The sequence below is a fragment of the Hippocampus bargibanti genome, linkage group LG17 (assembly GCF_051943395.1).
Source record: "Hippocampus bargibanti isolate YZ-2025 linkage group LG17, ASM5194339v1, whole genome shotgun sequence".
NCBI classification, from domain to species: Eukaryota; Metazoa; Chordata; class Actinopteri; order Syngnathiformes; family Syngnathidae; genus Hippocampus; species Hippocampus bargibanti.
Genome location: NC_142750.1, coordinates 16,071,215 through 16,215,393, shown reverse-complemented (window position 1 = coordinate 16,215,393; position 144,179 = coordinate 16,071,215). Strand labels below are relative to the sequence as shown.

The following is a 144,179-nucleotide window of genomic DNA, read 5'->3' as shown; positions in this document are numbered from 1 at the left end:
TGGATCGTCCTGTTGACCCCCGGGTGGCAAGCTATCTTAGATGTGTGCCCCCAGATAAGCACCTCAGTGCGTAGAGGGGGGGGGGGGGGGGGGGACGAACAGGCGATCCTTGGGACAGCCCCTGGGGATGGTGGTAGTTCCCTGGACTTGTTGGACTTTTCTCTCAACCTCCCACCTCAGGGCGCCCAGGATGTGCTGGGCCAGCAGGATGTTGGCGGTGGTCTCCTCCCTTTCTGCCGGCTCATGGATACGGGATAGGGCGTCGGGCTTGGTGTTCTGTGACCCTGGGCAGTAGGTGAGAGAAAAGTCAAAACGGGTGAGGAAGAGTGACCATCGGGCCTGCCGTGAGTTAAGTCTCTTGGCCGACCGGATGGCCGCCAGGTTCTTGTGATCCGTGTAGACGGTGAAGGGGTGTTTAGCTCCCTCAAGCCAGTGTCTCCATTCCTGCAGGGCCAGGACGACCGCCAGCAGTTCCCGATTGCCGACCTCGTAATTGGCTTCGGCGGGGCTGAGCCGGCGGGAGAAGAAGGCGCATGGGCGTAGCTTCTGGTCGGTGGGAGAGCGCTGGGAAAGGACGGCCCCTACTCCGGACTCGGATGCGTCAACCTCGACCGTGAACGGGAGCTCCGGGTCGGGATGACGCAGAACAGGGGGGTTGGTGAAGGCACGACGGAGGCGGTTGAAAGCCCCCTCAGCATCGGGAGTCCACCTGAAAGGGAGCTTGGTGGACGTGAGGTTAGTGAGGGGGAGTGCCTTCTGACTATACCCGCGAATGAAGCGGCGGTAGAAGTTGGCAAACCCCAAAAACCGCTGAAGCTGCTTGCGCGTCTTTGGGATCGGCCATTCCACCACCGCCTTGGTTTTGGCGGGGTCGGCCCTGAGCTGCCCCTGCTCCACAACAAACCCCAGGAACGACAGAGAGCGGACATGGAAGTCACACTTCTCTGCCTTCACATAGAGCCGGTTTTGCAGGAGCCGCGCCAGGACCCGTCGGACGTGTTGCCGGTGTTCTTCTGCAGAGCGAGAAAAAATAAGAATGTCATCAAGGTAAACAAAAACAAAAACATTGAGGAAGTCCCTGAGCACATCATTTATCAAATTCTGGAATACGGCAGGCGCGTTCGTGAGCCCGAACGGCATCACCAGGTATTCAAAGTGCCCTAACGGCGTCTTGAAGGCTGTTTTCCATTCATCCCCCTCACGGATTCGGACCAAATGGTAGGCGCTGCGAAGATCTAATTTAGAAAAAATGGTGGTGGACTGAAGGGGCGCAAAGGCCGAATCCATGAGGGGGAGAGGGTATTTGTTGCGGATGGTGATGTCGTTCAGGCCCCGGTAGTCAACGCATGGGCACAGGGATCCGTCCTTCTTGTCGATAAAGAAAAACCCTGCGCCCAGCGGGGAACGCGACGCGCGAATGAGTCCTGCCGCTAGAGAGGAGTCTATGTAAGTGCTCAGGGCTTCCCGTTCCGGTTGTGAAATGTGGTAAAGTCTGGAGTCCGGTAATGGAGCCCCTGGCTGCAAGTCTATAGCACAGTCATACGGTCGGTGGGGCGGCAGGGATTGGGCGTTGTCTTTGCTGAACACCTCCCGCAGGTCGTGGTAGCAATGTGGCACGCCTTTGAGGCAGATGGCCTCGGGCGGGCCACCGCGGGAGGGGTTACGCCCTGCCGTAGCCGACCGTAGGCAGTTAGCGTAGCAGTAGGGGCTCCAGCCCTGAATGGTGGGGCCCTCCCAAGAAATGGATGGGTCATGGGCCTTGAGCCAGGGGAGCCCCAAGACCAATGGCGCGTTCCGGGAGGGCATAACAAGAAATTGGCGGTGCTCCACATGGTTGCCTGCCACTCGGAGCTTAAGTGGGACCGTGAGGTGGGTGACCCGGGCTAATAATCGGCCATCCAGGTCGACGATCTCCTTAGGGGGAAGGAGATCTATAAGTTGGCAGCCCAGCAGGTCGGCCAGGTGGGGGTCGATGATGCACCCGTCGGCCCCCGAGTCCACTAGTGCCCGCACTCTTTGGGAGCTGGAGGGGCCAAATAGTTCACTCTCCAGCTCCAACCGTGTGACTCGTGTAGTGGACTTAGCCCCCAACGTATTCCGTTTCGGCGGGGGCTTACATTGGCCGTGGGTCCTAGGCTGGGGGCCTCGGGTGCGACGAGCCCTCGGGTTGGCGCGGTCGTCTCCCCCCCCTATCACCATAGGTTCCAGGAGTTCCTCCTGGGGCTGCGCGCAGTCGCTGCCGGGTGTGGTCGACCGAGGTCGGCTTCGGGGTACCTCGGGCCGTCGGTCGCTCAGCTCCTTACGCCGCTCTCGAAGACGATGATCCAAGCCGATGACAATCCCGACGAGGTCGTCGAAGGTGGTGCCGGCGTCGCGGGTAGCCAACTCATCCTTTAGGTCGGAATTCAAGCCGCGACGAAACACCCCCCTCAACGCTCGGTCGCCGTAGCCGCTGCCAGCGGCCTGGATCCGGAAAGCGACGGAGTATTCTGCGGCCGAACGGGCCCCTTGGACGCAGTCGAGGATTCTCCCTTCCGCCTCGACCTCCGTCACTGGATGGTGAAACACCCGGCGTATCTCGGCTACGAAGTCCGGATACGAGGCGCACAGCTCCGGTCGGGACTCTCGTACCGCCAGCACCCATGATTCGGCTTCACCCGCGAGCAGGCTGGTGATGAAGGCTACCTTAGCCTCATCGCTAACGTAGGCGTCAGGATGTTGTTCAAACACGAGCGCACACTGCATAAGGAATTGAGCGCAGCGCTCGGTTTCGCCTGCGTAGCGTCAGGGTTGGGGTAGCGGGGGAGTGCGCCTGCCCACGGGCGGGGGGGAAGGAACAGAGAGGGTGGCGATGCATGTTTCCATCTCCTTGAGGCGTTGAGCCAGCGAGGTAGTGGCGTAGCGCATTTCCTCAATCGCCTGGGCCAGCTGGCTCGAACGCTCCGCCTCTTGCACAAGGGCGGTAAAATACCTGTCATCGCCGGCGGGGTCCATGGGTGGTCGGAGTATTGTGTGACGAACGCTCGAGTGCTAGGAGGCAGACCTCGAGCGACGGAATCTTGGTGATAGGGAAGGACCCGAAATACACGGCGTGACAGGCTTGGATGGATCAAGAGTCTTTACTGGAACATGCATCAAATAATAACAAAACAGGGAAGAGTGGAGGAAGATAACTGAATGACAGCAGACCTGGCAACACGGAAGTGGAAACAGCAATGACCAAAAATACTCCGACGGAGACGGTAGTGAGCGCGAGACAGATATAGTCAGAAGGCACCATCAGTGAATGACAATCAGCTGTGGGAACCCAGGTGAATGATGATTGGAGGGGCCGTCTCCCAAGATTGGCGGAGGAGGTGACAGGAGGGGCGGGGCGCGCCCCGGATGGCAACGAGATGTGACACTCTGTAGTATTTGAGTTCTGTTGTACAAAACAAAATGTTAAAAAAAAAGAATTAAAATCATTTCATGAACCAAAACAAAAATTGAATCCCAATTAATTATTGTTTGTGCTTTTCACAGAAGAATGGATCGTCTGAGACATGAGCTGTTAAAACCTAAACACTAATTCATGAGTTTTTAGAGTGAATATAATCATCAATATGTTTTTTTAACTCTTTGTAAACTGAGGAAGTCATAGATGTTCAGTTCTTTTTTGCTCGAGCCTCTCATTATTAGTTCCACCGTGTCCCGGTGAGGTTTGCAAGTCAAAAGTCAACCATCTAATCATCTAAGGATGGGCCCATGCTTTGCACAGGTCAAAAGTCCTCCTCAATTAATATTGATATCCTTTTGAGAGCATTGATCGCAACCCCTGGTTCTCTCCTGGTGTCTGCATTATGTTTTGCTCTTTTACAGGAGGCTTCAAGACGTTTCACCATGCCAACGCCTGGCCTGGAGAGTCAGCTCAAACAGGAAAACTTCATCCTGGGCAGCTCAACGTAATGCCACTGGCTACTATTTTCTCAATGAGTCATTGTTTCCTGTATGTGTGATGGGTTGTACTTGACCTATCTGTGGAGGTCATGACTTCCAAAATGAACACAGTTATCACATGTTGCATGTTGAACATAAAAAAATACATAAAAATGTTTTACAGCATGGATTTGGTGAAAGGAGTGCTGACGCTTCAGGGAGAGGCTCTGAGTCAGGCGGTGAGGTTGAGCTGATCTGTGTTTTGTGCTTTCCTTCGATAAGAATAAGGTCCTGATTTGTTCCAGCCCAACGATTCCTGTATTTGTTTTTTTTTACTTTCAACAGGATATCAATCTGAAGGTGGCAAAGGGCAGTCAAATACAACACTTCCAGTTCAGGGAAGACAAGCAATGGAAATTACAGCAGGTACATGTGGCTCGAGTCAACTACAGGTAACATCAAAGTCAAAGTCAAAGTCAGCTTTATTGTCAAATATGCTAATATGCATGACATACAGCACAGATGAAATTACTGTCCTCTCGGACCCAGCATGCAAGGCACTTATAATTACTTTAACAAACATAAACATGAAAACGGCAATTTGCCGGGAGAGGGGAGCCGCTGCGTGTTCACGCACCGCCATCTTGGGGAAAAAAATTTGAAAAAATAACAAATATGACAACACAAAGACACAGAGTCATTCATTCTTCAGGACTTGCTGTACCCTCTTTGTGATGACATGAAGCAGTTCTAGTTGAAAGAGGAGAGGATCAAAGCATCCATGTCAGCAGTGGATCAGGGACGTCATGGTGGAATTTGTACGTCTACTACAAGCTAAATGTTGAAAGCAAACACGAAGCTGTAGCATCCATTGACGAAAAGACATTGTCTCACATCTCCTGTCCCACATAAATCCGCTAAAATTCCAAGCGCGACAGTTCCACACACGCATCGGCGCTCTGCGCTGACGCTGCTTCCTTCTTATCGCCGGCTCCTCAAGCCATGCATCCATCCAACCGCAGACTGTCCAACAGCACTGACCTTTCCACTGAACAAAGCGGGGCTGTGAAGATGCTGCCCATTACAGGCGCAAAAAAGCACAATGGCCCCAGAGCTGTCCAGCGATCAGAGTTACGACCGGGTTCCGTTCCGACAAAACGGTCGTAAGTCAAACGGTCGTAATCGAAAAGCATTCAAAATGACTGATGCGAGGATCACGTGATCATAAGAAATGACGACACACTGGCATCTCCTAAACGACAGGATAGTGTACGATGTCAATCTGTTGTTTTTAAGCAACATTTTCTATTGAATACTATTATATACCAAAATGTTGACAGTTCATTTATAAATCTTATAACGTTTAGTGTCATTTTAATCATTTTATATTTCGGTCGTAAAGTCGGATGTTACCTGTACGTGGTTCAAGTCACTTCAATTCGATGTTTGTCTCTCGACAAAATGTTGTGTGTGTGTGTCACATGGAGCTCAATTATTTATGTAATTGTTAATATTATTATTACTACAGTTTTGCTTTCTCACCACAAAAAAAATTTGCTCGAAGAAGTAAAATTTGGGGTTTTTGTGAACAGGAAGTTAAAATAATCAAAATTGCTTCATTATGCAGTGTTGTAATCTGTGAAATATCATTTAGTTTCACTTTTGGAATTGAAGAGAGTTTACATAGACGTATTGCTGCCAACTTTGAGAGAAACATCCTTCTGCTGGTATGTAACTTAGAAAAGGCCACTTTTAAATTAGCTGACTTAAAGAACCACCTCAGATTCAATCTTAGATGTAGACAGAGCCCGTTAATTCCTAAATGCTTGAAGCAAGCACCCCTGGAACCCGGATACTTAGCCGATAAAATGCAACAAAATTATACTAGGAAAATACTAAATTAGTGAATTAGGAGACTTAACATAGAGATAAAAAAACAAACATTCAGAAGTAGAAACTTATTATCAGCGATTACAAACTAAACATACCCACAAAATCTATCAGGAAGTGTGTGAATTTACTAAATCCGGATACATGAGGCACCACAGCAAAACCAAAGAGAGACAAAAAGGTAAATTTCAAAAATTACTTTTACTGAAACAATCTCAGCTACTGGTAAACACGCGAAAAATTAGGAATGAGCAGATTTCAAGGGGGAATTGGATCAAAAATTTGTCAGACAGAGATCTCTCTGAGACAGAAAAGGCTGTACTAACCAAAGGTTTAAATTTCTCAGTAACTCCTAAAACAATACCTACAATAGATTACATCACAGCTACTGAATCGGTTATTAAAAATAACAAACTTTCGTATGCAGAGGCAGATGATCTACGCATTAAAATATCAGCCCTTCTCAGTAGTGCCAAACTACCTCCGTCCAACATAACATTAGAAGAGAGAAAGGCTGTTAAATACTCTACAAAAAGACCAAAATATTACTATTTTGCCAGCAGACAAGGGCAGTTGCACAGTGCTTCTCAACACTTTGGATTATGAAGACAAAATAAATAATAAAGGTTAATCAGTGATTATGAGCAACTAAAAAGGGACCCTTCCAATAGATACAAGAAAGAAATGATAGACTGTCTCCAAAAGTTAGAGAAAGGAAAACATAGACAAACAGATGTATTTTAGATTATACCCGGGAGAGGCCACGCCTTGTATCTATGGCCTGCCAAAAATACATAAAGAAGGGTTCCCCCTCAGACCCATTGTTTGTAGCATTGACTCCTCTACATACAATGTAGCCAAATATTTAAAAACTATCTTAGCTCCGTTGGTTGGTAACAGAATATCACGTAGAGAACACCACAGGGTTTGTAGAGAGGATCAAAGACCTCATATTGGAACCTGAGGAAACTTTGGCATCATACGATATGACTTCTCTCTTTACATCTGTCCCAACCCCAGCAGCAGTCTCAGTGGTGAGGACAAGACTGCTGGCGGACGTTTCTCTGCATGAAAGAACCAAACTTAAAGCGGATCACATCTGCAAATTATTGGAAATCTGCCTTAATACTACGTATTTTCAATTTCGGGAGACATTTTATAAACAAATTCATGGTTGTGCTATGGGCTCACCAGTTTCACCCATAGTGGCTAATCTGTACATGGAAGAGATGGAGAAACAGGCCTTCACATCCTTCCCGGGGAGAAAACCTAGAAACTGGTTTAGATATGTGGACGATACTTTTGTCATAATTAAAAAAACAAGAAATTCAATCCTTCACAGATCACCACAACTCGGTAGACATCAACATTAAATTGACTTGTGAGGACATTAAAGAGAACCAACTAGCCTTCTTGGATTGTACAGTAATTATAAAAGAGGACAGAGCGCTAAAGACAGAAGTCTTTAGGAAGGCTACGCACACTGACCAATACTTACTTTTTGACTCTAACCACCCTTTACAACATAAACTAGGAGTTATCAGAACCCTCCAGAATAGGGCTAAACTAATACCAACTAGCACTAAAGGTCGAGAAAAGGAGTCAAAACATATCAGGAGAGCACTCACAAACTGTGGGTACCCTCAGTGGTCATTTGACAAATGTCAGAAAGAAAGAATAGGGAATGAAAGCAAAATTTCTCAAGATACAAAAAGGAGAGGAGTAGCAGTACCGCACATTGCAGGAGTTTCTGAAAAACTACGAAGAGTCCTTTGGCAACACAAAATTCCTACTTATTTCACACCGGTAAACATGTTAAGGCAAAAATTAGTGTATCCAAAATATAGGCTGCCAAATGAAAAACAAATCAATGTAGTTTATTCAATTCAACAAACAAAAAAATCTACAAATTCTGAAAAAAAAAACTTTATCAACATCGCAGGGATAATACTAGTGGGCCTCAATCGGCAGTACATTTGCACCTAAAAGCTAGCAACCACTCATTTGACGACAATGAGGTTAAAATCTTAGCAAAAGAACATAGATGGTTTGAAAGGGGAGTAAAAGAAGCGATTCTCATAAAACAACTAAATCCTTCAATAAACCGGTCTGGTGGGGTGAGGTACAATTTGGATCGTTCATACAATAGCCTGCTTAGGCAACACAGCTGAGGCAACATTAGTAATGCTGATGAGGTGATACCGGAGGGAGTGGGGCAGACAGGCCAGTCGTTAGTCAGGAATGTAGGAACAATCAGTGGGGCCGTAGGGAGTGGTCCTCTGCTCCCCCCAACCTGAGAGTAGAGACCTATCATAGCTGTGTCCGGCGCAGCCATGTCTGGACATTAGGGATATATATATAGGGCGGATAATACCAGTAAGACTTTAGTTTGCTGAAAAAGCATCTTGGATAAGAAGCGAAACGTCCAACACCTTCAAAAAAGTACAGATGACGGCTGAAGAAACCTTCTCATCGATTTTTGGAATTGAACTATCCCTCCATCCACGCACTCACTGATCCATCCATTTTCGCAATCTCTTATCCTCACCGGCCTATCCCAGCTGTCTTTGAGCAATAGGCACAGGACTTCGTGAACTGGTTGCCAGCCAATCACAGTAAAGTGTTGAAACAGCCTCCCTTACATGTGTTTGAATGGGGATAAAGGTGGAGTACCCGGAGGAATCTGACACAGGCACAGGGAGAACAGACAAACTCCACACAGGAAGGCCGGAGCTATGAAAATTGAACCCCTGCACCTTTTCACTGTGAGGCCAACGTACTCCCCAGTCTCCCACCTGGCCGCCCAATATTGAGCTACCAAAATACAATATTTTCCAGATTGAATTTATCAAGACATACCTTTCATTAATCACAATACCTGCTAACCAAAGTTTACCCATGTTTTGCCCTCTATTTTGTTTTGTGATTACAGTACAGTGATACCTTGGCTTACGAACTTAATTGGTTCCCAGCCAGAGTGTTTAAGGCGAAAAGTGTGTATCCCAAACATTAGTTTCCCATAGGAAACCATTAAAATGAGAATAATCAATTCCCAGGTCCCCATAAAGCACAGGTGTCAAAGTCAAGGCCCGCGGGCCAAATCCGGCCCGCCACATCATTTTTTTGGCCCGCAAAAGCAAATCAATCTTGTTAAATTTCATGATGATTGCCAAAATCTGAGCCAAAATTTCATATTTTTGGATGTCACCCACAATAAAAGTCATTATTCTTGACTTCAGATTTGAAAACGAGTTATTCATTAATTTGCTGTGTGCTCTATATGTAATATTTGAAGGGATTTAAACATTCTTATGGGTTCCCCAAATTCATAACGGCCCTCGAGAGGAAACCATAACTACAATGTGGCCCGCGGCAAAAAATGACACCCCTGCCATAAAGCATAATTTTCTACTTTCTAATTTTCTAATCCTTAAACCTACACAAAATATACCTTATTTCATGTATAATAAATGTGCGATTAGTCGTCTTATTGTGTTTCAAGTTGTGAAAAATGGGGCAGGCAACTTTATGGCCGGGCAGGCAACTTTTGAGTTGTCTGGCCTGGTGTCCGCTAACTTTTTGTCATGAGTTTCAGACACTGTTATAACGCAATATGGACTGTTTGCGGGCTCAACATGTGTGAACTGAAATATAGAGAAGGTTGCCACTCACCCCCATCAAAACAGAATGCTTCAGATGTTGTTTTTTTTCTACCTGGCATTGGTATGACCAGCAGTGCGCTGTGGCAGCTTGATAATCATGGCCCTCCTCACATCCGCTTTCTGCAGCTGCCATTGTTTGTGAGTCACCGGTGGTAGTCAGGCCCACACAGTCCCGAACTTGTTTTCTTTAAATACTCATCGCAACTATGATCTTACTATTTGTGTTTCAATATATTTTGCCAAATGCAAACACAATGTCGAGCGAAATGATTCCACAGCATTTAATTGTTTTCCAAAGCAAACCTACTGCATGTATTAATTAACCTTTATTTATAAAGCACTCTTAGGGTCATTTCTTAATGAAGCAGGAATCAAAAGAAATAACAAAAACATTCTTTAATCTTTGGGACAACACATAAGGGAGCTGCCTGCAACCGCTGGTGCAGGCAGCTTGTCCGGATGGTAGAGGCGCGAGGGGAGAAGAGAGAGAGCCTAGTGGTTTTAGGAGAGCTTTTGTAAAAGACCGGCAGGATGTGACGTCATTGAATGGCAAAAACGGAAGTCTGAGAAAATAAAATGATGTTTAAAATGTGTTTGTATAGCAAATTGCCTTCACAGCACTTTTTATCTGTAAAAATGCTAGTCAAAGTGCTGTACAGTTAAAATATTCTAAACTCACAGCATAAAAAGAGGACCCTCCACACATGCTCAATATACACCTACCAGTATGTCTGTCTCTGTAAGGAGAAAAACCCCTCAAGGACAGCTGGTCGCTGAGTGACAGCAACCACCAAGAGGTAACACTGGCTCTTGAAAGGAAAAGAAGGAAAATAAAAGTAATTTAAATAAGGCAAGCTAAAAATTATGTGACTTAAAGGACAACGACAGCATTTTTTTCTTTCCTAACTGACATCAGAAAAACGTTTTATAGCATCTAAAATACCCAAAACACGCAGGCTGATATTTTTAGTCAAATAAGAAACACCAATAAAAATGACTTAGTCTCCCAAAACTGCCACAAATGAGCTCGAAATTGTGGAGTCCATTCCCGCCCCCTTGTTCGTGTCGTCATGTTAGGATTGGCCCAGCCACAAACAGCCTTGCTCCAGAATCAAAACAATGGCTTTAGAGAGTTCCGATTCTGAGAAGATGCTTTCTTGTTACTCATCCACTTATGAATATGATTCAAATAGTGATTTTACAAATTATGGACGCAACTTGTCGGGAGGGAGTTGTTGGTTGTCTTTTAAGCCTCCTCTTAAAAACAGCAACAGTCTATGTGGCGCTGATGTCCTCTGGCAACCTATTCCACAGTTGCGGACCAAAAAAAAAAAAAATAATAATGTAACCGCGCCATATGTTTCGATTCTCATCCTGGGTATAATTATAAGGGCCAGTGCCAGAAGGACCTAGTTGAAATGATAAAAGCAGGTCATAAAAAAAGCTGTCCCAAGACCATGCAGACATAAAAACGAATAAAACAATTTCAACTTTCCTTGTTTCAGATCCAAGATGCACGAAACCATGTGACGCAAGCTCTTCAGTTGTTAAGCAGCCATGATGAGAACTACGACTTCAAAACAGGGGCAGAGGTTAACAAGGTTTGTCCTTAACAACAGTCTGTCACTACACATGTATTATGCTAACCTCACCTTTCTGTTGTTGCTGTAGCTAATGGATGCGGTGATGCTCCAGCTGACCCGTGCACGAAACCGCCTCACCACCCCAGCGTCCATGACACTGCCTGAATTGGCCACCAGTGGACTCATGGTACACATTGTTTTTCACTTCAGACTCATTTTCTCCAGACAGAATTTGCGGTTTGAAGCTGCTATCAATATTATATATGTTATCTTAACCCATTCGACATTAAAAATAAATCCACCGAATCCCGGAGACTGACTCACCAAACCCCTAGGGTTCAACCGAACCCAGTTTAAGAACCACTGATCTAAGAGGAATCATTGTCAGATGCCAGAGCCACCGTAATGGTTGTTTCTCTCAATGCTACTAGATCAGGCATGTACAGTTTTGTGTACTGAGAGAAAGAAACACACCTGGCCGACCAAACTCGTTTGGGTCACTTGTCTCCATGACCTTGTTCCTTTGGTCACTACCCACAGATTGTGGGGAGTCACAAAACAGATTAACCGAAGTACTGACAAATCACCAGCAACAAGAAGCCTGGAAACCCAGATATGAATAGAAAGCACTTTCAAACTTCTATGGAAAGTAGTCAAAACGAAATGTCAAGAATCCAAACACGCGAAACCTATACTAATCCAAAATGACTTGATAACCAGAAATAGAATCAAGAGAAATGAACCACTATTAACATGGGCAAGAGGTCTAAAAAATATCATTTGAGCATAAACAAGTGAGCAAGGTCAATCATTCAACAAACTTTGGATCTTGGCAGTCTTTTAATACTTTACTAGGTTTTATTGGGAACAAGAAACAAGTGTGTTGTTGGAGATGCACGGCCTCCTTACCTGCTGCTGCGAAGGCAAAAAGAAAAAAAAACTGAATAAAACTCAATTTCCTCTCAACAGTGGGTATGAGTAACTTTTTAAATTCTGGAAGAAGAAAATGTAAAATAAATTGTTGATTTTTGTGTTTAGAAGTCAATGGGTGAAAGATAAATTCATTTTCACAATGACATGAGATTTATACTTTTGAACTTTTGATACTTTTGAATTTAACTCTGTTAAGTTCTGAGTGGCAAAAGACTTAATACCAGTGTCTGAAATAGTGTCTGCCCAGACGCCCGGGGCATGCAACTTTTATGTCAGGCGTACAACTTACAAAACATCTCTGCCCGGGTGGCCGACAACTTCTTCAAAGAATCATGAAACACTGGACATTATGTTATTCTGTCCGTTTGTGCCAATGGATGGTTCTCACATGAGATTTAGCCTTGATGTTGAGAGTGGTGTGGGAGCTGTGCCTCAGAGATGGGAAGGTTGTGAATTTGGGACACATCATCAGTAGTGCTCCAAAGAATCATTGGGTGTTTCGGCCTTTCATCACTAGACACCCTCATCGATGGTGGCCAGCAACAGGTTGATCACACCCGCGCTTGTGTCCAATGCCCAATCAGAAGTTGAGAAGCTGGTGGGGGCGCGGGGGGGCTTAGGTTGCTGACCTATGAGCCCAACAAGGGTCCTTCCTCTTCATCCAAATCCAATGGCTGCTTCTTTCTGACTCTTTGGAGAGTGATCTAACTGTGTGCCGCAGAGCCTGTCCATGGATGCCCAGGTCTTTTAGCAGTTTGATGGTGGAGGAAGCCACAAACCCTCTGCATCCAACTTCAATGGGATAGACCTTGTGTCACGTCCGCTCGAGGAGAGGAGACAGGATGACGTGACGCAGTAAGGGTTGGATCCGAAATGCACGGTGGACACAGTAACTTCAAACAGGGTCTTTACTGAGACACATAAAGTAATGCAGAAAGGCAATGGAGGAGAACAGAGTAACAGACCTGCGCGTGGCTGGGTGACAGGGAACTTCGGAGAATACACCGGCACAGACCAAACGGCAAGGGTGGCTTTTATAGCCGGAAGGCACAATTAAGGAAATGAGGAACAGGTGAGTGATTCCGGAGAGCAGGGAGGGGAGGGACCCGCTCCAGGAGCAGAGGAGAATGAGACAGGAGGAGAGGAGCACGCTCCTTGCGCAGAGGAGGATGTGACACCTTGGCTTTCCATCTTCGCTGTTGCGCATCCACTGCGAGTTCTGTGTAGCGCAACTTCTTGCACTCATAGGCCTCTTCAACTGAGTTTTCCCACGGGACTGTGAGTTCTTTGATATAAACAGCCTTGAGTGAAGGGAACCAGCGCACCAAGTCTGGTCTTAAGGTGGTGGTCGCAATCTCCGCTGGGAAAACCAATTGCTGGCCAATGTCAACCCGCATCTTCCAATCCCGGGCCCTGGATAGCTGTCCAACCTCTAGTTTTGCAGAAGGATGATTGGACTTTTTCTCTCCCTCTCGGATAAAAGTCAATGGTGCTGTGCTGGAAGTGGTGGCTCTCATGGGCAAGGAGTTGATGGTATTCCTCTTGCTCTCAAGGACAACTGCCAAACTCTTCAGGAATTGGTTGTGCCTCCAGCTGTAGCTGTCTTGTGTGAGGCTGGTCTTACAACCGGTCAAGATGTGTTTGAGAGTTCCTGGAGTTGGACAGAGGTCACAGCTTGGATCTTTTTTTTGGAGATGGGAGCACATCATTGATAGCTCTGATGATCAAGCTGATGTTGCTTGCCTCCATTTCCCAGAGATCCCTCCAGCTGAGCTTTTGTTTCTCCAGGCCTTCCCACCTCATCCATTGTCCCTGCTTGGCAAGAGAGACAGCCTTTGCAGTTATTTCAGCTTTCTCTTGGCGGCGCAGCTCTTCCATCACCATTTTCCTTCTTTCTGATGTTGAGGCCTTACGCCAAGATGGTTTGTTTGTAAGGCCAAAGCCCCCTCTTCCTAGCTGGACGTGTGCCACAATGTCGCTGTGCCTTAGGGCTGCTGTGGCCTGCTGCACCGCGATGGATGGCGTCCATTTCCGTCCAGTTGATAGGGGGGGTGCAGCTTGACTGATCTTCCGGTCTCTGGAGTCTGTAAGGGTCATCTGAAGTCTCACTTTAGAGCACTTGTACTCTTCGGTGAGGCTTATGATTGGAAGCTCAAGGACTCCTTTGCCATAGAGGCTGATGTTGGACAGACAGCGTGGAATACCAAGCCATCTTTTCACATATCTAGTGATGGCTGCTCCATCTTCTCCACCGTTGAGAGTGGGACCTCATAGACTGTGAGTGGCCACAATACCCGAGGGAGAAGTACAAACTGCAGACACCAGAGTTTGAGCTTCCCTGGCAGTGGAGTCTTGTTGATGTTTTCCAGACTTTTTCTGATGTCCTGCTTTCGTTGCTGCACTTGATCTTTGTCTCTTAGACTTGCATTGTACCACCTGCCCAGGCTTTTGACCGGTGTTGGTATTGGGTCATCACCAAAGCAGAACTTCACATTTTTTAGTTCTCCCTTGACTATTGAGATGCTGTGTGACTTGTTCGGCTTGATTTTCATCCGGGCCCATTTGATGTATTCCTGCAGTGTATCAAGTAGCCGCCTGGTGCAAGCTGCAGTGGTGGTCAGGGTGGTCATTTCATCCATGTATGCCCGGATAGGTGGGAGGTGGATCCCATTCCTGGTTCACTCACCCCCGCCCCACCACCCACCTTGAGGCCCCGATGTTGACCTTCATGGCCATTGTGAAGGCCAGGGGTGAAATCGTACAACCTGCCATGATGCCGACTTCTACACGATGCCGTGATGTTGTGAAGTCAGGTGTTGTCGAGCAGAGTTGCAGGTCTTCGAAGTAGGCTTTTACCAAGGTAGTAATGGATAATTGAACTTGGAAGAAGTTGAAGGATTCCCAGAGAAGGTTATGGGGAACTGAGCCAAAGGCATTGGCCAGGTCGAGGAAGATGACATGAAGATCTCTTTTGTCTTTCTTTGCCGCTTGGATTTGGTGCCAGATCATACTAGTGTGCTCCAAGCAACCAGAGAACCCAGGGATGCCAGCCTTCTGTACAGATGTATCGACGTACTTGTTCTTCTCCAGGTAGGTGGAAAGTCTCAGTGCTAACACACTAAAAAAGATTTTCCCCTCAACGTTGAGAAGGCTAATTGGCCGGAATTGACTAATGTCTGCCGCATCCTTCTCCTTGGGAATTAGATTGCGACCACCACCCTAAGACCAGACTTGGTGCGCTGGTTCCCTTCACTCAAGGCTGTTTATATCAAAGAACTCACAGTCCCGTGGGAAAACTCAGTTGAAGAGGCCTATGAGTGCAAGAAGTTGCGCTACACAGAACTCGCAGTGGATGCGCAACAGCGAAGATGGAAAGCCAAGGTGTCACATCCTCCTCTGCGCAAGGAGCGTGCTCCTCTCCTCCTGTCTCATTCTCCTCTGCTCCTGGAGCGGGTCCCTCCCCTCCCTGCTCTCCGGAATCACTCACCTGTTCCTCATTTCCTTAATTGTGCCTTCCGGCTATAAAAGCCACCCTTACCGTTTGGTCTGTGCCGGTGTATTCTCCGAAGTTCCCTGTCACCTGCGGCCCTTCGCCATGCCTTTGGTATTATCCCTTTCTGCCACACAATCCTCATGAGTCTCCAAAGATAGCGCAGAACATCTGGTGCATTCTTGTGGAGCTTGTATGGAACTCCATTTGGCCCCGGGGCTGATGCTGATCTTGCATGCCGTACTGTGTTGTCCACTTCCTTCCATTTTGGAGGGCCAGTCTCGAGGTTGAATTCTGGTGGTTCAATAGGGGAGATGTCATGTGAGATAAGTAGTTTTCCATGCCTTTTTGTGTCCTGGTGGACCTTTTCCAGATGCTTTTCAAGTTCCTGCTTTGAGGTTTTCAGGATTCCGCTTTTGTCCTTAGCGAAGAGGTATTTGACGAACTTGAAGGGGTTTTTATAGAACCGTGTGTGTTCCTTGTTCTTACGAAGTTTCCTCAAGTGTTCTGCCCTTCGTAAGGTTGCCAACTAGCATTTGATGTCCCCCTGGAGCAGCATGAGACCTTCTTTCTCTGCATCAGTGGCCTTCTTCCACTGTTTTCGCAGGTCCCTTCTTTCTCTGACCAGTCTGTCTATCTCTTGCTGCCTCCTGGATTTGGTTGGTGGTGGTCTTGCATTGGCGGTTTTCCGGATGTACACTCCAAAGTGCTCCTCCCCATAGTGATAGATGATGTCACCAATATTTCGGCTTTTTCCCTGCTGTGCCCACTTGTTGCTCCAAGATTTTGGTCAGATCATTATTGACGGTTTCCCACTCTATTTTTTCAATAGCTTTTGGCCACTTCACACTTAGTCTGTGCCCTTTGATCTTGTGCTCCTTGGGAGGTCTCTGTGGTTGGGTGGGCTCTTCCACCTTTCGTTCTGTAAGTGCATTACGATCCTCATTGACAGGGGTGTTGACGCTCTGCGAACTTTGGTTTTCGTCCCGTCACTGTGCTTCACTCGACTTATTTGACGTCTGACTTCGTAAGAAATATTGGTCAATGCGAAGCCCTTTTCTCTGCTTTCCCAAGCACTGTCTTTTCCCTTGGTGGATCTTTAACCCGATAGCTGATGTTACTTTTGCCCAGCCACAGACACACACCTTGAGTGAGTGTCCTGCTGCAGTTGTCTCATGTGCCTTGTTCTTGCTTGTAGTCATGTTCGTTCCTGGGTCGGTAGCTGTGTTGTCAGTCGTTGAGCCATCTTGCGCCCACGCTCTCGCAGGCTCTAGGGGTATCTTTCTCTGTATCCTTTCTGTAGCATTTAGCGGGTGGCTCCAACAAACTGAACCAGCGTTGGTGACTGCCGCCATGGGTAGCTAGCCCATGACAGCCCCAGTGGGGTCTATTCCCTCAGAATCAGAATCAGAATCAGAATACCTTTATTCGTCCCGCAATGGGGAAATTTGCAGTCCACAGCAGCAATTGAAGAGGGATGGGGTTGGGGTGGGAGTGAAAGGATAGAAAACAAGATATTCTAAGCATAACAAAATAAAAATGTCAACTGTATACTGTGCAAATGTAGATGTGCAAAAACCGTTCTATAAACAAGACTGTACATAGTGCAGAATCAAGAGATGCATTTAGATATATTGCAACAACCCATATTTACAAGTGTCCAGTTTTTTTTTTTTTGTTTTTTGTTTTTTTTTTTCACATGTGATCATTGGGAATTGTGAAGCCTGACAGCAGTCGATAGGAACGAGCGGCGGTACCTCTCCTTCTTGCAGCGCGGGTGTAATAGTCTCTGGCTAAAGGAGCTACCCAGAGCTGTCAGAATGGGCAGGAGGGGGTGGGAGGGGCTGTCCGTCATAGCTTTTAGTTTAGCTAGCGTCCGTCTGTTGCCCACCTCCTCAAGAGAGTCCAGCGAGCAGCCCACGACAGAACTGGCCCGCTTGACAAAGCGCTCCAGTCTTTTTCTGTCCCGGGTGGTGATGCTGCCTGACCAGCAGACAATGCCATAGTGGATGGCTGATGCCACCACAGAGTCATAGAAAGTCTTTAGGAGTGACCCCTGAACTCCAAAAGACCTCAGTTTCCTGAGGAGGAAGAGGCGACTCTGTCCCTTTTTGATTAGGGCATCCGTGTTTGTTGTCCAGTCCAGTTTATTGTTGAGAGTAACACCCAGGTACTTGTAGGAGGTCACCCTCTCAATGTCCGAACCCTGGATGTTCAATGGTGCAGGTGACGATTGTTTCCTGCAGAAATCCACCACCAGCTCCTTGGTTTTGCCAGTGTTGATCTGGAGGTGATTCTGCTGGCACCAGTCCACAAAGTCCTTTGTCAGTCCCCTGTACTCCCTATCGTCTCCCTCTGTAATGAGGCCGACAATAGCTGAGTCGTCAGAGAACTTCTGAAGGTGGCAGGTTGGGGTGTTGTAGTTGAAGTCCGAGGTGTAGAGGGTGAAGAGGAATGGAGCCAGGACTGTTCCCTGCGGCGCTCCGGTGCTGCAGAGAAGCCTGTCCGACTCACAGTTCTTTACCCTCACGTACTGTGGCCTGTTTGTGAGGTAGTCTGTAATCCAGGATGTGAGGTGATGGTCGACTCCGGCATGCTGCAGCTTGTCCCCCAGTAGACTGGGCTGGATGGTGTTGAAGGCACTGGAGAAATCGAAGAATGTGATCCTCACCGTGCTCCCAGCATTCTCCAGGTGCAGCAACGCCGTATGGAGGAGGTAGATGATGGCATCCTCCACACCGATGCTGGGCTGGTAGGCAAACTGCAGCGGGTCCAGCGATGAGCTTGCCAGCGGTCGCAGGTGGGCGAGGACGAGTCTCTCCAGCGTCTTCATCAGGTGAGACGTCAGCGCCACCGGTCTGTAGCTGTTGAGCTCTTTGGGGTTGGCAATCTTGGGCACTGGGACCAGGCATGACGTTTTCCACAGCTGTGGAACTCTGCCCAGCTTCAGGCTCAGGTTGAACAAGTGCTGGACAATGTCACACAGCTGGTCGGAGCAGGTCTTGAGGAGTCGGGAACTGATGTCATCCGGACCTGCTGCCTTCCTCACCTTCATCCTCCTCAGTTGGTTCCTCACCTGCGCAGTTGTGACAGACAGGCAGGAACCAGGAGGCAGAGTGGCGGCTGAGGGTGTGGCAACGGTTGGGAGGGCAGTTGTTGGTTGCGGAAAGCTGGTCGTGAGAGGGGGCAGGGAGGGTAAGGCCACAGTGAGAGTTGGTGCAGGTGCAGCTACAGGTGAAGTTGACGGTGGGCCGGGGGCGGCTGGCGTCTTGTCAAACCGATTGAAAAAGCGGTTGATTTCATCTACCCAGTCCTTGTCTTTTTCGTTCAATGTCACTGGGCTTTTGTGGCCTGAGATGTTTTTCAGGCCCTTCCAGACACCAGCGACATTGCTGGCTTGCAGCTGCTCCTCCATTTTCATCCTGTAGGCCTTCTTCCCCTCTCTGATCTTCCTCCTCAGTTGGATCTGCACGGCCTTCAGTTCCTCTCTGTTGCCCGACACAAAAGCCCTTTTCTTCTCCTTCAGGAGGACTTTTATGTCGGGATTAATCCATGGTTTGTTGTTGGCAAAACACCGCACAGTCCTGGTGGGTACGGTGTTTTGTTCACAAAAGTTAATGTAGTCTGTGATGGTGTTGGTGAGTGAGTCAATGTCTTCCCCATGAATCTCAGTAAAGAGCTCCCACCTGGTTGAATCAAAACAGTCCCGCAGAGCTTCTTCAGCTTCTGTGGACCATCTTTTGATCGTGCGGGTCACAGCTGGTTGCCTCTGGACAAGGGGTTTGTACACAGGCTGGAGATAAACCATATTGTGGTCTGCTCTTCCGAGAGGGGGGAGGGGGGAGGGTTTGTATGCAAACTGTCAGCTGTCTCTCCAAGCTGCCACACAGACTTTCCTATGTTGTCAGCTGTCCTGTCACAGCAGTCACTGGATGACATCCAGATACTCAGAATCATGAAACACTGGACATGATGTTATTTTGTCCGTTTGTGCCAATGGATGGTCCTCACATGAGATTTAGCCTTGATGTTGAGAGCGGTGTGGGAGCTGTGTCTCAGGGATGGTAAGGTTGTGAATTTGGGACACATCATCAGTTGTGCTCCAAATATTTTTTTTTTCCAAATCAAACGTTTGCTTTATTCAATAAAGCAAATGTTTGAACAAAGATTTCAAAATCGGAATAAATTATTCCGATTTTAAAATTTTTGTTCGGTTTGGAAATTTCAGAATTTCAGTTCGTTTAGCAATTTGCATACTCTGCACGGCAGCCAATCAGAAGCCTGTTTTGTGATTCCCGACTTTCCCAAGCGTTCTAAAGGTTGTGCATTTGCATATCATTTTCCAAAGTAGATGCACAGAACCTCAGCCCCAGAAGAAAGATTCAAAACAAGCTAACATTTATGATGCTACAAAGCTTAAACATACATTTTCCCATGACTGTAAAGTGTCCTTGAGAGTTTTCAAAGGCGCTTAGAAATAAATTTGATTATTATTTAAAGCATCCTGGAAAGATGAGTTCACATGGCTAGCAGCAGACGACGCAACGCGAACATTGAATTGTGCCACATGACGAACGACAATTATAGCAAAATCAGCAGCAAGGGATATTTACCATAAATTAAGCAAGGGAGCATTCGTGGTAGGTACATCCTTAATTTAAAAAAATCCTTAATACTTTGCAACAATCGGTTGTGAAAAATGGGCCAGGTAACTTTATGGCTGAGCAGGCAACTTTCCAGAGTTGTCTGCCCTGGTGTCTGGTAACGTTTTGTCATGAGATTCAGACACTGTTAATACACTTATGAAAACGACATATATTGTTCAGGTAACATCCGAGTTACGACCGGGTTCCGTTCCGACAAAACGGTTGTAAATCGATAAGCATTCAAAATGGCTGACGCGAGGATCACGTGATCATAACAAATGACGACACGCTGGCATCTCCTATACCAGGGGTCCCCAACCTTTTTTCGCCACGGGCCGGTTTAATGTCAGACAATATTTTCACGGACCGGTGGATAAATACAACAAAATAAAATGATACGACAGGCATGGAAACTTTTTTATTTCTTTTAAATATAATAATAATAAACGTAAATCCATTGTGTATTTTTATCCAGATTTATGAGCAGAGTCCTGGAAATATCGTGTCAACAACAACATATGTAACACCGTCTTTGCCTCTTAACGCTCAATGGTCACCGTGGGAATGTTTAAACGTTCCTTCAAAATAAGATACACCACAAAAACAAGTACAAAGCGCATGAAAAATATTTAAAAAAAACTCACTACAACTGAATCCGTGGGACCCCTGAGCTTGTTTCTTTGCAACGAGACGGTCCCATCTAGGGATAATGGGAGACAATGACACCCGAAGTGTCTTGCTTATGTCCATTCTACTCCGTAGTTTTGTTTTGGTTGCTGTCCCCGTTTCACACAAATAAGATGCCGGAAACTGCAACAGGGTTTTCAGTGCTGTTGTGGCGATCTTGGGGTATTCTGCCATCACTTTAATCCAGAACATCGGCAGTTGTTGTCTCAAATATACTTTTAAATCCGCCATCATTTGCGAACTCCAGCAGTTGTTCTTCCTCTCTCACAGGCATGCTAGATTCACCTGGTTTGTTGGAAAATGCGTTGCGGATCCATTCCTTGTCATTTTGTGGGTCTTTTGTGGCTGGGAAATAGCGCTCGAACTCTTTTAAAAGCAAAGACAGGTGCTCCTGCATCAGCTAGGGGAATTAAGGCTCGGGCTCAATCTCTTCCAAAAACCCCGCCAATGTTTGCAGCATGTCAAATACACCGCTATTCATGTGCCCCACAAATCCAGTTTGGCTTTAAATGCAGCTACTTTATCAGCCAACTTGAAGACAGTTTGAGTTCATTGAGCAGGTTGAATATGTCGCACAAGTAAGCTAGCTTTGCGACCCATTCCTCGTCACGGAAATGCGCTGCAAGCGGTGACTTTTCATTTTTCAAAATAAAACATGGTTCGGACTCTGATAATAAATAAAACGGAAATTATGTAAATTATTTATTCTTCCTTCACGGCCCGGTACCAAATGACCCACGGACCGATTCCGGTCCGCGGCCCGGGGGTTGGGGACCCCATCTCAATCTGTTGTTTTTAAGCAACATTTTGTATTGAATACTATAATATACCAAAATGTTGACAGTTCATTTATAAATATTATAACTTTTAGTGTCATTTTAATCATTTTATATTTCGTATTATCGATCTTTATTACTGTGTCGGCGCACACGCTTTCTGCACGGCTTCCCACACATGCGAGCTGTCAAGAAAAACCGCTGACCAAAAATCTCCCTCCCTGTTAACGGGGAAGCCAGAAGAGGTCACCTGTCTCAAGGAGGCGGCTGCGCCGACCATGAGCCCGACGCAGCGTTTGCGTCGCGGCAATCCCACCCACTCCATCTCGGCGTCGGTGGACACCCCTCCCTTCCCCGATTGCTGTGCTGTCATGCTGGTAACGTTTGTTACGAAACAGTTAATTTGTATCGTAATGTTGTGCAATGCTGCTCCGGCAAATAAACATCCTACTTGTTCGATATTGTCACGTTCGGTTTGACAGCTGGGGACGAGGCCACGCCTCCCCGCTTCCTTCTTCAGGACAGCGGGTACGAAGATGGGACGCTGTCAACTTGTATTTATACTTCGTATTACCCAGGACTTTGTCTTCGGTGGTCGGTCCGAGCCCCCCACACCACATCCAGTAATCCTTTTGGGATTGTTCCGTTTCTGCACCACCGTGTGCGAGTTGCTTCTCGCCATTGTCGGGGTTCCCGTTGCCGCCCCCCCCCCACTCGTCGTTTTTGGTATTTTTTATTTGTTATTATTCCCCTTGTCCTCTTTTGGGGACCAGTGCTTTGTTCTGTAGCTTAATAAATCATCCTGCACGGACCTCTGTCTCTGTCGCGTTGCTGGCTGTAGCTGTGGCAGCCGTAAAATTAAAGAAAATAAATAAATAAAAAATGTCTGCCGGTCGTGGTCGCAAGTACGGGTGGTCGTAACTCGCGCCGGTCGTAAATCGGATATTACCTGTATTTGTTTCAAGGAAATGTGAGTGGAGCTACATTTTCTTTCCTCCCAACCCCATTTGTACAAATAAATTGGCAATTGTAAGTCAATAAAAATGGTGTGTATGTGTGCGTGCGTGTGTGTGTGTCTGTGTGTCTCTGTGTGTGTTAGCTACTGTCTATTTAACTCTCCAAAGTATCGTAGTTTTCACAAGACAAACATGCCCTAAAAAGATATATTCTTCCTTCAGAAAATGTTCACTCCTCCCATGCCCGGTGATGTGATGGTGAATTTTTACATCAATTTAAGCAAACTGTGTCTCACCGTCTACCAGCTTCACGTGCTGCCGCCCAACACCACCAAGGTTTGAACATCATTTAAATACTGTACCGCATGAAGTTGTGTCATATGTAATGTTATTTATTTGTAGTTTTTTGTCTTGTTTTTTTTTAGAATTTCAAGCCATCTGGAAGCTCTGTGTTGCACAATCCCGGAGCCATGTTGTAAGATGAAATACATATATCTGTTGTCATTCTATCAATCAATCTATGAAGATGGTAGTGATACACACGGTAGCCATTCAAAGCAGACGATGCAAGTTTGAGCGATCGTCAGCTGACTGCATGAAAAATGTACAGTTCAACACATTTTAAATTGTTTTGCTTATTGCGATGTAAGGTTCTAATGCAAGCTTTAATAATACACTGTAGGCAAGACAGACTCGTTTCATGTCCAAGATGCCCCTCACAATACATGCACACATACACACATACATAATGCTTTCCTGCCTTAGTGTCAGATTTTATCTGGTAATCTGGAAATTCTGGTGATGTGAGCCATGCTGCTTTGCACTCATCTTGGGCTGGTAGTTCAGACTGCAAATGTTTTGTTTTGAATGTGTTTTGAAATTGGTCAACAATATGGGTTCGTGATATTTAAATCTTGTTAGCACCTCCTCAAATGTACTAATAACGCTCAGATATTTATATAGCACCGACTCCAGTGCCTTTCTTACTTCGGGTGTCACCATATCACAATAACTTTGGTAATGTAAATAATAATTTTGCCTGTCTGGAATTGGTCCTTGACCTTAGACCACACTACTCTTTTTGTAGACAGATACAAGTGGCTTGAAAAAGTATTCATACCCCTTAAACTTTCCCACATTTTGTCGCATTCTGACCACAAACAAATATATTTTATTGGCATTTAATGTGAAAGATCAACACAAAACATTTCACAATTGTGAAGTACAAGGACATTTATGTTTGACTTAATTTTTTTCTTTTTAATAAAAAAAGCTGGAAAATGTGGTGTGCAGTATTCAGTCCCCCTGTGTCAAAACTTTTTGACTCGCGGGCCGCATTGGGTTCTAAAATTTGACAGAGGGACCGGGCCAGGAGCATTTGGAGGGAGTGTTTGGGCCGGAAATACTCCGAACAAGTTATGTCCATAATTTATAAAATCACTTCAAATGACTTCGACTGAGCGTATTTTACAAAGATTCCACAGCATATAGCTATAGTTCACGTTTTAAGACTTGCGCTGAATATTCATGAAGTCTTGTTTTCGAGGTGATGACGATCCCAATGTGACGTCACGTTTGGACCGCCCCTGACCGAGAAAGCAACACACAATGCATTTTGGGTACTTTGTTTGGTCTGAAAACTTCGCGTTGATCCCTGTTGATGGTGAAATTAGAAGGAAAACACATAAATTGCGCCATGCTGAATCGTTGTGTGTTGCACCAAGACAACTACAGTAAAGTCTCGTTATATCGATATTGGTTATATCGATAGTACCGCTTATTACGATATTATTTTCATTTCCCTTGCACATTTCTAGTCTTTTTATGTATAATTAGTACCGTTTAGTACGATACCCGGTTGTTACGATAATCCGGTTATTACGGTGCTCCTTTTCATCCCCCGCCGGCCATTTTTGTTGTTTACATCGATATATCCGTCGCGCCATTGGTCAACTTGGTCACGTGTCTTGTTACGTGAGCCGCCATCGGTCGCGCCATTGGTCGACTTGGTCACATGAGCCGCCATCGGTCGCGCTATTGGTCGACTTGGCCGTGTGACTTTGTCACGTGACACGCCATCGGTCGCGCCATTGGTCGACTTGGTCAGGTGACTTGGTTACGTGCCCAGCACCCGTGTAGCAGAGCCATTTTCATTTTCAGACGCTAGCTCGTGTGTAGCAGACGAGATTGAAGTGTTTGTGTTAAAAGGTAAAAATGGGAAGCAGAAGAAGATTGATGACTTTTTTAAATTGTATACATAATACAGTAAGATGTAAGCGTTGCAGTTTCCCTGTTGTGTTATGTACATGCCCACTGTACTGTATATGAATGCAATCGTTTTTTGCAACAATGTTTCTTGTTTTGTCTGCTGAAGCGCGATGATTTTGAAAATTATTAACATTCCATACTGTGTATTAAAGGACAGCCGATGTCACTTTTTATTCAAATGCAAATAAAAGTGACTTCACGCCAAGACGTCTTGCATTGCTTGTGAATCCAAACAATGGCTTCAGATTCGGATAATATGCTTTCTTGTTACACATCCAGTTATGAATATGTTTCAAATACACTGTAGTTCTGAGGATTAAAGCATACATGTTTACAATCATTAAAGAATTATATGTGCCATTTTGAGGCAACATTGGGGGAACAAAAAAGGGAGCTAATGGCCAGCTCCGTTTCTTATATGGCGCTTGGCTGCCCTCTTTTGGCGGCTTTTGTTTAATGCAGTTCGGCGCAGGATCGGATATATCGATAGTCCCGGTTATATCGATATTTTTTCGGACTCCCTTGGATATCGATATAACGAGACTTTACTGTATTTGATATTCGTTGACACAAATTCCCAGCAGAAAAATCAGCCCATTTCTAACGGAGCTTGGGCGCCATCTTGTGCATTTTCTGGGCGCTACATTGCTGTCATTGACGGCTCGAATTGATATGGGAGGACTCCTTGAATCAATTGCAAACATTTATGCTTTCCTCTTTAGAACTATTTCAATCATATTCATAGCTGGATGAGTAACAAGAAAACATCTTCTCCGAATCTGAAGCCATTGTTTTGATTCTCGATCAAAGGCAAGACGTCTTGGCGTGACGTCACGAACGAGGGGGTGGGACCTTCTGAAACTGGCCATTTCCGGATTCATTTGAAGTCACTTTTATTGGTGTTTTTCATTTAACTAAAAATATCAGCCTGCCTGATTTGGGTATTTTAGATGCTATAAAACGTTTTTCTGATGTCAGTGGGAAACAAAAACAAAAAATGGTGCCGGTTGTCCTTTAAACGTAGTGTGTACAAACCTCATAGCACAGTAAGAACACTACAACCCAATTTATTAACTGTCTTTCAAATGTGAAAAATATCCCTGATCAGTTAATAAATTTGTCTCAAGGAATATGCAAGATATGGCATTTACAGACTATTTCACAGATACTTGGAGGAGGAAATGGAAATAGATTAAAATAACATATGCACTGTGATTTATCAAGATTGCGTCTGTTTTTAATAAGTTTCCATCGAAGGGGCAAAGTTAAAGAAATCAACATTTATTGAAAAATGGAATCACTTTCAACATTCAAAACATATTACACAACGAAATATTCCAGCTCAATAATACCTACTTGTGTTAAATTCCGCCAAATCATAGATGGTTTGTCCTGACCGCGCGCTCAACAAACTCCTCACTGACGCCCTCGCCTTCACGCGCAAACAATACACGTGTACCGTCGCCGAGCACACAAACATAGACTACCTGCAGTTGAAATTTGCATACTCGGCACGGCAGCCAATCAGAAGCCTGCTTCTTTCTTCCGGACTTTCGCAAGCGTTATAAAGTCGTGCAATTGCATGTCTTTTTCCAAAATAGATGCACAGAACCTCAGACCAGAAGAAAGATTCAAAAGAAGCTAACAACATATGTGACGCAAAAAAACGTAAATTTACATTAAACCGTGACTGTAAAGTGTACGTGAGACTTATGAAAGGGGCTTAGTGGCTCGTAGGAAGCAATGCAAACGTTGCATTGTGCACCGCAATGACAATCGACTACTGCAGCAAAATCTACAGCCATGCACATTTACCGTAAATTAAGCAAGGCAGCATTTGTAGTAGGTGCATTCTTGATTTTAGAAAAAACTTTATACTTTGTTACAATGTTTTTTAATGTGATTAGTTGTCTCGTTGTGCTTCAAGTTGTGAAAAATGGGTCAGGCAACTTTTCAGTTATCTGCCCTGTTGTTTGCTAACTTTTTGTCATGAGTTTTAGACACTGTTTGTACTATAATTTGGGCAAGTTCGGCGGGCCGGATTAAAAGCCTAACGGGCCGTATGTGGCCCGCGGGCCGTAGTTTGCCCATACCTGTTCCAATTGCTGCGATTACAGCTGCAGGTCGTCTTTTGGTGTATGTCTCTACCAGCTTTTTACATCTAGAGATTGGAATTTTTGCCCATTCTTTGCAGAACAGCTCATGCTCAGCAAGATTGATGGAGAGCATTTGTGAAGAGCAGTTTTCAGATCTTGCCACACATTTTCGATTGGATTTAGGTTTGGACTTTGACTGGGCCATTCTAACAGATGAATATGTTTTGTTTTAAACCATTCCATTGTAGCTCTGGCTTTATGCTTAGGGTCGTTATCCTGCTGGAAGGTGAATCTCCGCCCCGTTCTCAAGTCTTTTCCAGATTCCATCAGATTTTCTTCCAAGATTGTCCTGTATTTGGCTCTATCCATCTTCCCATCAACTCTGACCAGCTTCCCTGTCACTGCTGAAGAAAAACAGCCCCATAACATGATGCTGCCACCACCATGTTAGACAGTGAGGGTGCTGTGTTGGGAGTGATGTGCAGTGTTAGTTTTCCGTCACACATAACATTTTGCATTCAGGCCAAAAAGGTCCGCTTTGGTCTCATCTGACCAGAGCCCCTTCAACACATTTGTTGTGTCCTCCACGTGGCTTCTTATGACTTTCTTTCAACAATGGCTTTGTTCCTGCCACTCTTCCATAAAGGCCAGATTTGTGCGGTGCACAACTACTTGTTTTCCTATGGACAGACTCCCCCACCTGAGCGGGGGATCTCTGCAGCTCCTCCAGACTTAGCGTGGGCATCTTGGCTGCATCTCTGATCAGTGCTCTCCTTGTTCGGCATGTAAATTTCAGTGGATGGCCATGTCTTGATAGGTTTGCAGTTGTGCCATCGTCTTTCCATTTGAACAATTGAACAATGTTCCGTGAGATGTTCAAAGCTTGGGAAATCTTTTTATAACCTAACCTTGCGTTAAACTTCTCCACAACTTTATCCCTGACCTGTTTGTTGTGTTCCTTGGAATTCATGATGCTGTTCACTGACCAGTTTCATCAGAGCAAACCTCTGAGGCCATCACAGAACAGTTGTATTTATACTAATGTTAGATTACACCAGGGGTGTCAAAGTCATTTTTTGCCACGGGCCACATTGTAGTTATGGTTTCCTCTCGAGGGCCGTTATGAATTTGGGGAACCCATTAAAATGTTTAAATCCCTTCAAATATTACATATAGAGCACACAGCAAATTAATGAATAACTCATTTTCAAATCTGAAGTCAAGAATAATGACTTTTATTGTGGTTGACATCCCAAAATATGACATTTTGGCTCACATTTTAGCAATCATCATGGAATTTAACAAGTTTGATTTGCTTTCGCGGGCCGAAAAAAAGTGATGTGGCGGGCCGGATTTGGCCCGCGGGCCTTGACTTTGACACCTGTGGATTACACGATGGTGGACTCCATTTGATCATTACGTCAACAGTTGATCATCAGGCAACCTCTGAAGGCAACTGTTTGCACTCAGAGAAAAAGGAGCTGAATACTTTTGCACGCCACATTTTTCAGTTTTTTATTTTTAATTGAAAGTCATGTATAATTTTCCTTCTACTTCACAATTGTGAACCGCTTTGTGTTGGTCTTTCACATAAAATGCCAATAAAATATATTCATGGTTGTAGTCAGAACGTGGCAAGATGTGCGAAAGAAACGGGTATGAATATTTTTTCAAGCCACTGTAAATTGCGTTTCATCGCAAACTATTTTAAACATTTCTCAAAGTTTATGGGCACTACTTTGTTAATTTATATTGTGTTGCTTCTTCTTGCCTCCTCAGTGAGCTCAACAGCAACCGGTTTGAAGTGAGCCATGTGCATAAAGTGGAGTGTGTCGTCCCTTGGCTAAATGACACACTAGTGTTTTTCACCATCTCGCTACAGCTTTGTCAGCAGCTCAAAGACAAGGTGAGTGCATGCGGGTGTGTGTGTGTGTGTGTGTGTGTGCGTGCGTGTGTGTGCGTGTGTGTGTGTGTGTGTCTTACTGAGAGCAATTTAATCTCCACCTAAACACCTTGTTCTACTCACTTAGGCTTGATTCTCTACTTCCATAGACATATAATTTTCTTTTCCTTTCGGCTTTTCCCTTCAGGGGTCGCCACAGTGAATCAATGTCCTCCATCTATCCCGGTTTTGTGCATCCTCTTCTCTCACACCAGCTACCTTCATGTCGTCTTTGACCACATCCATAAACCTCCTCTTCGGTCTCCTGCCTGGCAGTTCAAGGCTCAGCATCCTTCACCCGATATAGTCACTCTCTCTCCTCTGGACATGTCCAAACCATCTCAGTGTAGCTTCTCTGACTTTCTCTCCAAAGCCTCTAATATGAGTTGTCCCTCTAATGTACTCATTCCTGATCCTATCCAACCTGCTCACTCCCAAAGAAAACCTCAACATCTTCAGCTCTGCTACCTCCAGCTCTGCTTCCTGTATTTTCTTCAGTGGCACTGTCTCCAGTGGCACTGTCTCCAGTCCAAACATCTGTAGTTAGTACAACCCTGCACATCTCCTTTGTTCTTAAAAATGGGCACGAGTACACTTCGTCTCTATTCTACAGGCATCTGTTCACCATCTAAGATCTTGTTGAATAACCCAGTCAGGAACACCACCACCACCTCTCGAAGACACTTCCATACCTCGATTGGTAAATCATCAGGCCCGAGTGCCTTTCCCACCTTCATCCTCTTCAGCGCCCTCCTCACTTCATCCTTGCTAATGTTTTCTATGTCTTGGTCCACAACAGTCACGTCTCCTCAAGTACTCTTTCCATTCCAGGAGTCAAGTACTCTTTCCATCTTGCTCTCACACTACTGGCACCTGTTAACACATTGCCATCTCTATCCTTAATCACCCTAACCTGCTGCAAGTCCTTACCGTCTTTTTCTCTCTGTCGCGCCAGCCTGTAAAGATCAGTCTCTCCTTCCTTGCTGTCCAGCCTAGCATACAAGTCATCATAAGCCTCTTGTTTGGCCTTTGCCACCTTTACTTGAACCCTGCGCTGCATCTCATTGTACTGCTGTGTACTCTCGTCCGTCCTCTCACTGTCCCACTTCTTCTTTGCTAACCTCTTTCTCTGTATACACTCCTGCACCTCCCCATTCCACCACCAAGTCTCCCGATCTACCTTTCTTCCACTCGATACACCAAGTACTTTCCGACCTGTGTCTCTGATTATGTTCGCTGCAGTTTGCCAGTCATCTGGAATGACCTCTTGCCCACCCAGTGCGTGTCTTACCTTCTTCCTAAATGTCATGCAACACTCTTCGTTTTTCAACTTCCACCATTTTGTCCTTACTTCAGCCTTTGGTTTCTTCATCTTTCTCACTGCCAGCGTCATCCTACACACCACCAACCTATAATACACATCCAGAAATCAAAAACACTGCCAGTTTTGCTTTCTTCAGCTCAACCTAAAAGCCACAGGTGCTTCAACTCAATCAAAATGTAAACGATATCATGCACCTGCAAGTTGAGTACAAGCACTTGGGCAAAAAATAAACTGTTGTTGGGTTTAATCTTCTTGAAATTGGATTTGCCATCTTTGATCTTCCATGTTACATTGTACATCACATACAATCCAATCCAATACAATACAATACAATACAATACAATACAATACAATACAATACCCATTTAACCCCTTCCTCTGCAGAAACGAGTCTACACATTTTCAAAAAAAACTTTTTTCAGTCGTGGACGAGTATACACGTCGAAAACCTTACCTTCAAAAACCACCTACATTTGTATATACTCGACGATTTCAAGCCTTTGTGCTGCTGTGAAATGTAAATTTTTCCACTGTGAGACTAATAAAGGTCAATCCAATCCAATCCTTTCTACCTGTGAAACAAGTATTCTTGCGATCGGGTAGAGTTGTGGAATTTCAAGGACATTGTTACGAGACTTGCTCTGACAGCCGTTGTTGTCGTAACAGTGTGGCTCGCATCCACATTCATTTTTTAGCATTTTTAACAGAGAGGACAGTAATTTCATCTGTGCTGTATGTTACGCATATTAGCATATTTAACAATAAAGCTGACTTTGCCTTTTGACTTTGAATTAAGTGTTACACCCCAAATGTCGAGTTCAACGGGATGATAGTGAATAAGAACCTTCCCTCAGAAGCTTGAATACTTCTGATAACTGCCAGTTCATTGTACAATGACTATTTCTCAAAAAGTGGGGAGGAGGAGGGTGCTTAGCGGAGAGCTTGGAGAAGCCTCGAGTTGTCAGAGGAGCGTATTCTTTCACAGGAAATCCTGGAATAATAGTCATTTTATTGATAGAAGGATTATTGACTCTGTACTGGCAGAGACTAATCGTTTGGCTGAACGTTTGCACTTTCACGACAGCTGCGGCTGTACAAAGCACTTAGCAAAATATTCTTCTTCTTTTCCTTTCGGATTATCGCTTCTGAGGTCGCCACAGCAAATCAGTGTCCTCCATCTAATCTGGTTTTGTGCATCCTCATCTCTCACACCAGCTACCTTCATGTCCTCTTTGACAACACCCATAAACCTCCTCTTAGGTTTTCCTCTCGGTCTTCTTCCGATATAGTCACTGTCGCTCCTCTGCACATGTCCAAAGCACCTCAGTCTGGCCTCTCTGACTTTCTCTCCAAATTTCTTTATCTCTCCTCCCTGTAGCATCACTCTTGTACTTGGGTCCCTCTCATTCACACACGTATATTCCGTCTTGGTGCGACTCATCTTCATTCCTCTCCTTTCCAGGGCATACCTCCACCTCTCTTTTTTCTCCCCCACCTGTTCCCTGCTCTCGCCACAGATCACAATGTCATCTGCAAACATCATGCTCCTAGGAGATTCTTGTCTAACATCGTCTGTCAGCCTGTCCATCACCATAGTGAATAAGAAGGTGCTCAGAGCTGACCCCTGGTGGAGTCCCACCTCCATCTTGAATTCCTCCGTCACACCGGCAGCACACCTCACAACTGTCTTATTGTCATGACACATGTCTTGTACCGCTTTTACATACTTTTCTGTCACTCCAGACTTCCTCATGCAATAGCACAGCTCTTCTCTGGGCACCCTAACATACGCTTTCTCCAGATCTACAAAGACACAATGCAATTCCTTCTGACCTTCCCTGTACTTCTCTATCAGCATTCTTAAAGAAAACACTGCATCTGTCATACGCTTTTTTGGCATGAAGACATACATCTGCTCACATATGTTCACTTCTGCTCTTAGTCTAGCTTCAACTACTCAACTCAAATACTCAACATACAATATCAAAGTAAGATGACAAACGGACAGTCATGCAATCCTAATCACTTCACTTTTCCAGCATATGCACTTTATAGTTTGACATAGTTGTTGATTAAGAGAAAATAAAGGTGTCCTTTCACCAGTGGATCAGAGACATCATGCTTAAAATCTGCACACGTGTGCCACAAGCTAAATTTCAAAGTCAACAAGAATCAGAAATCCTTTATAGTCCCACAATGGGGAAATTTGCAGTCCACAGCAGCAATTTGAAAGGGGAAAACTGTACACTGTGTAAGGGTGTGGGGGGTGAATACAAGATACAATACAGATAAATACAAAAAAAAACTGTAGATAGTGCAAGTAATAGAAAAGCATATTGGTAGATGTAGCGTCATTGCATCAACAGAAGCTGGCTGTGCTGTTTACAGTACAATTTTTTTTTTTCATTCACATGTGCTTATTAAGAAGGCTGACTGCAGTCGGTAGGAACGAGGAGCGGTACCTCTCCTTCCTACAGCGCGGGTGTAACAGTCTCTGGTTGAAGGAGCTACCCAGTGCTGTCAAGATGATGTAACTCGTCCATTGACGATAAATGACTCCCTTCTCGTATTCCATCTGTGCATATCCATTTCAATTTCATTCTGCAACTCTCAGTTCCAAATACGCATCTGCGCTCTGCGCCGACATTCCTTCGTTAAGTCCACTGGCAAACTACACCAAAACATAATCAGAGAGACACGCCGGAGAGTACTTGGTGTATCAACTGGAAAAACAGTAGATAAGGAGACTTGGTGGCTGAATAGGGAGGTGCAGGAGTGTATACAGAAAAAGAGGTTAGCAAAGAAGAAGATGGACACTGAAAGGACGGAAGAGATTAATAATAATAATAATAATAATAATAGTAATAATAATAATGCATTTCGTTTATATGCGCCTTTCAAAACTCTCAAGGACACTTTACAATCACATGCTATTTTTTCTGCAGGTGAGCAGCGGCAGTAGACATGAGTACAGGGCGATACAGCGCACAGTGAAAGTAAAGGTGGCGAAAACCAAACAAGAGGCCGACGATGACTTGTATGTTAGGCTGAACAGCAAGGAAGGCGAGACTGATCCTTAAAGGTTGGCGAAACAGAGAGACAAAGATGGTAAGGACTTGCAGCAGGTTAGGGTGATTAAGGATAGAGATGGCAATGTATTAACAGGTGCCAGTCGTGTGAGAGCAAGATGGAAAGAGTACTTTGAAGAATTGATGAATGAGGAAAATGAGAAGGAACAAAGAGTAGAAGATGTGACTGTAGTCGACCAAGATGTAGCAAAGATAAGCAAGGATGAAGTTAGGAGAGCACTGAAGAGGATGAAGGGTGGTATAGGCACTCGGGACTGATGGTTTACGAATCGAGGTATGGAAGTGTAGAGGGGAGGTGGTGGTGGTGGTGTTCCTGACTGGGTTGTTCAACAGGATCTTAGATGGTGAGCAGATGCCTGAAGAATGGAGACGAAGTGTACTGGTGCCCAGTTTAAGAAGGGAGATGTGCAGAGTTGTAGGAACTACAGAGGAATAAAGTTGATGAGCCATACAATGAAACTATGGGAACCAGTAGTTGAAGCTAGCCTAAGAGCAGAAGTGAAGATTTGTGAGCACCAGTATGACTTCATGCCTAAAAAAGAGTATGACAGATGCAGTGTGTGCTTTAAAAATGCTGATAGAGGAGTGCAGAGAAGGTCATCAGGAATTGCATTGTGTCTTTGTGGGCCTGGAGAAAGCGTATGACAGGGTGCCCAGACAAGAGCTGAGGAAGTCGGGAGTGACAGAAAAGTATGTCAAAGCGGTGCAAGACATGTATCATGACTGTAAACAGTTGTGACGTGTGCTGTCGGTGTGACGAAGGATTTCAAGGTAGAGATGGGACTCTGAGCCACTTCTTATTCGCTATGGTGATGGACAGCCTGACAGACGATGTTAGCCAAGTATCTCCTTGGACGATGCTGTTTGCAGAAGACATTGTGATCCGTAGCGAGATCAAGGAACAGGTGGGGGAGAAACTACAGAGGTGGAGGTTTGCCCTGGAAAGGAAAGGAATGAAGACGAGTCGTACCAAGACGGAATATACGTGTGTGAATGAGAGGGTCCCAAGTACAAGAGTGATGCTACAGGGAGAAGAGATAAAGAAGGTGCAGGATTTTAAGTACTTGGGGTCAACTGTCCAGACTGTGGAAAAGAGGCAAAGAAACGTTTCCAGGTAGCCTGGAACGGCTGGAGAAAAATGTCAGTTGTGATGTGTGATAGAAGGGTTTCAACTAGGATGAAAGGAAAGATTTATAAAATGGTGGGGAGACCAGCAATGATGTTTGGACTAGAGACAGTGCCTCTGAAGAAAAGATAGTAGCGTAGCGGGAAGTAGCAGAGCTGAAGATGTTGAGGTTTTCGTTGGGAGTGACCAGGTTGGATGGGATCAGGAATCAGTGTATCAGAGGCTTTGGAGAGAAAGTCAGAGAAGCCAGACTGAGATGGTTTGGACATGTCCAGATGAGAGAGATTGACTATATCAGAAGAAGGAGGATGAGCCTTGAACTGCCAGGCAGGAGGAAGACCTAAGAGAAGGTATATGGATTTTGTCAAAGAGGACATGAAGGGAGCTGGTGTGAAAGAAGAGGATGCCCAAAACCGGGTTAGATGGAGGACACTGATTCGCTGTGGGGACCCCTGAAGGGAAAAGCCGAAAGGAAAAGAAGAAGCTCTGCGCCGACGCTCCTATGTCCTGATCCTCATCTATGGCTTCACAAGCCATTTATCCAACTGCAACAGCACAAACTCTCCAACAGCAGCGACATTTCCGCAAAACAAAATGGGGCTGTGAAAAATGTTGCCCATGAAAGGCACACTTTTTTTTAACAATTTTTTTCCACCATCACTAAATCCTGGCACTTGAAACAGTGGGTCTGGGGGATTTTACATCCACTCCACCTGTCTGTCCACACTTGATCTAAAATGTCTCCACACTTATTTTCAAATGCTTTTTCCATGATATAAAAAATGAGACCACCCCAAAAAAATTAACGGGCTAGAAGATATGTGCCCCCCTTCTCAAGAGCTAACCACCCATTGGAGGGGCCAAAGGTGTCGGGTGCGATGTGAGCTGGGTGGCCACAGGTGGGGACCCTGGTGGTCCGATCCTCGACTCCAGAAACTAGATCTTAGGACGTGGAATGGCACCTCTCTTGCAGGGAAGGAGCCCGAGCTGGTGTCGGGGGAAGAAAAGTTCCGACGAGAGATAGTCGGACTTGCCTCCACACACAGCTTTAGTTCTGGTACCAGCCCTGTCGAGAGGGGTTGGACTCTCTTCCACTCTGGAGTAGCCCACAGTGAGAGGAGGAGAGCAGCAGGGATGCATCTGGGCCGTGCCCTTGCGCCATTTACGCATTTTGACAGCCACTGGCGCAACCTTGTAACTCCACTGCGCCAGCACCGGCGCACGTCTATTACGATTGCCGCATATTGCTACATGATCTGTGCCACATATGACGTACTTCTGTGGAAACAAATTTACTTAAACAGCCAAAACTGCCGAAAGAGATAAAGTACTGTCATCAAATATTCACTTACCCATGGTGCATTGCTGTATTTACATCAAACGACAGCGACATACATGGTTGCAATATGGATTGGATTGGATTGGATATGCCTTTATAAGTCTCACAGTGGAGAAATTTACATTTCACAGCAGCAAAGTGATGAAAGGAATGAAAGTAGAAAAACAAAATACATGAGCTGCTGGAAAGGCAGCCACTCTCGTGGCGCCGTCTTGAAGTCAAAAGAACCAAAAAAACTAAATAACAAATAATATGACAGCATAGAGACAATATGACAAAACAAAGACACAGAGAGACATTCATTCTTCAGGACTTGCTGTACCCTCTTTGTGATGACATGACAAGCAGTTCTAGATGAAAGAGGAGAGGATCAAAGCGTCTTTCCACCAGTGGATCAGGGACATCATGGTGGAATGTGCACGTCGACTACAAGCTAAATGTTGAAAGCAAACACGCGGGTTCCCCAAGCCATGCATCCATCTAGCCGCAGACTGTCCAACAGCACTGACCTTTCCGCTAAACAAAGCGGGGCTGTGAAGATGCTGCCCATTACAGGCGCAAAAAAGCACAATGGCCCCTTTGGTGTCCAGCGATGACAGTCGAATGGCTCCAACATTCCTCCCATTCAAAAACAGTACTGGCATATTCATGCTGCCGAAAAAGCACAACCGCACAGCACAATCTCCTCCTTGATGAATGTCGTGGTCAAAAATGCTGAAAAACAATCTGTATCCGTTCCACACGACGCACAACAACACAAAGTGACAAAAGAAAACACAAAACAAGACAAAAACAACCAAAAAAAGCAAGGCTCATGAGAGCACTTGCTGAGGCTGCCTACTCGGGCGCCATCTTGGACTTCAAAGACAAAGGGAGAGAAACTCTAAAATACTTAAAAAAAGTCAGCAAATTAACATATTTTGGGTTTTTTTAAGAAACAACGGAGGGTACTGACAATTTGTTTCAGCAAACTGCTTTTAATGATTCAAATTTAGTGGATAATGGGAATGATTGCAGAGCTGTTGCAGCAAATCTTCACAGCAAAGAAATTTGTTCAAGTAGACACTATTAACAAATATTGTGCTAAGTGTGTTCTGTTTGTGTTCTCTCTAATACTACAGAGTATCAAAATAGCACGGGATTGATTTTGTGGTAACTAAGGAAAATAGAAAATGTTTATTTTATGTATCAATAAATTATTTGACTTGAATAGTTTTTTTCTAAATTAGAAAAATAGATTTTAGTCAAATAATGTTTTTTTTATTTGCAATTTAGAAATATCATTCTCCAATGAATGTATTTTGGATTATTTCAATCCGGTTTGTATGCTTCGGCAATGTGGTTAAATCAAGCTAATCACTTTTAGAATTGTGCCCCATTTTGAGACACATTTTGAGACAATTTAACAAGGGGGCCAGTTGGGCCCCTTTTTAAATTTCCTAGATGCATCCCTGTAGCAGGTGTTGGCATACTTGTGCCTTCGGGTGGGGGGATGGGTCCTGACTGTTGTTTGTGCGTATGTACCAAACACCAGCAGCTCTCAACTGATCACCTAACACCTGGTGGTGAGTAGGCTCTGATGGTGGAAGACGATGCCGGTCCGACCCGGCAGGCCCAAACGTATTATGAGGGTTTGTTGGGAGCGTCTTGCAGAATCCCCTGTCAGAAGGAGTTTCAACTCCCACCTCCGGCAGAACTTTTCACGTCCCGGGGGATGTGGCAGTCCGAATGGGCCATGTTACGTACCTCTCTTGTTGAGGTGGCCAATTAGAGTTGTGGCTGTAAGGTGGTCGGTGCCCGTCATGGCGGTAACCCCCGTATTCGCTGGTGGACACCAGCAGTAAGGGATTCCGTCAAGCTGAAGAAGGAGTCCTATCGGGCCTACATGGTCTGTGAGACGCCAGTGACAGCTGGCAAGGTATCGATTAACCAAGTGGAATGTGGTTTCGGTGGTCGTCGAGGCAAAAACCCGGGCATGGAAAGAGTTCGGTGAGGCCATGGATGCCAACTTCTGGATGACTCGAGGAAATTCTGGTCCACCATCCGGTGTCTCATGAGGGGAAAGCAGTGCACCACTAACACTGTGTACAGTGAGGAAGAGGTACTGCTGACCTCAACTCGGGACGTTGCGAGCATGTGTTCAGAGTACTTTTAAGACCTTGTCAACTCCATCAACACAGCTTCCTTGGAGGAAGCAAAGTCAGGGGACTCTGAGATGGGCTCTCCGATCTCTGTGATTGAAGTCACGGATGTGGTTAAAAAGCTCCCCTGTGGCAAGGCCCCAGGGGTGTATGAGATTCGGCCCGAGTTCCTCTCGGCTCTGGACGTTGTGGGGCTTTCTTGGTTGACATGCCTCTGCAGCATCGCCTGGTCATCAGGGAGAGTGCATGTCGATTGGCAGGTGGTGGTCCCCTCTTTTTAAAAAGGGGGACCAGAGGGTGTGTTTCAACTCGACAACCTCCTCAGCCTCCCTGGTAAGGTCTATTCAGGGGTTGTAGAGGGGAGGGTCCGTCAAGAAGTCGAGCCTCAGATTGAGGAGGAGCAGTGTGGTTTTTGTCGCGGCCGTGGAACAGTGGACCAGCTCTACACACTTAGCAGGGTCCTCAAGGGTACATGGGAATTCGCCCAACCAGTCTACATGCGCCTTGTGGACTCCGAGAAGGCGTTTGACCGTGTCCCTCTGGGAGTTCTATGGCGGATGCTTTGGGAGTATGGGGTGCAGGAACCCCTGATACAGGCTGTTTTGTCCCTATATGACCGATGTCAGAGTTTGGTTCGCATTGCCGACAGTAAGTCAGAATCGTGTCCAGTGAGGGTTGAGCCCCGCCAAGGCTGCCCTTTGTCACCAATTCTGTTCATAACATTTAAGGACAGAATTTCTAGGCGCAGCCAAAGCGTTGAAAAGTTCCGTTTTGGTGGCCTCATAGCATCTCTGCTTTTTGCAGATGATGTGGGACTGCTGGGCACAGTTGGGGCCTTCAAGTGGGGCTCTCCAACTCTCACTGGAGCGTTTCGCAGCCGAATGTGAAGGATAGAGACTCAGCACCTCCAAATATGAGAAAATGGTTGTCATTCGGAAAAGGATGGAGTGCCCTTTCCAGGTCGAGGAGGAGATCTTGCCCCATGTAGAGCAGTTTAAGTATCTGGGAGTCTTGTTCACGAATGAGGGTAGAAGGGACCAAGAGATCGACAGGCAGATTGGTGCGCTGTCCTCTGTGATGCGTACTTTGTACAGATCTGTCATGATCAAGAAGGAGCTGAGCCAAAAGGCAAAGCTCGCAATTTACCGATGGGTTTACGTCCCAAACGTCATCTATGGTCATGAGCTATGGGTCGTGACCAAAAGAACGAGATACAAGCGGCTAAAATGAGCTTTCTTCATAGGGTATCCGGGCTGTCCCTTAGAGATAAGGTGAGAAGCTCGGTCAACCGGGAGGGGTTCAGACTTGAGCTGCTTCTCCTCCACATAGAGAGGAGCCAGATGAGATGGCTCAGGCATCTGATCAGGATGCCTCCTGGATGCCTCCCTGGATGCCCCACTGACAGAAACCCCGGGGACAACCCAGGACATGCTGGAGAAACTATGTCACACAGCTGACCTGTGAACGCCTCAGGATCTGCCAAGAAGAGCTGGAAGAAGTGGCTGTGGAGGAAGAAGTCTGGGCTTCCCTACTGAAGCTGCTACCCCGCGACCTGACCTCGGATAAGCGTGGAAGGATGGATGGATGGATGGATGGATGGATGGATGGATGGATGGATGGATGGATGGATGGATGAATGGATGGATGGAGATGTGCGACTAACAGATTGTTCCTCTGTACCTGCAGATCTCGGTCTTCTCCAGTTTCTGGAACTACAGACCTTTCTAATCAGCTCACAGTCAACATTTGACCCAAACAAGTGTGAAGGACATGCTCTTATTTATTGGTCAATATTTGCAGTGTTGCATGGACGTCAAGAGCCAGTTAGATGTGGCAAATGTGTTTGTCTTTCCCCATTCGTGCTTTCCAGTGGACCGACATTCCTCCGATGTTTTGGATTTAACGGGACTGACTAAAGCCTCTCCATCAATGTATGTTTTGTTTTTGTTCTGTTTATTTATTTATTTAATTGTATTTTTATGTTCAACTCTCGACTGTCATCTGGTATTTTCTAATCTTTTGGGGTCTATGCTCATCACTGCACTCAGGTGAAAACAGTGGACAGGGAAATACGCTACGAATTGCATTCGCAAATATGCAGTTCACATATTCCATTACTCTCAAAATTCTGGACATTTTGAAAGTGGCAAATGAGAATTACAGGGATTTTACAGTAATTGTTGGGTGTCCAAAATAACTAAATAAGCACACAAACAAATTCAGAGACTTTTGTGAAATTCCTTGTGTGATAAAGAAGCATTTAAAATATTTAGCAGCATCATATGGGCCCAAAAAAGACACATTTCATGTTAATGTGATAGACTTTTTGTTCCTGCACTCTGCATCCCTTTTACGTAGCACGCTACTGTGAATGGCCATTCTTGCTCCAGCCGCTACACACACAGCACTTGTACGAAAGCCCCAACTACTGTCATTTAATGACACTTTTTTTAAGTACACTACTTTTGTATTCTAACAAATTGAAAACATTCTGCTATTTTACATCAATTAAACCCCAAATTTCAGTCAAATCTCCTGAATTCCCATGGGACTGACCAACATAATGTTTCCAAAGCATCTCAGCGACACATTTTGTGTGTTACAGTAAAGTCTCGTTATATCGATATTCAAGGGAGTCCGAAAAAATATCGATATAACCGGGACTATCGATATATCCGACCCTGTTTGCATGTAATTTTCTCCGTGCGTGCATAGAAAATGCATCGATATAACCGGGACTATCGATATATCCGATATCGATATAACGAGACTTTACTGTATTTTCATTTGTACCGGTGTGCACCAACTCTGGTAATGTTTTTTCCATGTTCTACGATTCAATGTGGTAGCTTAAGTCATCCTCTGTAAGTGTCTTCACTGCATTCATGAAACAAGTGGCTGTGCCATGGATCGTTGTTCATTGGCAGCAGTCAAAGTTTATCTTTACCTAGACATCAACGTTTGCAGTAAAACTGGAATAGTTCATGTGATGTGTGCAACCATGGAAGATTACAAAATGCTCCACCAATGCATCTTGTGTAAAATGCATAGTCTGTGATCAATTACTAAGAATCGTTACCACCTTTTCTGCATTGATTAACACTAGAGGGCACAACTCTGTTAAGTGACTGGCGTCTCTGTTTTAATCTTTAAATGTGGTTTGAGGTGCAAATCTTTTGAAAGTTGTGTATGTGAATACAAATACTAACACAGCGTTAAGATCAACATGTCCTTTTTTGTTGTTATTATTTGCCTGATTGAATGTAATTCACATTGTTGTTGTTCAAGCTAATATCAAATAAGCTCAATCATGTATCAAATAGATCTTTTTCCCAGCAGTTATTTGGATATATCACTTGAGGTAGTTCATTGGTGTCATTGATCATATATACTGTCAACTGACAGATGGTTTTAAAAAAATGAAACGAGAACTTGACAGTTACACCTTTGTTTAACCCGCAGTGTCAAAACGGCCTCCGAGATAATGACCTTTTGTGAACAAAATCAATCATTCCAGTAAGTGTTATTTATTTGCAATGATTTACATCTGTGCAATAAAAATATATATATGTATATATATATTCACAAATTGTCCATGTCTCATGACTTGACCAGAAGCACGTTTATCAACTGGTTAGCATGTCTGCCTCACAGTGCAGAGGTGCATGTTTCGATTCCAACTCTGACTTGTGCCCGCATGTGTTTCCTCCCATTTTCCAAAAATATGCATGTGGGCAATCATTAACCTGTCATGCATGTGTAACATTAACTGTTAATGTAACACTCTAACTTGTCCTATGTGCTTGTGAGTGCAAATGGTTGTAGGAATACATACTTATGTATTTTAGAATATGGATTGTGTTTTGGGAATCCTCGCCCACCTGTGCTGTAAGCAATTTTGCAATGGCAGAAAAGATTAACTTTAGCTTACAGTGCTACTCGGATTGCGATCGTGTTCAGGTAAATTATGGTTGTTATGGTAGTTGTTTATGCTAATGTTATGTGCCACACAATCACACTCATTGACAGATGGAATACTGTCCCTTTGTGATGAAATTGTTGTAATGTAACAATGTAATAAAATCAGAATCTTAAATTCACCAGTGATAACGTTAGCAAAATTCTTTTGAATGCACAGATTAGTGTTGGTTGTGTCACACCGAGACTGAGGCATCTGGTGATACAGCTTGGCCCCTTAAATAAGCTGGTTTCACCATGGCAAGTGTTAGGTTAAAATAGGACAAGCTAATATTAGCATTAACAGTTACCTTTACATCTTAATGATTATAAACGTAATTAAATATTGACCTTATTGCGCAATGTTGTAACCTAACAATTGCCGTGTTCGTGTTGTGAGATGGATCACCTAAAAAACTGGCAAGTTACTCACAGACAATTTATTCCTAATTGATCTAATACAGATTTCTGGGTCTCCGCTCCCTGACACAGAAAATATTCGGGTGTCCTCAAAATCAGTTGGTGAGACAGAGACTGAGACTGCGGAGCCCAGATTTAAAGGTACTACATGCTACATGCTGTTGATTTCTAACAAAGAAATCAACAGTTCATTCCACCCCTAATGTTGGATTATTTTGATCGTTCGCCCTTGGTTCATTGCTTCGACGGGTGTTGATCGAAGAGGATGGTTAAATCATCAGGGAGCCAGGTGTAGAACAGAAAGTTGATTTTATCTTGGAGAGCGCGGAGGCATCGCGGTGTCGGCTTAAGGAGAGACCATGGCGAGAGAGAGAGACGAACTAGAAGGGAGAGCATTTTATACGGTGCGCAGTGTGTGACGTGAAAGGATGTGACGTAATGTAAATGCGACATCATGTAAAGGAAGGCAGGATATGACGTATCCGGAAGTCCAAAATGTAAACAAAGATTAGCGAGCGATGTTTAGAGATGTTTGTATGGCGAATTACCCCAACACCTAACATTATCCGGTCTGTGGTGTCGTCCTCTAAGTGGTTCCTCTGATGGGGTCCCTTGACCTCTAGGTGGGGTGGGGCGGAGAGATCTCAAGTTGTGACTGCCGAGTCAGCATTGGTCATGTTGTAACATTTCACCTCCGTTGTGCAGTGTTTGATGTTGTGATCTCCACTTCCTTTGTGTGATGAGATTATCTCCTGGTGCCTGTAACACACACGTCTCCAACCGAACACCACGTCTTCATTCTCTTATCTATCTATTTAAAGTAAAGCACTATCCACACTGATTAACTCATTATTTTAATGTTTATAATGTCCAACATGGCCAAATAAATGCATTTCCTTCCTTCATTCAAGGAATATGTTAGGATGGATGACCAAGTGTACCTGCACACAAACCGTAATTTAAGAAAATGAACTCCTCCAGGACCCATCACCCCACCGTAAGGGTCATGAGGGGTTGTTTGTCCAAATGATCCTCAGTTAGGTTGCCTGGGGTTTTATGTCCCTAGTAGGGTCACCCATGCCAACACATCCTCCATGAGGGTTCAGACAAAGCATGGCTCTTTGACTCTTATGATGAATGAAAACATTGAAAGGCATTTTCTCATGGGTCACTTGGGCCTTCCTCTGGAGTCAGGCCTGGAGGTGGAGGGGCCTACAACCGATGGCGCCTGGCTGGGCTCAACCTAAAGAGGCAAAGTGGGTCCCCTTTCCCATGGCATCGCCACATATAGGAAGGGCCAAAGCAGTCAGCTACAGAGTGAAGTGGGAGGGAGCCAAAGTTTGATCCCCAGCTGCAAAAGCTAGCTCTTGGGACATGGAACGTCACCTCTCTTGCAGTGAAGTTCCAACTTGACATAGGCTTGCCTCCACACACAGCCAGGGCTCTCATACCAGCTCTCTCTGGTGTTCCACTCTGGTGTTGCCCAACAGTGAGAGGCGCATAGTAGGTGTGGTCATACTCATGACTGTACATTCGGGTTTACACTGATAACGGAAATTATAGCCTCCCTCTGCCTTTGGGAGAGGGGGGACCAGTCCTGACTTTGTGTATAAATAAAGATGTATTGTATGCACAAACAGCAGTTCGGAATACCCAGCCTTTTTGGAGTCCATACAGAGTGTGCCGTAGAGCACGCCCTCATTCTGCTGTTGGACTTAAATTCTCACGTATGTAGTGAGACCTCTAAGGATGTGACTGGCAGGTGACCCCCACCCAAACAAAGAAATAGGGTGTTTTGTTCTTGATCTTCTGTGCTCGTCAAGAATTGTCCGTAATGAACGCCATCTTAAAACTAGGGTGTCCACACGTCAGGGATGAGAATTTTCCGCCAATGCATGGATTTATGACTTTTTCAGACCAAAATGACCACTGGAGAAAAGCGCAAATCAGATGAGAACATTTTGTGGGGGCGGGGGGCGGTATGGGCAGTGTTCCAATCACCCGCCTTCCACTGAGTCTCGGCTGGCGTGTGTGTGGGAGGGGGGAGACTCCATGTTAGAATCTAAATGCTGGCACAAGCACGACTATCTTATACTGTACTTCAGCTCCTCGTAGTGTAAATATTTGCGTTTTGTGACACAAATATTAAAACGTGTATGCGGCAGATGACTCGGCAGATGTACAACCAAGTTTTGTTGTATAATGACACTATTGGATTAGCGGTAAATCAAGTTTCACCCTTGCCATGCTTTCCCCATCGGTTTTCACAAGCCTTCGTGTTACTCGACAGTTCGCTGGTGGTAATGGCGTGTGAGACATAGGTAGATAGCGTGAACTACTCATGTAACGTTGTATACGATGGCGAAAATGTTAGAAAAGAAGGATAAAGATTGAGTGAGGGAAATTGACAAGTCTGCTGGGATCAAAAACTGTTTTAGATGGGTAAGGTATTTTTATTGTTCAGAAACTTTGTGCTTTATCTGTACACTTTTTTCCTCCTAGATCCTATGATACTATATTATGTGGAAATTGACTAAATAATTATGTATACACATTGAAGAATAAACATTCATTCAGAAGTGTGGCAAATGGTGAAACTCTTACATCAACTTTACTACGAACAAATGCAATATTTGAAGCATGGCAAAAAATGAAACTGATATAACAATTTTGCCATACTGGTAGCCCACCAAACTAGGGACTTTATTTTCACAAATACAGTTGAATTTCAGTGATGAAATTAATGGTTTTGTGGTTATTAACTTGCTAAAATCGCTGAGCTTCCCCTGCACATCAGACCACTGCCTTTTTTTCCAGACTTTTTTCTTATTTGTCATTCTCATCCGACGCGTGGACTCTGGACCATGACACACTTGGTTGCAGATTGATCATTGACTTTGTGGTTGTATCATCTGATTTACAGTTGCATATGTTAGACATTGAAGAGAGGGGTGGAGCTGTCAGCTGATTACCCTGCACCTGGTAGTGTATTAGCTCCGATGGTGGGGGAAGATGCTGGTCCGACCTGGCAGACTCAAATTTATTCTTTTTGGTCTTTTGGGAGCATATGGCAGAATCCCCTGTCAGAAGTAGTTTAAACTCCGGCAGAGCTTTTGCAATGTCTCAAGTGAATCAAGTGGACATTGAGTCCAAGTCGATGAGAAGGTTTCTTCAGCCGTCATCTGTACAAAAGTGAAGGTTTCGGACGTTTCGCCTCCTATCCAAGAGGCTGACGAAGAAACGTCCGAAACCTTCACTTTTGTACAGATGACGGCTGAAGAAACCTTCTCATCGATGGACCACTCCTGTACGACTGAGAGCTTACACAGACGTATTGAGTCCAAGTGTACCGTTTGCCGCATCTCTATTATTGAAGTGGACAATTGTGGAGTTGTGGCCATAAATAGGTCGGTGCCTGTCTTGATGACACAACACCCGGACCCACTGGTAGATACCCGCAGCAAGGGATGCCGTGTAGTCTTTATGGCTTGTGGTACTTTTGAGGCAGCTTCCAGGAATAAGCTAGTCCAGTGGAATGGAGCTTCAGTGGTTGGCGAGGCAAACCTCCGGTGTGGGAAGACTTTGGTGAGGCTATGGAAGCCGACTTTCGAACAGCTTAGAGCAGGGGTCGGGAACCTTTTTGACAAAGAGAGCCATAAAAGTAAAAGATTTAGAAATGTTTTTCAGTGAGAGCCACACACACACATACACATGCACACACACACACATACACACACACACACAGACACACACACACACACGCACGCACACACACACACACACCATTTCAACAAAATTTCAGAATATATTATTTAAAATAGCTTTGTGATAATACTCACCATTAATATGAATACTTTTCCGTTACTCATGATTGGTAAAAAAAAGCAGCCAAACCATCGGAATGAAAGTCAACTTGCTGAGTCCATAGGCGAAGCTACTGCTAGCTAGCCTGCAGACTGCTTATTAGCTTGCACACTTGCTTTCTGCTGTCTCTCACAGAAGTACAGTGAGACCTCAGCTCACAAACACCTTATCTTACGAACTTTTCGTCTTACAAATGTCAAATTTATGAAAATTAAACATTGAAATACGCACTACTTTTCGCGATACACACCCACCACGGCTGGTGGAGTGCTCTCGGATCTTTGGCGGAAGCACACGACCGAACAGCGCTCCAGCCGGCGCTACTTTCCACGCCCCCTCTCTCTTACTTCACACATCAATCGCCTCACTTTTTGCAGATAATTTTACTATTAGGAAATGAATTCAAGATGATCCCTAATAATCACCATCGAGGAGAAGAAGGAGATCATTGAGAAACACGAACGAGGTTTGCGTTTGTGGCGTCACATGTGCACACCGCGGCTGTCATGTGAATCTCAGCCTGACACATCTCTCACGCTGTGTGTCATTTCCCTGAGAGTAACTTTCTACGACCATTCTACAAATAAAGAGCCCAGTACCATCCACAATTGCTACCATCCTTTGCCTAAAAGCTTTACAGAAAGGCGTTATTTAGTCGATGCTATCATGTGACTAATAACACCGAAATTGTCACGTACGAGTTGACAGCTGGGGCGGGGCCACCTCTCGCGACCTCCGGCAGCCAAAGAAGACACTTCAATTTAATTTCATTTCAACGAGTCACTGTCACCTCACCAGTGACATGACTACGACGCCTCGCGCCTGGCTGTGTCTTGTGCTGGCAAGTCCAACAGTTTGCTTTGCCTGAGATGATTGTTAGCCGCGATCGCGTAAGTTTGGTGCTTTCCGGGATCGCGAATGTGTGTGCGATCCCCTAATCACGGATACTGGGACATTTCAACGAGTCACTGTCACCTCACCAGTGACATGACTACGACACCTCGCGCCTCGCTGTGTCTTGTGCTGGCAAGTCCAAGAGTTTGCTTTGCCCGAGGTGATTGTTAGCCGCGATCGCGTAAGTTTGGTGCTTTCCGGGATCGCGAATGTGCTGGATCAGGGGTGCTCATTACGTCAATCGCAGAGGTCGTACTGGTCGATCGCAGCGTGACAGTAAAAAAAACATTTGTCAGCCTATCGAACGTCCCGTGACTTGATTGACATACAGGGCAACCATTCAGATAACAACTGAAGTTTGACCTTCAGGTCGCCTCGCATGCATAAACAACGGCGCTAGGCGCCGCAAAATTTACCACCTAGTCAGCGAATTACCTCAGATTTTAAGCCCTTGCAAAATGAGTGCAGTGAAGTGCAGTCAGGGGAGGCAGGTGAGGCAGTGCCTCACCTGTCATGGAAACCTGTCATGGAAATATCAAATGAAAAAATAAATTAAACAGTTACAGTAAAGTCTCGTTATATCGATATCGGATATATCGATAGTCCCGGTTATATCGATACTATTTCTATGCACGCACGGAGAAAATTACATGCAAACAGGGTCGGATATATCGATAGTCCCGGTTATATCGATATTTTTTCGGACTCCCTTGAATATCGATATAACGAGACTTTACTGTATATGTATTTAGTGATTTGTACTTTAAAGTTCTTGTCCATTTAACTTCATCGTTTTTGGATTTTTTTCAAAAGTAGAGACGAGCGGTGAAGCAGCAGCCGTCTGAGCCTCAACATGGATTGCGCAATCACTATGCAAACTGTGCTGGCTTGCTCTGCAGTGAGACCGCATTGCTGTCCTTCTGCATATCGCTCTTAAAGCGTTCAAACATGTTTAGTATATGAACTAAATTTCTACAGTTTAGCTGGTGTATATAATGTACAGTCACTGTACATTATAAACACCGTACTACAGTGTTTATTTTGTTTTGTTTGTATCAAAACTCTGTGCGTAGGTGAGGCACACAGTTCTCCCGCCTCATGACAGGGGGCGCTTGTGATTCCAGAGATACTTGCGACTCCACGGCTGCAGTATAATAGAATTAGGGACAGCAAGCTACAGTAAACAGTTAGCAAGTAAAGTGAAACCCTCCAGTAATTTTTTCGTGTTGCTTGGCTTCATTTTCAGAATGGAGGGTTACATATATAAAGTGAAAGAATTTTCTAAACTGGACTTTCAATCGAAGCAGGAGATAATAATTAAAGGAAGACCAACACCGGAGCTAAAAGGTTTGCTTCAGACAACGGGACGGAATACTCGCTCTTTTCAGACGGACTGGTACACACGAAAAGGCCAGCTGTGTGGATGTCTGGACTCAAATGGGATATTGAGACCTAAAAAATTTACAACGGAGCCTCATCAAACATGAGCGGTCGACCGCGCACATCCAACGTCAAATCGCGCTAAAAACAGGATTGACTTGGCTTTGGATGAACAGCGAAGACTGAACATCAGCATCCACAATGCGAAGGTAAAGGAGAACCGGGAGATTTTAAAAGATCTCATCAATGCCACCTGCTTCCTTGCCAAACAACAGCTGGCATTTCGTGGAAATGATGAAAGTAAAGGCTCTGCTAATCGTGGCAACTATGTTGAACTATTTACATGCTTTCACTGAGAAAGATGACAGGCTAGCGAGACATTTGAAGACATCCACTGTATTTTCTGGCCTGTAAAACAGAATACAGAACGATTTAATTGAATCAGAATCAGAATCATCTTTATTGCCAAGTATGTAGGACACACAAGGAATTTGTTTCCGGTAGAACACGCTGCACTAGTATCGTCGTCAAAAAAACTGCTAAGTGGCACTATACAGTTCCATTTTGGCTACTGTTGAAAGCAGTTGGTGATGTCATTAGAAATGACATTAAAAAGGAGATCGGTGCAGCCCCATTTGTTTCTGTAGAAGTAGATGAGATTGTCATTCTCAGCACTGAAAAGACTGAAAACATACAGTCGGAAGAGGACTGATCAAGGACGACTTTCTTCACTAGCAGTGATCTCCATTGAGACAGAGAGCCTTTTAAAACTGAAGAAAGATAAGGAAGGCTTCTACAAAGAAGTTATCAATGGCTTTCTTCAGAAGGAGCGGCGCATAGACTTTATTTACAAGTAAAGGTAACACGATAATAACGTTTTTTTAAAATATTTTTTTCTATGCTATAGTTTGTATATACAAAGAATGACATTTTAAACTAAACACGTTAACTGTTGCCATTCAAATGGTGAATAAGCTGCTCTGTAGAGGTCATGTTTGTAAATCTGACTGTGATGACGTCAGTGCCTCACCAGCCATGAACCTCACCGCACGTCACTGAATGAGTGAGAAAGCTGGACCAAGTAAGAAGGCAAAAACATATTACTTTCATACGGAATGGGAGGTGGACTTTTTCTTCACAATGTCATTTTCAAAATGTGTTTGCCTCATCTGTCAGTCTACCATCGCAATACCAAAGAAGGGCAATGTGGAGCGGCACTTTCGGACTGTTCTTGGAAAATACGACATTGACTTCCCGCCGAAAAGCCAGCTGAGAAAGAGAAATGCGGACGAACTAAATTCCCAGTTGTCCGGACAGCAGTCAGTTTTCACTCAACATACTTCAAAAGCGAAAGCCGCCACAGAAGCATCGTTCCGGGTGAGTCACGCCATCGTTAAAAACAATAAGTCCTTCCGGGACGGATAAATGGTAAAAGAAGAATTCGTTGAAGCAGCAGACTCCTTGTTCCTAGACTTTAAAAATAAGGCAGAGATATTATCTTCAATCAAAGCTCTGCAGCTGTCAAGACATACAGTTACACGGCACTGTGAAGCCATGACAGCAAATGTGGAAGGACATCGGAGATTGTGAGTGTTTCTCACTGCAGTTAGACGAATCTACTGGGCTGTGAGTGACACAGCCCAGATGTGCATTTTCATTCGTATGGTGTTTAGTGATCTCACTGCAAAAGAGGAGCTATTGACAGCACTTCCCATGAAAGAACAGACGCGAGGAGAGGACATATTTCAGACGTTTAAAAACTTTATCGAGAAAACTCAGCTCTCAGTGTACAAATTGGTGTCTATCACCACAGATGGAGCACCTACAATGGTTGGGCGTGTGAATGGATTTATTGCCAAGTGCAGGCAGGATGATGCGTTCCCAGACTTCTTGATTTACCATTGCATAATCCACCAACAAGCGTTATGCGCTAAAATGCTCAACATGAAAGAGATCATGGATGTGGCAACGAAGATCGCCTGTTCTATTAGAGCCAGATCATTTCAAAGACGGTTATTCCGTGCACATCTGGAGAAGGCTGACTGCGACCACTCTGAGTTGTTGCTACGTACTGATGTGAGATGGCTTAGTCGTGGGAAATTCCTCCAAAGATATCGAGAACTCTGTCCGGAGTTTAAAGAGTTTTTCCGTGTATCTGGACATGCAGAATACAAGCAACTAAATGATGGTCAATGGCTGTTGGACTTGGCATTTTTAACTGATCTGACAATCTTGAGCTGCAAGGAAAAGACAAAACAGTGACCAATATGATTAGCTCCGTTAACGCTTTCAAACGAAAGATGCATCATTTAACCTCAAAGCTGCAGCGCCATGATTTGGCAAATTTCAAAAACCTGCCGTCAGAGCTGGAGACACAAGGGAAGGCCCGTGAGCAACTTGACAGTGCACGCTACATGGAGCAGATCAACGATTGTCTGTCAGAGTTTGATAAACGCTTTCAAGACTTTTCTTTGCTCGAGCCAGTGGTGCCATGTGCTATCCTTTTCAGGAAGATGCTGAGGTTGATTCACTCGCATCAAACATTGCAGCACTGTTTCACTTGAGCTCTTCTGGAGTGGAAGATGAGATTTTGACTCTACAAACCGACATTGAGCTGAAGTCCAGGGCTCATGAACAGTTCTGGAACTTACTCACAGAGGAAAAGTACCCCAACATGAGGAAATGTGCTACCTCCTTGACTGCATTATTTGGCTCCACTTATTTATGTGAGTCAGCCTTTTCCTACATGAAGATCATTAAGTCCAAATACCGTCCCACCATGACTGATGAACATTTGGAAATGTGCTTGAGGCTGGCTGTCAGCAGCTGCTGTACAGACTATGCATCCCTGGCTGATTCAATTCAGTGCAAGTCATCAAAGTAAACTCAGGTAATTACAAAAGAAAATTCATAGTTATTTATTATGTTATGTATATGTAGTTATTATGTGTGTTGTGCAATATTGGCTTATTCAGTTATGCAAGGTACATCAACATACATTGTACATACAAAGAATCCTTAATACATTCGAAAGTAATGATGTTTTGCATTTTTGTAGTGGGTAGATCATTTTGACTTGGTTGTTTTTATAAGTAGCTCGTATGCTGAAAAAGTGTGAGCACCCCTGTTCTGGATGGATCGCCCCGCCCGCCTTCTTTTGTCGCGTTTTAATCAGCGTCCGTGGAATCATCTGACTCGCGCCTTTTTTTGTAATAAAATCTCTGCCAGCACCTACGGGACTCGAAGTGGATGCAGATGACATCGAGGAGCTTGTTGCTCACCATAATGAGGTCCTCAACACAGAGGATTTGATTTGCCTTCAAGAGGACAAGCAGAAGCAGGCCATTCAGAAGTTGATGTGAGTTGTTTTATTGAACAGTTCCATCCAGAAAAGGCTATGAGAATCATCAACATGATGAATGATAATGTGATGCCTCAGTTTCGTAAGATCTTACAAGTCAGAAAGCAACAGGTGTCAATTAAGAGCCATCAACGACCATCACAAATGTAAATAAAGTGACTTTATTATACAGTGCAGTGTATTTCTTTCATTACAATACAATAGCACATTAATTTAATTTTAGCAGATTCTTTACTTACAGACAAGGCGTATTTGAACACCTACACTGTCTGTAAGTAAAGAATCTGCTTTAAATTAGATATCAGGTAGACAGGATGAACTTAGTACAACAATAGCACATTTATTATACATAGAATAAGGTATGTTGTGTGTAGTTTTAAGGATTATTTAGTTGAAAATTCTATTTTATGGAAACGTGGGAACGGATTATTCTCATTTTAATGGTTTCCTATGGGAAAAGGTTTTTTGGGATACACACTTTTCGCCTTACACACTCTGTCTGGGAACCAATTAAGCTCGTAAGCCAAGGTCTCACTGTATATAAAGCAAAATGACTGGGTTGTTGATTCCTTCCGAAGACCTATTTCTGTTGCTGTGACCTGGTTTTATGTTTTTCACAAGTATAGGGAACTCCTTTCATGCACGGCATAACAAATTTTGAATAATCTATAGTTGTTCCCCCACACGGAAATCGTTAGTAAAAGGAGAAAGATTTATACGATTTGAAGAGAAACAAAGGTGAACTGCCGACTATGCATTGAAACGGACTTCATTATTGCCAGCCATACAATTTTAAATGACGGTCTGTCTCTCTAACCATAATCTGTTTATTTTTACAGTGTAAACGACAACCCGTGATATGCATATTGATATATTATCATCACACTAAGTCAGTACGAACAAACATTTGTGTTACACCTTTTAATATGAAACTTTATTTTGGTACGAAGCATTGTGGGTCGCAAGAACAGTCATTTGAAGGCAGCCAACGACAAACATCGGAGGGAGGGAATAACGAGTAACCTTGGTTCTTAGATTTATATCTGTTTAATACAATACAATATTTTGTCATCAAATAGTACGGAGCCCCTAAGGGGACATAGAAGAAAAAAAAACTGTGAGATCTCGCAATACTTTGCAAGATCTTGCATTCTTTGCGAGATCTCTCAAAGAATGCAAGATCTCACAATCTTTTTTTAAAAAATACACGTTCATTTGGCTTGAGGGAGGAGGCAGTGGAGACTCTTAGTAGGGCTTGAAGATGCTCATCAGTAAGTCTGGACCTGTACTTGGACTTATTGAAGTTCAAGGTGGAGAAGTGCTTCTCACATATGTGCTCCCAAAAAGACACATGGCCCGCTTGAACATTCGAGAAAGTTCAGGGAAGCTGGGGGTTAACTCTCTCAAACATTGCCCAAGCTTTTCTGCTTCTCCATTCACATTCCTGAACTTGGCTTTGAGTGCAGAGTGGCACTGTAGGTCACAGAGCTCCATTTGGAACACAGGAGGGGCATCTTGCAACTCAAAAGAGAATGGGTCTGCAAAAATTTGAAATGTGGCTTTGTGCGTCAAAAGTCTGCAAATCTGTGATTACATTCCCTTTGTAGCTCCAAAATGGTGGTTTGTTCCATGGTTTGATCAGCGGTTTGTTCAGCTCCACACATAAGTTTCATTCATATCAATCAGGCGGGCCACACTAACATTAATCTTTCATATCAAGGTGGGCCGCAAAATATTCATTTGGGGGCCGCAGTTGGCAGACAGTTGGAGAAACTATTGACCAATATGCAAATGAGCTGAGAAACAGATCAAAGACATGTGAGTTCGGTGGATTAACAGAATCACTGATCAAAGACAGAATAGTGTGTGGCATTACAGATAATAAACTGAGAGAAAGGCTACTCAGAGAATCAGATCTGGACCTGGAAAAAGCCTTAGCACTGTGTAGAGCCGCTGACACTGTTAAATCACAGGCTAAAGAGTTGCTAAATGATTCTAGCTGCAACGTGGATGCAGTGGAAAGAAATGCACACAGATTCAACAAAAACAAGACTGCTGAGATCAAAGCAAGAGTGAGAAAACCCAACAAAAATAGGATACTCAAACAAAAATCTTGTACTCGTTGTGGTACGCAACATCCCCCAAAGCAATGTCCAGCATATGGGAAAATATGTAAAAACTGCGACAAAGCAAATCACTATGCTCGTTGCTGCAGGAACCAAGACATGAAAGGCAAGGTAGATGCAGTAGATGATCATTATGAAGTGGAGGAACTTTATGTGAATGCTGTAAAAGATGAAAGAGAAGAAAGAGATTGGATCACTACGCTAAAAGTGAACAACATTCATCTAAAATTCAAATTGGATACTGGAGCCAATGTGAATGTCATTTCAGAGACTGATTTCATGAAGATCAGGCCGAGACCAAAAATACATAAAGCAAATATGAAAGTAACAGCTTATGCGGGTTCAGTCATACCAATGAAAGGAAAATGCATTGTGAATGTGACACATAAAGGCCAATTACATAAGCTATCTTTCATCATAGTTCCAAGGGATGTGCAGGGTCTACTAGGATTGTCGGCATGTGAGAGACTACACCTAGTGAAGAGAGTTTTTGTTGTGGATAGACAAAAAGAGACAGCATATGATCAACTGATGGAGCAGTACAAAGACTTGTTTCAAGGGTTAGGCTGCCTACCAGGAGAACACACAATCAGAGTGGACAAAAGTGTGCCACCAGTGATACATCCATGCAGGAAAGTCCCCTTTGCTCTTCAAAAGCAGCTAAAATCAGAATTGGACAACATGGAGAGCAGGCATGTGATAAAGAAAATTGATGAGCCGACTGAATGGGTGAGTTCCCTCGTTGTCGTAGAGAAAAAGAATGGAAAACTCAGAATATGCCTGGGTCAGCTAGGTACAACAGAATTGACATTTCTGGGAGATATCCTAAGCAGTGAAGGTATCAGACCAGACCCACGAAAAGTGTCTGCTATAGAAAACATGCCAAGGCCACAATGCAAAAAAGATGTGCAACGGTTTAATGGGATGATCACTTTCATGGGAAAATTTATACCCAACCTGTCAGAAAAGATGGCCCCACTGAGACAACTAACTGAGAAGAAGATAGAATGGCAATGGAATCATGAGCATGAAAAGGCATGGAATGAACTGAGGAAGCTGCTCACAGAGGAACCAGTACTGAAATTCTATGATCCAGAAAAACCAATCAAAATATCATCGGATGCATCACAGAGTGGGCTTGGTGCAGTACTTCTACAAAAACATGAAGGCTGGCAACCCGTAGCATATGCATCGCGTTCGATGACGGATCCGGAAACACGTTATGCACAAATTGAAAAAGAACTGCTCAGCATTACGTATGCCTGTGAGAGATTTCATCAATTTGTGTCAGGACAAGAAATCAGCGTGGAGACTGATCACAAGCCCTTAATAGCATTGTTTCAAAAGCCACTAAATGACTGTCCACTCCGTATACAGCGAATGATGATCAGGCTACAACGTTACTCACTGAAGGTCGCATACACCCCTGGAAAACTGATGTATACAGCTGACACTCTATCCAGAGCTGTTGACCCGAAGGAGCACTCGAAGGCTAAACTGGATGAAGAAGTCGAAGCTTACGTACACATGATCACCAGTGCATTGCCAGTTGCAGATGCAAAGATGGAGATTATACGGATGGAAACAAACAAGGATGAGACACTGAAACAATTGAAACAAATCATCAAAAATGGATGGCCCGAAGTGAAACAAAATTGTTCACCAGACGCAGCAGAATATTGGAACTACAGGATGGAGTTATCTGTAGTGGATGACATCATATACAAAGGCAGTAAGATTGTCATTCCAAAGACTTTGAGAAGTGAAATGCTCAAAAAGATCCATGAAGGACATCTTGGAATTGAAAAGTGCAAGAAAAGAGCACGACAACTGATGTTCTGGCCTAGAATGAATCAAGACATCACAGATCAAGTGTCGAGATGTACAATTTGCCTCAAATATCAAGCAAATCAACCGGCAGAGCCACTACACCCACACCAAGCACCAGAAAGACCATACCAGAAGGTGGGTGCTGACCTGTTTTCGTGTCAAGGTAAAGATTATCTTTTGGTCACAGACTACTACTCCCTGTATCCAGAAGTTTGCAGACTGCAAGCTACAACAGCAGAAGCAGTGATAACATGCATGAAGGCCATATTTGCTAGAAACGGGATTGCAAACCAAGTGTTTTCTGATAACGGTCCACAATTCGCCAATGAGAAGTTCAGAAAATTTGCAAAGGAGTGGGACTTTAAACACATAACCTCAAGTCCACATTTTCCACAATCCAATGGCTTGGTGGAAAGTTCTGTCAAGACTGTGAAAAGACTGATGTACAAGGCAACAGACAGTGGAACGGATTTCTACCAGAGCTTGCTGGTGTATCGCACAACGGCGCTCGAGTGTGGTATGTCCCCGGCCCAGCTACTCATGGGACGCGTGCTGAGATCCAACTTACCAATCCCGGAAAACCTGCTGAAGACAAAGGAAGGGGAGAAAGTGAGGAAGATCAAAGAACAACAGAAACAAAAACAAAAGTTCTACCATGACAGAGGAACACGGAACCTACCTGAACTACACACCGGTGACCAAGTACGGTACAAAGACAAAACAGACACATGGTCACAGAAAGGAACTGTTCTGCGTCAGGTCCAACCAAGGTCATACAACATTCAGACAGAGGAAGGTGCTACCCGCGGGCCGCGTGTTTGAGACCACTGATATAAATAGAATACAATTCAAGTAGAAAAAAAACTGCTTTTGTTTGAACAGTGCAAATATTTGCAACATTACATGACATATCAACTTCAAACCTTTGGGTCAAACTGAAAATTGCACCATACCCGAAACCATTAGGAGAATAAGTGATATAGAAAATTGAATGAATGGATAATAACCATGAAATCAATTGTAGACACAAATGGAAAATACAACTGTAGACTGCCCTACGCAAGGTTGACCATGACAGATGTTTTACATCTCAGAGTCCAAATAATGAAATGCTCCTAAACTAGTGTGTGTGTAGACATAAGAGAGTTAAGAAGCATTTCATTATTTGTACTTTGAGATGTCAAATAACTGTGTCTGGTGCACACTGGTTAAAAAACACTGGAATAAGGTATAATGTTTGTAGTTTTAAGGCTTATTTAGTTGAAAATTATATTTTTAACGGATTATTGGGAACGGATTATTCTCATTTTAATGGTTTCCTATGGGAAATACATTTTTGGGATGCACTCGTTTCGCCTTACACACTATGTCTGGGAACCAATTAAGTGCGTAAGCCAAGATCCCACTGTACCACAGGACGCATGCACTGTTTTGGAGCAATTAGAGCAGGTCACTGGAGTTCAGTGTAGACAGGTACAATGGGCAAATGTTATCACATGATGCTATTATTATTATTATTGTTGTCATTTTACTAGTTAGTATTATAGCATTATTAATATGAAAAGCAAATTAGTGACAGCTGATCATCAGACCAGAGTGACCACAGGGAAATTCAAAGTTAGTGGATGCTCTCTGCACATAAATAAAGCCATATAAATAAAGTTCTTTCTTATAGTGTATTTTTTAGATCGGTAATTCATTTTCACACAATTTTACATGATTTTTTGGTACTTAATTAATTTAAGCAACAAAAAAATGAGGAGCCATTTAGTGAGCCGAGCCAAAAGAACCGGCTCTGTGAAAAGAGCCGGAATTCCCATCACTCATGAACAAACAGTACGTATAGAAGTGTGGTTTACCGTTTATTCGGCACCACTGTGCCGCGAGATATCGTCAGGTGTGCCGCGAGAAATTATCCGATTTGTGTGCCTGTGCTTTCTAGCGCCTGGCAGAGTAAACATGTCGTACTCTTCCATACCAGCAGGTGGCAACAGCGGGTAGTTGTGTGTCAGTAATTCGCTTTGAGACAAGTGAATTAGTGACGCATGGATAGCGCGGCAAGTGCAGATTGTGGACAGCGGGACGACGGTGAAAGTAATGGAGAGGTTTTTGAAGAGGAAAAATGCTGACTCAGAAGTGGACCCTGGACAAAACCCGGACCCAAATGGAGGCCCGAGTATGGATGGAGGTGGAAAAAAGTCAGTGACGTCGAGCAAAGTTTCTGCCGCGAGGCAATACAACGAAAAGCTGTTTCATTTGGATTTACTTTTACCGGAGATGCAGCGGCACCGACTCCATTGTGCTTGGTCTGTGGTGAAAAGCTCTCCAACAGCGCTATGGTCCCAAGCAAGCTTAAACGCCATCACCAAACGAAACACCCCTCAGTCCAAAATAAAAATGTGGAATACTTTGTTCGCCAGCGTGAACAAACGGGGAAACAGGCAATTTTCCTGGAAGATATTTTTCATCGTCTCAATGAACTGAACACACGCAAGGTCGAAATGAAAATCTGCTTACAAGTTCAGATAAAATAAATGGTTTTTGTTCAAAGGTGCACCTCTGGCAGCAACATGTGGAAAGGGGCAATCTCGAAATGTTCCCACTCACCAATAAATGGCAAGATGTCAATACAATTGCACTGTGTGAGTTAATAGTGAAACATCTGAAAACTCTTGAGGGGAAGATGACATTTCATTTCTCTTTAGCCTCCACGGAGCACCTTGGCTGGGTTAGGGACCCATTCAGCTCAGCATCAGCTGTTGGAATAAACATGTCTTTACAGGAGCAGGAGGAACTAACTGAACTGAGACAAGATTGTGGCCTCACGCTAACCCTTGCTGATCTACCTTTGGACAGTTTTTGGTTGGCAGCTGCCAAGGAGTTCTCCATGATGGCTAACAAAGCTATTTTGACATTGCTCCCATTTTCCACAACATATCTGTGTGAGGTGAGCTTCAAGCCTGACTGCAGTCAAAACAAAAGACAGAGAAAGACTGAGAGCTGTGGAGGAAGAGCTTCGTGTGTGTCTTTTATCCATCCCGGCCAGGATATCAGCTCTCTGTTCATCCAAACAGGCCCAGGTTTCACACTGAGTAAATATAAATATGAAAGATTATAAAATACTTTTTTCTTTGTGTTTAGTTAAATCCTGTTATAATATAACATCATTATTCAGCGTTTAAAAATAAGCTTATATTACCAATATAACATATTGTTTTATATATATATATATATATATATATGTATATATATATATATATATATATATATATATAATGTATTTAATATATATATATATATATATATATATTAACAATATGTTATAACCTGTCATATTGTGTTGCACATTATGTGTTTTGTGTATGCTGTGGCTGGTATATTGTTAATTATTAATAATATAATAAAAACATGTGAAAAAAAGCATACATTAACAGTTAATACTTTTTTGCCCACATTTTCAGCTGGGGGTGTGCCCCGAGATAATTTCAACGGAAGAAATGTGCCTTGGCTTGAAAAAGGTTGGAAAACACTGCCTTATTCTATGTATAATAAATGTGCTATTGTAATGTAATGAAAGAAATACACTGCACTGTATAATAAAGTTGTTTTATTTACCTTTGTGATGGTCGTTGATGGCTTGATGGAATGGAGTGGCAGGTCGGAGAGAATTGCTATTTGAAAGGAGTCACGTTCCATACGGACTGTAAAGAAATAAACTGTACTGTAAAATAAAGTCATTTTGTTTACCTTTGTGATGGTCGTTGATGGCTTGATGGAATGGGGTTCAGACTTCTCTTCCTGTGTTAGGCAGTCGGGTTAGGCATCTTTTTCCAAAAAAGGCCGGTCTCATCTGCATTAAATACTTGCTGAGGAACGTAGCCTTCTTTCACCATTTCGAGGAATGTTCCCTTGTATCAATAAACAGCGAACTTCCAGGTTGCCGCATGACGATATCAGAGTGAATTAGCCGTGCTTTCTCGGATAGCTGTCGCCGGCTAGCTGCTTTTCGTTAATTCAAATCAACAGAAGTTTTTCAACCTCTTCTATTGCCCCAGACCATTGCTTTGACAGCACGGAAACTTTAGCAACACACGCAACTTAACATATTGGTACTGGGCTGTTAAATCAGACAAACGCACACCTCGTTCGTGTTTCTCAATGATCTCCTTCTTCTCCTTGACTGTAATTTTGTTTTGTGTCTTCTTCAGCTGAACACGAGCCTGTGGTGGGGTCTGTTTCGTTCCCATGAATGCAAAAGTATCTGTAAAAAATAGGTGAAGACGATCGACGTGTGCACTCAGTGAAAGGGGGTGTGGAAAGGTAGGCCGGCTGGGGCGCTGTCCGGTCCGCCAAAGATTACTCCGCCAGCCATGTGTATCCCGAAAAGTAGTGCATATTCCAAGGTTCCAAGGTTTAATTTTCCGTAAGCCGAAAAATTCATAAGGCAATGTGTTCGTAAACTGAGGCCCCACTGTACCTCCCCAGCTCCTCTGCTAAATTCTCAGAAATTTGTCTTTTATTGAACTCAAAACAATCCAGCAGACAGGTCCCCACTTGGAAATTTGTGGCATGTAAGTGACAAGTAGAATGTCGTGGTTCGGGATGTCCAGCAGTCAGTCGTTATAGCTTTGACTTTTTTGACCTGTTCTTGGACTGCAGCACGTTCTTTGCCATATATGATTCTGGTATGATTCTTTTTGTGTCTGTAATTCTCCCCTCCCTCCTCTACCACGGATCTTGACCAATTACGTGCGACTTTGACCGAAGACTGGGGCCGGGGAAGGGAGGTCACAAAAAAAATGGCTCCCATTTCCAGCTCCTTGTTGGGAGATGGCTTTCTTTGTTCACTTTGTAGATCAGGCTCTAAGAACCGGCTCGTTCGCGAACGACACATCACTACAGTGTATGGACCAACAACAACTGGAACAAAATCATCAGCAAGGGAGCATTAATAAAAAAATGCTTAATATTTTGCAACAATGTTTTTTGTTTTTTTTGCGATTGGTCATCTTATTGTGTTTCGAGTTGTGAAAAATGGGGCAGGCAACTTTATGGCCGGGCAGGCAACTTTTCAGAGTTGTCTGCCCTGGTGTCCGGTAACTTTTTGTCATAAGTTTTGTTAGGTTCAAATATTACAGGCTAATATTAGCATTTTACGGTTATCTTTAAAATTGTAAATATTATGAACGGAATTAAATATTTGCCTAATTGAGCAACGTTGTAACCTAACAATTGGCATGTTCTTTGTGAGAGAGATCACCAAAGAAGCCGGCAAGTTACTCACAGATGATTTATTCCTAACAAATTGATTGAATGCAGAATTCTGGGTCTCAGCTCCCTGACACAGAAAATATTCGTGTGCCCCAAATCAGTAAGAGAGACGAAAGACAAAGACTTCAACTGAGCAGCCCAGATTTAAAGCTGTACCACATGCATATTCAAATTTGGCTCAAACAAAGAAATCAGCAGTGGATTGGATCCCTCTCTTCTGATGTCGTCATCCTTCTGGCGGGATGTCGCGGAGACGGCTCCAGTTGCCTTTGCCAAGATAGCGTTGGTTTATGTTGTATCCCTTCACCTCCTTCCTTCAGCCTTGGTCAGGTCGTAACTTTTCCTCTCCTTTTGGTGATACGAATCAGCAGACCCCTCGACTCCCTAGTGCCTGCAAAAACACAACTCCGACACATATTCCACATCTGCTCCCTGACCCATACACTGAAAACAAAGCTTTATGTTTAGACAATTAAGGAGGCTCTGAGACAAGTGTTGCTTTGTACCTTTCTTTCCGAGATATGTGCAGCTTATTTCAAACAAACCCAATCTCTTTCTCTCTCGAACACTTCCCCTAATGACATACACACGCACGTGTGCGTGCGCACGCACACACGTGGACACATACACTAAATGGCAAGCACTGATCAAGGCAAGCATTTGAATAGAGTCAATAGACCAGGAGTGTCAAAGTCATTTTTTGCCGCGGGCCACATTGTAGTTATGGTTTCCTCTCGAGGGCCGTTATGAATTTGGGGAACCCATTAGAATGTTTAAATCCAGTCAAATATTACATTTGAGCACACAGCAAATTAATGAATAACTGGTTTTCAAATCTGAAGTCAAGAATAATGACTTTTATTGTGGTTGACATCCAAAAATATGACATTTTGGCTCAGATTTTAGCAATCATCATGGAATTTAACAAGTTTGATTTGCTTTCGCGGGCCGAAAAAAATGATGTGGCGGGCCGGATTTGGCCCGCGGGCCTTGACTTTGACACCTGTGCAATAGACTGATCAAACAGTAACCCACATGATTAGACGGAGGGGGCTGCTGGGCGGGGCTGAGAAGACGCACAGCCAATCCACATGGCTGTAAATCATGGGATATCATGCTGTCATTGGTCGATGTAAGTGCTGGGAACCAATCAAGCTACAGGCATGTACAAAACCTGTGAGTCATTTGGCAGTTTTCGTTCCTGAACGGTTTTTTTTACTAAAAAAAAAAAAATCAGCGATGCACTGAACCCTCTATAAGTGAGCTGCGAAGTAGTGGTGAATCGCTGTACTAAAGAGTAAGAATAAACCAACATTCATCACCTTTATTTTTTATTAAACATAGTTTCAGACATTCGATTCCATGTTATTGTACACAAAAATCCAATCAAATAAAGTGCAATCATAGCTAACTGTAAACATATAGTAGGACTAGTTCACAGTAGGTGCAATAATCGGTTATAAAATCACAACAAGAAAAAGGTGGATGTTAAAAGAAACGTAATTATTATTTTGAAATGTCAAGTGCATCAGTTGGTGCAAACTCAAGGTCGAGTTGTTCATTTGGCTGTCAAGGTTCCAAACTTGTGTTCTCTCTGCCAATCTTGCGACGTTTAGGCTGTTAGAATAGAACACAATTCAACATCCCCTTGACCCACATACGTATCTCCAAATCAAACACATAATTCAGCATGCATCAAAATCATAGGCACTGTTCAAACGTACACCATGTGCGTGACAGACCCACACCACGCATGCTCTCTGTGTGTTTTTACCTTCTCATCATAGCAGCAACAGCAGCGGATGAGGACCACAAGTACCAGTAGCATAATCAAACCTACCACCATGCACGGCAGCACAACATCAAAAATTCACCTGAGTCAAACTTTGCAGTGTAACCAAAGAAGTAGAAATTTGAAAAGCCACACAACTTCCACCACATTTGAATCTAATAATAATAATAATAATAATAATACATTTCCTTTATAAGCGCCTTTCAAAACTCTCAAGGACACTTTACAGTCATAGGATATTTTTTTCTGCGGGTGAGCAGTGGCAGCCACATGCGCCAGCATTCACTCAACTCGGAGGTAACATAAAGTAAAAAAATAAAAATAATAATAGCAAATCCTGTAATGTATATTTTTTAGTGCATGTATGTATATAAGATCTTTTTTTCCCAATTGTCATCAAATAGCCTTCAAGGCCAGCATAACAGTGCTGAACAGTAAAACAATCAGAATAAATATATTTTGTGCATGTGTTCACAAAAAATAAACTGGACAAAACTGTAGTAATATTGAAGTATCAGGTTTGTCATTTGAAATCAAAAATATTTGGCATACTCATGAAGTGGGAAAGGGCAGTATGTGAGCTCAATTAAGCTATCTCGATCATGTATGGCAGGGGTCGGGAACCTATGGCTTGCGAGCCATATATGGCTCTTTTGATGATTGCATATGGTTCGCCGATAAGTTGAAATACATATTCTCGCTTTTTCTGTTCATTTTCTGTGGGGGCTGCATTTGGCAGAAAGCGCAATTTTGATTGGATGACACTGACCTAGGTTGGCGGAAAGCGCAATTTTGATTGGATGATACTGGCCGTCAGTTGAAACAGGTAAACGCCCTTTTAAATGAGCCCGACGAGTAAAAAAAAGTACATTTCAGCTTGAATGCACTGGAGGATTTGCCTTTGTGGAGAGAAAAGGTTCTGATTCTAATTTGCAATGAAACAATACCATCGATGAAACAGTCGAATGTTAACCAGCCATATGTTAACGTTAGCATCAATATACTTCTGTGAGAAATACGTTGCATAGCAAATGTGGAAGCTAATGAGCCGTGTGTAGCCTAGCTAGCAGTAACCTCGCGTATGGACCCGGCAAGTTGACTTTCATTCCGATCGTTTGGCTGGATTTTTACCAATCATGAGGAACGGAAAACCATTCATGTTAACGGTGAGTATAGTCACAAAGTTATTTTAAATAATACGTTCTGACATTTCCTTGAAAAGTGGCAGCACGTGCGTCTCTGTCTAAATATCTAAACGTCTAAATAGTTTACTTTTATGGCTCTCTTAGTCAAAAAGGTTCCTGACCCCTGATGTATGGCAATGTTTTTCTTTCTTTTTTTGACAGGTTTCTTTCATTCCAAAAATCCAGAAGCACACCTCCGCCTAAAATGTGGAAAAAAACTATTTTAAAAATGAAGTGTTTTATTGTGACGATAAGTTTTTTTTAATATTGAAAAATAACACTGTAGAGAGTCATTGCATCGTATCGTACGATTGGCTGGACTCCAGTCACAGCAAATTGATAGACCGCACAGGCATACGGCACACCTGACAGTATCTCGTGCCAAATGAGAAAATTAATTTGTGAATGGTGAAAGTACTCCTGGGTCCACCATCGGTGAGGAAATATTTTTACAATATATACACCTCTTCTTCCTTTCTTTTTGGCTTTCAGGGGTCACCACATACACTCCATGGTGAAAATAACCAAATAGTCATTAGAAGTATGGGCTCAGAATCTTGAGGGTTATTCCATGTCTATTTTGTCAGAGGAAACATGGCTGTATCAACATTTATTATAGTTACTTACCAATGAAGACCAAGAAGACGACGGCAAAGCCAATGTCCCAGTTAGACTGGAAAAATTGTTTGGACTCCAGCCTGGAAATCACATCATTGAACTGACTCTCAAAGTCCTCCTTGGTGTTTCTTTGTCCCATGGTAATGATTGTCTTGAAGAAAAAGAAACATACATATATGCATATACACAGACAGGCACACGCACACGCACACGCGCACACACACACACACACACACACACACACACACACACACACACACACACGCACACACACACACACACGCGCACATACAGGCGCACATACACACACAAACGCGCGCGCACACACGCACACACACACACACACACACACACACACACACACACACACACACACACACACACACACACACACACACACATATACATACATATACAGTGAACCTCAGCTTAAGAATTTAAAGGACAACCGACACTTCGGGACAAGTTGCGTCCATAATTTGTAAAATCACTTCAAATCTACTGAGCGCGTTTTACAAAAATTCCACTGCATATAGCTATAGTTTACTTATTAAGACTCGCGCTGAATATTCGTGAAGTCTTGTTTTCGAGTTGATGACGATGCCCGACGTGACGTCACATTTGGTACGCCCCTGACTGAGAAAGCGACACACAATGCATTTTGGGTACTTTTTTTCGTCTGAAAAAAACCATGTTGATCGCGAAATTGGAAGGAAAACTACATAAATAATGCGATGGAATCGTTGTGTTGCAGCTAAATTGCGGCAATAGGCATACAGAAGTTTACACAAATTCCCAGCGGACAAATCATCCCATTTCCAACGGAGCAGAGCAGTCGAGCACCAGCGGAGGCGAACGAGGAAGCTAACCAGAGTTAGCTTCCTCGTTCCTGTCTTCTTTTGACTTCAAGACGGCGCCGCGGGAGTGGCTGCCTTTCCGGGAGCTCATGTATTTTGTTTTTCTACTTTCATTCCTTTCATCACTTTGCTGCTGTGAAATGTAAATTTCTCCACTGCAAGACTAATAAAGGCAAATCCAATCCAATCCAATCCAAAATATACCTTATTCTATGTATAATAAATGTGCTATTGTATTGTAATTAAATAAATAAACTGTACCCTTGTGGTGGGGGTCTTTTTCTGTCCCAAAAAAGCAAAAGTAACCACTTGATGACAAACCACGTCTGCACTGAGAAAGAAAGTGGGTGTGGAAAACTTGTCCGCCCGCCACGGTAGCGCTGTTCGATTGTGTGGTTTGGTGTTCTTCCACCAAAAACTAGTCCACCAGCCATTGTGGCGCTCCGTATGTTTCCCGAAAACTAGTTTGTATGCCAAGATTATTTCATCTCATCTCATTTTCCGTACCGCTTATTCCTCATCTAGCGAATTTAGCTGAAGCATTCGTAAACCGAGGCATCACTGTACAATAATTGCTTTGAGCCATGAATGAACGAATTCAACATTTTCTAAATCCTCCGGTTTTAGCCTTCTAAGATTTCTGTATTCATTCATAAAAGTAGACCATATACACAGGTCAACAAATATGTATTAGATTTGTTAATCAGAGAAGCAAGTAAACATTTATTTATATTTTTAATAATAATAATAATAATAAACCCCATCACAGTTGAGTAAATGCTGCCATTATTTTTCATCAAAATTTAAACATTTCTAACGGGAACATCATCGATATCCTATGTTTCCACTTTTCAGAGACCTTCTATTCCAAAATAAAACATCAGATCTGTATCAGAGTGGTCTGGATAGCTGGGGTTCTCTAGTTTTCCCCAGTGTTGATTTGGTCGAGGGCTATCGAAGATTTTTTTTCCTTTAGAAGTTTTAAAAGATTGATTAAAAATAAAATAATGTCAGCATGCACTCTGAGGGTGTTTATTATTATTGGATTGGATTGGATTTGCCTTTCCAATCCAATAATAATAATAATAAACACCCTCAGAGTTAGTCAGATTATTATTATTATTATTATTATTATTATTATTTGAGAACGCGTCATGGCACTGTTCTGAGATTTCTTATTCTCCCTATAGGGAGAATAAGAAATCTCAGAACAGGTGAACGATGATCCTTGCCTGACAGCCAAGAAACCGCTTGTTTTACTTTTTTAGTTATTTACATGAACTCATTGTGATTGTTTTATTTCGAAGGTGGCCCACGCCTCTCGCGCGCCGCAGACTACCGTAATGCACAGTGTTGTCAATTGAAGTGGCGACTTACTTGACTTCGATTTTGCAAGTTGAGGCTGGCTTGACCGCAGTAGCAAATTTATCGTACAGTCGTTCCAAATATTGCGTTCAGGTGTTGAGATCTTCAGCGCTTTCGCGATGCATTTGGGAGAATAAAGAGTCGAGAAAGTCCTCTTGTTTAGATCATACAAGTAGGATATTTATTTGCCGAAGCACAGACAGCAACCGCTGCGTTCATCGTCGTACGAGAAGTCCAACACATACCCACAAACTGGCTTTTATCGCTGTCAAGTCACGTGATGTCCCGTCGTGGCTAGGTTGCCAGATCAGTTCAGTATTACAGCATTACATAAAATGAGGATACAATCTAACTTTCTCAACACCCCCACTTATACTCAGTTTGCTGTAATGTAAACCAAGATAAACAGAACAATGTGAACTCTGTCTTACACATGTGAACTCTGTCTTACACATTTCACATTTAAACACAATTGTTTGGTAGTCATCAATAATGAAATCACCATCCCATATGATTTTGATTACCTTGTCACTTCTTGACTCTTTGGCATACATACAATAATCACCTGGGTTTTGCTTATACTCATTATCGGTTAAATAATCATGTAAGACCTTGTTCCCGTTTCGGCCAGATTGCTTGAAACCGTAAAGTGATTTTTCTAGTTTGTAAACTAGACCATCATTCTTTTCTCCATTTTCCAGAGTTGCTTTTTGAAGCACCACTCTTATACCTGTTTGATTGGCTGTTGGTGAAAATGTCTCTCCATAGTCTATGTTTTCCACCTGGCTCTTGCCCTTTGCTACAAATCGTGCTTTATATTTGTCTCTGACATCTACATCACGTTTGATAGCATATACCCATTTACCCCCCACTGTTTTCTTGCCCGCTGGTAGGGTTGTTGCAGTAAATGTGTTGTCATTTAATGACTGAATTTCCTCATCCATGGCTTTTGCCCATTCTTGAGAATTATTTGATCTCATTGCCTCTGCATATGTTTGCGGAACACCACACACAGCTCTGTAACAGTAGTCTACTGTGGTGTGTGCCCCATCGTTATCGCTGTACTCAATCACAAAATCATCAAAGTGACTAGGTTTCTTTCTTTCCCTAGTAGGATACCTTCTATTTTCAGGTTCATCATTTGTGTCACTTTGTCGTGTGAGGTTATGTTCATTTGGCTCTGTGACTGCACTTTTGCGTGCATCCCTGTCTTGTACACATGACTCTTGGGCTCTTTTATTAGGCTCCTGAAAGACCTCACTAGTCTTAGGCTGTAATCTCATGCCATAATATGTGTTTTCATCTGTTTCATTTATCTGTGTCTCTTTCTCAATATGCAAATAGTACAACTTTCCATACACATGTATACCATATTTTGTCCCACCTTTCGTAATCAGTGAATTTTTACCTTCTTTAAATATCACTGTTGCCCCGTTGGTGGTTGCCTTCTTTACAGAGAAAATGTCTTGGGGGTATGAAGGAATGTATAAAGCGTCTCTCAGCGTTGCTTTATGTCTTTGTCCTTTGATGTCAATCAAAGAGACCTCAGCATCTCCCCTTTTATGTGCGACTCCGCTGCATTGTGTGCCGTCCGCCAGCTCCACGCGGTGTCTTTCCGGTTTGAACGTGCTGTCGAAATTCTTGAACATGTTCACATCAGTGATGATATGCGAAGTGGCTCCTGTGTCCACCATCAATCCTCTCTCTCTGATGTCGCGACCCAACTGCTCCCTGGATCTGGCCTCGCCGTCCTTCATCTTGAGCACGATGTCGGTGTCGCCGTCTTCTGACGCTTTACTGGCGTCATCTCGTCTGTCCTTGTCCTTACGCCTGCACGTTGCGTCTTTATGTGTCTTGCTTTTGCAATGACTGCACCATGTCTTCTGTCGACATTCTCTTGCTATGTGGCCTTTGATACCACACTTGAAACACACTATGCTTGTGTCATCACCGTGCTGGTCACGGGTGTTGGTTTTGGTGGTTTGTCGTCCACTCCGACCCTGTGTCTGCATCACACTGTCCCCTGACTCAGTGTTCAATTTCTCAGTGGCCTCAAAACTCCGTAGCTTCGTCTTGAAATCTGCAAACTTGATTTCATCATTTGAATGCGCTACATGGATTGTGAATGGCTTGAAACTTGCTGGTAGTCCTTTTAATACCATGGCAACAAGTAGTCCATCTCCCAAAGTTTCACCTGCATTTCGGAGTGCTGTGATGGCGGTTTCGGCTTTGATGATATAGTCTGTAACACTTTCATCGTTCCTCTTTTGAAGCGACGTGAGCGTGGTGTACAGATTTATTATCCGTGGTTTTCCTTTCCCGGCATAATATTCTCTCAATATCTTCAAAGATTTTCTTCCATCATCAGGTGCATCTCTCATTATTAGTGAGAGGCTCTTGTCATCAAGCATATTTATCAATTCGGCATACGCATCGGCATTTTTCTCTGCATCCGTAGCCATATCGGAACTCGTCGCCGGCTCGCTTAGCACGGTCTTCTTTAGTCCCAATAAATGAAAATGTCCGAGCATTTTTGTTTCCCATATCTCGTACTTATCTTCATCTCCGTCGAATGCCAGTCGAAGGTGCCTGCTTGCCCTTCCTTGATCCATCTTGACCGCTGTTTAGCCGGTTAGCGATAGCCTCGTTTGCTCACCGCTCTTTCAAGTGTGGATACACTTCTGGCTTCACTTTATCTCCCAAACGTCTCCTGGGCCCATAACCTGTTGAGATCTTCAGCGCTTTCGCGATGCATTTGGGAGAATAAAGAGTCGAGAAAGTCCTCTTGTTTAGATCATACAAGTAGGATATTTATTTGCCGAAGCACAGACAGCAACCGCTGCGTTCATCGTCGTACGAGAAGTCCAACACATACCCACAAACTGGCTTTTATCGCTGTCAAGTCACGTGATGTCCCGTCGTGGCTAGGTTGCCAGATCAGTTCAGTATTACAGCATTACATAAAATGAGGATACAATCTAACTTTCTCAACATCAGGCAACGTGGTTTGTACGATTTTATTGCATACGTTTCATTTCATTGATGTAAGGTCCAAATGTTTGTGTAAATAATTGCTATGTTTTTATACTTGTTTGTAGTTCTACGGTGGTGGTGTCGTTGTTAATTCATTTAAATATAACCTTGTTTCACCTCAAGCACATTATGTGATAATATGTAAGACAGCAATGTACTTAATATGTCTGAAATATGAGGTTCAGCAACAGGTTGAGAACGTTTCTGAAAACTCTAAGATCTAAATTAGAACACATTAATACATTTTTAAAATTACAACTGAATATAATTGGACACCAGGACAACGCCTACTTCAACAACGCTTCAAAGTTTTACCCTTGCAGTCCCATTTGTGCGCGACATGTGCCCAAAACAGGAAACGCCAGATATACCTGTGTGAAATTGTAATCTTTTGCCTGAGTCACCTTTTTATTTCTAACCAAAATATTTTCAGTCGCCAAAAACTGAATGAAGGAGTTGGCCTCGTGGTTATAATATTTTCTGAAGACCGGTTGCCTTGCATATATTTAAAACACAAGTCACTATACTTTTGAATCTGGGATTTTGTAATATTATAGACTAGAGAAAACGTCCCCAAATTACAATTAAAAATAAATTTGACATGTAACAGTTGGCTATCAGCGCAGTTCATTCGTGGAGACCGCTATTCGATCGGAACTACTTTCAATGAACAAAAAAAAAAAAACACGCAATTGAAAGATTTGAATTAATTGTAATATACTTAAATTTATAGTTATGCAAAGTATACAACATATAAATGCAATCTGTCCTTATTTGCAGGAGATGTCTGCTTACCAGTCAGTGTCGCTTGTTTTGTTGTATTTACTTCCGTGTTAAAAGTTGGACCCGATTCACCTGTTTGACGCCATAAACTCCGCCTCTGCTTCCGCAAAGAAATTTATAGCAGTAAATCTTTAACCAGCAGTCCGTTATTTAAAATGAAGTTTGGGATTACTGTGGCACAACATACGTGGAAGAAAAGGCAAAAAAATATTTCAACAATTACAAATATTACACGGTGCGATACGGTGGCCGCAAAACTATGTTAGTTAGGTCAACACTGTCCCCGTTTTCGCCCCCACTATAAAGGCATGTAATTTATGCTTAAACAGTACATCAACTGCTCTAAGCATTTAAAATCACAGCAATTATGCGAAACAAATTGCATTGATTCCGATGTGGAAATAACCATAGACGAGGGCTTCACATGGTGGTTGGTATCATACTTCAACGTGTTCGTCACGTTACGGCAATCACCTGTCAAAACCTCAGCCTCTGCACCTTAATATACGAGAACTAAAACAGTCTGTCGCCTATCCTTAACTGCTGCTTGTTCACCGTACCTGTTTGCATTTTCAACATTAAATAGTTTCATATTTTTGGAATACACAACACCTCATGCCTCTTAGACGGAGTGTCACAGCACAAGCGAAAAAAAGTGTTATCTGTGTACCATACCAGTGTTGAGACCAGGCGCCTCACATCCATACTAAGTGTAAATGCTGCTGATACATTTGTTTATGACTGCTATCCCATAGTTGACCAGCAGATGGCTGTACTTTATTTGTCTTTACATTACGTTGGGTTGTTGTCACTTCCGGTAAAGGTTTTACTTTCCGCGCTTCGTTATTTAAGTTTCATTTTACTGAGAGGACGGCAAGAATGGACATGCTTTTTTATCGCTGTTTAGCAAGGAAAGATAAAAAAAAACGAAGATCAAAGACTTCCATTTCAGACAGAAACCGGGCAAAGTGTTCTACTGTGCATCCATTCGAAACAGAGTACTCCGGTTCTTTGTACCGATGGTTAATTATTTGTGATTTCACTTGCACGATGAATCAACAACGACACCACCACCGTAGAACTACAAACAAATATAAAAACATAGCAATTATTTACACAAACATTTGGACCTTACATCAATGAAATGAAACGTATGCAATAAAATCGTACAAACCACGTTGCCTGAACGCAATATTTGGAACGACTGTACGATAAATTTGCTACTGCGGTCAAGCCAGCCTCAACTTGCAAAATCGAAGTCAAGTAAGTCGCCACTTCAATTGACAACACTGTGCATTACGGTAGTCTGCGTCGCGCGAGAGGCGTGGGCCACCTTCGAAATAAAACAATCACAATGACTTCATGTAAATAATTAAAAAAGTAAAACAAGCGGTTTCTTGGCTGTCGGGCAAGGATCATCGTTCACCTGTTCTGAGATTTCTTATTCTCCCTATAATAATAATAATAATAATAATAATAATAATAATAATAATAATAATAATAATAATAATAATAATAATAATAATAATCTGACTAACTCTGAGGGTGTTTATTATTATTATTATTGGATTGGAAAGGCAAATCCAATCCAATCCAATAATAATAATAAACACCCTCAGAGTGCATGCTGACATTATTTTATTTTTAATCAATCTTTTAAAACTTCTAAAGGAAAAAAAATCTTCGATAGCCCTGGACCAAATCAACACTGGGGAAAACTAGAGAACCCCAGCTATCCAGACCACTCTGATACAGATCTGATGTTTTATTTTGGAATAGAAGGTCTCTGAAAAGTGGAAACATAGGATATCGATGATGTTCCCGTTAGAAATGTTTAAATTTTGATGAAAAATAATGGCAGCATTTACTCAACTGTGATGGGGTTTATTATTATTATTATTATTAATATTACAACTACTTTTTAATTCTCCACTTCTTCATTCATTCTTATTCTTCCGAGGTGAACGTGATTCTTACCCGACAGCCCAGAAACTGCTTGTTTTACAAGCATGCACTCAACTGTGATGGGGTTCATTTGACTTTTATTATTATTATTATTATTATTATTATTATTATTATTATTATTATTATTATTATTATTATTATTAAAACTAATTTTTCTCTCTACACTTGACAACGCGTCATGGCACTGTTCTGAGAGTTCTTATTCTTCCTATGTGAACGTGATCCTTACCCGACAGCCCAGAAGCCGCTTGTTTGACATATTATTTTGTTTATTTACATCCAAACCACTGCCGGGCATGCACGCGTTGTGACACTTTTATTTTGAACTTGGCCCACGCCGCTCGCTCGCTCCCTCGCCGCAGACTACCGTAATGTAGTGTTGTCAATCGAAGTGGCGGCTCACTTGACTTCGATTTTGTGAGTCGAGGCAGTAATTTGCTGACCTATAAACCGGAAGTGTTATTCTCATTCTCTGATTTACAGGTCCAAGTAGCAGTGTGAAGTTGTTTTTGGAGTAGCAATGACAGATACACCGGCATCGTCTCTACGGATATCGGATATAAAGGATCCGGTGCTTCTGTTCGAACGCTACAGCACCGATGATATCCGCGGCATTGAGCAGCAAGTCCGCGGGGAAATTGAACAGAAAAAGGAGGAACTGAGGCAGATGGTGGGGGAGCGTTACCGGGACCTGATTGACGCTGCAGACACCATCGGAGAGATGAGGGAGAGCTCGGCGAGTGTTGTCCAGTCCATCCAGGACATGTATGAGTACTGCCTTCGACTAAAACAAGGCAAACCCTGCATCAACAGCCACTCTCAGGAGGTAAACCGAACCGAGCGTTCCCGTCTTTGTTTGCAGCACCGCATCGAGGAACGTAATTTAGAAATAAACACATTCGGGCATTCGGATCTTACAATTTAAAACGTTTTAATGACTACAAATATCTCAAAGAATCAACCTAGTTGTCATCCTCAGCTTCTAAGGGTGTCATCTCAGCATTCTACTACTGTACTCTCACTACTCTGCTAAATCCGTCCACATCGGAATGGATTTGAACAGAAGAGTGAGGTACTTCCGGGTTGAGTGAACGCTGGCGAGCGTGGCTGCCGCTGCTCACCAGCAGGAAAATATTCTGTGACTCTGCAGAAAAATATCATGTGAAAGTAAAGGGTCCTTGAAAGGTGCTTATTAATGAAATGTGTTATTATTATTATAATAAATTGTCCAAATTCTAAATGGGCTTTTATTGGGGTAAGTATGAGTCAACTGTTTGTTGTTTTGATATTTGACTTTATCGTCTCATTTCTTTATTTCACCTTTATTGATTTAGGTTAGCAATTGAGAACAGATTCTATTTTGCATTGGCAACCAGAAAGCTGAGGGAAACAAGGCAAAATAAAAGTAAACACAAACCCAAACATATACTTAAAACAATATAAAATAATGCAACGCATATGATCAGAAACAACCCCAAAAAATGAAATCTTGAGTTTGTATAAAACGTAGTAGAACAACATTACCAGATAATCTGCCATAGCCATTCTACTAGTGTGGAATTTTCCTACAGGTGGTGTAAAAGAGCTAGTATATAGGCTATTCAGTGTGATAGTAGGCCATAAACAACAGTATTTTCTGGGGTTTAAGGTGCAGCGGATTTTAAGGTACACCCCCAATGAATGGTGTATTTTTTTATGTAATTTTTTTTTGAATTTTTTTTGAACAGTTAGAAAAGGGAGAGAACATGGTCAATTTGAGCATCATCTGGCAACGGAGGTCATGGCAAAAGAGAGTTCTCCTACCCCAGCGTTCACCCTCAGTGGCACACCCCTCAAGGTTGTCCAACAATTCAGCTACCTCGGCAGCATTCTAACACTCTCCTGTCTTAATTGACGATGACGTCCAGGCCCGCATCCGTCAAGCCTCCAAAGCTTTTGGCAGATTGCGTACTCGTGTGTTCGAAAACAACCACTTAAGAACTCCAACAAAAGTCGCAGTCTACCAAGCAGTGTGTGTGTCCACGCTGCTATATGGCGCAGAAGCCTGGACCATCTATCGACGCCATGTGAGACGCCTTGATGCATTCCACATCAGGTGCCTCCAACGAATCCTTTGCATCACCTGGCAGGATCGTGTCCCACACACCGACATCCTTCAACGCACCGCCTCCACCAGTTTCGAGGCTATACTGGCAAAGAGGCAACTCCGGTGGGTTGGACATGTCATCCGGATGCCTAGCTGCCGCTTGCCTCGGCAGGTGCTTTCTGGACAACTCCTGTCAGCGAATAGGAAGCCTGGTGGTCCTAAGCTGCGATACAAAGACCAGCTTAAACAGACTCTAAAGAAATGCAACATCAAGCCCAGCGATCTGGAGTCTGCTGCAGCTAACAGGCCACTGTGGCGTTCCTTATGCCACAAAGGGGTGACACAACTTGAAAAAACCGTGCGGCACGAGCAAAGACACCTTTGTGCTACCGCCTTGCCAGCCCGGTCCTGGCCTCACATGTCCTGAATGTGGCAGGATTTGTGGCTCCAGAATCGGGCTTCATAGTCACCTACAGTGGCATCGACGCCAGCGCCGATAACCACTGTCCAATACCCCACAAAGCAATGGAAGCGACGTCATCTTCGACTTCGATGGACTGCCAAGAGAAAGAAAAGTAAAGCAAATAATGGAAAAAAGGAACAAATATAGTAATACGAATAAAAATAATGAATAATAATCATTAACAATTTTGATCTTGAGTGGATTGGGGTTCATAGGTTAACTTAAATATCTTTATAAGCACTTAGGTTGCTGTAAAATTTTCCCAGGTATCCCATAGTCTCTCAAATTTCTCTCGCTCGCCTCGGACAATAAAAGTAATCTTTTCCATTTCATAAATTTCACCCACCACCTTAATCCAGTCTTTGACTGTTGGGCGTTCTTTTGTTTGCCATCTCCTCCAAGAATGGTGTATTTTTAAACCTTTTCCATATACAGTATAAGGTGCACCAGAGTATAGGTCACGCCTTAAATGAATGATGTGTTTAAAAAAGTTTTCCATGTACAGTTCAGTTGCGGTCAAAGGTTTACATACACTTGTGAAGAACATAACGTCATGGCTCTCTTGAGTTTCCAGTCATTTCTACAACTCTGATTTTTCTCTTCTTCTCAGTGATCAAATCTGCTGGGTCAAAAATATGCATACAGCAACACGAATTAGTATTTTTGGTGAAAGTTGTGTCAGAGAGATGGGCTTCATAGCATGGCCTCTTAACTTCTGGTGAGTGATTATGACGGACTACGGCTGGTGACTTCTCTGAGGTCGTTTAAATAGGGCTCATTGAATGCAAACGCCCACAAACGCTACCATGGGAAAGTCAAAAGAGCTCAGCATGGATCCTAAAAAGGGAATAAGGGAATATGTATCATTTTACTTATGGTTTTATTGTTTTTATTGTAAAGTGTCCTTGGGTGTTTTGAAAGGCGCTTGAAATAAAATGTATTATTATTTTATTATTAATAATTGACTTGAACAAGTCAGGAAAGTCACTTGGAGCCATTTCAAAGAACCTGCAGGTCCCAAGAGCAACAGTGCAATTTTTTTTTTACCCCAAACACACATCAAAAGTGGGAATGGAATGGCTAAATTAGGCTAGATTTAAGGTTTTCAAATGGCTTTCCCAAAGTCCTGACTTAAATGTTGAAGAAACAAGTCCAAGTCAGAAAACCATCACATTTAACTGAACTGCGCCAGTTCTGTCAAGAGGAGTAATATAATAATAAATAACAAGACATTTAATTTCAAGCGCCTTTCAGAACACACAAGGACACTTTACAATAAAAACAAAGCACACAACAATAAAACCACAAGTAAAATGATCAATAATGAAATAGCTGATTGAACTAGACCATAAATGCAATTGTAAACAGATGGGTTTTGCGGTGGGATTTGAAAATAGGGACGGAGTCAATATTACGGATGTTGGGTGGAAGAGAATTCCAGAGTTTGGGAGCAGAGCGGCTGGAAGCTCCGCATCCCATCGTGGTGAGACGGGCAGAGGGCACATAGAAGTGAAGGGAGGATGAGGATCTGAGGGACCGAGAAGGAACGGAGATTTGAAGCAGGTCAGACAGATAGGGAGGGGCAAGGTTATGGATGGCTTTGAATGTAAACAAAAATATTTTGAATTTGATCCGATGTTTAACAGGGAGCCAGAGGAACTGCTGGAGGACAGGGGTGGTGTGGTGAAAGGAGGGGGTTTTAATGATGATCCGGGATGAAGAATTTTGGACTAGTTGGAGTTTATGGAGATATTTCTGATTGACACCGAAGAGAAGTGAGTTACAATAATCGATGCCGGAGGTGACGAGACTGTGGATAAGGATAGCAGCGGAGTGAGGGGTGAGAGAGGGACAGAGACGATTGATATTACAGAGGTGTAAATATGCAGACCGAGTTATATTATTTATATGGGCGTGGTCAAAGGTTCACCCAGAAGCTTGCCAGAAGCTTGTGGATGGCTACCAAAAGCGCCTAATTGAAGTGAAAATGGCCAAGAGACATGTTACCAAATGTTAGCGCTGCTGTATGTATATTTTTGACCCAGAATATTTGATCACTTTTTTCATTTCACCCACAGTAAAGTCATAAAAGAATCAAACTTCATGAATGTTTTTGTGACAAAGAAGTGTCTGTTCCAATCACTCGATCAGAGAAAAATCAGAGTTGTAGAAATAACTAGAAACTCAAGAGAGCCATGACATTATGTACTTCAGAAGTGTGTGTAAACTTTTGACCACAACTGTCTAAGGCACATCACATTATAAGGCGCTACAGTAGAAGCTGGGGTTACGTTTTATCCTGTATATCCCAGCATGGAACACACAGTATATCTACAAGAGGAAATTGAATCAGTGGCTGCTGACAGTAGTTGCGAGACCTGTTGTCGCTCAAGATTATTAAATATATGAGGCCGCCCAGGGTTTACGGCGCAGGGTCATCTTTTGAAGAAAATAAAGGCTTTTAGGTGTGCTTTAAACACCAGAAAATATGGTAAATGCTCAGTTTTCTATGCGATGAAGAACTGAAGTCAAATACATTAATTGCTCTTGAATGACTGGTTTCTTTTAGCTAAGCATTTGAAAAGGAATAAAACACATTTTTATTGATGTTTGGTAGTATTCCTTGTGTGTTCTATACTTGGCAATAAAGATGATTCTGATTCTGATTCTGATTCTGAATAAGAAGACTGAAAACAAGAAAAGGTTTAAACCACTCCGGCTAATACCTGAACTCACTGCAAATTCATACGCACTTGTCTTTGTCTAATAGATTCAGTGGCAGGACAAGTTCTACAGAATGGCGTCTCAGATCAAGCTCCTTTTGGAGATTCCTGAGTGCATTTGGAGTGCCATGGAGGCCTCCCATTATCTTCAGGCAACTCGTCTCTACCTGCTCTGTTGCCATCTGCACAGTCTCCTTCAGTTGGAAGCTACCACAGGGGCTCATTACAGTCCTGCACTGGCCCGCTTCCCGATCCTTGTCCGTCAAGTCGCCACAACTGGTCATTTCAGGTACTTATTGCTTTTTCATGTACCTTTTATTGTGACATAAAGGCTTATTTACAGTAGGTTGACATGGTAAATGTAAATGAACTTTCAATGTCTCGAGAATGGCAAGGTGATGCATTCATTTGACATTGCAAGATAATTGTTTGTGAAAATAAACTTGAAGAAATTATGAATCTGTGAACAAGGTAATAATTGTTTAACGTGTATTTAGTGCTATATACTGGACCCTATGAAATTGCATCTCCCTGAAATTGTTAATTTCTTAATTAGTCATCTGGAAATTCATATAATATATATCATATATATATATATATATATATATATATATATATATATATATATATATATATATATATATATATATATATATATATATATATATATATATACACAGTAAAGTGTCGTTATATCGATATTCAAGGGAGTCCGAAAAAATATCGATATAACCGGGACTATCGATATATCCGACCCTGTTTGCATGTAATTTTCTCCGTGCGTGCATAGAAATACTATCGATATATCCGATATCGATATAACGAGACTTTACTGTATATATATATATATATATATATATATATATATATATATATATATATATATATATATATATATATATATATATACATATATAGTGATCTTCGGTGGAAGCACACGACCGAACAGCGCTCCAGCCGGCGCTACTTTCCACGGCCCCTCTCTCTGAATTCACACGTCGATCGCCTCCGAGGAGCTTTTTGCAGATAATTTTACTATTATGGAACCGAAAAAAAAACTTCACAGGCTCGTGTTCAGCCGGAGAAGAAACAAAAAATAAAATCACCGTCGAGGAGAAGGAGATCATTGAAAAGCACGAACGAGGAGTGCGTTTGTGGCATCACATGTGCACACCGCGGCTGTCATGTGAATCTCAGCCTGACACATCTCTCACGCTCTGTGTCACTTCCCTGAGAGTAACATTCTCCATTTCCACCATTGCCACCATCCTTCGCCTAAAAGCTTTACAGTGTAACGCTTCAGTGACTCGTTGAAATGAAATGAAATTGAAGTGTCGCGAGCGGCGGCGCCGCCCCAGCTGTCAACTCGCACTGATAATTTCGCCGTCATTAGTCACGTGAAAGCATTGACTAAATAACGCCTTTGTGTTAAGTTTACACAACACTGTAAAGCTTTTAGGCGAACGATGGTGGCAATGGTGGAAATGAAGAATGTTACTCTCAGGGAAGTGACACACAGCGTGAGAGATGTGTCAGGCTGAGATTCACATGACAGCCGCGGTGTGCACGTCACGCCACAAACGCACACCTCGTTCATGTTTCTCACATCGACTAAATAATGCCTTTGTGTAAAGTTTACACAAAGGCGTTATTTAGTCGATGCTTTCACGTGACTAATGACGCGTTTTATTACGCGTCCGTGGAATCATCGGACTCGCACCTTTTGTTGTAATAAAATCTCTGCCAGCACCGACGGGACTCAAAGTGGATACAGATGACATCGAGGAGCTTGTTGCTCACCATAATGAGGTCCTCAACACAGAGGATTTGATTTGCCTTCAAGAGGACAAGCAGAAGCAGGCCATTCAGAAGTTGATGTGAGTTGTTTTATTGAACAGTTCCACCCAGAAAAGGCTATGAGAATCATCAACATGATGAATGATAATGTAATGCCTCAGTTTCGTAAGACATTACAAGTCAGAAAGCAACAGGTGTCAATTAAGAGCCATCAATGACCATCACAAATGTAAATAAAGTGACTTTATTATACAGTACAGTGTATTTCTTTCATTACAATACAATAGCACATTTATTATACATAGAATAAGGTATGTTATGTGTAGTTTTAAGGCTTATTTAGTTGAAAAGTATATTTTATGGAAACCTGGGAACAGATTATTCCCATTTTCATGGTTTCCTATGGGAAAATGTTTTTGTGATACACACTCTGTCTGGGAACCAAATAAGTTCATAAGCTGAGGTCTCACTATACGTATATATATATATAAATATACCCTCTCCCTGTTCTCATCACGCCGGTCCCGCGCGCCAACGCCCACCGCCTCGGCTCTCACCTTGGCCAGTGGACACCCCCCCACGATGCCATCACATAGCTGTGCGAGAGTGAGATGAATTGTCAGGGAAGTGACACACAGCGTGAGAGATGTGTCAGGCTGAGATTCAGACGGGCTACTGGCAGGTTGCGGTGTGTCGTGTCTTGTCTGATGAAGTAGACATACGCGTTTTGCTTGTTATATTTATGTCGACCGTGACTTTTTTGCATTAGCAAACGGGGAGAATGGAAAGAATGGTAAGAATGGAATGTTTTCACACATGAGCAGTCAATAGCAAATGCAAGGTATGGCAACTCCAAGTATCCAAACAACCCACAAATAACTTTTGTGGTTAATACTCCTCACGATGCCAGGTGTAGAAAAAAAGGGTCTGGCAGTCGTGGTCGTAAGTCACGCCGGTCGTAAGTCGGATGTTACCTGTATATTGAATAAATTGATTGTACTACAAATCTTTATTTTGCCATGTAACTATCACAAATAAGGCTTAGTTATTAGTCATTCATGTATTTATTTATTTATGTATTTCTGTGTTTATTTATTCATTCATTCATTATTTATTTATTTATGTGTTTATTTATTTTACCAGGTCCACCATTCTTTTAGACAGCAAGTCTCTGTTGCGAGGTCGGGCAGTATCTGACCAGGCCATTGCCGAGGCACTTCTGTCCACAATGCTGCTGGAGGACAGCTCCCCACGACAGGCACTTGCTGATTTCTTGTTAGCACGGAAGGCCTCCATCCATCAGTTGCTCAATCAGCCCCAACATGGTAATATACAATCTAACGTTTTCCCCATTACTATGGTTAAATCTTAACTCATTCACTGCCAGACATGTACAACAATGTGTCCACTCTTGTGCCAGGGTTTTTTTTTCTTCATAATTTTCACTCAAATTTCAAGACCCACAGAATATTACGTTTTAGGACTACATAAAAATTCAACACAGCATTAGAAACCTTTTCTTCCATCTCTTCTTTCATCAGAAAAAAAGTTCATTTCTAGCTGATTTGGTTCTGGAGATATTGGCTGTTAAAATTCGGTGGTTTCAGGCCAAATGCCCAATTTTTCCTAAAAAGCAGAGAAATTGAGCTTTTTCTGCAGAGAAGCAAATTCGAGCAGGAAGTTGATAAAGGACCATATTTATATATACACAAACACACACACACACACATTTATATATATATATATATATATATATATATATATATATATATATATATATATATATATATATATATATATATATATATAGTAAAGTCTCGTTATATCGATATAGGATATATCGATAGTCCCGGTTATATCGATACTATTTCTATACACGCACGGAGAAAATTACATGCAAACAGGGTCGGATATATCGATAGTCCTGGTTATATCAATATTTTTTCGGACTCCCTTGAATATCGATATAACGAGACTTTACTGTATATATATATATGTATATATATATATATATATATATATATATATATATATATATATATATATATATATATATATATATATATATATACACACACACACATATCTCCTCATCTCCCCATGGGTGATGTCTGTCCCCCATTTTAGCTCGGGTCCTCTACCAGAGGCCAGGAAGCTTGAGGGTTCTGCGCAGTATCCGTGCTGTTCCCAGCACTGCGCATTTGTGGACTGAGATATCCGATGTTGTTCCCGGAATCTGTTGCAACCACTCGTCGAGTTTGGGGGTCACTGCCCCGAGTGCTGTCACCTTTACCTTCCAGGCTCTCTCCAGCTCCTCTCTGAGCCCTTGGTATTTCTCGATTTTTCTCATGTTCCTTGTGTCTGATGTTTCCATCACTCGGGACCGCTATATCCACGACAACGGCTTTCCTTTGCCTTTTATCTATGACCACGGTATCTGGTTGGTTGGCCATTACCATCTTGTCAGTTTGTATCTGGAAGTCCCACAGGATCTTTGCTCGGTCATTTTCTACTACCTTGGGAGGTGTTTCCCATTTTGACCTTCGGGTTTCCAGTCCATACTCCGCACAGATGTTTTGGTAGGCTATGCCAGCCACCTGGTTATGGCGCTCCATGTAGGCTTTCCCTGCCAGCATCTTACACCCTGCAGTTATGTGTTGGATTGTCTCAGGTGCCTCTTTGCACAACCTACACCTTGGGTCTTGCCTGGTGCGGTATATCCGTGCCTCTATGGCTCTGGTGTTCAGGGCCTGCTCTTGAGCAGCCAGGATGAGTGCCTCTGTGCTGTCCTTGAGGCCAGCCCTCTCTAGCCACTGATAGGACTTCTTGAGATCAGCCACTTCAGTTATGGTTCGGTGGTACATCCCGTGTAGGGGCTTTCCTCCCATGATTGTCCCTCTTCCAGTACCTCATCCTCTGCCCCCCATTGTCTGAGACATTCTTTGAGTACATCATCCGTTGGAGCCTTCTCTTTGATGTATTCATTGACCTTGGATGTTTCATCCTGGACAGTGGCTCTCACACTCACTAGTTCCCAGCCCCAAGGCTCTGTCCTGGGACCACTCCTCTTTATAACCTACCCTTTTCCCCTTGGCAATATTCTCCGCAAATTTGGTATAAAATTTCATTGCTTTGTGGATGACACCCAGCTCTATCTCTCCAGCAAACCCGACGGCTCTCTTCCACCTTCTTCCCTTTCACTTGCCTCTCTGAAATTAAATTCTGGTTTAGACATAACTTCCTCCAACTTAACAGCGAAAAAACTGAAATTCTCCTCGTTGGTACCAAATCCACCTTGAGCAAAGGTAACAGTTTCTCTCTCACTATTGACAATTCGTTTCTCCCTCCCATCAGGTGAAAAGCTGAGGTGTCATTCTTGACAGCACACTATCTTTCCACTCCCATATAAATAAGTTAACTCAATCTGCATACTTCCACCTATGCAATATCAATCGTCACGCCCATCTCTCACTCCTCACACCACTCCTCGTTCTTGTCACCTACCGGATTGACTATTGCAATTCACTTCTCTTTGGCGTCCCTCAGAAACTTCTCCACAAACTTTAACTCTTCCAGAATTCTTCAGCCCGGATCATCACCAGAACCTCATCCTTTCACCACATCACCCCGTCCTCCAGGAGCTCCACTGGCCCCGGGTCAAATATAGAATCAACTTTAAAATTCTTCTTTATACATTTAAAGCTATCCATAACCTTGCCCCACCATACCTTTCTGACCTTCTTCAAAATTCTATTCCCTCTCGTTCCCTCAGATCCTCCTCCTCCCTCCACCGCTGTGTGCCCCCACCTGCCCGTCTCAGCACAATGGGTCACAGAGCCTTCAGCTGCTCTGCCCCCAAACTCTGCAACTCACTTCCTCCCAACATTCGTAATATCGATTCTCTTCCCACCTTCAAGTCCCATCTCAAAACCCAACGATTTAAAATTGCATTTTCTGTGTATCTCTCTCTCTTGTTACTATTTATAAATTTATTTTATTTATTGCATTCTATTTGTGATCGTATTTTATTATAGTACCTATGCTTGTCTGTGACTGTAAAGTGTCATTGAAAGCTTTGAAAGGCGCTTAAAGGACAACCTACACCATTTTTTTGTTTCTTAACTGACATCAGAAAAACGTTTTATAGCATCTAAAATACCCAAAACACGCAGGCTTATATTTTTAGTCAAATGAAAAACACTAATAAAAATGACTTATTGTCCCAAAACTACTTCAAATGACCTGAAAAAGTTTCAGTTTCAGAAGGTCCCGCCCCCTTGCTCGTGACGTCACGCCAAGACGTCTTGCCTTGCTTGAGAATCAAAACAATGGCTTCAGATTCGATAAGATGCTTTCTTGTTACTCATCCTGTTATGAATATGATTCAAATAGTTCTGAAGAGGAAAGCATAAATGTTTGCAATAGATTAAAGAAGTCCTCCCATATCAATTCGAGCCGTCAATGACACCTATGTAGCGTCCCAGAAAATGCACAAGATGGGGCCCAAGCTCCGTTGGAAATGGGCTGATTTGTCTGCTGGGAATTTGTGTCATTGAGTATCAAATAATAGTCTTGGTGCAACACACAACGATTCACCATCGCGTTATTTATGTCTTTTCCTTCTAATTTCGCCATCAACACGGATCAACACGAATTTTTCAGACCAAACAATGTACCCAAAATGCATTGTGTGTCGCTTTCTCGGTCAGTGACGATACCTATTGTGACGTCACGGTAGGTATCGTCACCAACTCAAAAACAAGGCTTCCTGAATATTCAGCGCGAGTCTTAAAACGTAAAATATAGCTATATGCGGTGGAATCTTTGTAAAGTACGCTCAGTCGAAGTCATTTGAAGTGATTTTACAAATTGTGGACACAACTTGTCCGAAGGTGTCGGTTGTCCTTTAAAATGTAATGTATTATTATTATTATCAAATACAGTTTTGGTCTACATTTTCCCAGTGTTTCTGGTCAAACCAAATGCAATGGAACAATGACAGCTTTTCTCCATAAAATAAGGTATAAAAAGTCTTCTGGCAAAATCAATGTGACACGTCATGGTTCAAATCAGTCCTTGTAAACTAAAGTGAAGAACATGGTGGCACCATAAATAACTTGGATGTGTTGTCAACACATTGAGGAGCTTGGAACGTTGCAATTAAAATACTTGTGATTCACCCTTTGGATAAGCTTCAAAATATGTTTATTTATGTTTTTCTGTCAGGTGCTGGGATTAAAGCTCAAGTGTGCAGCCTCGTGGAACTGCTCGTGACCACGTTGTTTCAAGCGTATGCGGTTTTCTACATGCACCCTGAGGGTGGCCCCAGACCTGGAGAAACAACTCTTAACTGCGGCCTGCTCTTTTCCATCCTGGAAAATGTCACCTCCTCTGCATCTGCAGGTACTAAATATCGCTGATGTCTTGAAGTCTTACTGAGTCAAGTCAACATTGATATACTGTGTTATTTTTTTATGATTTTATATATCATGAGAAAACCTTTTAACAACATAGTGAACAAGTATATTTTCATAAAAGCACACTTAATCAACAACAGAAACCTGGATCTACACTCCCCTCCAAAATATCTGATCAGTAAAGCCAGTTCCAGCATTTGGGTTTGACATCAAAAGAATTAAGGGACATTAGGTTAACATTTTTGTTTAAGATTAATTTCTTTGAATTACACCCAAAAACATAACCACTATTTGACAATGAATTTAAAAAAATGCAGACACAAATGCACTAAACATTTTAACTGTACAGTTATACCTCGGTTTACGAACGCCTTGGCTAACGAGCTATTCATCTTACGAACGTTAAATTCACCAGAATTTAATCTTGGCATACGAACTATTTTCCGAGATACACACGGAGCGCCACAATGAGTGTTATGTCGTTCGCAAACGAGCCTGTTCTCCTAACAAGGAAATGGCAGACACTTTTTTTTTTGTCCTCTATTCCCCGCCCCCAGTCTTCGTTTAAAGCCGCACGTGATTGGTCCAGAACACAGCAGTTGGGGGGGGGGGTTAAACATTAAATAGATAGACAGACGAGAGACCGAAAAAATGGATAAAACGGTGAAATTTGCACTCGTTTCAATGTTGATAGTTCAAAGCCAGAGTGTAGTATCTTCTTCTTTTCCTTTCGGTTTTTCCTATCAAGGGGTCGCCACAGCAAATCAGTGTCCTCCATCTTTAGAGGTTTGATCCGCATGTTTTTTTGGCCAAGCTTTTACGTCGGATGCCCTTCCTGACACAACCCTGTGTATTTATCCGGGCTTGGGACCGGCACAAGAAGACGTATGTCTCTTCGTGGCTACAGAACAAGCAATTCACTCAGTTAAAGGCTCCCAAACACAAAATGGTCATCGGCACAGCAACATTCAAAAAAGTAAAAACTACACTGACGTTAAAATCTTAGCGAAAGAACATAGATGGTTTGAAAGGGGAGTAAAAGAAGCGATTTTCATGAAACAGCTAAATCCTTCTTTAAACCGATATGGTGGGGTTGGAGTATGCAAGGTTAAAATATCCCATCAATCAGGCTCCACAAATAACCCGCACAGGCCATCTGTACACTTGATGCAAAAAGCTATCAACCCAGCTGAACAGAACACAAATGATGAGGATCTAGGTAAAATTATCTCAGAGAAAGCATGACAACTTCACTCGGATATCGTCAAGAGGCAACCTGGAAGTTCGTCATCCATTGATAATTTCAAGGCTAGCCACGGATGGTTTGAGAACTTTAAGCGTCGTATAGGGATCCATAGTGTCATTTGTCATGGCGAGGCAGAGACGATAAAGCTGCCAAAGCTTACAAGGAATCATTCCTCAAGATGGCCACTCCATTCTATCAAGCCATCACAAAGGTAAATAAAATGACTTTATTAAACCGTAGTTTATGTCTTTAATTACAATACCACAGCACATTTAATATACATACAATAATGTATATTTTGTGTAGTTTTAAGGCTTAGTAGAAAATTATGTTTTATGGGGACCTGGGAACGGATTATTCTCATTTTAATGCTCTCCTATGGGAAATTAATGTTTGAGATATATATATATATATATATATATATATTCAAATGCAGCTGCAATACAGTGAAGCCCTGAATTGGGACACAGCTACAGTGTCTCTCTCTCTCTCTCTCTCTCTCTCTCTCTCTCTCTCTCTCTCTCTCTCTCTCTCTCTCTCTCTCTCTCTCTCTCTCTCTCTCTCTCTCTCTCTCTCTCTCTCTCTCTCTCTCTCTCTTTCTCTCTCACCCTCCCTCTCCCTTTCTCCATCTCTCCTTAGCGAAAGCAAAGAATGTTCTTCAGGAAGACACAAATACAGGAAGCTGGTTCAAGTATCTGCCCCCGTCTGTCACGGAGTTCCAGCCAACACTTCGAGCCCTGGCACAGCCAATCCAAAGAGAGCAGCTGCGGGACACCTTACAGTGTTGGATTGACACGTAAACAACAGTCTGTCAAGTGCACAACAATACATAAGCAATTGGAAATCATGAGATTGCAATACACTTCTCAACATAAAGACATAAAGGGGATGTCGAGAACATTTCCCTTGTCTTTCTTTTTGTATTTGTACTTCAAAATGCTCATGTGGTAAATGATTGCTCATGTCATTTGCTCTTAAAATAGTATTTCTCAGATTTTTTTTCAAAAGGCTGCACAAGACATTTAAGACAATATGAATTTATGTTGAATAATACAATTCAATGTGATGCTTGCTATATGATTGTTTGTTTATGTCTTGCTGCCAAGTCATACATCCCCGAGGGGCTAATATAGTCTCTGACCGCTTCTCCATTTCAAAGGGTTCAAATCTCTCATTTCCCTCCTCCATAATAATGTGAAAATTGGTATAGGACAAAGAGTCTTTAAGCTGGGAAACGAAAGCTACGAAAGAATTCAAGGGAACAGGCTCAATGGACACACCTGATTCAAATGATCAGATCATGAGCAAGCTTTGCGGAAGTCTGACATGAGCCCATTCCCTTGAATCAGGTGCATTGCAACTGGGAGACTTGGAAAACATGTTGGACGGCACCCCTCGAGGACCAGAGTTTGACACCCCTGAAATATATGATCACAGGGATTAATTTCCAGTAAATTTAGATCTAGTAATTTATAGGATTGTATGGCGAGTGAGATGGAGTGGGACTTCCTGTCTCATGATTGAAAATGCACGAGGGAAGTCTCTCATTAGAATGACAACAGTTGTGTAAATATACTAAATATATTTAATAAGCAATTAAAGACACCAATGTGGAAAACAAGTTAAGATAACAATGTTGTAAAAAGTAAAAGACAATAAAATATTATAAATGGACAAAATGAATTCTACCCACATGCATCTTGGGTAGAAATGACTCAAAATGAACAATGCAGTTAAAATCCTCATACATTTTCAATGACTATGGGATAATGACTATAACTATGGGAAAAAAATTATGAATACAATCATTGTAATCAACCAAGAGATGTTCGATTCCTGAGTGCAAGAGAGAGTAAACAAACATGTAGTCACTGTTTTGAGAAGATGGTAATGCTTCTGGCATACCTTTCCGAAATTCCACTCACAAAAGGTGAAACTCATCCCTTTTCAGTCTTTCATAAATTTGGCACTGCATGGTCATTTTATGATCGCCTTTGGAAAACCTCAAGTCTGCAACACTTGCTTTCAGGTGTAAGGAAGATATCTGCCATGGTGTTAGTAGCCTTCTGGTCTTTGTGAAGAACCTGAAGGGATTGGCCGCCATTCGAGATGCTGTCTGGGACCTCCTCTGTGCTGACTCCATCAATCAGCACTGGGACACAGTGTGCCAGCGGCTGCTAGAGCGCCGCCTCCCCATATGGGATGACTTTCTTCAACAGCTATTCCTTCAGCGCTTACAGGTTAGAATTCGAAATAATAGTAATTATAATAATACATTTCATTTCTAAGTGCCTTTCAAAACTCTCAAGGTCACTTTACAGTCACAGGATAAGTTTTGTCTGTGGGTGAGCAGCAGCAGCCGCACGCGCCGGCATTCACTCAACCCGGAAGTAACTCAAATAGATAGAAAGCTAGCGAATAGATAGCTAACAGATAGCTAGCTAGGCCTTCACTCAACCCGGGATAACGAAGATAGAAAGCTAGCCAGCTAATAGACAGCTAATAGATATCTAAGTAACTCGGATAGAAAGCTAGCTAGCTAATAGATAGCTAACAGATAGCTAGCTACGCCTTCACTCAACCCGGATATAACTCAGATAGAAAGCTAGCTAGCTAATAGACAGCTAATAGATAGCTAAGTAACTCTGATAGAAAGCTAGCTAGCTAATAGATAGCTAACAGAGAGCTAGCTAGGTCTTCACTCAACCCGGATGTAACTCAGGATAGCTAGCTAGCTATAGACAGCTAATAGATAGCTAAGTAACTCTAGCTAGCTAATACATAGATAGCTAACTCAACCCGGATGTAACTCAGATAGAAAGCTAGCTAGCTATAGACAGCTAATAGATAGCTAATCTGTACAAACATGACCCCCCCAAAGAAAGCCAGATAGCTATTGTACGGTATTACAGAAAAGACAGAGAATAGACTTAGCACAATATTTCTTACTGATGTCTACATAAACAAAAGTCAAAAGAACAAAAAAAAACTAAAAAAACATACGTTATATGACAAGACGAAGGCACAGAGAGTCATTCATTCTTCAGCACTTGCTGTCCCCTCTTTGTGTCATGAAGCAGTTCCAGATGAAAGAGGAGAAGATCAAAGCGCTAATATAATCCAAACATTTAATACAGCATTAGAAACCTTAGACTCTCTTATCTCATCAGAAAAAAAAAATTCCTAAGTTATATGGGTCTGGAGTTATATGAGCTTGAAATTAGGTCGGCTGTACAAAATACAATGCAATAGATATGTATTGGTTTATATAGCGCTTTACCACCTGAAGCTGTAATAAAAGTATACTATGTTGATTTCATTCAATGTATTTGTGATCCCCAAGGCAATCACCAAAGAACAAACTGAAGGCATCTCCCTGAGCTCTGTTCAGCTACTTACCTCTGCTATCAAGGATCTGGAAGGACAAACCGCCAATAGCCGGGAGGCCCAGTATGAAGTAGACATTTCATCCTATTTGTGGTCAGAATCTACAGGGGACCTGCCGAATGATGCGGGTTGGGTTGGTGTGGCACAAAGGGGGGAGCAACGGCCAAAAAGTGGTCTGGCCATGAAGACGCTGGCCTTGACGCCCTGCGTTCAAAATTTTTGCTCTTCCATGGACGCCAAGCTTAAAGCACAGCTTGATGATCTCCAGCACTACCTTCCCTTCAAGTATGCAGGTTGGCATTGCTGAAAAGCAGTGTTGGAGTTATATATACAGTAAAGTGTCGTTATATCGATATTCTCGGGAGTCGGAAAAAATATCGATATAACCGAACTATCGATATATCCGATCCTGCGGCATGTAAATTTTCTCCTTGCGTTCATAGAAATAGTATCGTAATAAGCAGTACTATCGATATAACGAGACTTTACTGTATTTTCTGTTTGTTTGTTTTGTTTTTTAAATGAGCCCATTGTCATTTCTCACAAGGAGAAATTCATCATTATTGTCAACTGATGGAGGGAGAAAGCATGGAACAGTTCATGAAACGTGTCTACACTGGAAGTATCTTGGCCCTTTAGTTTGGGCTAACTCAAGTACAAACTATTTGCTATACATTTCTCGCTATTGGCTATCTAGCCAGCTGGCTATCTGGCTGTCTATCTATTAGCTAGCTACCTATCTATTAGCTGACTACCGAGCTAGCTATCTGGCTGGCTATCTATTAGCTAGCTGGCTAGATTTCTATCTGAGTTATGCCAGGTTGAGTGAACGCTGGCGCGTGTGGCTGCCGCTGCTCACCCACAGAAAAAAGTGATCCTGTGACTGTAAAGTGACCTTGACAGTTTTGAAAGGCGCTTAGAAATCAAATGTATTATTATATTATTTTCATTAATGGTGCTATGATGGTGTACTAATTCAGGCTGCTACCGTTGCACCCATTTATTAACATCCACCATCTCCTGGGCGAAAACACAGTTGAAGTTACATTCGGATATATGATAAGGGTGTATTATAGATTACCATTTAATCTGATCCTGTTTTAGCAGAACAGGATCAATCTTGGGATTTTGATATCAAGGGAATGTTAATATTGTCATGTTACTTTACAGACATCTTCTTTTCCTTTCGGCTTTTCCCCTCAGGGGTCGCCACAGCGAATCAATGTCCTCCATCTATCCTGGTTTTGTGCATCCTCTTCTCTCACACCAGCCACCTTCATGTCCTCTCTGACCACATCCATAAACCTCCTCTTCGGTCTTCCTCTCTGTCTCCTGCCTGGCAGTTCAAGGCTCAAAATTCTTCTCCCGATATAGTCACTGTCTCTCCTCTGGACATGTCCAAACCATCTCAGTCTGGCCTCTCTGACTTTCTCTCCAAAGCCTCTAATATGAGTTGTCCCTCTAATGTACTCATTCCTGATCCTATCCAACCTGGTCACTCCCAAAGAAAACCTAAACATCTTCAGCTCTGCTACCTCCAGCTCGGCTTCCTGTCTTTTCTTCAGTGGCACTGTCTCCAGTCCAAACATCATAGCTGGTCTCACCACGGTTTTATACACCTTTCCTTTCATCCTAGCTGAAACCCTTCTATCACACATCACACCTGACATTATTCTCCAGCCGCTCCAGCCTGCCTGGACACGCTTCTTCACCTCTTTTCCACACTCTCCATTGCTCTGGACAGTTGACCCCAAGTACTTAAAATCCTCCACCTTCTTTATCTCTTCTCCCTGTAGCATCACTCTTGCACTTGGATCCCTCTCATTCACACACATATATTTCGTCTTGCTGCGACTGATCTTCATTCCTCTCCTTTCCAGGGGATATCTCCACAGCTCTAGTTTCTCTGCCACCTGTTCCCTGTTCTCGCTACAGATCATGATGTCATCTGCAAGCATCATGGTCCAAAGAGATTCTTGTCTAATATCGTCTGTCAGCCTGTCCATCACCATAGCAAACAAGAAGTGGTGGAGTCCCACCTCCACCTTGAAATCCTCAGTCATACCGACTGCACACCTCACAACTGTCTTACAGTCATGATACATGTCTTGTACCGCTCTAACATGCTTTTCCGTCACTCCAGACTTTCTCATGCAATGCCACAGCTCTTCTCTAGGCACCCTGTCATACGCTTTCTCCAGATCTAGAAAGACACAATGCAATTCCTTCTGACCTTCTCTGTACTTCTCTATCAGCATTCTTAAAGCAAACATTGCATCTGTCGTACTCTTTTTTTTTTGGCATGAAGCCATACTGCTGCTCACAAATGTTCACTTCTGCTCTTAGTCTAGCTTCAACTACTCTTTCCCAGAGTTTCATTGTATGGCTCATCAACTTTATTCCTCTATAATTAGTACAACTCTGCACATCTCCTTTGTTCTTAAAAATGGGCACGAGTACACTTCGTCTCCATTCTTCAGGCATCTGTTCACCGTCTAAGATCTTGTTGAATAACCCAGTCAGGTACACCACCACCAACTCTCCAAGACACTTCCATACCTTTATTGGTAAATCATCAGGCCCGAGTGCCTTTCCCCCCTTCATCCTCTTCAGCGCCCTCCTCACTTCATCCTTGCTAATGCTTGCTACGTCTTGGTCCACAACAGTCACGTCTTCTACTCTTTGTTCCTTCTCATTTTCCTCATTCATCAATTCTTCAAAGTACTCTTTTCATCTTGCCATCACACTACTGGCACCTGTTAATACATTGCCATCTCTATCCTTAATCACCCGAACCTGCCGCAGGTCCTTACCATCTTACCATGTTACTTTACATACATAATAATTAATAATAATAATACATTTTATTTCAAGTGCCTTTCAAAGCTCTTAAGGACACTTTACAGTCACAGACAAGTATAGATACAATAATAAATAAAATACAATTATAAATAGAAACAAGAGCTAAAGCTACACAGAAAATTCCATTTTAAATAGGTGGGTTTGAAGGTAGGAAGAGAATCGATGTTACAAATGTTGGGGGGAAGTGACATAACCCAATACAATCAATCATGATGTTGAAACCTTTAAAACAACTTGCTTAAAAATGTGGTAATTTACTTATTTTTGATTACGGTAATTAATTTGTTTGTTTATTTATTCAATCAACAGGCTCTGACTCCATATCGGTTATACTCCCGTCATCAGGTCCTCTCGAGGGCTTGTCAGTATCCTCCTTGAACCGCTTCACAGACACGCCAGCAGTGGAGGAGGCCTTGCAAGATGGCTGCCTGGCCTGCATTCAGCACATTCTCTCTGCCGTCCGTTCCGAATTAGCGACCATTTCGCCAGATCCCATCCCAGCCAGCCTGAATTCGGTCCTTTTCATGGCGAGGCTGTGTCAGTCCATTGGGGAACTATGTCCCAATCTAAAACACTGTATTTTGGGACAACAAGGTGGCCGCGAAGCCACAGCCAAAGGCACACCAAGGCAGAGTAAGAAATTGGGCAGAGCCAAGGTGTCCCTGCAGTCCAGCGCTGCTCAAGTCAAGTGGGCAGAACTAAAGGAGGAGCTTCTCAACTGCAGCATGGAGGCTTACCGTATCTGGATCTCTTCTTTCTCAAAAGTTAGCACATACCTAAAATTGTCTTTTCGATAAGATTTTTGGATATATCCGTTAAATACCCCTAACCGTGAGAAAACCAATCATCATGTATTCATTCTTTGTTATTTGTCTTTTGACTTATATTGTGAACAGCTTAGCCAAAATTAAATTGCTTTGCGCATCTGACGTTTGGATGGCAACCGGCTGATAGTTAGCGCCTTACAAAAAGTGTCAAGATAGGCAGTATTGAATAGATGGTGCAAATGTGCTATATGAGCTCAAATGTACTTGAATGCATCGTCATTATGGGAGAGTAACCGACCAGTTGGACCATGTGGTTGTCGGGGTTTTGAACTGGATTGCATCAAAGCAGATGTTAGCACTATTTTGATTCACAAGTCCGATACCTGGACACAACAAAAAAATGAAACATTGTCAGCATAATGCAGTCCAGTTAAAAAACAGTTTGCATGGTTGGTCTATATTGATTGTTTCAAATTGTGATTTTGGGATTTGAACACTGTCTTCTGACTTTTCAGGGGTTGCTTGAGCAGTTTCGAACAGCGCTTCATGCAGATTCTGCTGGTGCCATCTTGAAAAATGCTACAAACTGGGAAGATCTCGAGATCCAAGAGGAGGCTGAGTCAGGAAGCAGTGTTACATCCAAAATTCGTCTTCCTGTCCAGGTCAGCCATTCGGCTTTGCCCTTCATGAATTTAAAATCTTGCCATGTTATTTAATATTCTCATGGGAAGTTTACATGTTCTGCAGCCATCTTTGTTCGTCCAGTCACTACTCTTCGACCTGTGTGTTGAGGTGAACAGGGTGGGTGGTCATGCACTGCCGCAACCCCCCTTGCAGGAGCTTCTGCAAGCCTGCTTGGATCAAGTCTTGCAGCATTACCAAAGCCTCACACAGCGGGTACCCCGGGTAACTCACAAAAGCAACCCACTCCCACAAAGTCCTCAATTTATGCCAGAATTGGAAATGTCCTTAAGTCATTCATGATGACGTGGTCATCTGCTTTCAGGAAGGTGCATTTCCAATGACTCAAAACAGAGCATTGCAGCTGATGTTTGACCTTCGTTATCTTAACACTACTTTGTCTGCAAACGTGGAAGAAGGCAAGACTTCCCAATCCTGTCAAGACCAAAGGTAATAAGAGTAGAGTAAGTGCCAAACGAAACATCCTCATCAATATTAAGTGAAGTGTGCACACAATAAAGTACTGAAACAGTTTTTTTTTTTTTTTTTTTTTTTTTTCAAAAAGTCTCACAATGACAAGTCCCGTATTTTTCCATGTATTAGGAGCACCAGAGTATAAGGTGCACCACCAATTAATGGTGTATTTTCAAACATTTTCCATATACTGTACTGTATAAGATGCACCTTCAATGAATGAAAAAAGGAAATATATAAAACGTTCCCAAATGTACGGGACACCACATTTTAAGGCTCTGCCGTAGAGGCTGGGGTTACACACTACTTCTACAGGGGGAAATTGAGTCTGGAGCTGCTGACAACAGTTGTGAGACCTGTTGTGGCTCAATATTACTTCACATATAAGGCACACCTGTTTATAAGATCGTCGTTTGAAGAAAATCAAGGCTTTTTGGTGCGCCTTATATACCGGAAAATACGGTGATTTAATATTGCTGGTTTTAGATTATGAATGATTCATAATCTGGGTTAAAGTGGAAGCGGAACTGGGAGCATCTAGTGGTAGTTTTTACTTCGACTCACCTTGGAACTCACTCAGGTTGTTTAGAACCTTTTCAAAATGAATTAAATGATGAATCTGGATTTCTGAACCACGGCTTCCCTTAATAGTCTTTTTGCAGTATTATGCTAAAGTCAAAATCTGATAATTGCCGAACGTGGAATAGTGTTGCCAAGCAAAAATACACGCAAGTGCAATAGAAACAAAACTTTGTCTTGGTGAGACAGGTGTTACGTGTGCTGGAATGGAATTATAATAATAATAATACATTTCATTTTTAAGCACCTTTCAAAACTCTCAAGGTCACCTTACAGTTACAGGATAATTTTTTTCTGTGGGTGAGCAGCGGCAGCCACGTGTGCCAGCGTTCACTCAACCTGGAAGTTACTCAAATAGAATAGTAAGACAAATTGATAGAAAGCTAGCTACCAAGCCAATAGATAGCTAATAGCTCGCCAGCTAGATATTGTTTGAGCTGTCAAGTAACAAAGAGGGTACAGAAGGTGCTTTAGAATGAATAACTCTCCATGTCTTTGTGTTGTCATATTATATGATATTTAGTTTTTTTGTTCTTTTCACTTCAAGATGGCATCGCGAGAGGGGCTGCCTTTTCAGCAGCTCTTGTATTTTGTTTTTCTATTTCTTTCCTTTCCTTTTCTCCATCTTAAACATTGACACGCTCGATATTGCAATCGTTTGAGGGAGATTAGGGCATTATGACTGAAAATTCAGATCATGGTATAAATTGCATCTCGGCATGGTTCAGTTGGCGGTGTGTCCAACTGTGCTGAGGCTCCGAGGCGTATGCCAAGTAAACAGGTGAAACAATTTGCTAAGCGCAATTGGAGGCGTGGGTCGATTTTGCTTGTGGCCCCGCCCAAAGTCTTGGAACGCACATGGCTACGCCCAATGCCTCGCGAGACGGAATTTCTACGTCATCATCCACTCGAAGATTCAAAATAACATGTTGCACCGGGGCGTCAATGAGCTCACATGTGGCACTGACACACCCAACTCGCATCTTCAATCGGATTTGTTCTGCATTAGACCCACCGTTCACAACGAAAAAGAAGAGAATGTCCCGTCTGGGATCATTTTGAGCAGATCTCTCCTAAAATGGGACAAAGAAGTACCTGTGTGTGTGTGCGTGTGTGTGTGTGTGTGTGTGTGTGTGTGTGTGTGTGTGTGTGTGTGTGTGTGTGTGTGTGTGTGTGTGTGTGTGTGTGTGTGTGTGTGTGTGTGTGTGTGTGTGCGCGCGTGTGTGTGTGTGTGTGTGTGTGTGTGTGTGTATATATATATTATATATATATATCATATTTTTTGGATTATACGTCGCTCCGGATTATAGGTCGCACCAGCCAAAACATGCATAATTAAGAAGAAAAAAACATATATAAGTCGCATTTTTGGGGAAAATGTATTTGTGATAGAGATTTCTGATAGAGAGGCGTTTGCGTTGCATGAAGCGGTAACACCAAGAAGGTCCTCCTGCAAAGCTGTTTATATTCATCTCCTTGGCAACGACCTGGGCGTCGAGACGCAACTGCACCGTTGACAAACCTCTCCCAGCAGCACGTTGTTCAAGCACCCATGCGTGAACTCGTTCCTCCAACTGCGGCCACCTAGCTTTTCGCCCGCGATGAGCTTTTTTTGTTTTCTTCATTTCAGTAAACGTAACCTCTGCTTTTCGCCAGTCCCTTAAAAGTTTTTCGCTGACTCCAAACCTTCTTTCTGCTACTCGATTGCCGTTTTCGGCTGCATATTTCACTATCTGCAGCTTGTAAACTGCAGAATATGACTTTCTTTTCGGTACCGTTTTTATTCAGCCCTTCTCAGTTGTATTTATAAATAACAGGTGTTACAGAAAAACCTGACCCTCCAGAAGATTTCCCTGTAACACCTGTTATAAAAATATGTAGGCTACTGTCTCTGCGCTCACAGATTTTGACGGCTCACAAATGTTTCAACACCACAATATCAGCACAGGCCTTGAGCGGTTTAATGTGAAAATAACGTGAAATGCTATACAGTAATAAAAAAAAGCATATATAAGTCGCTCCGATTTAGAAGTCGCATCCCCGACCAAACTATGAAAAAAAACTGCGATTTATAATTCGAAAAATACTGTATATATATATATATAATTTAAACTACTGTGACAACACAGTGTATCCCTCGTTTTAATGTCTACTTGTTGATATTTTAAAAGGTGACGTGTAAACTTTGTTCTAAAGAATTGAGTACCAACAGAACACCTTTCCCTCAACAAAAATTAATGAAAAATATGTCTTGTTCCTTGTTTCTGTGTCAATGTCTAAAGTAAATTAATTATTCTTTCAAGTAACACACTCCCATTCATTCACATCACAACACCCTGCCATTTTTATGCAAGAGGAAGCAAAGAAAAAAAAAGTCAGCACGACTCTCAGTTTTCTCAGAATCCTGACTTTAATCTCAGAATTCTGACTTTAAAGTGAGGACTCTCACTTTAAAGTCTGAAATCTGAGATAAAAGTGAGAATCCTGCCATCTTTATTTTTTTTTTCTTCATTAGCCCTAACCCCAACATTTTGACCCCATCAAATCCAGGGTAGCGTTTCAGTCACTCTCTCTGTCATGATATTTATTTTGCACGTGATGGCGCAGTGGAACAAATGAGGCCTCATGATGCATTGGCCAAAAAGCAAACCATTTGGATTGCTTCATGATGCCTCATTTGGCCATCAGTACTTGACGTATATATATATTAAATAAAATAAAAGGAAAAATATATTTTCAAGTAATGCCTTTTTCATCATTGCTGAAAAAGTTAACCATATGTATCATCAAGTTAAAATCATTTAAAGGACAACCGACGTCTCCGGACAAGTTGTGTCCATAATTTGTAAAATCGCTTCTAATGACTTCTACTGAGCGTATTTTACAAAGATTCCACCGCATATAGCTATATTTTATGTTTTAAGACTTGCGCTGACTATTCCGGAAGTCTTGTTTTTGAGTTGGTCACGATTCCTCACCCTACGTCACTGAAGGAACGCCCCTGAGCGAGAAAGGACATACCTTGCATCACCTCAATGCATTTTGCGGTACTTTGTTTGCTCTGAAAACTTCGTGTTGGTGGCGAAATTAGAAGGAAAACACATAAATAACGCAATGGTGAATCGTATGTTACACCGAGACAACTCTGACTTTCGCTGAAAAAAATTCCAAGCAGACAAATCAGCCATTTCCAATGGAGCTGTGGCGCCATCTTCTGCATTTTCTGTGACGCTACACATCAGTCCTGATCCCTCAAAATGACCCGGAAGACCTTCTTTAATCGATTGCAAACATTTATACTTTCCTGTTCAGAACTATTTTAATCATATTTATAACTGGATGCATAACAAGAAAGCAAATCTGAAGCCATTGTTTTGATTCTCGAGCAATGCAAGACATCTTGGCGTGACGTCACGAACTGGGGGCGGGACTTCTGAAAATGCCCAATTCGCAGCTCAATTTTTTGCAGATTTTGGACACTTTTATTGGGGTTTTGCATTTGATTAAAAATATCAGCCTGCGTGTTTTGGGTATTTTAGATGCTATAAAACGTTTTTCTGATGTCAGTTAGGAAACAAAAAAAAAAGTGATGTCGGTTGTCCTTTAAATCATGAAACAAATGTGAAATAGAATAACAATATGTAAACATCAAGTTCAAATTAAAAGTTAGCAATTTCGGAGGCAAAATACTGGCAGTGCATTTTCTCCGGGTACTCCGATTTCTTCCTTCATTCCAAATTCATGTTTAGCATATTAATGGAACACTATAAATTGTTCATAGGTGTGACTGTGAGCACGAATGGTTGATGCTGATTGGTTAATCCTGCAAGGCGGTGGTAGAATTTCATCACTCCAAGAAGATCTAAAACGTGTTGTCTTTCAGGATGCAGGAAATCTGTGATTGGCTGGAGAGCCACATTGACCCTTTTGACCTGGATGTGTTCACGCCTCCGCTGAATGCAAACCTCAGTCGTCTGTCACAAAAGACATCGGTAGTATACTTAAAACTTTTATCAATAAAAAAAAGAGTGGACATAATGACATTGGTTTCCTCATTTTTTTCTTCAGGTTCTGTTTGGGCTGGTGACTGGCTCAGAGAAGCAGTATGCCCCGCGCAGCAGCAACGTCAACACTCAGGAGCCTTACAACATCCTTCCACTGGCCAACACTCAAATCAGGTCTGAGTCATGTGAACCTTCAACAGCACACTGAGTGTCAGTTTAAAGGACAACCGACACCATCATTTCAGAAATACGTTTTATAGCATCTAAAATACCCAAAACACGCAGGCTGATATTTTTAGTCAAATGCAAAACACCAATAAAAATGACTTAATGTTGCCCAAAACTGCCACTAATGAGCTAAAAACTGGAGACATTCAGAAAGTCCCGCCCCCAGTTTGTGACATCTCGTCATATGCCTTGCTCCAGAATCAAAATAGCTTCAGAGAGTTCACATTCAGAAAAAGATCCTTTCTGGTGACTCATCCAGTTATGAATATGATTCAAATAGTTCTGAAGAGGAAAGCATAAGTGTTTGCGATCGATTAAAGAAGTCCTTCCGTATCAATTCGAGCCGTGTATGCAAAGCGACGAAACTGGTAAAGGACACAACATATGAAGCATATATGAAGCTCTGTGAATAAGCAATATAGCATCAACTTCAGTGATAAGTGACATATAAGGACACGAATAACAAATAATAAGCTACAAGATATCAACATCAATGCAGATTGTTTAATGGTTGCGCATGCAAAGCGTTGTTTAAACTTTCAAGATGAAGAGTTACGAACTTGCGTATGAATGACAGCGGTTATCCATCGCTAACCCCGGTTAGCTCCTCATTCCAGCAGCTGAATGTTTGTCCGATAGGTTTGCTCCACTATTATGACGATTGCTCTCTTTCACCACTGGAAGCAACTTTCTACCAATTGTCAGGCAGACAGGATGACACCGGTTATCCAAGCGGGGATTTGCGCACTCCGGGGAGCTCCTTGGTGGCGCTGTACTGCTCTGGTCCGTTGGAAAAAAGCTGGTTTGTCCGCTGGAAATTTGTGTAAACTTACACCTTCTTTATGCGTGTTACCGCAATTGGCTGCCACACAACGATTCACCATCGCGTTATGTAGTACATATTTATGTACTTCTAATTTTGCGATCAACACTGTTTTCAAATGAAAAAAAGTACCCAAAATGCACTATGTGTCGCTTTCTCGGTCAGAAGAGTTCCCTCAGCGACGTCACTCCAGCATTGTCATCAACTCGAAAACAAGATTTCATGAATATTCAGCGCGAGTTTTAAAACGTAAAATATAGGTATATGCGGTGGAATCCTTGTAAAATGTGGTCAGAAGAAGTCATTTGAAAGTGATTTTACAAATTATGGACGCAACTTGTCTAGAGGTGTTGGTTGTCCTTTCAAAATAATTCTTAGAGTGCTGACATAACATCTGCTGACAGTGTGAAATGTAAATGATAATGTATTTACAGTAAAGTCTCGTTATATCGATATTCAAGGGAGTCGGAAAAAATATCGATATAACCGGGACTATCGATATATCCGACCCTGTTTGCATGTAATTTTCTCCGTGCGTGCATAGAAATAGTATCGATATAACCGGGACTATCGATATATCCGATATCGATATAACGAGACTTTACTGTAACAGGAACTTCAATTTGATTCCCCGAGGCTACATTAGCCACATTTAGCCGAGCCACATTAGGTGACATAATCGCGTAAGAGACAATACCTGATCGCACAGGAAATAAGAGTTTCCGCCGCCGCCTTCTCGCCACCGCCACGATCCCGCTGACGCGATGCCGGCGGATCCTCCCCCCGTTCTCGTCACGCCAGTCCAGAGCGCCAACGCCCACCCGTCTCGGGTCTCGCCTTGGACGGTGGACAACCTCCGGCTCCATAACACTGCTTTGAGAGAGTGAGATGCTGGCTGGCAGGCCAAAATTGTCGTTTGGGTTGCTGGGCTGCTTGCGCGTTGTGTGTAGTGTCTTGTGTGATGAAGTCGACACACGCGTGACTTTCTTGCATAAGCAAACATTGGAAGAATGGAACATTTTCACACATATGCAGGTACGACAACTCCAAGTATCCCAGCAACCCACAATTAACTTTTGTAGTTAATACACCACACGGTGCCAGGCGTAGAATTAAAATTAAAAGAAATAGGGTCTAGCGGTCGTGGTTGTAAGTACGGGTGGTCGTAAGTCACGCCGGTCGTAAGTCGGATGTTACCTGTATATGTATCTCTACATACAGTAAAGTCTTGTTATATCGATATTCAAGGGAGTCCGAAAAAATATCGATATAACCGGGACTATCGATATATCCGACCCTGTTTGCATGTAATTTTCTCCGTGCGTGCATAGAAATAGTGTCGATATAACCGGGACTATCGATATATCCGATATCGATATAACGAGACTTTACTGTATATAGACTCAGACAGTTGTTCAAATGTGTCTTTCAGTTATACTTAATGCCGCCGAAAAAGGAAGCCCGGTGCAGGCATTTCACAAAGAATCCAAAAAACTGTATTCATCGAATAAAAATCCCACCCAGAATGAAATGAACATAAAAAAATAACCTCTACATTACATAAATTTGCCTGTTACGGAATATTTCACCTGCAAAAACTATGAGATGAGGTTATTTTAAGGAAATGACTGTCAATAATGCAAAGCTTTTCATGATACTTTTTTAGATGCAACTGTCATTACAATAGGGCACTATTCAATCTCCCATCGATTTTGTCCTCCACAGGTTCGAGTTGTTGCCTCTCAGTATGTCTGACACGCATAAATCAAAGTCGACCAGAAAATGCTCCAGTGAACCGCACCAGTTGGTGAGGAACAGCTCTCTTCATTAGTTAGGACTGTGGAACGTTGTCAGTTATTGTTTGGCTTCCTATTTGCCATTTTTAATTGTATGCGTTTAATCCCGCCGAAATGTGGTCTGTTCAATTCTCCCAGACATTTTGAGTGCGCAACAACCAGGCAAGTCGAAAAGTGTGTCTTGAAATCTGTGTGTTTTGGGGTTTGCTTGTTTTTTGTTTGTTGAGCGGCTATTTTTCTTTTGGTGCTTTTGCAGAGTTTGATCATGTAATGAATTCAAAACTGATTATGGTTGCATGAAGGGAAAACTCTGGAATGCAGTTACACTTTGCTATTATTAATCTTTTCGTGCTTGTACAGTAACTTTATGTACAGTGATACCTTGGCTTACGAACTTAATTGGTTCCCAGACAGTGTGTATCCCCAAAAATAATTTCCTGTAGGAAACTATTCAAATGAGAATACAGTGAGACCTCATCTTACGAACACCTTATCTTATGAACGTCAAATGTATGAAAATTAAACCTTGAAATACGCACGATTTCCATGATACACACCCACCACGGCTGGTGGAGTAATCTTCGGCGGAAGAACACCAAAGCACACGACCTTCAGATCTGGCGGAGTGATCTTCGGTGGAAGCACACGACCGAACAGCGCTCCAGCCGGGCTACCTTTCCACAACCCCTCTCATTGAATGCACACGTCGATCGCCTCCTTGGAGCTTTTTGCTGATAATTTTACTATTATGGGACCGAGAAAAACCCACCAGAGGCTCGTGTTCAGCCCAAGAAGACACAAAATAAAATCACCGTCGCTGAGAAGAAGGAGATAATTGAAAAACACGAACGAGGTGTGCGTTTGTGTGATTTAGCGGCCGAGCACGGCTATGCTAAGTCAACCATTGCTACCATTCTCCGGAACAGAGAAGCCATCAAAGGTGCGTCTGTTGCAAAAGGTGTTTCCGTGCTCTCAAAGCGACGGTCTCGGGCAATCAAAGAAGTTGAAAAACTTCTGTTAATTTGGATTAACGAAAAGCAGCTATCCGGCGTCAGCGTGACTAAAGCTATTTTATGCGAGAAAGCATGGCTAATTCACGCCGATATCGCCATGCGCCAACCTGGATTTTCAACACTTATTGAGGATTTTAAAGCCAGCAATGGATGGTTCGAGAACATCTGAGGGCGAGGAGGAGGAGATGGCTGCAGCATCAAGTGAGCTCATCAAGGCAATGTTGGCAAAGTGGAATGATGTGCAGGCTTTTACCGAACAGTTCCATCCAGGAAAGACTGGCTATGACAATCATCAACATGATGCCTCAGTTTCGTAAGACCTTACAAGTCAGAAAGCAACAGGTGTCAATTAAGAGGTTTTTAATCAGCAAAAATGATGAGGAGTCTCCAAAGAAGCCAAGAAGAGAAGCCACAACAGAGGTTAATTTACCAACAGTCCTTATGGAAGGTGACTCTCCTTCCATAAGCCATCAATGACCATCCCAAATGTAAATAAAGTGACTTTATTATACTGTGCAGTGTATTTCTTTCATTACAATACAATAGCACATTTATTATACATAGAATAAGGTATGTGGTGTGTAGTTTTAAGGCTTATTTAGTTTATTATTAAGTATATTTTATGGAAACCCGGGAATGGATTATTCCCATTTTAATGGTTTCCTATGGGATTTTTTTTTGTGATACACACTTTTTGGCTTACACACTCTGACTGGGAATTCTCTCTCTGTCGTCTGCCTATCTATTTTAATTTGCAGCTCGGTGTTTCTGTAAACCGCCCGCACCCTGCTGTGTTCGTTCACAAACGACACATGACTCATTGTTGCGCTCCGTGTGTATCCCGAAAAATAGTTCGTATGCCAAGATTAAATTCTCGTGAATTTAACTTTCGTAATCCGAAAAGTTCGTTAGCTAAATCGTTCGTGAACCGAGGTATCACTGTAATAGCAAAAAGCCACAGCAATCATGATATGCCGTCTTAAAAAAACATTGTACCAAAATGCTTACCTTCAATCCAAAAGAATGTAGTGTGCCTCGGGCCGTTATTTGGTGTCTCGATGTTCACAGTTAACGATCATGGAATCCATTGTGTAATTGTACAGTATGAGTTTTTGTATTTTTTTTAGTATGATTCGATTTGAGTATCATTATGTGGAGGTCATTCAATGAATAAGGTGAATTTTTCAAGAAAAAGGTCTTCTAATACAGATAAGATTACATAATCTCCCAGCACTGTCACTTTCAAACTTCATGTTTCTTGTGAACACTTTTGATGGACCAGACTGGTGAAATTGTCCAAGGGCAAGCAAGCTCTGGGCTTCAAGGAGGATGTGGGGGACAGTTCCCCGCTCAGCTCTTTGATGGTCTTGTGTGAGACATTGTGTTGTCATCAGAATCAGAATCATCTTTATTGCCAAGTATGTAGAACATACAAGGAATTTGTTTCCGGTAGAACACGCTGCACTAGTATCGTCGTCATGATGCAAGATGTCTCTTTGGCACTGATCACCCCCGGATTTGTTCTTAATGTCTTCCTTGACCGGCCTCAGCAATGAACAATGAAGTCAAAAGTGTTACGAGCGACTGGGTGAGACATCAGTCCAAATATTTTTACAATGAGGGAAGATGGAAATTTGTACACAGGTAGGAAGTGTGTGACAGTGTTGGGAGACTATGTTGGGAGAAACAAAAAGTAAACTTCCACTGTATTAGAAATCCTTATTCCAAAAGATAAAAATGACCCTTGAATGATGTGCTTTGCAAAGGTGCTCAGTGGGCTGCCGAATAAGAAATTGTTTGTAACCTGCAGTTTATCACAGCAATTATCGTTTGACTAGAATTCATTCAGTTTTCTGTCCATTTTTAAAATCAAGATTACAAATGAGATGTTTATGCTCCATCTTGCAGCTTATTTCATCCTCATCAGACGACATTCAAGAAAGCTTCCGGCCAGGAAACCTTTTCCGACAGATCGCAGAAGACGATGAGACCACCCCTCAATCTTTATTTAAACTCAGTTGGCTATCGGGCATGACAAAATAACCTCGCACTACACAAAACTTGTCTTCTCAGAATCCCAATCATATTTCTTGGCCAATTTGGGGTTGCATTCAGAAATTCACTCTGACAGCCGAACACCACTTTGAGTGTGTTTGTGGTGGCAAGGAAGAGCGTTCTCCCCTCTCAATAAATTCTGAACTCAGCCTGTTACAAATCACTCCAATTTTCCAACTGGACCATCTGACCCACTGCATGCACCGCGTCCCCAGTTATTGCATGTTGCATGACTCATTTTATGAATAACCCAGTGGCACATTTGAACGGTGCTCTGAATTTCAGGGATAAGCAGTGCGCTGAAAGTGTCATCGAAATCAGTTTGTCACAACAAACAATGAATTTGACCGTGATAATTTGAGCCACATTTCATGTTGTACCCCTAAAACACGAATTCCAAATGTGTATTATTAAGACTGATCATCATCATTTCTTCCTGCAATGCTACACATTAGTGTGTGTAGCTCGCGAACGAGCCGGTTCTTAGAGCTGGATCTCTGAAGTGAACAAAGAGAGCGGGTTCCTAACAAAGAAATGGGAAATGGGAGCTGACTTTTTTTTCCTCTATTCCCCGCCCCCAGTCTTCGTTAAAGCCGCATGGGATTGGTCGATAGCCGTGGTAGAGGAAGGAGGGGAGAATGACAGACACACGCAGCAATGAGGAGGGGGGGGTGTTAGATTATGCTGTTATTATTATCCAATAATTATATTTTTTACTAGTTGGGATGATAGCATTATTAATATGAAAAGCAAATTAGTGACAGCGGATCATCAGACCAGAGTAACCACAGGAAAAGTGAAAGTTAGTGGATGGTCTCTGTGCACTAGTGATGGGAATTCGGTCTCTTTTCAGAGAGCCGGAATTCTTTTGGCTCGGTTCACTAAAACGATCCGGCTCTTTTGGCTCCCAAATGGCTCCTGAGTTTGTTTTTTGTTGCTTTAATTAACACCCAAAAATCATGTAAAAGTATGTGAAAAACGAATTACTCGTGTAAAAAATACACTATATCAAATATTTTTATTTATATGGCTTGATTTATATGTGTACAGAGAGCATCCACTGAACGATACCTTCCTTTTTTTGTAATTTGTTTTTCACATAATTTTACATGATTTTTGGAAGTTAATTTAAGCAATTTAAAAAACAAACTCAGGAGCCATTTGGGAGGCAAAAGAGCCGGATCTTTTTAGAGAGCCCGGCCAAAAGAACCGGAATTCCCATCATTACTACACATAGAATCAGGGTCCTCCAAGTCCGGTCATGGTGAGCCCCTATTCAGCTTCACAAGGACTGGAATTGGAGATCTTTGCCTAAAACTAGTAATCCTCCAAATCTAAGAATGCACCATGATAGAGAGTATTTTTCAATACAGCACAAATTATATTTTTAATGGAATGTAGTTGAATTTAAAGTTGACTGATGAAATATTCTGCCCATCACAACATTTGATTCAACATCAAACATGTTACCTTCAACACAAATATTGTGCAGGCCTCTCGTATTTCTGAATTTAAAATATGTTTTATTTGTTACGGAATATTGTCATTTGTAAAGGTGGGGAATTTGTTAGCTGTGAGCTGTAATCATCAAGATTCTATTAAAAAAACAATAAAATCATGGCGTTTTACAGTGTATTTTTGTGTTTCACAATTTCCACACGATTCAAAATTATTGTGTACAGTGGAAGGTTGCAAAGCCAGTTTTGTGTATGTTGCACCTAAGGGTATAGCGCAGGGGTGGGCAAACTTTTTGACTCGCGGGCCGCATTGGGTTCTAAAATTTGACAGAGGGGCCGGGCCAGGAGCATTTGGAGGGAGTGTTTGGGCCGGAAATACTCCGAACAAGTAATGTCCATAATTTATAAAATCACTTCAAATGACTTCGACTGCGCGTATTTTACTAAGATTCCACAACATATAGCTATAGTTTACGTTTTAAGACTTGCGCTGAATATATGAAGTCTTGTTTTCGAGTTGATGACGATCCCCATGTGACGTCACGTTTGGACCGCCCCTGACCGAGAAAGCGACATACAATGCATTTTGGGTACTTTGTTTGGTCTGAAAACTTCGTGTTGATCGGTGTTGATGGCGAAATTAGAAGGAAAACACATAAATAAAGCGATGGTGAATCGTTGTGTGTTGCACCAAGACTACTATTTGATATTCGCTGACACAAATTCCCAGCTGACAAATCAGCCCATTTCCAACGGAGCTTGGGCGCAATCTTCTGCTTTTTCTGGGTGCTACATTGCTGTCATTGACGGCTCGAATTGATATGGGAGGACTCCTAGAATCAATTGCAAACATTTATGCTTTCCTCTTCAGAAGAACAAGAACAAGAAAACATCTTCTCCGAATCTGAAGCCATTGTTTTGATTCTCGAGCAAGGCAAGACGTCTTGGCGTGACGTCACGAACAGAGGGGTGGGACCTTCTGAAACTGACCATTTCCGGATTCATTTTGAAGTCATTTTTATTGGTGTTTTTCATTTAACTAAAAATATCAGCCTGCCTGATTTGGGTATTTTAGATGCTATAAAACGTTTTTCTGATGTCAGTGGGAAACAAAAACAAAAAATGGTGCCGGTTGTCCTTTAAATGTAGTATGTACAAACCTCATAGCACAGTAAAAACACTACAACCCAATTTATTAACTGTCTTTCAAATGTGAAAAATATCCCTGATCAGTTAATACATTTGTCTCAAGGAATATGCAAGATATGGCATTTACAGACTATTTCGCAGATACTTGGAGGAGGAAATGGAAATAGATTAAAATAACATATGCACCGTGATTTATCAAGATTGCGTCTGTTTTTAATAAGTTTCCATCGAAGGGGCAAAGAAATCAACATTTATTGAAAAATGGAATCACTTTCAACATTCAAAACATATTATTACACAACGAAATATTCAAGCTCAATAATACCTACTTGTGTTAAATTCCGCCAAATCATAGGTGGTTTGTCCTGACCGCGCGCTCAACAAACTCCTCACTGACGATCTCGCCGTCACGCGCAAACAATACACGTGTACCGTCGCCGAGCACACAAACATAGACTACCTGCAGTTGAAATTCGCATACTCGGCTCGGCAGCCAATCAGAAGCCTGCTTCTTCCGGACTTTCGCAAGCGTTACAAAGTCGTGCAATTGCATGTCATTTTCCAAAATAGATGCACAGAACCTCAGCCCAGACGAAAGATTCAAAAGAAGCTAACAACATATGTGACGCTACAAAACGTAAATTTACATTAAACCGTGACTGTAATGAGACTTATGAAAGGGGCTTAATGGCTCGTAGGAATCAATGCAAACGTTGCATTGTGCACCACAATGACAATCGACTACTGTAGGAAAATTTACAGCCATGCGCATTTGATGTAAATTAAGCAAGGTAGCATTTGAAGTTGGTGCATTCTTGATTTAAAAAAAAAAACTTTATACTTTGTGACAATGTTTCTTATTGGGATTGGTCTCATTTTGCTTCAAGTTGGGAAAAATGGGGCAGGCAACTTTTCAGTTATCTGCCCTGTTGTTCGCTAGCTTTTTGTCATGAGTTTTAGACACTGTTTGTACTATAATTTGGGCAAGTTCGGCGGGCCGGATTGAAAAGCCTAACGGGCCGTATGTGGCCCGCGGGCCGTAGTTTGCCCATGCCTGGTATAGCGCCAAACTATATTTGCAAGTGTTGTTTTTCTGAAGTGCCTATGCCGATACGTCTGTGTAAGCTCTCAGTCGTACAGGAGTGGTCCATCGATGAGAAGGTTTCTTCAGCCGTCATCTGTACTTTTTTGAAGGTGTTGGACGTTTCGCCTCCTATCCAAGAGGCTTTGTCAGCAAACTAAAGTCTTACTGGTCGTATCGGCCCTATTTATATATCCCTAATGTGGCGGCGCCGGACACAGCTATGATAGGTCCCTACTCTCAGGTTGGGGGGAGCAGAGGACCAGTCCCTGTGGCCCCACTGATTGTTCCTACATTCCTGAAGCATTGAAGGTAGAGAAAAGGAGTCAAAACATATCAGAAGAGCACTCACTAACTGTGGGTACCCTCAGTGGTCATTCAACAAATGTCAGAAAGAAAGAATAGGGAATGAAACCAAAAATTCTCAAGATACAAAAAGGAGAGGAGGAGGTACCTTACATTGCAGGAGTTTCTGAGAAACTACTGAGAGTCCTTTGGCAACACAAAATTCCAAACCGATAAACACGTTAAGGCAAAAATTTGTGCATCCAAAAGATAGGCTGCCAAATGAAAAACAAAGTAATGTAGTTTATTCCATACATTGTAACAATGAAAATTGTAAAGAGCAGTACATTGGGGAGTCTCAACAAATTCTCCAAAAAAGACTTTATCAACATCGCAGGGATAATACGAGTGGGCCTCAATCGGCAGTACATTTGCACCTAAAAGCTAGCAACCACTCATTTGACGACAATGAGGTTAAAATCTTAGTGAAAGAACATAGATGGTTTGAAAGGGGAGTTAAAGAAGCGATTCTCATAAAACAACAAAATCCTTCATTAAACCGGTCTGGTGGGGTGAGGTTCAATTTGAATCGTTCATACAATAGCCTGCTTAGGCAAAACAGGTTAGACAACATTCGTAATGCTGATGAGGTGATACCGGAGGGAGTGGGGCAAACAGGCCAGTCGTTAGTCAGGAATGTAGGAACAATCAGTGGGGCCACAGGGAGTGGTCCTCTGCTCCCCCCAACTTGAGAGTAGGGACCTATCATAGCTGTGTCCGGCGCCGCCATGTCTGGACATTAGGGATATATAAATAGGGCCGATACAACCAGTAAGACTTTAGTTCGCTGACGAAGCCTCTTGGATAGGAGGCGAAACGTCCGACACCTTCAAAAAAGTACAGATGACGGCTGAAGAAACCTTCTCATCGATGCCTATGCCGATGTGGAATTTTTAACACAATGTCGGTTTTTGATGCATTGCAGTCTGAGGGATCTAGTCATGGGCGTTCAATGTAGCTTTTCAGCCAATTCTCTTCCATGCAGTTCTATCCTGTTCACTGTGGGATGTTCCAAATGGGTGTTTGATGAGCACTCTTATACTTTTTTAGGCCACAAAGTTAATGAATATTTGTGAAAAACATCTTTCTTGGTTGGAACATTAAATATCCTGTCTTGTATTCAAATAAATCATGGTATTCCGTTTTCATCTTCAACATATCCTAACCTGGAATTGGGGTTGAAATTAATACTATATTGCTTTCATACTATAAAGTGCTCTGCTGAGCGTGCATTCATTGATGGGTGAAGCTGTAACAGCCAAGCATTCAAATGACCAGAGTATTTGTCCACAGCAAAATGTGGGATTATCGTAGTTTACTAAAAAAAATGGCACCAAATCGAATTGCTATATTTAATGTTTGTTCCAAATAGATTTACACAAATAAAAGCAATGCAGTCATTTTCTTTTCATCACAGATCGATCAATTTCAAGTTTTGTCCAATTTTTACTTTTCTGGAATGAACCACATAACTGAACATACATTGCTGTCATGTCTGGATTTCACTATTACATGTCAAGAATATATGTATACTGTATATTGTATCTTAAAGCATCCAGATACACAGACAATTGATAACATTTTGATACCCATTTCACAGTATTAACTATACTGTCTGCCAGCACCTAGAACTAAACAGATAACTAGTACCGTTACGAAAAATGTTATGATTCAAAAATTTCCCCATTGTGAGACTATTAAAGGCTTTCCTATGTAATTTTATGTCATTATTTCAGAGGATAAATTATTTATGTTCTCAGTGTACCTGTACACCCTTTGCCAACACACAAGTATTATTTTTCTTTATTTCTTTCTGTCAATTTTACTCATCATAGCCTTGACATCAACGGGGGCAGCAGCTGCAGCAGCCTTTGCTTTTTCCTCCTCTTCTTGCTTCCAAAGGATGATGGGATGGATACCTGGGCTTCGGTTCTGAGCATTTTGCTCTAACTGGGCCTGACTATACAATAAAGAAGTAGAAACACGATTACTCTTACCAAATGTAAGTGACTTTTGGGACTGGATAATATTCACCATGATTTGGTTTGACATGAGTTAGTTTCTACTGTACTGTACTTATTCTCGCTTTTTCGATGTTCATTTCCCTTTTGGGCGGCAGTTGGCGGAAAGTGCAATTTTGATTGGATGATACTGGCCTATGGCCGTTAATGTTGAAACAGGTAAATGGCCCCTTTTCAATAAGCCTGACCAGTAAAAAAATGACTACTCGGGTATCGTACACTTAAATGGACGGAAGGATTCGCCTTTGTGGAGAGAAAAAGTTCTGCCGTGATTCTTATTTGCAATGAAACAATACCTTGAATGAAACAGTTGAATATCAGTGGCACTTTGACAAGCCCCATGCTAACGTTAAATAATATATTCTGACATTTTGTTGAAATCGTGTGTGTGTGTGTGGCTCTCACTGAAAAACATTTCTAAATATTTTACTTTTATGGCTCTCTTAGTCAAAAAGGTTCCCGACCCCTGTTTTACAAGAATAAATCATGTCAAAAACAAAAAAAAAAAACAACTGATACAGAGGGTGTAAGAAAATGCCACAAATGTGACTCTGCTGACATATGGAATAATAATGGTACTCCATTCACTAACCTGAAGTTATGAGGCTGCGGGTTTAATGACTTCTTTTGGATGTCCTTGTACACTGGCGACTTGAGGTAACGGAAAAAAGTATCCTACATGAAAGATGTCACATGGGACAGAGAACAGATTAAAAAACAAACAAACTGGTAGCTCAGTCGCCAGTGATTAGCACGTCGACGTCACAGTGCAGAGGTCATCTCCCCGGCTCTGCATAGATTTTTTTTTCCGAGTTCGTTTCTGTGTGCCCTGCAATTAGCTGGCAACAGATTCAGGGTGTCCCCTGCCCGCTGCCTGAAGATAGCTGGGATAGGCTCCAGCACACCCCCATTCATTCATTCATTCATTCATTCATTCATTCATTCATTCATTCGTTCATTCATCCATTCTCCAAACCGCTTTATCCCCGCTAAGGTTGCGGGGGGTGCTGGAGTTTATACCAGCTGTCTTCAGGCAGTAAGCGGGGACACCCTTAAACTGATTGCCAATCGCAGAGCACACACATAGATGAACACGCATCCGTGCTCAAACTCACATGTAGGAACAATTTAGAGTGTTTGATTAGCCTGCCATGCGTGTTTTTGGAATGTGGGGTGAAACCGGAGGGCCCAGAGAAAACCTACGCGAGGCCGAGGAGAGCTTGAAAATTTCACACGGAAAAGCCAGAGCTGGAATTGAACCCCGGTACCTCGAAGCTGTGATGTCAATGTGCTAAGTAGCTAAACACCCGACTACTGTGCCATCCTGAAGATGAATGAATGAATAAATGGATGAATGAATGCCTGAATGAATGAAAAATAATTTACAGTAAAGTCTCGTTATATCGATATTCAAGGGAGTCCGAAAAAATATCGATATAACCGGGACTATCGATATATCCGACCCTGTTTACATGTAATTTTCTCCGTGCGTGCATAGAAATAGTATCGATATAACCGGGACTATCGATATAACGAGACTTTACTGTAGTTGTTATTTAAATTCAGCTGATCGTCCTTACATCAGTGGAATTGGGTTTGTTTAAAAAAATAATTAACATAAATGAATGAATATCCTTTGATTTTTAGAACGCTACTGCAATCATAATGTGGTCACCTTTTTCATGAGCAAGAAGACATGTGTCTGTGCAGCCTCCAACACATAGCGGTGAGGATGGTCCAGGCCTTTCACAGTCAGACCCATAGTCCTGCCATCAATGTTGATCCAGCGGGGGGCGCCAGGGGCCAGAAAGGTCCTGGAACACATTGAATGTATCTTGATGAAAATGACACTGCAGTAAGGTGTATGTAGGTCTTTAGGAATTTCCATTCACAATTGGCAATTAGTCCAGGGTACGTCGTTTCTCACGAATAACCCATAAGAGAGTGATGTGCAAGGGGAACAAATGCTTCGTTGATCCACCTGATTGGGTGGCGTCCAGAGGCCCCCAATTCACCCAAAGAAAATTAGGAGGCTAGGCATGATGCAAAATGCATGTGCATCAACCAGCAAAATCTTCTAGCCCCATGTAATTTCTTTAGGGTCATCAAACAATTTGAAGGTGGGGTCCATCTTGGACACAAGCCAAACAGCCGATAAAAATAATACATAAATAATATAATTTATCGCTCTCTGCTTTTAGATGCAGTCCGGTAGACGAGTGGTTAGCACGCCGACTTCACAGTGTAGAGGTCGGGAGTTCAAATCCCGCTCTGGACTCCCTGTGTGGAGTCTGAATGTTCTCCCCAGACCTGTCTGGGTTTTCTATGAGTCCTCCGGTTTCCTCCCACATTTCAAAAACATGCATGGCACGGTGATTGAATACTCCAAATTGTCCCCAGTTGTGAGTGGGAGAGCGTATGGTTGTTTATCTCTGTGCCCTACGATTGCCCATCAACCAATTCAGGGTGTCCCCCGACTAGTGCCCAAAGATGGCTGGACTACGCTCCAGCAACCCCGCGTGAGGATAAAGCGGACCAGAAAAATGAATTCTTTTAGATTTATATCAACTTTCTAGAGTGATACTCCAAGGACTTAATTGAAGATAAGATACTAGCCTCAGGACAGCATGGCCGTGACTCACCCACAGCTACTATCACAAACCAATTGTCAGCCTGACTTCTCCGATTATATCGGAATGCATGTGCCTTTCATTTGTGCATTAGGACACTTCCAAAATTAATAAATGTGGGGAGATGAGCCAAGAGTTTTTGATGGAACGTTTTTGTATACACATCAAGAAACATCCGATGTTACTTCATTTCTACGTATTTTTATGTTAATATATCTCATCTCATTTTCCGTACCGCTTATTCCTCATTAGGATCGCGGGGGTTGCTGGAGCCTATCTCAGCTGTCTTCGGGCATGAGGCGGGGGACACCCTGAATTGGTTGCCAGCCAATCGCAGGGCACACAAAGACATACAACAGTCACTCTCACACTCAGACCTAGGGACAATTTGGAGTGGTCAATCTGCTTGCCATGCATGTTTTTGGAGTGTGGGAGAAAACCATAGGACCCAGAGAAAACCCACGCGGGTCCGGGGAGGCCGGACCGGGATATATCTCATTTTCCGTACCGCTTATTCCTCACTAGGGTCGCGGGGGTTGCTGGAGCCTATCTCAGCTGTCCTCGGGCATGAGGCGGGGGACACCCCGAATTGGTTGCCAGCCAATCGCAGGGCACAGAAAGACATACAACAGTCACTCTCACACTCACACCTAGGGACAATTTGGAGTGGTCAATCTGCCTGCTTTGCATGTTTTTGGCGTGTGGGAGGATTATATATATATATATATATATATATATATATATATATATTGACATGGGCGGCCCGGTAGTCGAGTGGTTAGCACACCGGCTTCACAGTGCAGAGGTCGCCGGTTCGCGTCCCGGTCCGGCCTCCCTGTGTGGAGTTTGCATGTTCTCCCCGGACCCGCGTGGGTTTTCTCCGGGTCCTCCGGTTTCCTCCCACATTCCAAAAAACATGCATGGCAGGCAGATTGAACACTCCAAATTGTCCCTAGGTGTGAGTGTGAGAGTGACTGTTGTATGTCTTTGTGTGCCCTGCGATTGGCTGGCAACCAATTCAGGGTGTCCCCCGTTGGAAAAGGCTGGTTTGTTCGCTGGGAATTTGTGTAAAGTTACACCTTCTTTATGCGTGTTACCGCAATTGGCTGCCACACAACGATTCACCATTGTGTTATTTATGTAGTTATCCTTCTAATTTCGCAATCAACACGGTGTTTTCAGACATCAGTGTGTCGCTTTCTTGGTCAGTGGCGTTCCCTCAGTGACGTCACTCTGGCATCGTCATCAACTCGATAACGAGATTTCATGAATATTCAGCGCGTGTTTTAAAACGTAAAATATAGCGATATGCGGTGGAATCTTTGTCAAATGCGGTCAGTAAAAGTCATTTGAAGTGAAGTACAAATTATGGACGAAACTTTTCCGGACGTGTCGGTTGTCCTTTAAAGTACATTATTTCCTTCCTCCAATTCTGCTTTAATGCAGTTTTACTGTTTCATCAGATTAATGTTTTTTTCAACTTGCTTGGTATGTCAAGATTACTCTGTCCTCTCACTTTCAAAATAGTTTTTAGGGGTGTGTGTCTTACTTGAAGATCGTCTCAGCTTTAGTTGACATGGATGCTGCAGTTCCCCATTTAAGTTCCTCAGCTGCTTCCCAGAAGGCTAAATTCTCCCCTGCAAATGAAAAATTACACGTAATACACTAATACAGGGTGGCCCAAAAAGATGCGTACCCATGAAAATTTCAATTGTGGCATTGATTAAAAAGCAATTTATTTCAAATTACAACCACACATAATTCAGTTTATGGAGGACCATTCACCAGAGTTTCAGCTATTTCTGTCAATTTTTAGTCAATTTATGGCTTTCCCAAATTGTATGTGTTCCAAATGCCCACCATTTCATTGCAAGCCAACCTGTACTCGTCTGACAAAGTTGTCAATCACTTTTACACACTCACAAGTTTATGGTCTTCCATAAACTGAATAATGTGTGGTTGTACAGTGTGACCTCACCTTATCTTACGAACTTTTCGTCTTACGAACGTCAAATTTATGAAAATTAAATCTTGAAATACGCACTACTTTTCGCGATACACACCCACTACGGCTGGCGGAGTGCTCTTCGGATCTGGCTGAGTGATCTTCGGATCTTCGGCGGAAGCACACGACCGAACAGCACTCCAGCCGGCGCTACTTTCCACGCCCCCTCTCTGAATTCACACGTCGATCGACTCTTAGGAGCTTTTTGCAGATAATTTCACTATTATGGGACCGAAAAAAACCACTACAGGCTCGTGTTCAGCCGGAGAAGACACAAAAAATAAAATCACAGTCGAGGAGAATGAGATCATTGAGAAACACGAACGAGGTCTGCGTTTGTGGCGTCATATGTGCACACCGCGGCTGTCATGTGAATCTCAGCCTGACACATCTCTCACGCTGTGTGTCACTTCCCTGAGAGTAACGAAGTCACGAAGTAAAGAAGTGGATGCAGATGACATCAGGGAGCTTGTTGCTGACCATAATGTGGTCCTCAACACAGAGGATTTGATTTGTGCAGGCTTTTATTGAACAGTTCCATTCAGAAAAGGCTATGATATGATGAACGATAATGTGATGCCTCAGTTTACAAGTCAGAAAGCAACAGGTGTCAATTAAGAGCCATCAACGACCATCACATATGTAAATAAAGTGACTTTATTATACAGTGCAGTGTATTTCTTTCATTACAATACAATAGCAGATTTATTATACATAGAATAAGGTATGTTGTGTGTAGTTTTAAGGCTTATTTAGTTGAAAAGTACATTTTATGGAAACCTGGGAACGGATTATTCCCATTTTAATGGTTTCCTATGGGAATTTTTTTTGATACACACTTTTTGGCTTACACACTCTGTCTGGGAACCAATTAAGTTCGTAAACTGAGGTCTCACTGTAATTTCAAATAAATAGCTTTTTAATCAAAGCCCCAATTGAAATTTTCATGGGTATGCACTGTTTGGGTCACCCTGTATAAAAATGCTTGAAAGCACTGGTAACAGCGAAAAACCTCAGTCCTTGAGAAATATTAAGCAAATATCATGGAAAAACATACCACTAAATTCCTTCTTCAGGAAGATCTTGAAGTCGTCACGACCTCGCAGATCGGTCAATAACTCAAACAAGCTGAAGGACCAACGCTCGACTCGCATTTTTGTTGGGACTTCAACCCTGTTCACAAAAAAAAAGTTAATACTGTTTATTCAAAGTAATCTCTGGAGTTGAGGATGACCAACACTCTTACACTCACATAATATTTGCTGTGATGCTCTCACCTTCTCATATTAAGATTCCAGTATGAGTCATTATCTGTCTGCCAGGGATTGCTAGGTAGGCAGGGTGCCAGAAAGGGATCATGGTTTTTGTAGGTTGTGATGTACTTCACCAGACTGTTAAGAGACAATTATGAGGGCATACAGTACTGTATTAAAAATATTTACAAACAAATATTTTGCTCAAGTTTCTTAAGTGATTGAATTTTTTTAGTGAGTGAATTTAATCCTTTCAGGGACAGTGATCACTACAGTGGACAGCTTATCGTGTTATTATGTTAGACAGTCCACAAAATGTTAATAATAATAATAATACATTTCATTTATAAGTGCCTTTCAAAACTCTCAGGGACACTTTCCAATCACAGGATAAGAACATAAAAGTTTTCTGCGGGTGAGCAGAAAACTTTTGCGCCATTTGCGCCAGCGTTCACTATTCTTGTAATGATAAACTAACTCCCATGATGTTTTTCAAGGAAACTGGAACTTTGAATATCAAAATACGTAGAATTATGTTCACAAGAACTTACGCTCCAAGCGAGACACTGGATTTGACTTTTGACCTCATGATGGCTTGTTGGTAGAACATGTTCTACAATAAAAGACATTTTAGTTGGCATTTGAAAAATTATAACGGTGGCATACAACGTCAGTTTATAATGTGAAGAGGAGAAACACTGAAACCCTACACAATTATTATAGTGTACTATTTCAATACGTACTGTAAGAGAAATAGTGTGCTTTGAATCTGCTTCTGATACCATGTGGTCTGTTGTCGTTTTGTTTCTGTCCTGACATTACTGAAAATGAGAGCTTGTCTTGTGAGAGAATACATCACCATTACCATTATTATTATTTATTATTACTATTAGTAGTAGTAGTAATAGTAGTAGTAGTAGTCGTTGTGTTAGTATTATTAATGTAAAACCCACAGCTTGACACTTACCATACGTCTGTATTGGTCAAATGAGATTTTCTGGAAGACAAATACATTTGTTTTAAAACAAACTGCAAACTGTGGTTTTAATTGGTACACACAGACAACTAACGAAGGAAAAGCTTATTGATCAAAAACAAGCACATTTTGTGATCACATAATAAACTATTGCAATTTCTATAAAATGAAAGAAAACTTATTTGGAATTTTCTCTACTGCGTTTCCCTATGTGGTCTGGTATTGTCCATGGATGGGAATTTACGCAACTGGAGTTCACCCACTGTAACACTCATCATTATTATGTAAGGAAGCCTGAAAGTAAAGAGACAGAAAGAGACAAAGCAAAGTGAAGGACAATTGTGAGTGGAAATAGAGCGGATGTTGACAACTTTAATCTGCGAAATTGTGGGAGCTGCAACACCCCAAAGATGTGACTCCTCTCTTTGGTCCAACATGCTTCAATACCAGGATAGACTGATGTAGTTTTCCCACATAAAAAAATAGACTTTACTGTATTGCAAATTGCCCCATTGTGAGACTATTAAAGGCTTTCTGATGATGATAAAAAAATGACTGCCAATCTGATATGTTTCTGTACAAAAAAAAGAGTGAGTGAGTGAGTGAGTGAGTGAGTGAGTGAGTGAGTGAGTGAGTGAGTGAGTGAGTGAGTGAGTGATCGAATGAGCGAGTGAGTGAGTGATCGAATGAGTGAGTGAGTGAGTGAGTGAGTGAGTGAGTGAGTGAGTGAGTGAGTGAGTGAGTGAGTGAGTGAGTGAGTGAGTGAGTAAAGACTGACCTGTTACCTCATCTGTTGGGTCAATCAGGCGGTCTGGTCCAATATCTAAAGCACTATGAGTACGACGCTAGAAATGTGTATAGGAAAACATATTTGAAAATAAAGAAATAATGCCTTTTATAAAATTGCCTGTCACACATATCGACACTTACCGGGGGCCTGTTTACAATCCAGTAAGCTCTCTCCTGGCAATCAAACACAACACGGTCTGGCTTCTTTCTCTCTCTCGTAGCCCTAACACACATAAAAGAAACAGGTGACACTGTGAAGACCTTCAACAGCAATTCATTTATTAATCAGAGAGATGGCTTTATGTATTATTATTATTATTATTATTATTATTATTATTATTATTATTATTGTATGTGTCTATATAATGATTTGACCGATATTGTCATGATTCTGTTCTTGTGTGTCTCCATCAGTTGGCAGAGGAGAGCCTTCCATCCAGTGTGCACACCTGCCACCAATGACTGCCAAATTGCCAAGTCTCTGTTGGATTATTTGCTGCTTGTGTGCAAGTGTTGTTTTCTTGATTTCTCGATCTTGTTGCCATTGTTATTTTTGCCCTGACGTCCCTTGTTTGTAAGTACTGATATTATTTTTCGTGTTTTGATCTTGTTCTTTGTATTGTTTTGTGAAACTGAACTCTTGTCATTTTGCCTATTATCTTGCCCTTCTAAGCACTTTTTGTTCAGGCATTGTCATACCTGTCAACTTGTACGTTTTTGCCGTACAAAGTACGTTTATGATGCATTTTAAGACATGTACAACGTGCAAGAAAATCATTATGGGTACCATCCGGTATGCACCGACTATCACGAAACGGCAAATCAATCAAGTCAAATGTGTTCGCCGCAGTAGCCTCGATCTCGGTATCGTTTTTTTGTTGCGGTTTGATGCTACTGTGCGCATGCGCCTGCTGCCTGGGGATTTCCCATTGCATCATTCCGATCACACGTGAACAAAGCGAAAGTCAGGACGATACGAGGGATTGATACAAGCTTTGAAGAAAGGTGTGGAATATTCGTATTGTGTTGCTTGCAAAAAAGACGTGAAAGTAGCTGCCTGCGGTTTCTATGATTTAAAGACGCATTTTGATACAAAGAGCACGCCAAAAACGTAGAAGTCTGGAAAACATAGCGATCATACACTCGCATAAAATAGAGAACACTGTAGTAATTAAGCAACACTTGTAAATTTATCATTTATTAAGAATATGTACAGAATGATACAACGAAACACATGTTAAACTACATAAATAAACATGTTTGAAAAAAAACTATGGTTATTTTGTATTTTGTAAGGGAAAATACGACAGTTTGTAAGGGCATGGAGCCGTGGAGGTTGACAGGTATGCATTGTTTTTCATGACCAGCGATTTCTGTTGAGACTTTGTTGGTGTCAGTGATTGGCTGGCAAATGTTTCATCGTGTCCCCTGCCTACTTCACGAAGCCATCTGGGATAGGCTCCAGGTCCCCACCCACCCCCCACCCCCAATAAAGCGGATCGGAACACGGATAGATGGATGGATATTTTGTCTGTCAACATTTTCAGTAAACATATATTTTTGTCCTGGATTTTGTTTGTGTGTTTCCAATCACCATTCAGTTTTTCCATGAATATTAAAAAAATAAATATAAAATAAAAAATCTCAGTTTTTTTCAAACATTTTCCACACAATCCTTGCACAGGATGAAATTTCGCTCGCGTTGAAATCTATATTTTTAATGTTTTAGAACAGGGGTGTCAAACTCATTTTTTTGCCGCGGGCCACATTGTAGTTACAGTTTCCTCCAGGGGCTGTTATGAATTTGAGGAAAGGATTAGAATGTTTCATCTCCTCCACATAATACAGTAAAGTCTCGTTATATCGATATCGGATATATCGATAGTCCCGGTTATATCGATACTATTTCTATGCACGCACAGAGAAAATTACATGCAAACAGGGTCGGATATATCGATAGTCCCGGTTATATCGATATTTTTTCGGACTCCCTTGAATATCGATATAACGAGACTTTACTGTACATACCGAATACACAACAAATTAACAAATAAATAGTTTTCAAATCTGAAGCCAAGAATAATGACTGTTATTCTGGTTGACATACGACAATTTGAAATTTTGGTTCGGACTTTGCAAGCATCATGGCACTTGACATGCTTGATTTTTTTTCGCGGGCAGAATAAAATGATGTGGCAGGCCGGATTTGGCCCACGGGCCTTGACTTTGACACCTGTGTTTTAGAAAATTTAAAAAATAAATAAATAATCTTGCCTTTTTTTAATTATCCATCTTCTACACAAAGTTGATATTCTTCCATGAAAAAATACAAACTGTGAAAATAAGATTGAATGACATACTTGTGTTGCTCAGTGGCTTGCATCACGATAAAGTCCCACTTGTGGAATAGCCATTTATGCAAGTGATTGTAATGTGCCTGTGTTGAAAATGGAGGCATGAAAAAATGTTCGCTCATTGATGTGAGCCAATACATTAATAAAATAAACAAGAACTATTGAATATAATGTACTTCAAAATTAATCAAATAACATCACGTAACGTGAGTTGCCATACCTACTGAGAAAAAGGACATTAAAATTACTTTCTGTACCTGTTCGTAGGGTTCCAACTGGCCTTTTTTGCGAATGTTTCTTTTTGCCAGATAAATGGCTAAAAGCCGGAAAATAATCAGAAGACATTTTCAAAAACTGCTTGCATTGATCAAGACAATATTGGTAATTTCAGATATAGTGATCCCTCGGTTTAAGAACCCCTTGGCTTACGAACTTTTCGGTTTACAAACGTTACATTTATGAAAAGTTTACCTTGGCATACGAACTTTACCTTGGCATACGAACATTTTTCGTACACGGAGCTGCCTCAATGAGTGATGTGTCATTCGCGAACGAGCCCGTTCTTCTAACAACAAGATGGCAGCCGACTGTTTTTGTCCTCTATTCCTCGTGATTGACGTGATTGGTCAAGAACGCAGCAGTGAGGCGAGGTGGTTTAAAAATTAAAGAGACAGGCAGATGACAGTGAGAGTTTCAACTTAAGGTTAGTTCAAAGGCAGAGTGTAGACTGCAAGGTTAAAATATCCCATCAATCAGGCTCCACAAACAACCCGCACAAGCCATCTGTACACTTGATGCAAAAAGCTCTCAACCCAGCTAAACAGAACACAATTGATGAGGTACTAGATAAAATTATCACAGGGAAAGCACCTACAAGGTATCACTCCTCAAAATGGTGGAAGAAGAAGGCTCCGTTCCTCATCAAGTGTTTAATGCTGATGAAAACGGCTACTCCATTCCATCAAGCCATCAACGACCATCACAAAGGTCAATAAAACAACTTTATTATATAGTACAGTTTATTTCTTTAATTATAATACCATAGCACATATATTATACAGAAAATAAGGTATATTTTGTGTAGTTTTAAAGCTTAGAAGATTAGAACAGAAAATTATGTTTTATGGGGACCTGGGAACTGATTATATCCATTTTAATGGTTTCCTATGGGAAACACTTTGTCTGGGAACCAATTAAGTTCGTAAGCCAAGGTATCACTGTAGTTGCATTTCAGTTACTTATGTCATAGCCTCTCAATGAGCTGCTGTAAACATCACTCACCATAGTCAGTGTCATCTGCAACCCATTTCTGTGTAGGCCAAAAGTATGGAGTCTAGAATGTAACCATTGAGGATAAAATAAGAAAGCAGTTGACATACTCAGCGGCACACATGAATTTGGCTAAGACAGATGTTGCCCACCCCTCCGCTCCTCCACCCTTTTATAATAATAATAATAATAATAATAATAATAATAATAATAATAATAATAATAATACATTTGATTTTAAAGTGCCTTTCAAAACTCTCAAGGTCACTTGATAGTCACAGAAGAAGTTTTGCTGCGGGTGAGCAGCGGCAGCGTTCACTCAACCCGGAAGTAACTCAAATAGATAGAAAGCTTGCTAACATATATCTAATAGCTTGCCAGTAGATACCTAGCCAGATAGATAGCTAATAGCCAGCTAGATAGCTAATATATAGCCAGCAAGATAGCCAGCAAGACAGCTAATCGATAGCAAACAGCTAGCTAGCTAACGAAATAGCAAATAGATAGTCAGCTAGGTAGCTAGCTAGATAGCCAGCCAGCCAGATAGACAGCTGGATGATGGCGGGCTAATAGGTTAAGCCAATTACTTCAGGACTGCCAAAAATTATTGCCAAAGATTACTTCAGGACTGATCAGATTATTGACACAATCACATATTAGCCATCATTTGTAAACAGGGGTCAGATATTTACATGGATGCCTTCACAATCAGTTCTGCGGGCCCTGGAGCATAAAAATTAATGTCGATGAAAATGTTGCTTTAGCCAATCAGAGTTCGAGTTGGCAACCCAAGGCCTGCCAGAAAGCACTGGAAACGTCAGTTTTTGCAAACTATGATTAGCTAGTCAATAGCCAATCACAGTATCACGAGCCGATAGTGACAAGTGCATACTGGCCTGAGCTAGCACACTGTATCTGTAGCAAGCTGTATAAGCAAATATATTGTGTCGATTTAATCATGGTGTTGTCAACCCAGAAAGACTGAAGGGGGAGAAAAATGGATTTGGTTGCAGATATACTGTTAAAGCCATTTAATTGATGGACTTTTCATGAATAGATGGACATCATTAAGAAAGATTGAACAGCTCAGAAGCTAGCAAAAATACCAAATAATATTGCAATTTTATGAGGTTATCATGAATCCACACGTTAATAGTAAAAATTTGAACAGTTGAATGACATTATTTCTTGAGTTTATTCAAGTCACAGGTTATTTCCTGGCTAACATTGCTAACAATAAATAAAACATTTATTTCGTCTGTCTAAGCTCTCAGGCGTACAGAAGTGGTCCATCGATGAAAAGGTTTATTCACCCATCATCTGTACTTCTCTGAAGGAGTCAGACATTTTGCTCCTCATCCAAAAAGCATCGTCAGCGAACTAAAATTTTGCTGGTAGCTCTGGCCCTATACCGTATATCTACAGGTAACATCCGAGTTACGACCGGGTTCCGTTCCGACAAAACCGTCGTAAGTCAAACGGTCGTAAATCGAAAATCATTCAAAATGGCTGACGCGAGGATCACGTGATCATAACAAATGACACGCTGGCATCTCCTCTACGACAGTATAGTATACGATGTCAATCCGTTGTTTTTAAGCAATGTTTTCTATTGAATACTATTATATACCAAAATGTTGAAGTTTGCTGGGTACCTCCCCGCTACAACCACTTGCTTCTTCAGGACAGCGGGTACGAAAACGGGACGCTGTCAACTTATATTTGTACTTTGTATTACCCTAGACTTTCAATATCTTCGTCCGAGCCCCCCTCCCAGTTTTGAAAGCCGCGTATAAATGAAATGTATTATTATTATTATTATTATTATTATTATTATTATTATTATTATTATTATTATTGTTCCGTTTCTGCACCACCGTGTGCGAGTTGCTTCTCGCCATTGTTGGGTTTCCCATGGCCCCCCCACTCGTCGTTTATGGTATTCTTTATTTTTGATGAAACTCCTGGTCTTTTTTTTGGAACCAGCTTAATAAATCACCCTGCACGGACCTCTTTCTCTGTCGCGTTGCTGGCTGTAGTGGTGGCAGCCATAGAATTAAAAAACAAAAAAGTGCCGGTCGTAAATCGGATGTTACCTGTATACTGTATATATATTTGTTGACTTTTTGGTTGACTTTTGCCAAACAGTTCCCCCTTCTGCCCAACAATGCTGTGTGAGCTGAGCTTTTTAAACTTAACTTGTATAAAAACTAAATACAGAGAGAGACTGAGACCTATTGAAAAGGGGCTTTGTGTTCATCTAACCAGACCCAGGTTTCACACTGACTGTGTATAAATGAATTGAGAAATTATATTGTAATTAAATATACTGAGTGTCATGTTATAACATTTTTGGTTAGTGGCGTGCTACAAAATATATCCAATGTAAAAAACGTGCCCTTGCTCAAAAAAGGCTGAAAATGACTGCTCTCGTGGATGTGTAGTAAATTACACCACACTTGCAGCTGTGGATTGATTCAGACGCAGCACTACTGAAGGCCGAGGTGATGGATGACTTTAAATGTGGAAAGAAGTATTTTGAAGTCAATTCTAAGTTTGACCGGGAGCCAGTGGATCTGTTGGAAGACGTGTGTAGTGAAAGAAGGGGGTTCTGATGATTATCCGGGCTGCGGAATTCTGGACTAGTTGTAGTTTGTGGAGAAATGTGTGAGGGACACCAATGAGAAGTGAATATCAATAATCAATGCAGGAGGTGACGAGACTGTGGACAAGGATAGCAGAGGAGTGAATGGTGAGAGACACATGGAGATGATTGATATTGCGTAGGTGAAAGTAAACTGATTAAGTTATATTATTTATATGGATTACAGAATCTGGGCCATTCTAAAGGACTAGATCTGAACCTTCAAGAGGTCCTGCATCTGGATACGCTATGTCTGTTAAGTCTGTTGAATTAGCTAATGATTGCTGAAATACACATTCAACCTGATTATATATTCTTTAAGATAGAAGTGTCAAACTCATTTTTGTTGCGAGCTACTATATTATATTATGGATATTTTAATGTATGATATATGGTATTAAATATTAAATATTTATTACTTAGTACCAGTGTCTGAAATAATGTTTACGTCGGGCGTACAACTTACAGAACGTCTCCGCCTGGGTGGCCGACAACTTTTCAAATCAAACGTTTGCTTTATTCCGATTTTGAAATCTTGGTTCGGTTTGGAAATTTCGGAATTTTGGTTTGTTTGGAAATTTGCATACTTGGCAGCCAATCATAAGCTTGCATCGAATAACTTCGTGCTTCTGGGTGCATTTGCATATCATTTACCAAAGTAAACGCACAGAGAACACACGAACAATAGATAAGTGGTTAGGAATCAAGCCAAAACCTCAGCCCCAGAAGAAAGATTCAAAAGAAGCTAACAAAATTTATTACGCTACAAAACGCAAACGTACATTGAAACCATCGTGGAAAGAGGCGTTCATGTGGCTTGTAAGAGACGACGCAACGCAAACATTGCATTGTGCAACATGCCGAACAGTGTATGGAAAAACGACAACTGGAGCAAAATCATCAGCAAGGGATATTTACCATAAATTAAGCAAGGGAGTTTTTGTGGTAGGGACATCAATTACTTAAATTTAAAGTGTTGTTCTGTTATATATTCTGATTATCAATCCTTAATACGTACTTTGCAACAATTGGTTTGCGATTAGTCATTTTATTGTGTTTAAAGTTGTGAAAAATGGGACAGGCAACTTTATGGCTGGGCAGGCAACTTTTCAGAGTTGTCTGCCCTGGTGTCCGCGAACTTTTTGTCATGAGTTTCAGACACTGCTAAGAACATACAAATATTGATGGCTCATTAGTTTTGAAAATTGCCTTTCATTTCAAAATTGCTCGAAAAAGTGGTGCACATGCAGTTGAAATCTTTCTTTGATTAACATAACATCGTGGAAGTCTTCCAGTTAGGCTTCAAGACGATGCATAGCACAGTGTCAGCACTGTTACATATTTTTAGTGACATACTCATGGCCAATGACACTGCAGATTACGTGTGTCTGGTTTTATTAGATTTTATGGCAGCATTTGATGCAGTGGATCAAAGTATTCGACTGTCTCATTTGCAGCATTTGGTGGGCATTACTGTTAGTGCCCTTGACTGGTTTAGGTACTACCTAGCTCACAGAGCCTTTTGTGTTCGCCTTGGCAGCCCTAAGTCATGTACTGCCCCTCTGTCATGTGGTGTTACACAGGGCTCAATTTTGGGGCCCATGTTATTGTCACTATACCTGCTCCCATTGGGTTCAATCCTAAAGAAACATGATATTTCCTTCCACTGCTATGCAGATGATTGTCAGATCTATGTCCAACTGAGCAAAAAATACACTTTCTCGTTAAGGCCACTTTTATCCTGCCTGGAGGAAATCAAAACCTGGATGGCACAAAACGTCTTGAACTTCAATGAAAAGAAGATAGGAGCGATATTGTTGGGTCCTGTGGCAGTGTACATCTCATCCATAGTAGTCTTGTGCCTCCTGGCTTCTTATCTGAAGTCAACAGTTTTAAACTTGTGTCTTTAACTGGACAGTGACTTTAAACTTGACCGATAAATTGGTGATGTTGTTAAATCCAGCTTCTTTCATTTTCGGAAGCTGGCTAAAATAAAACCTCTCCTTTCTCATGAGCACCTTAAAGCAGTAATTCAAGACTTCGTCACATCTCGGCTCAATTACTGTAATGCGCTTTACTTTGGAGTCAGCCAATCCTCCATGAAGCGTTTCCAGCTGGGCCAGAATGCTGCTGCTCGCCTCTTGATCGGCACTCGCAAGAGAGAGCATAATTCCTCCTCAGGCATCCCTTCACTGGCTCCCTATACATTTTAGAGTTGTTTTCATTATCTTATTTGTTTTCAAATCTTTAAATTGCTCTCACTCTTCTTTACACCTCTGAGCTCATCCACCTCTAAACACCTTCCCAATGCCTCAGATCTGCTGACCCGAAATTATTAGATGAGCCAACAACTAAACGGAGGCTCAGAGGGGATCGAGCCTTTTCTGTTGCTGATCCCACTCTCTGGAATGTCCTGCCATTGAACATTTTGCAAGGTTACTCGCTGCCCAGCTTTAAAACCTGTCTCAAAACTCACTTGTACTTTTGGCATTCGACTCAGCATGATTCCGACTTGATCTTGGTTTTACTCCCCGGTGCTTTATACTATCTTTGTGACTGTTTTTTACCATGTATATGATAGCTGTCCATGTTAAATGCTTTGTTCCAGCTTCAGCTGTTGTTCAAGCACTATATAAATCAATATGTACTGTATTGTATCGTATTGTAAATCAGTCAAAATGTGTTCAATTATTGCGCACGTGAGTATTAACAGGATAACAAAATAATTTCAAAATTTCACTGTTATGTATTACGCAGGACAATTTGAGATGTCCGTAGAGATTTAAGCATCATGGGAGTTGACACGGATGATTTGCCTTTGCACACCACATAAAATGGACCTGGCCCTCGGGCCTTCACTTTGGAACTGGCCCCCGAGCCCTCACTTTGACACTTGTGCTTTAAGACAACCTACAAATAGCCCCCAACATGTTTACAAATTCTGCAAATGGAGCACCACAGGTTTGGCTGGTAGGAGAAAATTGTCCTTGCCATCAATCAATTTTAGCCTAAAGGACAATACTCTCACTACTGACATCAATGCTGAACAGAGCCAGGGAAAGCCAGGGACACTCTTCTAATCTACTAGTTTGATTTTTTTAAGTGTCTTTGCAATGGTTGATTTTGGCATGTTCACTAATCCCTTCATATTGGAAAACAATTATCCAGTCTGCATTTCCACCTACATTCTGCTTCACAAGCACCCAAACCTCAGTGTACTCCAATCTCGTTTTGTGTACATTTGGCAACTGCAAATGGTTTTGAAGCAATTCATCAAGTATTATGAGCCGCATGGTGATTTACCTGGAACCGGTAAAGGCTGCTGTCATTGCACATGACAAGCTTCTTGTGGTTCTGCAGGGCATAGATGTAACCGTAGGCCACTAACATGGTGCCAAAGGCGTGGGCTTCTATAAAACCAAAGGTAGTTTGACAATTATTGATAAGTCAACACTCTTTCTTAATGAGAAACTAGTTGGCAAATCGACATCATTTGATGACATGTACCTTCGGCGGTGATCTGCATCTTGTTGGCAAGCCATGCAATGATGTCTTTACCTGTTTGAAAACAGGTAATAACTGAAATACTCAACAAGACTAGACACAGTGAAACACAGACCAAGTAAAGTCATAAAATGCATTTTAATTGGAGAAGACAATACGCAACCCGTGCACTGAAAATGAATCAATGGAAAGTTATTTTTGTTTGGTCGAGCTTTGCTCAATACAGTTTCCTGAACTGTCATTGAATCTTAAGAGTACTACTCACTTGCAGGAAACAGTCCTCACCTGCACCGTTGAACATCCAGGGTACGGACATAGAGAGGGTGACCTCCTACAAGTACCTGGGAGTTATTCTCAACAATAAACTGGACTGGACTACATTCACGGATGCCCTAATCAAAAAGGGACAGAGTTGCCTCTTCCTACCCAGGAAACAGAGGTCTTTTGGGGTTTAGGTGTCACTCCCGAAGACTTTTAATGACTCTGTGGTTGCTTCAGCCATCCACTATGGAATTGTCTGCTGGTCAGGCAACATCACCACCCGGGACAGAAACAGACTGGAGAGCCTGGTCAAGAGAGCCAGTTGTGTTCTGTTCTGTTCTGGGCTGCTCGCTAGACACTCTGGAGGAGGTGGGCAACAGACGGACGCTAGCTAAACTAAAAGCTATGATGAACAGCCCCTCCCACCCTTCCTCCCTACCTTGACAACACTGGGTAGCTCTTTCAGCCAGTGACTGTTACACCCACGCTGCAAGGAGTGGTACCACCGCTCCTTCCTACCAACTGCTGTCAGGCTTCTTAATAATCACACGTGGAAAAAAAAAGCTGGACTCTTGTATTGTAAATAACACAGCCACCTTATGTTGACTCAACACAGTGTCATATATCAAATATGCTTTGCACTAAGTACAGTTCTTTATGAAACATTTTTCGCACAGTTATACATTTCAGTCCTGTGACATTTCTATTATGCTTAAGAATACAGTGAACCCTCGTTTATCGCGAGAGATACGTTCCAAAAATACCCCACGATAGGTGAAATCCGCAAAGTACAATGTGGTCAGCTTTTTTTTTTCTTTTTTTATTTTACAATGCAAAACTGTACATACTGCAGAATGAAACAAAAAAATAAACCCTCTTTTTTAATAGTTTAAAGAACGGTGTTGTAAAACAATATTTTGCTGCTGCGCCTATTCGTCCTGACTCCGCTGCGCTGTAGTGTCTTTTTCTACTGAATGAGTCTGTCTCCGAGAGAAGAACATTGTTATCGGTAGTTGTTGGCACTCTTTCTTTTTTTGAGAATAGAGAACAGCTCATGGAGCATTCTGCTCAATGAGCTTTTTTCCCTGGAAAAAAAATCAGCGATGCACTGAAGCCACGATAAGTGAACCGCGGAGTAGCGAAGGATCACTGTACTCTGTTTTTATATTTTCATTGCCCCCACCCCTCCCTCTTTCAAATTGCTGCTGTGGATTGCAAATTTCCCCATTCTGGGACTATTAAAGACTTTCTGATTCTGACTACTGATGCAAAACGCCCAAGAGCAATATTCTGAAGCCCTGATGTAAATATTTTTGAACACCTTTGTATGGAGATAAAACTGCACTGAAAATACAGTTGAGTCTGGAAAAGGGACCTTTAAAATCTGAGAATTGGCTCACAAAAAGTGGGGAGAATTTGCTGTATAGCTGCTGATATGTACAAAGGTGTCTTTGAGGGTTTCTGATTACTTCAAAAGGTATTTGGCAAAATGTGATGTGTGACAAAGTTGACCTTTTCACCCTCCTGATCTTTGGCCAGAGTAAAATCCCTCTTTAGTTTCTAAAGAAGTGTGCAGAGCCCATCCAATTGAAGCTTTCCTTATTTAGCCCGTTGTAAGGGCTTAGAAAGCCGTGACAGCTTGTGTTTGTTCTTAGCTCGAAAAAAAAAAACATTAAAGGTAGAGCGTCTATTTTATTTCTCCAGAAGTGCAGTTATTAAGATTTCTCCATTTTTTTTAACATATAAGAATGCACATGTTGATGATGGTCTAGTTGGCACTGTACCTTAATATTATTTCACATATTGATGGAAAGTAATGCTAACCACTATTATTATTATTATTATTATTATTAATAATAATAATAATAATAATAATAATAATAATAATAATAATAATAATAATATTAATAATGATTATGAATGATGATTAATAATAATAATAATAATAATAATAATAATAATAATAATAATAATAATAATAATAATAATACTTTTTATTTCAATCACCTTCCAAAGCCCTCGAGGACACTTTACAGTCACACACAAGCATAGAAAATGAAAACAGATACAACAATAAATAAAATATTATAAATAGAAAGAAGAGATAAAGCTAAGAGTTCTTTCATTTCATTGTTCATGGTTTGTATTTTACACCTTTCCATTTTGTCTATATCAGTGGTTCTTAAACTTGTTGGAGGTACCGAACGCAACCAGTTTATATGCACATTCACCGAAGTCTTCATTAGTGAAAAACAAAAACCCGGCTTTTAAAAAATACACACACAAAAAAATATACTGAAAAGGAAAAAAATCAGGATATACGTTTACTTTCTTTTCATGACGTACTATCATGGCAGTCAGACATGGAATACTGAGCGAACTAAATTTCTTGTATCACTGATTGGACAAACAATGTAATGTGATCATCTGCAGCCAGTGATGGCCAAGCAAGTTTGTCATAACCAATTGTCATGTTGACTCGGGTGTGCGTTCACAGCCATGGCAGAGGCTCCGTCGAAACCTTGAGACTGATTCACAGAACCTCTCGGGTTCGATCAAAGTCAGGTTAAGAACCACTGGTTTATCTCATTTTCTGAGGTTACAATTCTAAACATCGAAAAATAATGACAAGAACAAGAGGAATTTTATATGAAAGGTTTGGGGTAAGGGTGTCAAATTGATTGTAGTTACAATTTCTCGAGGGTTGTTATGAATATAGGAAAGCCATTACAGGGGTCGTGAACCTTTTTGACTAAGAGAGCCATAAAAATAAAATATTTATGAATGTTTTTCAGTGAGAGCCACACACACACACACACACACACACACACACACACACACACACACAATTTCAATAAAATGTCAGAATATATTATTTAAGATAACTGTGATAATACTCAGCATTAATATGAATAGTTTTCCGTTCCTCATGATTGGGTCCATAGGCGATGCTACTGCTAGCTAGCCTGCACACTGCTCATTAGCTTGCACACTTGCTTTCTGCTATCTCTCACAGAAGTATATTGATGCTAACGTTAGCATGGGGCTTGTAAAAGTCCCACTGATTTTCAACTGTTTCATTCATGGTGTTGTTTTATTGCAAATTAGAATCACGGCAGAACATTTTCTCTCCACAAAGGTGAATCCTTCCGTCCATTCAAGTGTACGATACTCGCCTACTCTTTTTTAACTCATTAGGCCTATTGAAAAGGGGGCGGTTACCTGTTTCAACATCAACGGCCATAGGTCGGTATCATCCAATCAAAATTGCGCTTTCCGCCCAAACAGGAAATGAATAGCGAAAAAAACGAGAATATTTCCAGTACAGTATTTAGTTTTATCGACGATCCAGAGGCCATAGGTTCCCAACACCTGCATTAGAATGTTTCATCCCCTACACATGCTACATACAGAGCGAACAACAAATTGATGAATGACTAGTTTTCAAATCTGAAGTCAAGAATAATGACTGTTATTGTAGTTTACATGGGATAATTTGAAATTTTGGTTCAGACTTTACCAAGCATTATGGAACTGGACATGCTTGATTTGCTATAGCAAGGCAAATAAAACGAGGTGGTGGGCCAGATCTGTGACACTTGTGATTTAGCAGAACTAAAAGGTTTTAGATTAAGATTATTTTTTTGTGTGTTTTACCAGCAAGGACATGTGGAATGGTGGTGACGTTGAGTTTCTGTTCAGAGCCTTTAAGTCCATTTTTTGGGTCTTGCATCTCAACCACAACGGCATCCAACTGTAAATGACCGACACAAAGACTCATACAGTGACAATAAATCAGATCACAAACAGACATATTTTGTGAAAGAAGAGCTATTTCTTATTTTGAGGCATGAGTGGAAAACATTTCACATCTGCGTTCTGGCTAAATACAATGAAGGATATTTTAGACTTTATTGGCTCATTCACTTTCAAGGTCATTTGTTGCACATTTTGGAAAATCGTTAAACACAATGAAATTACAAAAATACGCATTTTAAGAAAATAAAACACACTTGAAGCACTGAATGAGAACCTATGCAACTGATAAAATGATTAACACCCACCTTTTTGAGACAGTGGAGACGTCGAAAATGTTGTACTCGGTCTGGACGGGCTGTTCTGATTGTCATACTTGCCTTTAATGAAAAATAACACTTGCCTTGATAACAACGTGGAAAATTCACAGCAATAGATAAGAAAGTTCCCCTGTTGTGTATGCATGTAGTAGATGTTAACACATTTTTCCTGTGTGGAATCCCCACAGTTAGACTGAAGGGAAGGAAGGATTTAGCAACCAATTATCTGCAGAAAGCCTCTTCATCCCCCCAGCCTGTCAGAACATTTATTTTAAGAAGCATGTAGTCACAAGAGAAACATGACACGAGTTGGTTTTGGATTATTCGTGGCAATGTGGAAAAAATGTATGCTGAAAAACACTTATCCATTAACGTTATCATGAAAATCACCCTGACAGGTACAGTGGTACAGTGGTAACTACAGTTGCGACTTAACTCATGTTACGAAGTTACAAGGTGCATGAAAGGGATAAAACCACAGTCAGCCATACGCAAAATAAAGCTGAGAAGGAAGCATATAGACTAAGCATATACGTCTACACGTAAACTAAAATGAAAATATCAAAATATAGAAACTGAACCCTTGCAAAAAAAAAAAAAAAGAACAACAGATACAGATGATACAATCAACAGATACAGATGATACAATCAATTGGCCACCGATCATGACCGGCTGATAGAGACCAGCTTGTGTGCAATGTAGCATCCCCATTTCCCTTGCCTTAATGCTCCACAACATATCCCAAACCAGTCACTGAATCATGATATATATATGTGAGTGCTTTTCTTGCATTGCTTTTGTGCAATAAACAGACAGAAAATTGATCATGTGATTCAGCAATGCAAAAACGAATTGAACCCTTTCATGCAGCCTGTAACCTAATCACATGTTGTCTGCTGTTGTAACTGTTGTTTCTGAAAAGGTTAAAGATAAATCAAGCATTGAAATTATAATATATGGGATGTACTGATAATCCATATGATTGGTATCGTAATCGGTATCGGACAATCTCACTCATGTATGAGTCGCATCAGAAATGGCAGCATAAAACCCTGGTCATAACACTACCACGTTGAGGAAAAATGCAGATAAAACCATTTTATTATTGACAAATAAAACAACGAAAGAAGAGTCGGTGCATTTCATGTCTTTAAAAATCCTTGGAAGGCATACAAAAAATAACATCTATCCATCCATTTTCAAATCCGCTTATTCTCACAAGGCTCTTGTGTATGCTGGAGTCTATTTTAGCCGTCTTCGGGCAGTAGGTGGGGAGCGCCCTGAAGAGGTGGCCAGCTGAATTACAATAATAGTTAACAATATTTTGTCCTTGACATTACAGTGTATGACAGCAACACCATTTGATGGATTATGGTCGTGGTCCAGCTGATTGAGTATTCTAACAAGCAAATATCTTTACTAAAGGCTCTATGAAAAGGTTTCTTCAGCACTCATGTGCACTTCTTTGACGGTCTCGGACGTTTCGCTCCGCATCCGAAAAGCTTCGTCTGTGAACTAAAATTGTGCTGCTAGCTCCGGCCCTATATACGTATATATATATACAGTAAAGTCTCGTTATATCGATATTCAAGGGAGGCCGAAAAAATATCGATATAACCGGGACTATCGATATATCCGACCCTGTTTGCATGTAATTTTCTCCGTGCGTGCATAGAAATAGTATCGATATAACCGGGACTATCGATATATCCGATATCGATATAACGAGACTTTACTGTATATATATATATATATCCCTAATTGACAGAGGTGGCGGTGCCAGACCTCTGCTTTGATAGGACCCTACTCTAAGTTTGGGGGGAGCAGTGGACAACCCCCTGAAGCTAATCTGATTACTAGTTCGCTGACGAACCTTTTCGGGTGGGAAGCGAAACGTCCGACACCTTCAAAGAAGTACAGTTGACGGTTGAAGAAACCTTTTCATCAATGGACCACTCCTGTACGACTGAGAATTTACACAGACTAAAGGCTGTATCTTACTGAGTGGTAACGGTTTACAACTGCAAATGCTGGCAGAGATGTTTGCCCAAAATTTTAAAGGTGTCTCATACAATTTTTCTTGGTGATGGCAACAAGAAAATGTGTTTTCAACTATGAAAGCTTTTTGGAATACACTGAACTAACCCAGGCAAAAAAAACATTTGCCTATGCACCACCACACAATGTATTCTGGGAATGAAAAAGGTGGGTTCCTTTGTTTGTTTATTTTTGGGAGCAGAAACCAGGCCAGGCCGCATGTACGCAATTGATGCCAATTGAAATTATTTGGGGGAATAAATAATGTGATTTTAGGGATTGTATATTTGTTCGCTAATCCGTATTCTTTTTTTCTGAGTACCATACCATACATCAAAATTAAAAAAATATCTTTTGGGTACTAATAATGTCCTATTTTTTAAGTAAAAGGATGTCTATCAAATAAAATTTTCAATAAATTTACTATTAAAATAATTGTGAGCTGGAGAGCTACTCACCTTTATTCGTGTTGCTGACATCAGAGTGAAAAAGCAAATGTCAAAATTTGGCAATTTCATATTTTTCCACAAACCAATAAGAATGGACAGTCCTCGTATTGCGTTAATTTTGCAAATTATTCACTGATATAAAGACTGGAAATTGACTTGCTCCCTTTGCACTTATATCGACTCAACATACATGACATGTTTTTTGCAAAGTGTTGGTTTTGGAAATGGAAGCATTACACCAAACATTTATTTTTCTGGGGCGGCCCTGTAGTCGAGTGGTTAGCACGCCAGCTTCACAGTGCAGAGGTCGTGAGTTCAAGACCTTGTCCAGCCGCCCTGTGTGGAGTTTCCATGTTCGTCCGGGCCCAGGTGGGTTCTGTCCAGGTCCTCCGGTTTCCTCCCACATCCCAAAAACAAGCAGGCTGATTGAACACTCCAAATTGTCCCTAAGGAGTGTGAGTGAATGGTTGTTTGTCTCTGTGTGCCTTGCGGCTGCCTGGCAACCAATTCAGGGTGTCCCCCGCCCAATGCCCGAAAACGGCTGGGATAGGCTCCAGCACCCCCTGCAACCCTAATGAGAATGAAGTGAGACGAAAAATGGATGGATGGATTTATTTTTCTGTAAGTGTGCATGACCTGCTCTGACACTCCCTTGGAGACATATTCTCAATGTTTTCCCTTATAAAAATCTCATCTCATCTCATTTTCCGTACCGCTTATTCCTCATTAGGGTCGCGGGGGTTGCTGGTGCCTATCTCAGCTGTCTTCGGGCACGAGGCGGGGGACACCCTGAATTGGTTGCCAGCCAATCGCAGGGCACACAAAGACATACAACAGTCACTCTCACACTCACACCTAGGGACAATTTGGAGTGGTCAATCTGCCTGCCATGCATGTTTTTTGAGTGTGGGAGGAAACCGGAGGACCCGGAGAAAACCCACGCGGGTCCGGGGAGAACATGCAAACTCCACACAGGGAGGCCGGACCGGGATGCGAACCAGCGACCTCTGCATTGTGAAACCGGTGTGCTAACCTCTCGACTACCGAGCCGCCCCCTTGTAAAAATAAAATTCAAAATTGATTTGATTTTAGGCTGGCCAATCGGTGAATGAGATATCGGCAGACTATAAGAAAAAAAGTGAAGCAACGAATAATATTAGGCATCATCTAGTCAATTAAGTTGCTGGACAACCTTGAGGGGTGTGCCACTGAGGGTGAATATGGGGGGCGGAGAACTCTCTTTTGCCATGACCTCCGTTTTGATGACATTGATCACGAGACTGAGTGATTGGTAGATGGAGGACATGGTATCCAGGGAATGTTCCATGGCAGCTTGGCTGTGGGCCAGCAGAGCACAATCATCTGCATATTGTAGCTCATGGATGTTGCTGATCAGGGTCTTGGTCTTGGCCTGTCGACGTCTGATGTTAAACAAGCTACCATCCAGGTGGAATTTGATTTGGACGCCGCCACCTTCCTGAATGGACTTATGGAAGAGGAGTGTAGGTGCCATCAGAAACAGATTGAAAATAACAGGGCCAGTAAACAACCCTGCTTCAACCCGACTTCCACAGGGAACGGAATGATTGCTGGCCGCTAACAAGTACAGTTGCCTGCATGCCGCTGTGGAACTGCTTACGGATGCTGAGAAATTTGGAGGAGACACTAAATTTATGCTGTATGGTCCAAAGAATGTTACGGTTAACTGTGTAAAATGCCTTGGCAAGGTCGATGAAGGTGATGTAGAGGTCCTTGCTTTGTTCCCTGCATTTCTCCTGAACTTGTCGCTCAGAGAAGATCATGTCCAGAGTTCTTGGGTCCTTTCTGAAACCGCATTGTGTCTCAGGGAGGATGTCTTCGGTAATGTGCGACATAAGACAGAACATCATTATTTTCGCAAGAATCTTGCCAGCAACAGAGAGCAGGGAGATGCCACGTGTCACATCCTCCTTGGCGCCAGGTGCGTGCCCCTCCTCTCCCTGCTCTCCGGGCTCACTCATCTGATTCCCATTTCTTTTCTGGGATTCGTCGTGGAACAAAGGCAACTTCGAGCCGATCCCGCCAAGACCAAAGCGGCGACAGAGTGGCCAACCATGAAGATGCGCAAACAACTGCAGCGATTTTTGGGGGTTGCCAACTTCTACCGCCAGTCAGAAGGCACTCCCCTTAACCAATCTCACCTCCACCAAGGTCCCCTTCAGGTGGACACCCGACGCGGAGGGGGCGTTCTGGTAGCCGGACTACAGGAGGGAGGTCGCGGACTGCGTGAAGGCATGCCCCGCCTGTGCCCGCGGGAAGGTCTCCCATCAACCCCCGGCAGGACTTCTCCAGCCACTACCGGTCCCCTCCCGACCCTGGTCCCGTATCTCCATGGACTTCGTCACGGGCCTCCCCCCTTCCCGTGGCAAGACGGTCGTCCTCACTGTGGTGGACCGCTTGTCCAAGTCGGCCCACTTCATTCCATTAACCAGGTTGCCTTCCGCCATCGAGACGGCCCAACTCCTGGTTAACCACGTCGTCCGTCTCCACGGGATCCCGGTGGACATTGTGTCGGACCGGGTCCCGCAGTTCGTCTCCAAGGTATGGAAACGTTTCTGTCAGTAAATAGGGGCACCGGCGAGCTTGTCGTCTGGCTACCACCCCCAATCCAACAGACGGAGCGCAAGAACCAGGATCTGGAAGCGGGTCTACGGTGTGTGTGCCTCCATCTTCCAGTGTCGTGGGCCTTCCACTTGCCGTGGGTGGAATACGCGCACAACACCCTGGTCTCCTCAGCCACAGGTCGGTCCCCGTTCATGTCCGCCTGTGGTTATCAGCCGCCACTGTTCCCCACCCAGGTGGGCCAGGTGGAGGTCCCGTCTATCCAACACCACCTTAGACGGGCCCATTGCGTGGTGAAGGAGACCAGAGCCGCCCTATCGAGCACAGCATCCCGGAACCAATACATCGCGGATCGTCGTCGCCGCCAGGCACCGGTGTACCAGGTCGGGCAGGTGTGGCTGTCCACGAGGGACCTCAGGTTGGCCGGGACATCGGCCAAACTGGGCCCACGGTTCACGGGTCCCTTCCCCATCGAGGCCATCCTCAGCCCGGTCTCGGTTAGGCTCCGGCTGCCACCCACGATGAGGATCCAACTAGTCTTCCACGTATCCCTCCTCAAGCCGGTGGAAACTAGCCCCCTGGTTCCGGCACCAGCCCCTCCCCTCCCTGCTCTCCGGGCTCACTCACCTGATTCCCATTTTCTTGATTGTGCCTTCTGGTTATAAAAGCCACCCGTTCCCGCTCGGTCCTCGCCGGTGTATTCTCTCTTGTTACCCTGTCACCCAGCAGTACGCAGGTTGGTCCTTCTGTTTTGCCCTGCGTGTCTCAGTAAAAACCTTTCTTGAACTTATTGTCTCCATCGTGTATTTCGGATCCAAACCTTTCCTATTTTGTCTTCGTCCATCGAGTTTTGTCACCACTTCTCAAGCGGACACCACGGCTGTTGCCACAGTCTGACTTGTCCCCCTTCCTTTTATAAATGGTGACAATGTTGCTGTCTTTCCATTCCTGAGGAAGTGTCCCGTTTTGTCAGATCTTGCAAATGAGGTGGTAAAGCTGCCGTGTTAGGAGGTAACCGCCGTTCTTGAGAACCTCAGCTGGAAGTCCATCAGGGCCAGGGTGTTTGTTGTTTTTAAGGATCCGGATTTCAGAGAGGACCTCTGTGAACTGAGGAGGTTCATCAAGGGAAAGACCTGATGGAAGCTCTGGGAGGCAGTGAAAGGACAGATTAATCTGAAGGGTTTATTTGATTGAGCGGGGAGTACAAGTGCCCTGCCCAGTGCTCAAGTATTCGCTGTTTAACCTTCAGTAGCACATTGACTGGGACAATGTGTTGTCTTTGTGGACCATGCAGGGATTTTAAAGCATCATAGAAGGTGTGTGTGTTGTTGTTGTCTGCATGCCTCTGGATTTCTTGGGACTTGCTGAGCCACCACCTGTGTTCCATAATCCTCAACTGTTTCTGTGTTTCACCAGTGTTACCACGGATGGCCTTGTAATCAGAGTGTAGAAGTGGAGAGTGAGGGTTGGAGAGAAGTGTGGTATGGGCTTTGCGTTTGGCTTCCAGAAGCTCCTGTATGGCAGCTGAGCTCTTATCGAACCAGTCTTGGTGTCGTTTGTGAGTAAAGTAGATGGTCTCAGAGGCAGCTTGGTGAATTGCTGTCCTCAGTTTTTCCCACCTGCTCTCCGCATCAAGGTAACCATTACTGGTGTCCAGGCTGGCAAGTCCCTCTGCCAGCTTGCTGAGGTAGCTGGCTACACATTCTGGGGAGTCCAGGGCCCTGAAGTTGAGACACCTTCGGGGTTGCTGTTTCTTATGAGGAGGTTGAATTCTCAGCTTGAGCCCGGACTTGATCACTCGATGATCAGTCCAGGATTCAGCCCCACGTATGGTGCGCTTAATAGCGAGATCATTTTGTTCTTGTTGCCGTGTGATGATGTCGTCCAATAAGTGCCAATGTTTGGACCTCGGGTGCGTCCATGATGTGATGTACTTGTTTTTCAGCTGAAAGATGGTGTTGGTTACAATCAGCCGATGCTCAGAGCACAGAGTGAGGAGTGAAGAGTCGGAGGCCATTGCTGTTGATTTTCCCCGTGCAGTGCCTTCCAATTACTTGTTTCCAGTGCCTGGCATCAGTACCTACTCTGGCATTGAAGTCACCCATCAGAACAAGTTTAGCAGAGGCGGATTTTAGATATACTGTAGTTGCATCCAGGGACTTGTAGAAGGCATCTTTGATGTTGTCGTTGGCATCCAAGGTGGGAGCATAGGCACTGATTAGGGTAGCGAAGTGACCTTTCACCAGGGGAATACGCCAGGTCATAAGCCATTCACCTTTGGGGGGAATCAGGGAAGTTACTGAATACGCTGCTTTTCACAGAAAAGCCAAGTCTATGGAGTCTTCGCTCATTCTCTGGGATACCCTTCCAGAAGATGTAGCACTCACCGACTTCTATGAGGGAGTCCTCACTTGAGAACTGAGTCTCACTGACTGCCCCAATATCAATGTTGTACCTCCTGAGCCCGACGGCATTCCAGGCCGTGTCCTGAGGGACTGCGCTGAGGAGCACAGATGTCTACATGGACATCTTCAACACCTCACTGAGCCGGGCTGTCTCAAAGCAACCACCATTATCCCGGTACCGAAGAAGTCGCCCCCACCTGCTACAACAACTACCGCCCAGTCGCACTCACTCCCATCCTCATGGAGTGGTTCGAGCGGCTAGTTATGAACCACATCAAGGCCACGACCCTTTCCAGTTTGCATATTGGCCCAACCGCTCGACCGATGAGACCATCTCCACCGCTCACCACACAGCCCTCACCCACCTGGACACCAAAGCCTCCTACGTCAGAATGCTGTTCATCGACTTCAGCTCAGCATTCGACACGATAATCCCTCAACAGCTCACCGAGAAACTGAGCAAACTGGGGATCAGCACCTCCCTGTGCAACTGGCTGCTGGACCTCCTTACAGGGAGACCATCACGCTGAACACAGGGGCCCCGCAGGGGTGTGTGATAAGCCCCCTCCTCTTCACTCTGCTCACACATGACTGCTCACTATCATCATCCAGCTCTACTCTCTTCATAAAGTTTGCAGATGACACAACTGTGGTGGGCCTCATCAACAACGATGAGGAGACAGCCTACAGGGACGAGGTCAGCCGCCTGGCCATGTGGTGCAAGGACAACAATCTCCGTCTGAATGTGGAGAAGACGAAGGAGATTGGTGTGGACTTTAGGAGAGTGCACCCCCAACATGCTCCACTAACCATCAACGGTGCGGCAGTGGTGAGGGTGAGAAGCACAAAGTCCCTGCGAGTGCACATCTCCAAAGACCTGTCCTGGAGACACAAAACGGTATCATTGGCCAAGAGATCTCACCAGCAGTACCATCGAGAGCATCCTGACCAGCTGTATCACCATGTGATACGGCGCCTGCACCGTGTCCTGCCATAAGCAGCGCATCGTGAGAACAGCTGAGAAGATCATCGGTGTCTCTCTCCCCCACTTCAGGACATTTACAACACCCGTCTCACCGACAGAGCCATCAGGATTGCTGGCGATCCCACCCACCCCTCCCACAGTCTCTTCAGCCTGCAGCCATCAGGTAGGAGGCTGCGGAGTGCGGATTCTCTGAGCCCAGACCAGTAGGCTCAAGGACAGTTTCTGCCAGCAGGCAGTCAGGAGACTCAACTCCCTCCCAGCCCTGCCCCCCCTACCCCTTCCTACTGCCAAACTCACCGAACTCTGAGTACACGCTACACGCTGTACTATCATCCTGAACTCTATTTTTTCTTTCTTTCTGCACGACCTCACCTCGACCGTTTTTGTTTTTGCATTACTACACTACCTCACTTTACATTCACAATCTACATTTATTGTCTGTTGTCAATTGTCTGTCTTTTTTAGCCACATTATTAGTGCCTTGCACGCTAGGTCTGAGAGGACAGTAATTTCATCTGTGCTGTATGTCATGCATATTAGCATATTTGACAATAAAGCTGACTTACCATCAATCCTGTACCGCCCCTGTTTAGGAATAAAGTTAGAAGCTCCCAGTCACATCCATGACCTGCCCCCCTCACTATACTATCGCCAGTGGACTTATATGGTGGAAGCTGAAGACTGCGCTACTAGTGGATTTAGTGTGAGGGACAGGGCGCGTGATTCCTTCCTCCATAAATTTGGCCACATCCACTATATTCCAGTGGCATGAGTGAGGACTCAAGACGACCTTCAGGTGAGTGCGGTTGCAGGAGGCTTCCGGTGCTCCAATCTGTTAGACTCCGTCTATGCCTATCCCCGGGTGTGGGTTTGGGATCACTCTTTGTCTGGCCTCTACCCTTCGACCTGTTCTCCTTGGGTGACCCTGCCTGGAGTACAAGACTCCAGCCGAAACAGCTATCGGGGTCACGGAGACGCGCAAAGTGCCTCACCACGATAGGGTGGTGATCCCAGTCGAGGCACTGGCGTTGTCAGTAGGATCCTACTGATAACACACACTATTGACAACAAACACACACACACACCTTGGTGAGGATGAAGTGGCTCAGAAGGTGGATGGATGGATGGATGGATGGATGGATGGATGGATGGATGGATGGATGGATGGATGGATGGATGGATGGATGGATGGATGGGTAAATGCACACATATGCTCATCTTGTCACCTACCAGTGAGCTGTTGTGTCATTTGGTTACCACACTAAAATATTTCTGGCTCAATCCTTGCTTGCCAATGATTCACACCTGGTCAGAGCGTTGGTACTAAACGAGCAACTTGTTTTCATGGAGAGAAGTCAGAAAAAAGTTGCATATAAACCTTTGTGTATGTTATTTGTGCTATATGTTATGTTGCGACCCATCTTGTAGAACTTAAGAACAATAAAAAATATATATGCTTAAAAATACCCCCTGAAAATAGCAGAATGGCATGTTGCATTTTTAAAAGTTAAGTATAGTTTTGCTTTTTTTGAATGTTGCTGTGCCAAAGACCATTTTGTGTTTGGGAGCCTTTTACTGAGCATCTTCATCTTTATTAAGTTCATAGAGTTGCTTGTTCTGTAGCCACGAGGGGACACAAGCCAGTGTCTTCTTGTGCCGGTCCCAAGCCCGGATAAATACAGAGGGTTGTGTCAGGAAGGGCATCCGACGTAAAAGCTTGGCCAAAACAAACATGCGAATAAAACCTCTGAAGATGGAGGACACTGATTCGCTGTGGCGACCCCTTGAAGGGAAAAGCCGAAAAGAAAAGATGTTGCATTTTTAAAGGCATCTTCAACTTAGTCTCACCAAAGGCAAAGCGGAACTTTATTTCTTTACACTTTCTTGATGTATACCCAATGTTGTTACATATACATTTTGTTCTGAAAAATAATATGAGTACAAATACAGTACATGTTATTTTTTTCCATGACCGTAACCCACCCAAAAGGGGCCTGTGACCCACTAGTTGAGAATTATTGAATTAGGGTGCTGTACCTCCATTTTTGTCAAATTACTTCATTTATGTGTATTAAATGTAGAAGTAAAGCTAGACTCCAATAATCCAAAGCATAAACGCCTATTAAAAATCCGGTTACACTGAAGCTTTGTTGTTGAAAGATGGAGGACACTGATTCGCTGTGGCGACCCCTTGAAGGGAAAAGCCGAAAAGAAAAGATGTTGCATTTTTAAAGGCATCTTCAACTTAGTCTCACCAAAGGCGAAGCAGCACTTTATTTCTTTTCAGTAGTACACTTTCTTGATGTATACCCAATGTTGTTACATATACATTTTGTTCTGAAAAATAATATGAGTACAAATACAGTACATGTTATTTTTTTCATGTCCGTAACCCACCCAAAAGGGGCCTGTGACCCACTAGTTGAGAATTATTGAATTAGGGTGCTGCACCTCCATTTTTGTCAAATTACTTCATTTATGTGTATTAAATGTAAAAGTAAAGATAGACTCCAATAATCCAAAGCATAAACGCCTATTAAAAATCCGGTTACACTGAAGCTTTGTTGTTGAAAGATGGAGGACACTGATTCGCTGTGGCGACCCCTTGAAGGGAAAAGCCGAAAAGAAAAGATGTTGCATTTTTAAAGGCATCTTCAACTTAGTCTCACCAAAGGCGAAGCGGCACTTTATTTCTTTACAGTAGTACACTTTCTTGATGTATACCCAATGTTGTTACATATACATTTTGTTCTGAAAAATAATATGAGTACAAATACAGTACATGTTATTTTTTTCATGTCCGTAACCCACCCAAAAGGGGCCTGTGACCCACTAGTTGAGAATTATTGAATTAGGGTGCTGCACCTCCATTTTTGTCAAATTACTTCATTTATGTGTATTAAATGTAAAAGTAAAGATAGAC

At 42.6% G+C, this 144,179-nt stretch overlaps 4 protein-coding genes and 1 non-coding gene across 9 annotated transcripts in view; 2 read left to right on the top strand and 3 right to left on the bottom strand.

The window, feature by feature from the left end:
* The window catches only part of rogdi (rogdi atypical leucine zipper), a 51,832-nt gene extending 9,869 nt beyond the window's left edge, over positions 1–41,963 (top strand). Inside the window, exons 3-12 of one of the 2 annotated variants that reach the window (XM_089018874.1) lie at positions 3,859–3,941; positions 4,100–4,154; positions 4,261–4,341; positions 10,973–11,068; positions 11,139–11,237; positions 22,761–22,874; positions 22,964–23,013; positions 28,682–28,808; positions 33,114–33,276; positions 39,550–41,963. In XM_089018874.1, coding sequence (XP_088875000.1) covers positions 3,859–3,941; positions 4,100–4,154; positions 4,261–4,341; positions 10,973–11,068; positions 11,139–11,237; positions 22,761–22,874; positions 22,964–23,013; positions 28,682–28,808; positions 33,114–33,248 — 840 coding nt within the window. In that variant the 3' untranslated portion in view covers positions 33,249–33,276; positions 39,550–41,963. The remainder of the gene's footprint in view (positions 1–3,858; positions 3,942–4,099; positions 4,155–4,260; positions 4,342–10,972; positions 11,069–11,138; positions 11,238–22,760; positions 22,875–22,963; positions 23,014–28,681; positions 28,809–33,113; positions 33,277–39,549) is intronic. The other variant, XM_089018875.1, reaches the window with a different exon arrangement.
* Positions 41,964–52,370: 10,407 nt separating this feature from the next.
* LOC148885989 (U5 spliceosomal RNA) lies at positions 52,371–52,481 on the bottom strand. Its single transcript, XR_016118164.1, has one exon. It is a non-coding gene; the product is annotated as a U5 spliceosomal RNA (small nuclear RNA).
* Positions 52,482–62,284: 9,803 nt separating this feature from the next.
* Positions 62,285–71,848, bottom strand: smim22 (small integral membrane protein 22). 3 transcript variants are annotated; one of them, XM_089019074.1, is made up of 4 exons: positions 71,773–71,848; positions 64,570–64,711; positions 62,741–62,802; positions 62,285–62,583 (listed from the first exon to the last, which is right to left on the bottom strand). In XM_089019074.1, exons 2-4 carry the CDS (start codon positions 64,697–64,699, stop codon positions 62,536–62,538), a joined length of 240 nt encoding a protein of 79 aa, XP_088875200.1. In that variant the 5' UTR covers positions 64,700–64,711; positions 71,773–71,848; the 3' UTR covers positions 62,285–62,535. The 3 variants fall into 3 exon arrangements, with proteins under 3 accessions (XP_088875200.1, XP_088875199.1, XP_088875201.1); XM_089019073.1 differs by lacking the exon at positions 71,773–71,848 and adding an exon at positions 70,611–70,767; XM_089019075.1 differs by lacking the exon at positions 71,773–71,848 and adding an exon at positions 66,795–66,940.
* A 1,129-nt stretch (positions 71,849–72,977) lies between these two features.
* cog1 (component of oligomeric golgi complex 1) lies at positions 72,978–106,691 on the top strand. 2 transcript variants are annotated; one of them, XM_089018009.1, is made up of 16 exons: positions 72,978–73,389; positions 77,883–78,124; positions 80,776–80,957; positions 84,859–85,035; positions 86,935–87,091; positions 88,325–88,535; positions 89,639–89,975; positions 92,854–93,308; positions 93,827–93,973; positions 94,059–94,217; positions 94,318–94,442; positions 98,929–99,037; positions 99,114–99,223; positions 101,826–101,907; positions 102,035–102,058; positions 104,818–104,955. In XM_089018009.1, exons 1-15 carry the CDS (start codon positions 73,084–73,086, stop codon positions 102,041–102,043), a joined length of 2,808 nt encoding a protein of 935 aa, XP_088874135.1. In that variant the 5' UTR covers positions 72,978–73,083; the 3' UTR covers positions 102,044–102,058; positions 104,818–104,955. The 2 variants fall into 2 exon arrangements, with proteins under 2 accessions (XP_088874135.1, XP_088874134.1); XM_089018008.1 differs by lacking the exon at positions 102,035–102,058 and having other exon boundaries at positions 104,818–106,691.
* A 2,203-nt stretch (positions 106,692–108,894) lies between these two features.
* On the bottom strand, positions 108,895–132,976 carry rgs9a (regulator of G protein signaling 9a). The gene is made up of 17 exons (XM_089019101.1): positions 132,767–132,976; positions 132,360–132,456; positions 128,445–128,495; positions 128,241–128,347; positions 122,306–122,357; positions 121,282–121,340; positions 121,031–121,107; positions 118,812–118,893; positions 118,667–118,726; positions 117,873–117,902; positions 117,457–117,518; positions 116,930–117,043; positions 116,710–116,825; positions 115,197–115,284; positions 112,693–112,831; positions 111,610–111,692; positions 108,895–110,956 (listed from the first exon to the last, which is right to left on the bottom strand). The coding sequence occupies exons 1-17, from the start codon at positions 132,830–132,832 to the stop codon at positions 110,800–110,802; spliced, it is 1,440 nt and encodes a 479-aa protein (XP_088875227.1). The 5' UTR covers positions 132,833–132,976; the 3' UTR covers positions 108,895–110,799.
* Between the last annotated feature and the right edge of the window lie 11,203 nt (positions 132,977–144,179).

Coding starts and splice junctions, on each gene's coding strand:
- rgs9a (XM_089019101.1), bottom strand. CDS start 132,832: ATGACAATCAGAACAGCCCGTCCAGACCGAGTACAACATTTTCGACGT. Junction 128,496..132,359: donor CATTCCACATGTCCTTGCTG/GTAAAACACACA, acceptor GTTTTCAAACAG/GTAAAGACATCATTGCATGG. Junction 121,341..122,305: donor TGCAGATGACACTGACTATG/GTGAGTGATGTT, acceptor TCCGGCTTTTAG/CCATTTATCTGGCAAAAAGA.
- cog1 (XM_089018008.1), top strand. CDS start 73,084: ATGACAGATACACCGGCATCGTCTCTACGGATATCGGATATAAAGGAT. Junction 78,125..80,775: donor GCCACAACTGGTCATTTCAG/GTACTTATTGCT, acceptor TTATTTTACCAG/GTCCACCATTCTTTTAGACA. Junction 94,218..94,317: donor TCACACAGCGGGTACCCCGG/GTAACTCACAAA, acceptor ATCTGCTTTCAG/GAAGGTGCATTTCCAATGAC.
- smim22 (XM_089019074.1), bottom strand. CDS start 64,699: ATGGGACAAAGAAACACCAAGGAGGACTTTGAGAGTCAGTTCAATGAT. Junction 62,803..64,569: donor CGTCTTCTTGGTCTTCATTG/GTAAGTAACTAT, acceptor GCATGGTGGTAG/GTTTGATTATGCTACTGGTA. Junction 62,584..62,740: donor GTTGCTGCTATGATGAGAAG/GTAAAAACACAC, acceptor CTATTCTAACAG/CCTAAACGTCGCAAGATTGG.